Genomic DNA, 144,179 nt, shown 5'->3' with positions numbered 1-144,179 from the left:
ACTTTTGAAATGACTGAAATATTTTACTATAGTTGGTATGATTAGGTCATGAAGACTTGATATAGATCATGAATGCAATTAATTGCTGGATATTAAATGCTATAGGATTTATACAGTTATGACTATATACATAAAGTGTTGTTGTGTTATGATGATTAGTTGGAGATATTGAAAGTTTGAAGTTTAATTGGGAGTGTTTTATATTCATATTTAGCATACAGGATGATATCAGCATGACAGGATATAAGTTCAACCAGATTGTAGCGTCTCGGCTCGGTTCATTCGGGTTAACGGGTGGACCGGGAAGGGATGTTACAATTTTTGGTATCAGAGCCTAGGTTTAGGCGGTTCTCGGACTATATGTGTATCTATGTAGGAAGTTATCTGTTTTGCAGTGAGAGTATGAGTAATTTAAGTTAAAGACATGCCATATTGGTTTGATTGGAAACAACCAGCCATTGGAGAATGATGTCGTGGTAAGTGGAGTATATATTGAGGTTCCTATTGATGATTACTGGTTATATCCTTTTAGACCATTATTCATGGAGGATATGCTTAGAGAATAATGGATAGGGAATTCAATGTAGTGGTTATTTGTGTACTTTCGTGAGTTGATATGAGTTCTCAATGTTATAAGTATTATGAGATGTATTTTGAAACTGATTTTTATCCATGATTGTGATAGCATGAATGACTTGTAAAAATGTTTGTTCATGTTGACTCCAGAAGAAGCATAGTTTATGTTGCTTCTGAACAAATGATTTTTCTATGAAAATTCTTCTTTTCTCTAAACACTTGGAAAAAAAAAATAATATTTTAAATTTTCTAGTGTGGTTTTCTAAAGTTTTGATAAATGAAAGGATTATTTTATTAATGATAATGAAGTCACTTGTATAGATTCATGAGCTGTGAAGTATATTGGTTTATGACTTAAACATGAAAATAACATATATGTATATACAGATGTAAGATGTAGTGTAACCTTGTATGGTTGTGTATGCACAAAGCTATGTTAAGTTATGCATGATTAAGATTATAAAGGTTAAGTTGGAGTTAAATGATGTGAATGTGAAATGCATGCATAAAATGCATGAATGTGTGTACATGTGCCTATGGAAGAAGTATGTTGAGGATGAGTTGCTAGTAGTATCTAATAAGAAAACGAACTGATTCGGATTTAAGGACATTAGAATCTATTTAAGAAGAGTATTGAGTGTAGTATATGTATTTGATGAAGTTTACATGATTGTGGTTAATGGAAGCTATTATGACTAATGAGATTAGCATTTTGCTGGATAGCATACATATACAGATATTCATTGGTGTATTTACATAAAGAATCTTAATGATAAATGATTCGATGTAATTTGCTCTAAGACTGGGTGATGAGTATTTTTCATAAGAACTAATGTCATTATTTCAAGTCATTTATGAGAAGTGATTTCTATTTATGAGAACTACTTACTATTTGGTGGAGTCAAGTATATTGTGGTGTTCATCAGCTATTTTGCAAATGTATGACTATCAAGAATAATATAAAGTACTATGGTTATAAGAAAAGTATGGTGATTCTTAGGATGAAGTCAATTATTTAACTCTTGATGAGCCTAGTAGTGAAGCTGTATGAATTGTGACACCTTGTGGGTTAATATGGTATAAGTATGAATTATATTCAACAAGATTTAGTTTTTGAGGTTATATAAATATTGGACCATGATGATTAAGTGAAATGATGAATGACATTGGACATGGAGAGATAGTTGTCCAACTATTGAATTGATGTTATACCAAGAAATTAGGTAAGTAAGAATGGATCTAGTCATGTTATTGAATTATTAAGAAAAGCATCAATTACAGAGGTGAAGGAGTATGAATTAAGATGATTTAAATGAGATGATAATCATTCAGATTTTTTGTGACAAATTAGGAATCATGGTTATTAAGATTCGATGGACATAAAGGAATGATGCATCAGAGTATATACAAGATCGGACTTACTATACTTTGAGAGTTCATGAATATGTACAAATTGTGGTTCGTGTTGATTTCACTATGTTTATATGAGAATAAATTCTAAGCCAAAATGATCAAGATTTTATAAGTGATCATTCTTCAGACAGAAAAGATTGGTTAAACGCTAATAGAAGTATTTATAAGTCATGGATGATTTATGGATTTATGTGAGCTATCTAGGATTCAAAAAAAAAAAGAGAAAGGTGGAATTGCTATCACTTAGTGAATTCTGTTTGGATGGAACTACCAAATCATTATGGATAAATGGTCAAGTTGAGATAATCTATATGGCACATTGCATGATTTGCATAACTTTGTGATTGTACTTTCATGTATTGACATTTGGAACTTTGGTTTCATTTTGTTTTCTTCTTGAGTGGAACTTGCAAGTATGCATGTATGACTATATATATATATGCATGACAGTGGATGAGAAGAAGTACCATGATGAAATTAAGTACCATGATGACATGAAGTTATTCACACAGTTATGAACATAAACAATATGATTTCAAGATATGTTTATGTACTCTCATCATGCTTTATGAGAATTTACTTTATGCAAATCTTTGAATAGGCTATGGCAATGAAATGCCTTGATATGTATATGAGATGATGATATGATATGTATATGATATGATATGTCTATGATATACTGATATGTTTGGTATGGGCGGTATATAGGTCTTTGGATTGAGTGCTGATATGGACTGGATATATTAGCTAGTATGGATATTCATTTGGGAGAATCATGTGGAGAACATAAGGCTAGTGAGTGCTAGCCGATTAACGAAGAATCTGAGTTGGAAACTATTATGAGAGTTGTAAGTGTTTAATGTAAGCGAATTTCGAGGACGAAATTCTTTAAGGGGGGTAGAACTGTAACGTCCCATTTTTCTATTGAATCGAGTCGTTGCTTAGAGTCGAGTCGGGCTGATCCAAAACCCGGTTCGATCCATTAGAGTCTAGAGTGGGCTAGAATGGGATGTAATTGCAATAAGGAAAAGAAGTGGACTTACTTGAAGGAAACAAAAAGATCAAAGTATAAGGATTAGGACTTGCTTGCACGAAAGTATAAAGTTGAGGTATTAAGTTGTACCATTTTGACACTTGAGGTACCATTTGGTAATTTTCACAGAACAATCCATGATATTTTGGAGATGTACCCGTGAGTTCCATTTCATTTCATTTCTTCATCCTTATCTTCATCTTCTTCCTCTACTTTTCCTCTCATGCTTTCCTTTCTCCATCACTTTTAATGGTAGTGAAGATTTTAATGGGATTCAAGCATTAATTCAACTTCTATTCTATCCAAGTAAGTAAACCTTTTTGAATTTCATACTTGAATCATTTGGTGATATTTTTAGAGTATTCATAAGAATTCTCATGTATAGGAGAGGTGAGCTCAAAGGTAGAAGAAAAAGGAAGCTAAAAAGAAGAGCTTAAGCTTTTTGGAGTGAAGGTCTCTTTTAGTTTAATTCATTTCCTTACATGATAATTTGTGTGATGTGTTGAAAATGAGATGATATGTTGCTTAATGTTGAGTGAGAAGACTGAAAATGGTGAAAAAGCATGAGATGAAATGAATAAATGAAGTAGAGATTGAGTTCATGCTGAAACAGGTTTTGCTGGAAAATTTACCAGTAAATTTACCTTGATTTTGACCCTATTTAATGATGGAATTAGGAAGTGTCATAGAAGAGTTATTTGTTCCTCTATGTGTTAGCTTTACATGGGTTTTTGAATCACCCAAATCGGAGTTATATATTGAGAGATATGACCAAAAGAGTACAGACTGCGCAGGCTGGAAAACACGTCGCGCGCTCGCGAATTTCATTTGCGCGCTCGCGAATTGTGTCTGGAAACTCTCTGACTCTCATTTGCACTTCTCACGCTCGCGACTTTGCATGGCGCGCTCGCAAATTATGTTCTGATGCTCTTTTGGACTTCATTTTCAATGCAATTGTATTCCTTTGCTCAACTTATATGCCTCCAATCATTTTAAAACAAAAAGACAACATTAGAACATGTATCAAAACAACATGCAAGCATGCAAATGATGTGAAATGAGGTAAACACTATGGTGTATGAAGTTATGAATGCTATGCAATTGTATTCCTTTTCTCAACTTGTATGTCTTCAATCATTTTAAAGCAAAAAGACAACATGAACACATGTATAAAAACAAAATGCAAGCATGCAAATGGTGTGAAACTAACATGACACAAGTTGCCCGCTTGGCGAGGCTATTAGCATACAGGTAAGCAGTAAATTTTATGAAATGATGAAGCAGTTAATTTCATGACACAAGCATGCAAATTATGACACAGTTACTATGCATTTGTTTTATCTATTGACATACCATTAATATGCTCCATTGAGGTTAGGTAGAAACCATGTAGATAAGGCTATGTCGCGACATAGAATAGCAGATCTGCGCCCCATACAGTTTGGTACTCCGGCTACAGGCCGTTGAGTGGATATGATTATATAGGCCATAGCAGCCAAGCATACAGTTTCATCCAGTTTCATACAGTTTTTCTTATCACTTCGGTTTCACTATAACCTTATGGAGCCATACAGATATCTTGACATAACATTGCATAAATCATACAGTATACTAAACAGCAAGAAAGATCATCAAGGTAAACTGAAAGTATCATGATATGTGTGCTTACATTCCATCTGTGAGTACATGTTTATTTCTACATATGTATGTGCTTATATGTTTCTTTATTCATTATGATATTCACTGAGTTTTAATCAAAGTTGCAGAATTCATACAGCATAAAGAACATCAGGTAAGATCATGAAAGTATAATGCGATATATGCTTACAAGTTTATTTATTGAATCTTTAAGGAGCCATACAGTCATGAGATGTTATTAATCATAACTTATATGATGTAACTAAAAGTGTATAAGTCATACAGCATAATGAATAGCAAGTAAGACAACGAACATATACTGTTATGTATTCTTACATGTTTATTGATTTCATTCATACAGCATAATGAATAGCAGGTAAGATCGTGATAGTATCATGATATGTGTGATCAAAGGTTCATGTAAAGGAGTTATGATATAATTAGAACTCAATTATTATGTTAGAATTAGAAGTTTATTCTTCACTATAAAGATACATTTATGTTGAAATTCAATGATTCTAAGATTTTCAATGCTTTTATGAAATTTGTAGTTTAAGTAAGTTGACATCACACTTTGTTAAGTATGTGAATTATGAGCACCACTGAGTTTTATACTCAGCGCGTCGATTTTTATCACGCGTAGGTTGAAAATTGTGGTTGCTACTTGAAGACTTGAAGAGTACTATCAAAGCAGAAGTGACTAATTCGGGTTTAGATTGAGAGTTATATAATTAAGAATTATGGCATGTATTAAGATTTATGGCATGTATAATTATTACATTTGTTAGAGCTATGTGATTGTAAATATAAGTGAAGCAGGTAATTATTTTGGTGTAAGTAGTTGGAGATAAGAATAATACTTATGAAATGACTGAAATATTTTACTATAGTTGGTATGATTAGGTCATGAAGACTTGATATAGATCATGAATGCAATTAATTGCTGGATATTAAATGCTATAGGATTTATACAGTTATGACTATATACATAAAGTGTTGTTGTGTTATGATGATTAGTTGGAGATATTGAAAGTTTGAAGTTTAATTGGAAGTGTTTTATATTCATATTTAGCATACAGGATGATATCAGCATGACAGGATATAAGTTCAACCAGATTGTAGCGTCTCGGCTCGGTTCATTCGGGTTAACGGGTGGACCGGGAAGGGATGTTACAAAAACTTTTCGATTTAAAGGAATATTTTCGAAAATAAATTATTTTGAAGAGAACTAATTTTCCGAAAAATATTTTTGAGAGAGAAATAAATTTTTGTGCTCATATATGGATTTTCTCTCTATCCTACAAAGTTTTCCTAAATACCTAGCTACTAGGTCTTCGAAATCTTCACACTCAAAGTAGGATTTGCCTTGTATGATTTTCTTTCCAAAGAATTTCTGCATAAGAATAAAATTAGCACAAGTAACATAATTTCAAATTTATTCATTTTGTATTAATCATCAAAATCCGTGATTAAAAATTGACCCTTGAGCCAACACATTTCTGTCTGAGTCCTTCATAAAAGGTGTAGGTCTACCTCTTAGCTTTCCAACCCATCCTCTTGTGTCCAATTTGGAGATACATAGCTCAACTTATGGCTGAAACACCCAAACTGACTCTGTTATGTCGGGCCACATGTATCACTGAATTGAGTGCCAATTTTGACCACTATAATGACAAGATTAGATTCTGAGTTCTTCATGAGAGTTGTTGCCCTGTGTCTTGAGACTTTTTTGGTTTTGGATTGGTTTAATTTGAGTGTTTGGTTAAGTAGGAATTTAATAAACATTGGACTTAGTTCTGCTGAATCGGGTCTGGACTATTGGTTTGTGTTCCTAGCTTCTGTTTACCATCTTACACATTGATCTGGGTTGTGGTCCCTTTATAACATTTGTAGCTTTTTTCTTAGCTTTCTAATGAATCTAATTCCATTCAATTCGGAGACATATAACTCAAGTTATGTCTTAAAAACCCAGCAAAGGTCAAGGTTATTTTAATGCTGAAAATTTCCTATGCCTTGAATCATAAGTTTATTTGGATAAATGTATGTATGAATCATGTGTGATGAGGTTCTCTTGATTATTTGTATGTTTGAGGATTGATTTGATAAAAATAAGATATAAGTTTGAAAAGTGTTATTATGTATACGTTTAAATGGATATAAATGGGAAAAATTGTTGGAAATTTTGGGATAAAGTGTGGAATTAGTTTAGATAATGCATGATGAGGATAGAAATGGATACCTTGGTGTATAAGAGTTATGTTAGTATGCTTGGTTGGAGAAGGAAATTCTTCCCCTTGGTTTTCATTAAGAGGCCAAACCACTCTAGGGTGGTAAGGCTTACTTAATTATTTTTTTTGTATGGTATGCTATCTACATATATATGACATAAGTATGATTTTATATGATAAGAAGTTTCTTATGATAAATTTCATTATGACGTTAAGAAAGTTTTAAAACAAAAGGAATTTATGAGAAATTTTCCTATATTAAGTATATATATATATATATATATATATATATATATATATATATATATATATATATATATATATATATATATATATATTTGAGAATGTGGTAATTTTTGTAAGTTGTAAGTTGAGAAATTTTGAAATGATGGGTATTAAGTAATGAAGTGTTTTTGAGTAAGAATTTTGACGAAATAATAAAGTCCTTTGTGAAAGAATGATTTTGATTTGGGCTTTACTATGCATGATTGAAATGTGATATGATGAGATTGATTTTGTTATGTGAAGCTGTGATCATATGCTAGGATTATTAGCCCTTATAAATAGGCGGACGCGCTTATTTGTGTAATGGGGGTGGTGCTTTCATAGGCCACAATTGTGATGGGGGTGGTGCTTTCATAGGCCACAATTGTGATGGGGGTAGCGCTTTCATAGGCCACGATTGTGATGGGGGTGGCGTTTTCACAGGCCACGATTGTGTGATGGGGGTGGCGCTAACATAGGCCACGATTGTGTGATGGAGGTGGTGCTAACATAGGTCACGATCAAATCTGCTTATGTTCATTCTGTATTAGTACGAGCCTTAACTAAAGAATGAACATATTTATATTTATAATCGTCTTATTGCTTTCAAAGTATTTGAATTAAACGAATGAGATCATATTATTTTAGTAAACCTTACTTTGGAAATTAATGATTATGTTATCAAATGAATTTTCAAAGCATGATATTCCGGTACATGGTTTTAAAAATAAATAGTATATGTATTGGTATAATAAATGTGCAAGTAATGAATTTATGAGTTGAAAGAATTAAATTCTTTATGTTATTAAATAATACTTTATTTGATATTTTTTTTGCTATAAATGTAAATGTATGTTGAGATTTAATGATTTTATGTAATTTGTGTTTTAAGTAAGTTGTCATCGCAACTTTAGTAAGTATGTGAATTATGAGCACCACTGAGTTTTATACTCAGCGCGTTGATTTTTATCACGCGCAGGTTAAAGAGTGTGGTTGTTGCTTGAAGACTAGAAGAGTAGCATTAGAGCAGAAGTGACTATTGTGGTAGTACTAGATTGAGATTTATGTAATTAGCAATTATGTTGATGTATATATTCGGAGATAAGCATAAGATTCATTAAATGATTGAATATAAAATATTTCAAGAGAGTTGGTATGATTAGTTTATTAAGACTTGATATATATACTGAATGCAATTAATTGATGAATATTAAAATGCTATTGAGGATTTATGTAGTTATGAAATTATAGAAGTGCTATTGTGTTGTTATTGGAGTTTGATGGGGTTTGGAGTTTGAATTTGGGAGTGCTTTGTATTCATATGTCTGGCAACTTCTATTTTTAGGGGAAACTCTTGTAGTTTTTCTGTAGGACTCTCCCAAAACATTTTCAAAAAAAAAAAAAAAATATATATATATATATATATATATATATATATATATATATATATATATATATATATATATATATATATTAATCTTATTACTTGCTAAACTTGTGAATACTAAGTCACTTCTAATTCATAATATGATTATATAATTTCTATGTAGATTAGGACGGTGCCTCCGGAACCGAATGTGCCATCCACCGTCGGGTCTTTCGGGATTGGGCGGCGGGTGTTACATATACTCTTACATTAATTATTTTTTGATAATTTAAATTTTTGGAACAGTTTAGAGTTTTTCAATAAAAAATGCTGGAACATGTTTTAATTATTTTATCTTTCTATCCATTATGTTGTAAGAAAAAAAATAGAAAGAATATGATATGAAATGTTTCTTTTCATTTTAAAAATATAAATAAGGAATATGGTCATTAAATATGATGATGGTTAGGATACCAAAATTATATTATAGTTAGACTGATCAAACACATAGATTGCTCTCTTAACTTTAGCAAATTAATCCTACGACACTCCCAACTTTACGAAGAAACAATTATGCATCTCAAGTAAAAAATTTTACACAATTAAATACATTCCCACGCTGGCAACCGTACATGTATTATGAAGAAGCTAGGTAGGATAACTAAATGAAAATGGGATGCAATTTCATTTACACATCGACAATTTTAAACATAAAGAAAATAAACTTTAGTTAGTCAACTTTCAAGCCATCTTCTATCAATGAGCATAATTAAAGAAACTTGGAGCAGTTATTTTCATGGATACTAAAAGTCCAAGCCTCAGATTTCTTTTATTAATAATCATTTTTGTATGTTAGCGATTCCGCAAATATACGGATCGTACAATTAGTATCTAAAAAATATCGTCTTCAGGGATAGAGGGATTGAATATTAGTTTAGAATCCAAGATGTATTGTTTATAAATTAGATGAAGAATCTTTGGAATATAAACTAATTGAATGTAAAACAAGCAAGTAACTGCTACTTAGATTAAAAGCAAACTAGACTTAAGTTATCAAATAAGGCAAGATACTAGTGTTGGGATCAACAACATTGAACAACATTATGGGACTCAAACTTCTATTTTCAACTTATTGGATACATCTTGAAGGACGAGGAGTTCATTAATATTTATGCCCCTTGCAAGTAACACAAATATTCCGAAATCATAAGAACACCTACTTTTGTGTGTAATGATGATCCTAGCCCATTAATCTCTATGACTCTCCCTAGATCTTCGAAGGGATAGCTTATTCCTAAGTCTATCTCTTAGGCTCATGTATGAGTGTCTATCTCTAGATCTTCAAAGGAATAGCTTATTCCTAAGCCTATCTCTTTTGCTCATATGTGAGTGTACAATAAGGGGCTTCACCTTCCAATTCTTCATCCTCTCGTTTCTCTTCATACAAATATGGAGCTCTATTATATATTATAAGTATTAAGCACACACACACACAAGAATTAAGAAAACATCCATTTAGATTAAAAGAAGGAAAGATGATTACATAAATATTGCCCAAATGGGTTTTCACCCAAGACTAGCTAAAGGAACTACTCACTAATCATTTTCAAATTACAAAGCATAAGATTAAGAAGAAAAGATAGGTCTAGAACCATCCTTGTCCACAATAGAAAATAGAGATAAAACTCTTATTCCTGTTGCTAACTATAGAGTAAGTTCCTTGAGCAAAACCAAAGATAAAAGAGAAGGAAGAATAATCTTGACTTCGCAGTGGCTCTTTCTTCCAGGGTTTCTAAATTTGTGCTTCTCTTAATCTGAGTTGCTCCCTAGCCCTCTTGATTCTCCCTGAATCTCATATTTTTCTTTTTTTAGTGCAGGTGATGATGTAGGGCATTTTAGACATTCTCCGACCAAATCTTTTGCTTTTAGTGCCATAGGGGAGAATATACGGTCAATTCTATGATAGTGCTTTATGTGATGGCTCTATGCTTTGATAAATACGTGGGCCGACACATGGGCAGACAGGTAGAAAGGGTCCTTTAATTGGAACCTAGCTAAAATATACAGCAAGTGCCCTTGCAGTAACTTTGATTTATATGACTGTTTGACTATCCGTGTTTCCATTGAGTGTTCTGACTTACTGGAGGAGAATACACAGCTGGTTGACTGGCTATGTATTTTACTGGAATGTTTCTAACTCTCAAGTGGATAAAGGCCAGTGGGCCGATCGTGATTTTTGCCACCAGATCTTTCTCTTGTAAACTGGTCCGAAATGACTAAAATGCCCCTTGCTTTAGGGTTTTCTCTCTCAAAACGGTCAGACCCACACTATAAACAAAACAAATGCAAAATATGCAGAATGCATGCAAAAACTAACTTTAATTTATTAAAAGTCCCTAAAATTGGACTAAACTAGAAAATTAAAGATATAAATATGTATGCATGAAATGCACACATCATTGTAGTTAGTCAACTTTTAAGTTCTCGTCATGTCCATAGATTGCCGAGCGAAGAACCTAGGAAAACATAAAATGACTTTTGTTCCCCACTTTTGATGGCATTTCTCTGCTAAAGTTTGTAAAAGATTGAGCAAAGCTCAGACTCACAAAATTTACAGAGCTCATCAAACAATTCTTTAAGGACCAAATCCACTTCATAACTGATATCCTTCAGCAATATTTCAGTGGAAATAAAGCATGTAGAAGCTGCCAACATAAATTGCTATCCTATTTTCTTCTCCTAAAAAAATATATGATGAGGACAAAGAATTCTTAATTTGTGCCTTATTGGATGTTATAAAAGAACCAAGCATGTTAAAAAATTTGTAATAATGCATGCAGCTCAATCCACAATGAACAATCCCCCCACTTTCTCCCTCACTGCCGTCGTTGCTAGTGGGCATCATATTTCTTAAAGAAACTCAAAACACCCAAAATACATATTATTTTATTTTATTTACGTAAAAAGAATATAAATATTAATTTTTCTCCCTTACCCCACTCTTTTTGTGTCTGTATGTGTAATTGAAAATAGAGGTTTCTGGTTTTCTGGATTTTCTTTTCTTTTCTATCCTTTTTGTCATATGGTCTCTCAAGAATTACTTTTCTCTTACAAAAGAAAGAGATGATGGCTTCATCAGTTTCTTGCTTTGAGAATTTGAGTCCTCCTCTATGAATAGGCAAAACAATTCGAGTACTTGCTCTATTTTTCTTAATTTTCCTACGAAATGCTCTATTTTTGCCTAATTGGATTGCTTTTTCAAACATAAACGAAGAGAGAGAGAGAGAGAGAGAGAGAGAGAGGCTTTAGATGGGATTTGGTGGGGGTATGAGAAGAAAACGGGGACCCACAAAAGGATTATGAGTTAAAGAGATGAAGCTTTGTAAAGGAGAAAAAAAACAATGGGAAAATAATTATTTCGTCCTTGAGGTTTCACAAAATTAATTATCTCATCCTCGTATTTTTGTATATTAGGTATTTAGTTCTCGAGATATGATTCCGTCTCGTTAACTGATCCTTCCGTCTAAAATTAGTTGCCTTTTCAGTTAAATGAAGCTAAAACACAAGAGAGAGGAGAGAGAGAGATTTTAAAATGACTAGTATACCCTTTTGCTACCCACTATCCATAATTTCATTAAAGCCTCCACCACAATCCCACCATCATTGCCAACGACGCGTACTCTACCAAAATCCCATAATCCTGCTAATATCTATCAACAAAAATTACACAAATGATGAAATATGCTGCCTATAATTATTTTTATCAGCTCAACAAGAGCTAATAGTTTATAATTATGACTCAACAAAAAAAAAAAAGGAAAAAAAAACAATTCGATTTCATCTCCTTCTTTCATCTTTTAATTTGTAACTGCGAATGGACAGCAACCAATTATAATACGAGCAATTTCTACACGATAAAGACTTAGAAGATGTGTAGATTGATTGTGTTTATATTTTTGGGATTTCCTATACCAACCAAAAAATACCTGGCTTAGAGTGTAGAATGCTTGGAAATGAACTTGCCTAGATTGTTACCCATAAGAGTGACAAGAGCCATATCTTGAGAAAGCTTAATTTTTGGTTTTAAAGACCTTCCAACATTAGCAAAGAGAATTTGGGGAGATGTACAGATAATAGATTGGATATGGGAATTGGAGAAAGTGAACCAAGAACTAGAATTTTCAATGGCTTTGCAATGAGAGATGCGAATAGAGATTACTTATGTTTCAATGATTTTAAGGTTTTTAATTAGGTAATCAACAAGTGTTTGGTTCTTTTGAGGTTATATCAAGTGAAGATAAATTATTTATTTATTTTTTTGAGTTTGTACAGTAGAGTCGCAAAAATGGAGATGAAGGAGAATAAAAGTTATAGTGGGTTTAATTTGCGTTATTATAAGGGTATTTTAGTCTTTTATTAAGCATTTAACAGCAAAAATCGTTAAAATTAGACGAGAGGGCCAGTCAATGGGACAGAATCAAATCTTGAAAACTAAATGCCTAATATACAAAAATACTGGGACGAGTTAATTAATTTTGTAAAACCTTAGGGACGAAATAAATTAAAGCAAAGTTTCCATCGATGTCTTATGGGCTCAGTGACTGGTTTTCTTTCCCTGTTCTGGTGGCTTCTTGCCATTACTTATCTTCTCGGATAAAAATCAAGGATCCAAGCGTCTCTTTGTTGGACTGCCTCTGCTCCAGGTTCTCTTATATTCAATGTAGATGGTTCATCCAGAGGAAAGCCAAAGCCCTTTGGTATGGGGGGTGTTCTTAGGGATCATCAAGGGCGTCCATCGTACCGCCCAAACCGATCCAAACCAACCAAAATCGATTCAAAATCGCAGTTTCAAAAGATTGATGGTTTGGTTTGTTTTTATAAAATTTAAAAACCGAGCTTGTGGTTCGGTTTATGATTTTAGAGTCAAAACCGTCCAAACCGAACCAAACCATATATATATATATATATTCATTCTTTTTGGATGAAAATTTTCTTAGCATTAGATTAATTTATATTGAATAGTAAATTATGAGATTAATTGAAAATAATTTCTTATTAATTAGATAAATTATAGATTATTTTATAAAATATTCAAAAAGATTCATGTAAAATTAGATTAATATATATGTATAAGCTATAAGCATATAAAACTATAATTGTTTTATAAATTTTAGTAATAGATGTACATATAAAAATTCTATATTTATAATTTGCTTAATTATTATCTCACTAACAATGTAACATGTTCATATACTATACTAAGAATATACATATAAAAAATTAATTTAATAACTTTTAATAGCTATTCAATCTGTATTTTATGGCATAATTTTTATTAATTTCATTTTTCTTATTTAACATTATGTCAATCTCTTTTTTTATTAACTAGATGAATCAGAAAGTTTAATCTTTATTATTTCAAACCGTCTAAACCGAATCAAATCAAATGAAATTGTGATCAAAGGTTTGGTTTGGTTTGAAAATTTTTTATGATTTCATTTTGATTTAATTTTTTCAAACCGCCACTTTAGGTTTGGTTCGATTATTATATTCAAACCGATCCAAACCGACCCACAAACACCCCTAAGGATCATAATGATTCAGTTCTTTGTTTTTTCTCTAAAAGCTCTGGTGCGTTGATAAGGCTGAACTGTTAGCAATCCTTTTTGCCTTGGAATTCTTCGAACTCTTCTCAGTTTAGTGCTCTTCCACTTATTATTGAATCAGATTCTAAGTGTGCTATTTCTTGGACTACTAAGGCTGCATCTAGACCTTGGAGCTACTGGTCTGATTTCAATCGATTGGATTCAATCTTATCTTCTCTTCCTTTGGTCTCTTTCACTCATATTTTGAGGTCTCGCAGCTCTATGGTAGATCACTTAGCTAAAGGGGGTGTTGATAGGTTGAATTTCTTTGTTGCTTGGCTGTGATTTAGTTCTTTGTACTGCTATTTCTGAGAATAGCCTTGCCATCTGCCTTCTTTTCTTATCTTAGGAGAAGTTGGCAGATTTGATTTGGGCTTTTCATTCCATTTTGTAGTCCATATCGGGTATAGGATCTCTTGGTTATAGAACTTTCGATTTATATAGAACATTAGAGTTGAGGATTTGTAGTTCTTGTTATCTTCTTTCTCTTAAAAAAATTCATTTGTGTTTGCTGTTAGAAAAAAAAAATATAAACAATAAAGCTAATTAAAATAAAAAAGGAAAAGGGTTTTTTAATTAAGAAATCAAATGCATGCATAATACATTTTACATAAATATTAATCAAGAGATGGACTTCTCTATTTATTCACTAATACTACAATATGATTATATCAAGGAGCCATCTTGTGAATAAAGAAATTAATTGGCCCTCCTAAATCGGAAAGGAAAAGCTTGATCTTCACCCACAATCAATAATCTCTTTCCATTCTCCATGAAAATACTAGCATCCAAACATCTAAACCTAGGACAATTTGGCCTGTCACAAACTGGACACCATATCAAGTTATAGAGACCATTATCATCAATTTGAATTCTAAAGAAGCTTTGATCTCCTCCTGTCACAATAAATGTCCTCGACACTTCTTCATCATTATCTACCCTCCATCCGGTGGACTGAACACAAGTCGTAGAGGCTGAGAATGAAACAGTGAAAGGAATATCCTCTCTTACAACACTATCTCCATCATTTGGCGTAAAAACCACAGGAAGGCCTTGTGAAACGACAGTTGAAAGAGGTTCTTGACCAACGTAGAAAGGGCATGAGCCGGTGCGGTTAACCAAGGTTAAACCACCAGCAGTATCAGTGGCAGCTGGAAGCACGTAATATTCTACGCCGCTTGTAAGGGGCTGTCCATTGGTGTCGAGTATGGTTGTGGATTGAGCCATGGCAGTTGTTGCCATGACAAGCCATAAAAAGGTGAAGCTTCCGATGAATCTGAACATGGTTAAATTCTCTGGTATATAAGAAACAATCAAGATTAAAGAAATTTGAATGTATGTATTTTTGGATAAGAGTTGTGAGGTATTTATAGGCTATGGTACGGCCATACGGACATGGTAAAGTCCAACTTGATACCCTTTGCGTGGATGATATAGTCGTATGTGTACAGCAGTTGACAAAGATGAGATTATCAAATCACTGCCGCCATGGCTGCCGTAAGGTGCAGAATTAATTATTGTGATTAATTACAAAGTAACAAAACATTTTAATTGTCAAATTTAGTTATCATTTTGACTTTGTGTATCATCTGTCATATACTAATTCTCAGAATAAATGATCATTATCCAAATAAAAGATTAAATGGGATCCATTGATTTGGTGATCGCAAAATAAATATCTTAACAACTGAAGTGAATTATTGTAAATCAACTAAAAATTTGTGGAATACAAGTGCTATAAAAATTAAAGGGTATTAAGTAACATCAACTATCACTAAAGTTCGCAATTCTTTTTTTTTTATTATTATTTTATGAATAAGTAAATAATTTGATCTAATTAAATCAATAATTTTTAATTTTTAATTTTTCAATTGCAACGAGGGATTTTTATTTTTTTTTTCTCATTTGATTTATAAGATTTGCTTAAACCCGATTTATTAACTCATCCATTGATTAAACAAATAAAAAATAGTTCTTTTATTAAAATCACCTTATTTTTAACCTTTCATTAAAGAGAAAAGGAGAAAGCGAGAGTATTTTTTAAAATTTTATATTTTGATTGATTTAGTCATATTATCCGTAAAATGAGCCCCTCCCCTCTATTTGACAAATTGTTTGAATTTGTTGCCCACACGAACATAGAGTGAAATGAAGCTAATAGCAAAATGATAACAATTTTTTCCAAATATTAGAAAAAGAAAAGCAAGAAAACTTTGATAGGAAGATACCAGTTTTTGCATGGTTGGCACTTTATATATCGAGGGAACTCTGCTATTTCTTTAACACTCATCCATCGTTCTTTTAATTATTTACACGTTGGACGAGTTGTTATATATGCTGTATTTGGTAATAGGTTTTTAAATAGTTTTTAACATTTCGATTAAGTGCTATTTTTTATAGTATTTGATGACATAGTGTTTGAATTAGTTTGTAAATGTTAATATAGCATTTTACAAAAAGTTAACTCATATAATGTTTAATTTTAACATTTTATGAAAAGCCTATCCAGCTAAACGCTACCAAATACCTAATAGCTACCAAAATAATTAATTTTGCTGAACCGGCCCATAATTATGATTTTGAAATAGTTGTTAGTAGATTGAGAGATTTTATATGTAGTTCGCTCTCGGAATGAAACGTAATATTGAATTTAGTTTAAATTCCATTTTTTTCATGTTTTTATATGAATGAAAATATTAAATTTTCTTATATTATTTCAATTTTAATAACTAAATTACTTTATTTTGTATCATTTACAAATGGAAATTATATTAAAGGAAATAAAGTACATTTCGTATAGATGTTATTCTTTTAAAGCAATTAGTATTTGCAGAATTAGGTGATCAAAAATAGAAATTAAGATCTTATTTGGGTAATGTAATTAACCTGAAAACATTTTGACATCTGACAAAAAGTGAGTTATATATAAAGAAACCACAACAAAATATAAAATCAAATTATATAAACATGTACTTTATGAATTAATTAATTATATTATGTTTGATGTCTTCTTGTGAATCATCCTCATGTGAGATCTTTTTTTTTTTCTTTTTCGAGTATTGAGTAGGGATAGCCAAAATCCAGTTTTCGGAACCAAAACCATCGGTTCCGAACCGGTGGGAATCGAAACCGGAACCGGTGGGAACTGAAACCAATCCGAACCGGAATTAGAACCGTCCAAACCGATTCGATTCTGGTTCCACCAGTTTTGAAATTGTGAACCGGCAGTTCCAGCTCCAGTCAGAACCGACGGTTCTAGTTCCGTCTGAACCCGGTCGGAATTGTTCGAAACCAGCCGGAATCGTCGAAAAAGCGGTCAGAGAACTGGCCAAAATCGTTGATTTTAGAACCGTTGAGGAATCGGAACCGGAACCGTTCGGTTCCAAATCGTAACCGAAACTGTTAATTTTCGGTTCGGTTCCGAAACTGTGGCCACCCCTAGTATTGAGAAGGAGATTAAAACCTGATTCTATTACCAAGCCGTACATGTATTTACCACTAGACTATGTATTGGTGTGCGTGAGGTCTTCCTTTAACGATTCCTCTTTTTGTTGAAAACTGTATATATTATAGAAAATGAATATAAAAAAAAAATAAACTTTAAAATTTCATTCAGCAAGAGACATCTTCTCATTTATTTACTAAAATACGATGCCAAAGAGAAGTCAATCCTCCTCTAAACAAAGAAATTAATTAGTAACTCTCCTAAACTGGAAAGGAAATGCAGGACCATCCAACACAAACAATCTCTTCCCGTTCTCAATCACAATACCAGCATCTCCACATCTTGGCTTTGGACAATTTCCACTTGGACAATTTGGGCACCACCTGAAGTTATACAGACCATTATGTTTTCCAATATTAAAATAATCTTTATCTCCCCCGGTCACAATAAATCTCCTCGATGTCTTTGGATCCGCCTCACCTACCGTCCACGCAGTAGGTTGAACACAAATCGTAGCGGCTGAAAATACGATTTTAAAGTCTCTGCCCTCTCTAATAACACTGTCTCCATCTCTTGATGTCAAGATAAGCGGAAAGCCTTGTGATACAACCTCCGATAGTGGTTCTTGACCAACGTACAAAGGGCAAGAGTCATTGCGGCTGATCAAAGTCAAACCGCCGGCTGTATCAGTTGCAGCTGGCAGTACGTGGTATTTTACACCACTTCTAAGAGGTCGTCTATCTGCGTCGAGCACAGGTGGAGATTGAGCCATTGCGATTGTGGCCATGAGTAGCCATAGGAAGCTTAAGGTTCTTAACATTGTTAATGGTTGATTTGGCTGTAGCTGAAGTAAAGAAGACAAGTAGAGTTTGTATGCATTTTTGGGGAAGAGTGTGTAAGCTATTTATAGCCTAGGCTAGGGTATATTTGACATTTTGTAAGATAGGATATTGAGACATGGCAATATAGAAATCCAATTGTCTTACGGCCAACTAATAAAATGGAAATAAACTTGAAAAAATTTTCCTAAATTGAGTTCATGACCCCATTTATGTACTATGAATATGGTAACAAATCCTAGTTATAACTATATAGGATATTAAAAGATCGTAGCTATAACTATATAGGATATTTTACCCAATAATTACACAATATTCTATAACCATAATATATTCTAACATAGACTAAATAAATAAAATTAAGGATTTCCTAAAATGTGTTCTAATTTTTTTTTTAAATTTATAATTAGAAATACCATCATTTCAATAAAAACTTCAATTTCACTGATTTAATATATAAATAGGGTTGTACACCCAATTTAAGTAAGTTTTTCCTAATAAACTTATCCAAGAGACTTTCAAACCTCAAGCTTTAGGTAAAGACACAAGTAGTAATTGTGGTTGATCACAATTGCGTTGCTGCGAATAGATTTGTCTTTGGCGGCTGAGGCGATGGATCTGTGACGCATAATAATCACCTTATGCCAACATAAGGGAGGATCACCTATTTGATAAGTTGTTCTCCATTTAAATAAGTCAACAAATGAGGTAATGGATACATGAACATGAAATGCTCAAATGCATAATTTTTTTTTACCTCATGCTTTGTAAAAAAAAAAAAAAAAAAAAAAAAATTTATAGCACCCTCGCCTCTAATATTTATCGATTAATATTTCAATTTATAAAATTGCAATTATTGACGCTTTACTTGTAATTTTTTTCAATTAAAGACTTCAACTTTTAAATGTAGGTCAATTAAATACTTACTGAATAGTTAAAAAATGTGAAAATTATTATTTTAAAAATTATGCTAACCACATATCAAATCGATCATAAATGTCAAAGCCAAAAATATAAACAAGAAACTTTTTTTTTTTGTTTAGTTAGCATAATTAACTTTTTTAGTTCACTTTGTTAAGTTTTGTTGGTTTGTGCATTTTTATAATCTTTTGTTAAATGCTTTGTGTGTTAACGTGTCACGATCTAAGACCGTGGGCCGGACTGGCACTAGGGATTAGGTAAACTTAAGGCTCCCAAGACCTGTAGTAAGCCTAATTTACGAAAACCCATTTCTTTTAAGCCAACTCTGGGAACAATAAGCCTATATTTCGACGTTATTAAGTAATTTCAACAACCCATATCTCTGGTCCAGCTTCAATATCTCATACAACTCATATATATATAATTCACGTTATTTATAATATGAGCAAATTGGTCTGTACATAACCTTTTAAGAGGTAATAAAGTATAATCCACATGTTTACTGCCCACTATACTATTAATTTTTATATAATAAGATATAAAGCAAAACATCCTAACTGTAAAGTCTAGTAAATGGACACGGATTGTTCATACATACAATACTGTACAGTTTAACATGTCTCTGCGAAGAAAGATGCAGAGCATATTTGGATTAACAAAATGTCTACCTACTGGGAAAAATTTAAAGGAAAGGGATGAGTTTTACAAACTCAGTGAACAATAATAAATAATGTATAATCTCGATAGTCACGCAAAATACTTTCCAGATTTGTATAATTAACACACAATTAATCAAGCAAGTGTCACGGCATCAGCATCTTCAAAGATATCACCTTCACATAATCATATCAAGTAGAGATTGGTCAATGGCGTCACCAAACCTCCAACAGGCTGTTCTGACACATAGTCTGTCCTCTTATACGTGTGCACCAGAGAGCTGATCCCCTTTACAAGGCCAACTGGTCTAATTCTCACCTGACTAGTTCTTATATTATTTTCCATTTCTTCTCTTCTTTTCATTATTAAAAGCAGGTTACCCTATAGTTTTCAATATCATTCATATTATATTTCATCGGGTGCACACAAGGGCGCCGATCTCCCTTACATGGCCAAAGGTCTCGAACCGTCATCATAATCCCATGGGAACCCATTTTATCCCAATTTTCATGCAAATAAGGCACAGTATTGCTACATCACAAGTAATTCAATCAATTCATATAATATAACAGATCATATTCATGATCAACGTGCAACACATGAGTGTAATCATGATGTATATGATTATATAACAAGTGTACAGTTAAATATTATATTTATGAAGTGAATAATAATATTAATAATTATATTTCAATATTATCTTGTTAATATGTGAAGATAAGGATTAAGTATCAAATACATTTATATAGCATAAATGGATGATGCATGTATGGTAATGGTATGCACAATTTATTATTACTCACGGTGATAGGAGAAAAACAAGCTTTAATTTGGATTTTGATTGGCAAGAGCGGTAGACGAACTCGAACGATCTGGATAAAACATAAATATAAAGGAAAGATCATATCAGACAAATGACTTTCTTTAAATAAAAAAATTAAATAATTAACTTAATGTATATCTGCTTAAATGTTAACGATTTAATATATTTATTAATTATTACTCTCACAGCCCATCCATCAGGCAATCAATAATCCAAGTACTCAATTACCACAGATAATAATTTTGTATTCAACTCTTAACTTATAGTTCAAAATAACCCTTCAATTTGGTCTCCAAATAACTCGTCAATTATTTATTTTATTTCCTTAGTTGGCTCTTAATCCTTAATAGTCATTAACATAAATATCCAGATATGCTATCAAACCTATTAAATAATAATTTCCACCTCCAAGATCTTTTTTTTTTATTTAAAACCCAAGACACAATAGATTTTGAATCAAATTCAACAATTCATGGTGAGAGTTTGAACTGAGATTGAGAACACAATTCTATAGCCCTAAAAATTGCTCTTAGTTCAGCTTCATTAGAGTCAATAATACTAGCTAATTGAAAAAATAGACTCTTTACTCCACCTTTATTATTCCTTAGCACACCTTACCTCACTTTTATTGTTACGATTTGCACTTACGAATTTGCCTGTCAACCTTCACACTCCAGTTATTAGTCTTATAAATAACACTCGAATTCTCCAAGTTAAATTCTAATGGATAAGATAGACATTTCTCAAATCATTAAGGGATCAATCATAATTCTGAAAACTGAAGCGGATTAGTCGATTTGATCGGTTAACCAAGAATCAGACTGTGGTCCGGTCTAAATTGGATAGTGAAACCAAGAGGTTAAAAAATCAGAGAGAACCGGTGAGAACTAGACAAAAACCAGTGAACCAAAGTAGCATTTTATTATGGTTCGATTCAAAAAAAAATTTAAATAAAAAAAGAGAAAATATGAGGAACTTAGATATAATAGCAAAAAGCTTGCTTAATCGACAAAAACAATTATGGATCGAAAGTCTTTAGTCAGACTTTTAAGAATCCGATTTAGTGAACCTCTACATCCACCGATTCAGTGACCAGTCCGGTTCTCAGAACATTGGAATTAACCATGTTATAAATTATTTTTATTAAAAATGTAAATGATTATGTTTTTCTTTAAATTCAACTCTTTTATTACTTTGTTTTGTATTTTAAAGAGTTATGATTTAGGAATTTTGGAGATTCAAAAATTTCCTTGTATGTCAAATTTCTTTTATTTCTTCTTGAAAATATCTCTATTCTTATTTAAACATTTCAAATTTAAATTTTTTCATTAATTTAAACTATGCTTCAATTTGAGAAGTTCGAGCTCCCTAAGTCATTGTAAGTCTAGCGAAGGGATATGTTGATAACTTGCAAATCCAATTTTCTTTTATTGTTATATTTGTGTTGATTTGGTGTCATTTTGTGCTTAAAAGAGTGGTTTAACTTGATTTATTGTTTTTATGCTAGGAAAAGTTGGATTTGATATGAATGAAGCAAAAAGGAGCACAATTGAAATGTTTTGGAGCAAGGAAGGAGCTGCTGGAATTTTGGAACACAAATGCAAGCTATTAGGCTCTTAACCTTGGGCAAGACTAAGCAAGAAATCAGACCAGCGGACTGATTGTGACATTATTGGCTGGTCACGACTTCTTCAACTAATTCCAGCACGTTTTACAGCCACATGATGATATTAGACACAGTTTTTAGTGGGTATTATTATTGTATTAGTTGGCCCCACTTTCTAGGGGCTATTTAAGTCGAAATTAGGTTTTTTTGTGGATCATCTTTTGCCTCCCTGGGGTTGTGACGAATTTTCAGAGAATTTTTGAGAGATTTCGGCCGACCTTTCAATTCTTTTCATGATGTTTTCTTCCATAGCCATGTGTGGCTAAACGTTCTGTTCAGTTAAGGATAAACCAAGGTAGAAGTTTGATTTCGATTGTGAGATTATATTGAACTTAATTGAATTTCTTTATTCTATTGCATTTATATTCTTTCTGTGACTTATTGGGAAAATATATCCCCTAGCGAAATTTTATTGAATGATTTAACAGGGCCCGTTATATTGTTTGGTTGAAATTTCCATAGCTATTCGGCGTAATCAAATCCGTAATTGTTTGGTTAGGTTGATGCAGTAGTAATTAATATAACGTAATTGGGTAGAATTTTTTAGGTTGTATTAAGAAAGAATATAATCAGATTTAAATGGATGCTCGTAGTTTCTGTTAATCTGGGCAGGGTTCTATTAGATTTTAAAGCGGTTAACAGTTAAATCCTTCATCGTACTTAGGATTGCTAGTTAATTAGGGGTTGTTATTAGATCGTATCTTAGCAACCTATTCCTACGGTAGAATTGGTTGGGTTGACGTTCTTTCTGGCTATAACTTGTCTGTAATATGAATTAAGGAATTAATCTTGAATCAATGATCACTCGAATCAAATCTTCGAACCGCGGTATGCCTTGGCTGAATTTACTATCAATTGTTCAGGTTCAATTTTTAATTTTATTGCATTTATTTCTTTGATTAAATTTTAATTCGTTTAGTTCGATTATTAAATTCCCCCGTTTCAATATCTATTTTTAATTTTATTTTCAATTCTGGTTTATTTTCGACAAAGCTAATCCCTAGGGTTCGACCCTTCTCACCATATTTACAAGTTTTATTTTGTAGGAGAGCAGGTTAATTATTTTTGGCGGATTCGACGCCCGTCAAATTTTGGCGCCGTTGCCGGGGATTAGTTAACTTTACTGTTTGTTGTCTTTTTGAATGACCAGGTCTGAAAATTTGCCAATATTATTTGATCCTGAGATAGAGAAAACAGCCCGCTCACTAAGGAGACAAGCGAAGGAGCGAAAGTGAGCCGAATCGATTTCCGGAACTGAACCGGAAAGTCCAGCAGCTGGTCACCTTGATTTTACAGCTGAAACCGAAGAAGAAAGTCTTGAGCAGGAAGAGATTCTTATAGAAATTGACCAAGAGGAAGTTATGGCCGAAAACCGCACTGTTCGAGAGCTACAGGCTGCCCCTGTAGAGCAGCAGCCTATGTGTATTACTTACCCGGAGTTGGAAGCGCCATTTGAGCTTAAATCGGGTCTTATTCATCAACTTCCGACTTTCCATGGAATGAAGACCGAAAACCCGCATAATCACTTGAAGGAATTCCATGGAGTTTGTTCTAGCATGAGACCGCAGGGGGTAACTGAAGAGCAAATTAAGTTGAGAGCATTCCCGTTCTCTCTTAAAGATGCTGCTAAGGAGTGGTTACTTAATCTACCTCCAGGTTCTATCACCACATGGCCTGATATGGCTCGAGCATTCTTGGACAAGTATTTTCCTGCTTCTAGGGCAGCCATCATACGAAGAGAAATTTGTGGGGTTAGACAAAAGGCTGGAGAGAGTCTTTATGACTATTGGGAGAGATTCAAGAAGTTATGTGCAGCCTGCCCGCAACATGGGATGTCTGAGCAGTCCCTAATACAGTACTTTTATGAAGGGATGCTTGACATGGAAAGGAAGATGGTTGATGCAGCTAGTGGGGGAGCACTTGTTAATAAGACTCCATTCGCAGCAAGAGAGATTATTTCCACTATGGCCGCCAATTCACAACAATTTGGCCAAGTTGAAGAACCCTCCAGGAAGCTATATCAGGTATGTGATTCTTCCATTCAGTCTCAACTGAACGAACTAACCTCTATTGTTAAATCTATTGCTGCAGGGCAACCTGTGAAGAGAAGTGTGTGCGAGGTATGTTGCAGCGATCACCCAACTGACACATGTCCATCGTGGTATGGTGATCAAGAGCAAGTTAACGCTATGGGAGGATATTCCGGGCAGCCCCAAAGACCGATGGGTAACACCTTCAATAATGCTTGGAAGAATCATCCTAATCTTAGCTATGGAAGCCACAACCAAAATTTCCAAGGATACCAACCAGCTAGACCACCTCCTCAACAAGCTCCTCCCCCAAAAATACCATTGGAAGATATTGTGAGGTCACTTGCCACTTCTCAACAAGAATTCCAGCAAGAAACGAGAAAGGGAATGTAGAATATGGAACAACAAATTAGTCAACTTGCATCTTCCTTGAGTAGACTGGAAACACAAGGGAAGCTTCCTTCCCAAACGGTGGTAAACCCAAGGGAAAATGCAAGTGCGATCACTTTGAGGAGTGGTAAAGAGCTAAACACAGCAGCCCCTAAAAAAGGCAGCAGTAGTTCTAAGGAAGAAGCTGAAAAGGAGGTAGAAATTCACCGAAATGGGCCTTCCGAACAGGCTGAAGTACGGCAGCCCCAAACCTTTACTGTTCAGCCTCCTTTTCCCGAGAGATTGGCTAAAACAAGGAAGGAAAGTGAAGAGAAAGACATTTTGGAGACCTTTCGCAAGGTGGAGGTGAATATTCCATTGTTGGATGCTATTAAGCAAATACCCAAGTACGCAAAGTTTCTCAAGGAACTTTGTACCAACAAAAGGAAGGTAGATAGTGTTGAGAAGGTGGAGATGGGTGAAGTTTGCTCCGCCATGATTCAAAGAAAGAGGCTCCCACCAAAGTGTAAAGATCGAGGTATGTTTGCTATTCCTTGTAAAATAGGCAATGTAGGGATTAAGAGATCTATGTGTGATTTAGGAGCTTCTATAAATGTCATGCCTTTATCTGTTTACTCATCTTTCAAGGGTTGTCCCTTGAAAGAAACGCGTATTATTATTCAATTGGCAGACAGGTCTATAGTGTATCCCGTTGGATTGCTAGAAGATGTTTTGGTTCAGGTTGATGATTTAATTTTTCCAGCAGATTTTTATGTACTTAATATGGAGGATGATAAATCCTCGACTGTAGCTGATTTATTGCTTGGGAGACCTTTTCTCCGCACTGCAAGGACAAAAATTGATGCGTATGAAGGCACATTATCTATGGAGTTCGATGGTGAGAAAGTCGAATTTAATGTTTATGAGGCTATGAAGTACCCTAGTGATGTGTCTAGTATTTGTTCTATTGATGTAATTGATCCTTTAGCACAATAAATGTTTGAATTAAATGCTGTTGATGAGCTTGATTTAGTGCTTTGCAGGAATATTAATATGGACAGCATTAAAGAGATTGAGGAAAGCTTCTTGGTTAATGAAAGTGTACAGGAAATTGTGTGCGAGATGGAGACAAATCAGCCCCTAATGAGCAGCCGTAGTCATATTGTTTTGCTTTCTCACCATGAGAAGCTTTTACCATCTGTTTTGCAGGCACCCAAGTTGGAGTTGAAACCGCTACCCGACCACTTAAAATATGCATTTTTGGGGAATGGAGACACATTGCCTGTTATCATCTCCAGCAAACTTAGTGAGGTTGAAGAAGAGAGCTTGGTTCAAGTTCTTAGGGAGTATAAAGAGGCCATAGGATGGACAATAGCAGATATTAAAGGGTTGAGTCCATCAACTTGTATGCACAAGATTCTTCTAGAAGAAGGCAGCAAACCCACAAGAGAAGCTCAAAGGAGGTTGAATCCACCTATGATGGAGGTGGTGAAGAAGGAAATACTGAAGTTGTTAGATGCTGGTATGATTTACCCGATTTCTGACAGCAAATGGGTAAGCCCTGTACAGGTAGTGCCTAAGAAGACAGGAATTACTGTAGTGGAGAATGCTGAAGGAGAGTTGGTTCCTACAAGAGTTCAAAATGGGTGGAGGATGTGCATAGATTATAGGAAGTTAAATGCAGCCACAAGAAAAGATGACTTCCCACTTCCATTTATTGACCAAATGTTGGAAAGATTAGCTGGTCGTTCTCATTATTGTTGTCTTGATGGTTTTTCAGGTTTCTTTCAAATACCAGTGGCACCCGAAGACCAAGAGAAGACGACTTTCACTTGCCCTTTTGGTACATGTGCTTATCGACGGATGTCGTTCGGTCTTTGCAACGCACCAGCCACATTCCAAAGGTGTATGGTTAGTATATTTTCAGATTTTGTAGAGGAGATTATTGAGGTATTTATGGATGATTTTACCGTCTCTGGTAATTGTTTTGATGAATGCTTAACTAACCTTACAAAAGTCTTAAAGAGGTGTATAGAATCAAACCTAGTGCTAAATTATGAAAAATGCCATTTTATGGTAGACCAAGGTTTGATTCCAGGACACATTGTTTCATCAAGAGGCATTGAGGTTGACAAAGCTAAAATTGATGTAATTAAATCCTTACCTTACCCTGCAAGTGTGCGGGAGATTCGTTCTTTCCTTGGCCATGCAGGTTTCTACAGACGCTTTATTAAGGATTTTTCAAAGATAGCTCAACCGCTTTGCAAGCTTTTGCAAAAAGATGTGTCTTTTGTGTTCGATGAGGAGTGTAGAAAAGCATTTGATATGTTGAAGGAGAAGCTCATTTCTGCTCCAATAGTCCAACCACCGAACTGGAACTATCCTTTCGAGATTATGTGCGATGCGAGTAACTATGCTGTAGGGGCTGTTCTTGGACAGCGTATTGAGAAGAATCCTCATGTCATATACTATGCATCAAGAACACTGGACAATGCCCAATGCAACTACTCTACCACAGAGAAAGAGCTTTTGGCGATAGTGTTTGCTTTGGAAAAGTTCAGGTCGTATTTGTTAGGAACAAAGGTGATAGTTTTCTCTGACCATGCAGCATTGAGGTATTTGTTAAAGAAGAAGGATTCCAAGCCCCGTTTGATTCGTTGGATTCTTTTGCTTCAAGAGTTTGATATAGAGATAAGAGATAAAAAGGGGTCCGAGAATCTTGTTGCTGATCACCTTAGCCGGTTGATTTTGAATGAAAAGTCGTCACCATTGGACGATGATTTTCCGGATGAGCAACTCTTTAGCTTCCAAAAAGTTGTTCCATGGTATGCTAATATAGTGAATTATTTAGTTGCAGGTACTTTACCAGAAAACTTAACTAGAGCTGCAAAAGATAAAATCAAGAGAGATGCTAAGTATTTTGTTTGGGATGATCCATACTTGTGGAAGTTTTGTTCTGACCAGGTGATTAGAAGATGTGTTATGGATGTGGAAGTGCCATCCATTCTGAAATTCTGCCATTCATCAGCTTGTGGAGGTCATTTTGGTCCTCAACGAACAGCTCGCAAGATTCTGGAGTGTGGACTTTTCTGGCCATCAATGTTTAAAGACTCGTACATTTATTGCAAATCTTGCGAAAATTGCCAGAAGACAGGTAATTTGAGTCGTAGAGATCAGATGCCCCTTACCTCTATTCTCATTTGTGAGATTTTTTATGTGTGGGGTATAGATTTTATGGGGCCATTCTCGTCATCATTCGGGAATAGCTACATATTGTTGGCAGTGGATTACGTGTCCAAATGGGTTGAAGCTAAGGCAACTCGGACTGATGATGCGAAGACAGTAGTGAATTTTGTCAAGAGCCATATTTTTTCTCGGTTTGGAATTCCAAGAGCAATTATGAGTGATCGAGGAACTCATTTCTGTAACAAGATTATGGAGAATCTGTTCAAGAAGTATGGTATTATGCATCGTGTCTCTACAGCCTACCACCCGCAGACAAGTGGACAAGCAGAAGTTTTGAATAGGGAAGTGAAGTCTATACTGGAAAAAACTGTGAGTCCTAATAGAAAAGATTGGAGTGTCAGGCTGGACGACGCTTTATGGGCTTATAGGACAGCGTATAAGACACCGATAGGAATGTCACCTTATCGCTTAGTTTATGGCAAACCATGTCATTTGCCTGTCGAGTTGGAGCACCGCGCATTTTGGGCTATTCAGCGCTGCAATATGCAGTATGGTGAAGCTGGTGATAACCGAAAATTACAATTGCAAGAGCTTGAGGAAATTCGCAATGAAGCTTATGAAAGCTCCAGAATATACAAAGAGAAGACTAAGGCTTTCCATGATGGCATGATATCCAGGAAGAGCTTTGTAGTTGGTCAAAAAGTTCTATTATTTCATTCTAAACTCAAATTATTTCCTGGTAAGTTAAGGTCCAGATGGACTGGTCCATTTGTTGTTACTAATGTTTTTGCTCATGGTGCAGTGGAAATTCAAAGTCTAGAGACCAATAAAATTTTTAAAGTGAACGGGCATCGATTGAAGCCATTTTATGAAGGTTTTGGAGCTACTCAATCAGAGAATTTGAGGCTCGAAGAGCCAGGGGAATATAGCTGATTAGCTCAAGAACGTCTAGCCGGAGACGTTAAAATCAAGCGCTTACTGGGAGGCAACCCAGCATTTAGTTTCTGTTTCATTTTATTTTATATTTTTTTTTCTCTCTGAATTTTCATTATTATTTTTTTTTCTTTATTTATTTATTTTTTTTTTTGAAAAAAAAACAATAAAAAATTGCATGAACAGTGTCGTCCCTAACCTGGGGACACTGTGTTTTTCTGGGTTTAACTTCTATAGAGTTTTTAAATGGCATGGTTAAAGTTGTTTTATTTTCTATTTTGCTGTGTTCGTTGGGGTGAGTATAGGGCGTTTATTCGTTTTAGCAAAGAGGGTATATTTGACTTAGAGTTTTTTTTTTCTTTTTCTTTTATTCAGCTACTTTGTTATTATATTGGGTAAAAAAAAATTAATAACTCCTTATATTTGTGCGGCAACTGTAAAGAAAACAAAAAGGAAAAAAAAAGAGAGAATAAGAGAACCCAAACAGGGGCAGCAGGCGCAACAGGGGCAGCAGGCGCTCTTTGGACGAAATCTGCGTTGGCTGAGAGTCTTGAACGATGGCAGGAGTTCTGAAGAACGGCGACAAGAATTTTGTCACTCCGATCGACGACCTAAAACCCAAACAGACTTTCTTTTCGTCCTTAGCCCAATCCTACGTCACTCTACAGCGCGACGCAAAAACCCAACAGCAGCGTCTTCCTTCCTCATCTGATTCCTCTCCGTGCCAACTTCAGCAACATGTATTAATTTACTTCCTATTAGAATAGAAATCGTGATTTAAGATAGTGTCTGTGCTCCAATTTACTGCATTGTCATTGATTTCAATTGGGTTTTTTTTTTTTAGTCAATCAATTGTTGCTGAATTTGAATTAGGGACGAACTTAGCTATATTATAGATTGTTGGCTGAAGCTATAAGAGCACATTATGATTTATGGGTTTTGTTGTTTCGCAAGTTTTTATTGGGTTTTATTGTTTAACTTTGCAATACTTGCTGAAGGGGAAGTTTTTATAATTTTCTTGCTTGTTGATAATTCGAATTTTGTTTAAATTGGAGTTGGAATTGATAACTGAGTGGAGTTCGATTGCTGAATATTATGAGTTGGGTTTAATTCTAGGATTTTATTGACTACATTCAGTGTTCAATGCGATTTGGGATCAATTTATTGGGTTTAAAATTAGTATTTTGAATATGAGCTCTTTTAACTTAGAATCTGTTAATCATTGTTTGAACTAATTTTGCTTGCATGTTTTGCTATGTTGTTTTAATGCCATGTTCAGTATTGAGAGTAATAGGTACAACATCAAACCCAATTGATTGAATTGCAGAAGTTGGTGGGATTGGAAATTTGCCATGTTCAGTATTGGAAATTTTATTGATAGTTGAGCAGAATTGTTTATTAAGTTGAACTGATTTTGCTTTGCTGGCTCTTTTGCTTGGTTAACATCTTTGAGGTGATAGTAAGTTGCATAACATTTGCAGACTAACAACCATTTGGTTTGCATTTTGTTCTTTTGTTTTTCTTTTGGTTGTGTTTTTGTGTTTTCAGTTGCATTTCAGGATGAGCAAGAGCAATATTCTTAATGGCTAGAACAGGGCAGTTTCCTTCAACTTTACCTTTTATTTACATTTTAAGCCTTGAGTCCACATTGAGGACAATGTGTGGAGTAAGTGTGGGGAGGGGAACGTGACCATTTTTGCTGAATTTTAATTTTATTGCTAAAACTGCTAATTTTGCTGGAATTTATGCTTCAATTATGGATATATGCTGCTGCCATGTGCATATTTGGTATGAAACTTGACCATTTTTTTTACTGTTTTGTAAAAATGCTCCTAGAGTTTTTATTTACCACTTATCCCATGAATATTTTGAGTAAAATTTTTTATTTTTGAGCTGCATTTGGGATTACTCTAGGACTTAATTGTGTCTTTAAACATGATTTAGAATTCATAGGATATCTAGAGAGGAGAACTTTGCTTTTGAAACTTGGTCTGACTGTTGTGAGAACCCTAGACGATAAGACTTAGCGAGCGGAAACCATAACTTGAAATTGACCGTCATTGCACTCGTGAATCTTAGTTTAAATTGTTTACGCTTTGAATTCTCAAATCGGGTTTTTGAAACTTGGCCTCTTTTGATAAGTGTTTTTGAGAGCAATCGTCGAAGCAAAAAAAAAAAAAAATTTAGGATAGCTTCCGAACACTAGAACTCTCTTCTACGTTCCCTTGAGGCGAAATCCTAGGTGAGTCTCGACTTTGGAAATGATCTAGGCATTCTTTGGTCGATCAAAAAAAAAAAAATCTACATTTTCCCACCTTGACGTTACCATCCTTTTTACCCCTTCTAGCCTACGAAGCATGCTAAATGCGTGCTTCCAAATTCTTTTCATAACCCCCAATATAACCATATAACCCAAAAAGCTCTTTGCCTACCACCTTTGAACAAAGAAATATTCTTTTTAATCGTTGTTGAGCATGCATGTTTAAGTTTCAAGTTTTGGTGCGAATGCATTTTTGTTTTGTGTTTATGTTTGTGTTTTGGAATAAATAGTCATAGCGACTTATATGTAATTAGTCGTTGTGATGTCGAAAAAAAAAATTCCAGAAAAAAAAAAAGGGAAAGAAAATCAGAAAAGAAATAGAAAAAAAGAAAAAAAAAAGAAAGGAAGAGAGAATAAATAAACAGCAGCCAAAAAAAAAAAAAAAAGGGGAAAAATAGAGGAAAAGGCTGCAATGTTATGTTTTGTTTTGTGAAGTTGCATTTGTTGCCATCTAAGCATTAAAGTTAATAACGTGCATTGCTCTTTGAACCTAATGTGAAAGACTTATTTTCTTATTATTCTCTAGCCTTACATTATCCTTTTCTTTTGTAACCATTACCCTAGCCTAACCCATATAAAAGACCTAATGATTCTTAGTTGAGACTTGTCCTACATTAGTGGAGAGGGAACCGCAAGGAGAGCTTATGGTTGTTCATTATCTTGTTTTCTTGAAGCTATGAAAATGTATTTTATATGCCTTGATTATTGCTCGACAAAACATTTGTTGATTCAAGCTTCATATGTGTGCGTGAGTGTTTTAAGAATTCTTAGTGTAACCTTTTTCGATTGAGTTCACGATGATGGGATGATTTTGACGGTTTGGTATCCAATTGCGATGTTGCGTTGTTTGAGGTTTTTGTATATGTTGAATCGAGTTTCGTTGTGAAGTTGTGGTCTCCTATATAGATTAGATTTCGAATTCTAAGTCATGCTTGAGGACAAGCATGGGATAAGTGTGGGGAAATTTGATAACTTGTAAATCCAATTTTCTTTTATTGTTATATTTGTGTTGATTTGGTGTCATTTTGTGCTTAAAAGAGTGGTTTAACTTGATTTATTGTTTTTATGCTAGGAAAAGTTGGATTTGATATGAATGAAGCAAAAAGGAGCACAATTGAAATGTTTTGGAGCAAGGAAGGAGCTGCTGGAATTTTGGAACACAAATGCAAGCTGTTAGGCTCTTAGCCTTGGGCAAGACTAAGCAGGAAATCAGACCAGCGGACTGATTGTGACATTATTGGCTGGTCACGACTTCTTCAACTAATTCCAGCACGTTTTACAGCCACATGATGATATTAGACACAGTTTTTAGTGGGTATTATTATTGTATTAGTTGGCCCCACTTTCTAGGGGCTATTTAAGTCGAAATTAGGTTTTTTTGTGGATCATCTTTTGCCTCCCTGGGGTTGTGACGAATTTTCAGAGAATTTTTGAGAGATTTCGGCCGACCTTTCAATTCTTTTCATGATGTTTTCTTCCATAGCCATGTGTGGCTAAACGTTCTGTTCAGTTAAGGATAAACCAAGGTAGAAGTTTGATTTCGATTGTGAGATTATATTGAACTTAATTGAATTTCTTTATTCTATTGCATTTATATTCTTTCTGTGACTTATTGGGAAAATATATCCCCTAGCGAAATTTTATTGAATGATTTAACAGGGCCCGTTATATTGTTTGGTTGAAATTTCCATAGCTATTCGGCGTAATCAAATCCGTAATTGTTTGGTTAGGTTGATGCAGTAGTAATTAATATAACGTAATTGGGTAGAATTTTTTAGGTTGTATTAAGAAAGAATATAATCAGATTTAAATGGATGCTCGTAGTTTCTGTTAATCTGGGCAGGGTTCTATTAGATTTTAAAGCGGTTAACAGTTAAATCCTTCATCGTACTTAGGATTGCTAGTTAATTAGGGGTTGTTATTAGATCGTATCTTAGCAACCTATTCCTACGGTAGAATTGGTTGGGTTGACGTTCTTTCTGGCTATAACTTGTCTGTAATATGAATTAAGGAATTAATCTTGAATCAATGATCACTCGAATCAAATCTTCGAACCGCGGTATGCCTTGGCTGAATTTACTATCAATTGTTCAGGTTCAATTTTTAATTTTATTGCATTTATTTCTTTGATTAAATTTTAATTCGTTTAGTTCGATTATTAAATTCCCCCGTTTCAATATCTATTTTTAATTTTATTTTCAATTCTGGTTTATTTTCGACAAAGCTAATCCCTAGGGTTCGACCCTTCTCACCATATTTACAAGTTTTATTTTGTAGGAGAGCAGGTTAATTATTTTTGGCGGATTCGACGCCCGTCATATGTTTATTGTGTAACATCATTATATTCCGACCTATTTAGCCCCCAATAAATAAATAAAAATATTTCAAATACTTAGTTTGATGTTGTGTTATTGTGAAAATTATTTATTTATTAGAAAATAAATGTTATCAAGGCATCTATAAAAACAAACTATTCATCATTGAAAGTAAATTGTTTTCGTAGCAAAGAAACAAAATATTGAACTTAAAATACCTATCAGGCTCAAACTAGCAACTCAAAGGTGCATAGCAATTTCAAATCGTAGCTACATGTTAGCTTTCTAGGCAAAGTTTTATTACTACTAATTCAACAAAATATATATATATATATATATATTCATTCTAAAATTTATTAAATACATGTTTTTTTTTTTTCATATATATGACAAATGAAAAGAAGGTTTACAAATTACATATAGCTAGAGTACAATTAATTAACACAACTAATTCATCATGCAAGATTTCCATATCATGCCTTTATTTTCCATTACAATATTTATAATTCAATTGCCAAACCTTTACCTTCTTTTGACATTTACATGTAGAATTAATTAATTAACCCGTTCAAATCGGAAAGGAAATGCAGGACCATCCAATACCAACAATCTCTTACCATTCTCAATAAAAATACCAACAGACCCACATCTTGGCTTGCAATTAGGGCAAGATTCAGTTGGGCAATATACAAAATTATAATCACCTCTTCCATTATTTTCAATCTTAAAATAATCTGGCCGTCCTGCAGTCAAAATAAATCGTCTTCCGATTTCTCCAACTCTCCAAGCAGTGGATTGAATACAAATAGTAAATGCTTGAAATGTAACGTTCAAGTCCGTAGACTCTTTGATCATTGTCTCTCCGTCTGCGTAGGGCTTGAATTTAACTGGAAGACGCTCCGTTATTTTGACAGTGATCGGATCTTGACCAACGTACAATGGGCATGAGTTGTTGCGATCAATTAGGGTTAAAGCACCAGCAACACCGGTAATTCCAGGCAATATGTAGTATTCCACGTCAGTTTGGACATGCTGCCCGGTGGTGTCTAGCACCTCAGGCTGGGCGATTGTGCCTATAGCCATAGAAATCAGCCATATGGTGAAGAAATCAATTGGAACTGATTTCATAGTGGTTGAATGCTAAGAAACAAGAATTCTGAATATTAAATTTTGTTATAAGTTGCTATTTTCATTTGTTGCATAGGCTTGGTATTTATACAAGTACCAAATGTATGTGAACGTTCTAATTAATGAGGATTTTTCTATTTGTCATTATCTAATTGATGATTGCTTGTGCCATAAGTAATTAATTGTCCTAATTTTTGTAACCCTTGACGATTAAAACTCGTATTGTAGAAATTTGAAAAAAAAAAAAAAAAAAAAGCTGGAATACATGTATGAGAACAAGTTTTCATTTAGTTTTTATTAGAATTTTTAATAGTTTTAATATAAATTATGAAGTTTATATTCATATTTTATTTTAATTATTGATTTTTGTTTCTTAACAATCTTGAGCTCCTTTTTAGAGGTTTTTTAAGAAATTTTATTAGGAAATTACTAAATAACTCAATAAGAAGAATGGGTTAAAAATAAAGAAAAACATGTTAAATTCATGAAAAAAACAAGCAACAACAGACCTAAGGTATGTAGAGGCAGTTGTTTTTCGGTAGTTTCACCCACACAATAAATAAGGTGGAGGCGGTTAAAAATGCTTTATAAATTTATCCATCAACTGCCATATAGTTCTCACCGTGTTGTCCTAGCAAACGTTCACAAGTTGTTAGCGTGGTTCGAATGCCCCCAAATAAATTCCTGCCAGAATGTTGAATTCAACTACTAACGATCAGGACCGTTAAATATGCTACTATAATTAGTAAAAAACAACAGAAAAACTACTCAAAAAATAGAGCTCCGCATAGGATAGGAATGTCTCTCCTTTACATGGCGGATATATATAATATATATTTCAATCCATGCTAATCTAACTTAATTATTGGCAATTACCATTAAATCTATAAAAGGAAGGAGAGAAGAGTGGATAAGAGATCATGTTAATTGATGTTATTGAATCAAAGTTCTGAATACTAATTGAAGACAAAATCTTGGAACCTAATTATGAAGTCAAAAACTAATTAAGCCTCCTATAACAATGACTAGAAAAAACAAAATAAACTAAAAAAAACCTAAGACGATGGTCTATATATAACGATAGGACTCCTCACACTATGTCTGGTATCATTCCACTCAAGCAAAGCTGATAAGGTCTGTGTCCCATTACGCATCACACCACCCTTAACTATAACCATAAAATTTTGCTTTTGATGCCGTTTTGTAAATGTTAAAGTTTCTGGAACAACTTTGACTGAGAGTCCTTTTTCAGCAGTCACAATTGCTTTATACACTGAACTTACATAAGCGACATTAGTCACCGTTCTGTAGAACACTGCAGAAATACTAGAGTTGACAAATTCTAGTTGTTTGTGCATTGAAGGGTAGTTGAGGCCATCTGTGCCTTGTGCTGGTCTGAAGTTGGTGCAATTATACCTTCTCTTGCCACCAATTAGAATACCGATCGTTGTGCTGTTATAACCTTCCTTGCATAGGAAACTAAGGTAGGAACTCATTGAAATATCATATATAAGGCCAGGATGTACTGCACTTCGTGGGTTTATTTGGCCTGAGCCAGAACTTAAATCTGTGTCTTTATCTCTGATCCTTAGAGGTGTGGCTGAATCAATGAGAATGACATATTAATTAATAATAATCATGTATTTTTAAAAACCTTCAATTGGATTTCATAAATTTGAATCAAGGGTTTAAAAAAGTGTCACCAGTAGTCATTAAGGCGCACTTGATAGCCGCCGGAGACCAGTCAGGGTGAAAGGTCTTGACGTAAACAGCAGCTGCAGAAGCATGAGGACAAGCCATAGATGTTCCTGACATAATGTTGAATGGGGCATGTCGATTGTCGATTGCTTCTCCAGTTATTGATGTCAATCTAGAGCTAGCAGCTAAAATGTCTACTCCTGGTGCAACAAGATCAGGCCGTCCAGTGGAAATTTTTGGTCAGATATATTTTGAATGAGAAATTTATGTTAGAAACTGTTTGTGAGGCCTATGAAACACATCCAAACTTACATGTTCTTTAAAGCTTTTTGGACCATCCAAACACTACTTAAAATGTGAGGTTAACAAATTTTCTTTGGGGAAGCTCATAATCAGTATTTAATATTGTAAAGATGAAATTTTAATTAAAAAAAAGTTAGACTAACCTTGAGGATGTTGAGGTTAAGTACTTGAGGTCCTCTACCAGAAAAAGTTGCCAAAGCAGGAGCTCTAGCTTTGACAGTTCTTGTCTTGTATATTATAGCTTGAGGATTCCTACAAAAAATTAATCCATTCCGAACTTAGATTTTAATAAATGCAAATAAAACATGTATATATATGTATAGGGCTGAGCATAACATGGATAAATCAAATAAAGCAAAATGAATAAATTGGTTCAGTTTGGTTCTAAAATATTCAGTATGATTTTGAGTTTACATATATTAAAAAAAATCATAAAATTTTAAAAATAGAACTGATTTAATCATAAAATTAAGTCAGAACTCGTTAGAATATCGATTTAATTCAATTTGATTCAGAATTTAGTTTAGTTTGACTTTTCATATGAAAAAAATTAAATTTATTTCGGTTGAAAATGATTAGTGATATATATGAAAGAAAAGCTAAAAAGAAACATACTTAGTTGTGTTAATATATAGATCTATGTCGTGGCCTTCCTTGACATTGACAATGGTAGCTGCTACCAAACTCTTGTAAGTTCCACCTTCTTGTTTATCAATGGACATAATTATTCCAGCTCCTTTTAGCTCTTTAACGGTGTAATCGGGGTGATAACCCTCACGAAGAAGACAGTAAACAATTTTACCCTGTACTTTGTCCCTGCCTAGTGTCCCACTAGCACAAGCACTATCTCACGCCACCATTGTAAATAACATTAATATTAGGTACTATAAATGAATTAGTTTTTTTTCTTTTTAAGAAAAAAAAAATAATGATCATGGAATATTACCTAATATTTCCATAAAATCCCATAGTAACGTTAGTTGCATGGGCTCCATTGGTTAAAGGATACATCTTCTTTCTTGGTGAAAATGTGTTGATTGAAACTCCCTATCAACCAAAAATAAAAAACAATACAAAATTTTTTTTTTTTTTTTTCGAACAATAGTTATTTCAATACATGGTATATAAAATTCTTAATTATCCCATCCTTAAAAGAAATTAACAAGATTTGAACAAGAAGCAAATGATCAAAACAAGAATATAATAAACATTGTGATAATATAAATGGTAACTTACCTCAGCTTTCATGCCATTGTCAAGCTTAAATGGGGTCTTGAACTTTCTATCAATGGAAGAAGCAGCAACTGTCAAAATCCATGGTGCAACATTTATAACAGTAGAAGGTTCAGGCCCCCAATTCCCAGCTGAACAAGAAGTCAAAATTCCTCTTTTCATAGCATGAAATGATCCAATTGCAATTGGGTCCTCGAAATAATTTCTAATACGTTCTCCTCCAATTGAAACAGATATTATATCAACACCATTAGCAATAGCATCATCAAAAGCAGCTAATATGTCCATATCTGTGGAGCCACCTTCTTCTCCCCAAGAAACTTTGTACATGGCAATGCGCGCTGATGGTACGCCTCCACGTGCCGTCCCTTTTGCTATGCCGTATAAGCTTGCGCCTTGGACGGAATTTCCAGCAAGAATGGAGGAAGTGTGGGTTCCATGACCAGAATAATCAGCTGCACTTTGTTCTCCATTAGACCCAAAATCAATGTTGTGTAGGTTGTAGTACTTTGCTCCAATTATCTTGCTACCAAAATTAGATTACAAAATACTCGCTATTAAAAATCAAAATTAAAACACTTGTAAAAAAGAAATATTAGAAAAAGATATATACTTGTTACAGGCTGTGAAGTTGCCTCCAGTTACACATTTCCCCTTCCATCTAGCTGGAGCAGGCCCTAAACCTTTGTCACTGAAGCTAGGAGAATCCACATCAATTCCTGCAAACTAATTATTTTAGCTTAACATAGCAATATAGAAAAAAAAAAGATGTATTTAAAAACTTGAGGCAGTTTTTTTTTTTTTTTTTTTTTTTATAACCTGAGGTGTAATCCTCCTTGCGCCATAGAGGGTAAAGGTAGCGGGAAACATGTTAGGATACCGGCAATAAAAATACGAGAATAATTAAGCAGCGGAAAAATTAAAATTGGGACACACAGAAATTTACGTGATTCACCCTCAACTGTTTAGGGCTACGTCCACGGGACCAACTCCGAATATTTTTCTTCCACTATTAAAAATAGTAAGCTTACAAAAAGAGTAATACAAAATAGTGGCACTCACAAGTGTTTCCCAAAAACACCCTAATAATCTTCACTATTTTCTAAACCCTTAGTTTTAAGAACCTTCTTAAAACTAAAAACTCTCTAATGTCTCTCGCTTGTTGTTGGTGCATCTAAACTGAGGAACATCCTCTCCTATTTATAGGAGAGGATTGGAGCTCTCAAAATTTCTTTCCCTTTTCTTTCATCACGTGTGTGGGTAGGCACCGCCACCACCAATAAAAGTTTTGTGGGTAACCTAACACCACCAACAAAAATGTGCGGGTCCTACTTGAGTGGGTACACCACAGCAAATCTCCCCCTACACACTCAAGTGGGGATGTTAGCCATACTCTCTATCATCCCTGCAGCTAGTCGACAATATTCAAACTTGTCTTTTGGAAGAATCTTCGTTAACATATCTGATCCATTTTCATCTGTATGGATCTTCTTAAGCTGTAACTGCTTCATCTCTAGTACATCCCTGATCCAATGATATTGAACATCAATATGCTTTGATCTTGAATGAAAGGAGGAATTCTTCCCAAGATGAATCGCACTCTGGCTATCGCAGAATATCAAATATCGTTCTTGATGAATTCCAAGTTCATTCAAGAACTTCTTCATCCACAGTAACTCTTTGCATGCTTCTGTTAGTGCTATGAATTCAGCCTCAGTTGTTGATAGAGCAACACATTTCTGCAATCTTGATTGCCATGACACGGCTCCCCCTGCAAATGTGATTAGATACCCTAATGTGGACTTTCTCGAGTCAACATCCCCAGCCATATCTGCATCGGTATAACCGACTAATACTGGCTTCACATCTCCAAAACATAAACATACTTTGGTCGTACCTCGAAGATACCTGAAAATCCATTTCACTGCAGCCCAATGTTCCTTTCCCGAATTTGAAAGAAACCGACTCACTACTCCGACTGAGTAAGCAATATCTGGCCGTGTACAAACCATGACATACATTAAGCTTCCAACTGCTGAAGCATATGGAATCTTTTCCATCTCTTCCTTCTCCCCATCGATAGAAGGGCACTGTTTTGAGCTTAATTTAAAGTGATTAGCAAGAGGACAACTAACCGCTTTAGAATTCTCCATTTTAAACCTTTGAAGTACTTTCTCAATGTACTTCTCCTGTGACAACCATAATTTCTTGGTTCTTCGATTTCTCGTAATCTTCATACCAAGAATTTGCTTTGCTGGTCCCAAGTCTTTCATAGCAAAAGACTTACTTAGCTGTTTCTTCAAGCTATTAGTTCTGACAGAATTATGACCAACAATCAATATATCATCTACATAGAGCAAGAGAATAATGTAGTCATCATCAGAGAATTTCTTTACGAAGACACAGTGATCTGAAGTAGTCTTTTTGTAACCTTGCTCCCCCATAACAGACTCAAACTTCTTGTACCACTGTCTTGGTGCCTGCTTCAAACCATACAGGCTCTTCTTCAGTTTACAAACATAATCTTCTTTCCCCTTTTTTATGAAACCCTCTGGCTGCTCCATGTATATTTCTTCTTCCAAATCTCCATGTAGGAAGGCAGTCTTTACATCCATTTGCTCGATTTCCAGATCAAAACTGGCGGCCATTCCGAGCACTGTCCGAATGGATGTCATTTTCACAACTGGTGAAAAGATCTCATCAAAATCTATACCCTTTCTTTGATTGAATCCTTTCACAACCAGTCTAGCTTTGAATCGTGGTTGGGAGTTGTGTTCTTCCTGCTTGATCCTAAACACCCACTTGTTCTTCAAAGCTTTCTTGCCTTTGGGCAACTTTACCAGCTCAAATGTTTTATTCTCATGCAAGGATTTCATTTCATCTTGCATGGCTTCAATCCAGTTCCTTTTGTATTCACTTTCCATTGCTTCTTCAAAGCATTCAGGTTCTCCCCCGTTAGTGATCAATACATATTCATTTGCTGAATATCTAGTAGATGGTTGTCTGACTCTACTAGACCTTCTTAATGTTTGAGAACCTTCTGGTGCTGGTGGCTGAACATGAACACCAACAAAATCTTCTTCTGGTTCATTCTGATGAGGAACTTCTGGATTTTCTAACTCTGGCTCTTGTTCTTGTGGAACATTTTCTTCATCTCCAACTTGTCTTTATTTTGTTGCTGGATGAACTATTTGCACATCTGTTGAATCATCTTCAGATCTATCGGCAGCTTGCTTCTGAGTCTTTTCAACATCTTCAATAGTCTGATTTTCAATAAATACAGCATCTCTACTTTTTATCATCTTTTTCTGGATTGGATCAAAAAATCTATAGCCAAATTGATCTTGACCATAGCCAATGAATACACATTGTCGAGTCTTGACATCAAGCTTAGACCTCTCATCCTTAGGAATATGCACAAATGCTTTGCAACCAAACACCCGCAAGTGATCATAGGAAACATCCTTTCCTGACCATACTCGTTCTGGAGTATCATACTGAAGAGGAACACAAGGTGAACGATTTATAAGATGAACTGCTGTAAGAAGAGCTTCATCCCAAAATCTTTTAGACAACTTTGCATGTGAGAGTAAACATCTGACTCTCTCCATCAAAGTTCTGTTCATCCTCTCAGCCAAACCATTCAGTTGCGGCGTCTTGGGAGGTGTTGTTTGATGTCGAATACCATGCTCTTTGCAGAAAGCATCAAATGGCCCAGTGTATTCTCCACCATTATCTATTCTGATGCACTTCAGCTTCTTGCCTGTTTGTCGCTCAACCAAGTTTAGAAATTGTTTAAAAGCATCTAAAACTTGATCTTTAGACTTCAAAGTGTACACCCAGGTCTTCCTAGAATGGTCATTGATAAATGTTACGAAGTATCGATTTCCACCATATGACATCGTCAATGGTCCACATAGATCTGAATATACCAGATCTAACACATTCTTCATTCTGGAAGGCTGAGAAATCTTGAAAGCTACTCTATTCTGCTTTCCTGCCATACAATCAGAACATTTCTCTAAATGGACTTTATCCAAACCAGATAGCATGTTGTTTTTAACCAGAGTTGTCATTCCTTTCTCACTCATGTGGCCTAGTCGTTTATGCCACAATTCAACTGTACTGTCATCCTCTGCTACATTTAAAGTATCTCAGGAGAGCTTTGCATACATCATATACAGCTTTGGATCTTTCCTTCCATTCGCTATCACCATGGAACCTTTTGTGAGCTTCCACTGGCCTTTTCTGAAGGTGCTACAGAAATTTTCATCATCAAGTCTGCCAACCGAGATTAAATTAGAATGCATGTCTGGTACATGCACGACATCTTTTAAAATTAATCTCGAACCATTTTCTGTCTCCAGGCAAATATCTCCCTTACCGACGACTTTCAACAGTTTGCCGTCTGCTATCTTGACCACACCCAGATTGTCTGGTATGTAAGATGAAAAATTTTCTCTCCGAGATGTTGCATGAAGTGTAGCCCCACTATCAATTACCCAACTAGTCTCCTGGGTTGCAAGATTGATAGTGTCTTCAATGAACAGTTGGAACTCAGCAATGGCATTAGCTTCATCATCACTGCTTTCTTCTTTCTTTGCTTTGCCTTTGATCTTCTCCTGATCACTTTTGAACTTCCGGGAATACCTTTTAATGTGCCCCTTCTTCCCACAATGATGGCACACAGTATTGGCAAATTTGTTTGATTTACCCCTGCTCTTATCTCTCGTATTTGAACTTCTAGATTGGCTCCTCCCTCTGGGCTGGTTATTTCTTTTAGCATCTGCTAAAAAAAAATGTCTGACTGAGATGAAGAAGGATTATGTGCTTTACGTCTCATTTCTTCATTCAAAACAGCATTTTTAACAAATTCTCAGCTAACTCCACTATGTGGTGTAGAGTTTGTTATTGATATCTCCAAAGTCTCCCATGACTCTGGTAAGGAGGCAAGCACCATAAGGCCGAGGATTTTATTATCAAATTTTATGCCCATATTTGACAGCTGGTGAATAGTCGCCTGCATTTCACTCAAGTGATCTGCTACAGAAGTACCTTCTTAGTATTTGAAATTCATCAGCTTCGTCAAATAAAATAATTGGTTGTTGCCGGATTTTGAGGCATATAGTTGTTCAAGCTTGTCCCATAATGTTCTGGCGTGAGTCTCGTTACAGATGTGGTTGTACACATTATCATCGACAAATTGTCGAATATAACCACAAACTTGTTCATGCTCGAAAGCCCATTTTTCATCAGTCTTGTCTTCCGGTTTGCTTGAACCAAACACGGGTAGATGCATTTTGGTTACCAAACACGGGTAGATGCATTTTGGTTACCATAAGGAGATCTCTCATTTTATTTCTCCATATATGGTAATTTGCGCCATTTAGACTGATCATTTTGCTCGTTCTAGCTTCCATGACTTTTGAGTGAATAGTAACCGTATATGTGAATAGTACCAGTATATGTGAATAGTAACTGTACACGTAAATAGTACTATACGTAAATAGTATCTGTATGCGTGAATAGTACTACACGTGAATAGTGCTGGGCTTAATAGTGACGGGCTCAGCAATAGTAACGTCAATAGTAACTATTCACCATCAACTGCGAGTTACTATTTTACTATTCATCACTAAGTCGATTTTGCAACGTCTTTCCGAGCGGACTGTACCAACGGACTCATCGTAATTTTCTCGTCTTCGTGGTATATTTATTTTCAAAATATATCCACGGATCCGGTACCGCTATCTGACCGGCTGAACCAGGCTCTGATACCACTTGTTAGGATACTGGCAATAAAAATATGAGAATAATTAAGCAGCGGAAAAATTAAAATTGGGACACACAGAAATTTACGTGGTTCACCCTCAACTGTTTAGGGCTACGTCCACGGGACCAACTCCGAATATTTTTCTTCCACTAGTAAAAATAGTAGGCTTACAAAAAGAGTAATACAAAATAGTGGCACTCACAAGTGTTTCCCAAAAACACCCTAATAATCTTCACTATTTTCTAAACCCTTAGTTTTAAGAACCTTCTTAAAACTAAAAACTCTCTAATGTCTCTCGCTTGTTGTTGGTGCATCTAAACTGAGGAACATCCTCTCCTATTTATAGGAGAGGATTGGAGAGAGCCGTGCATTACTCATGCACGGCTCTCAAAATTTCTTTCCCTTTTCTTTCATCACGTGTGTGGGTAGGCCCCGCCACCACCAATAAAAGTTTTGTGGGTAACCTAACACCACCAACAAAAATGTGCGGGTCCCACTTAAGTGGGTACACCACAGCAAAACAGTGAAGAAATACTACTCCCACAATGACTATGAGTCCTTAGGTAGCGGCAATAACCATAATTTTGTTGGCATTCTAAAATGACTTGTGCAAATGCTGACAAATCTGCAGTTGCCCACTATGATAATTCATTAGTCTCATGCTCCACCTCCTCCAATCGTGCAGCTTTATATATACAATTGGCGAACCAAAACTCTGCAGTTTACATTAAACAAATTCAAGGAAATCATCCTGAGGAAGAATAGGAAAGGCAAGACTAAGACTGATGGCAAGACAAAATGTATTATGCACAATCTAACCCGAGCATTTTAGCTCGTATGGTCATGGCAGATGCGGATTTTCATACAAAGATGAGAAAAATATTTAGGGAATATAAGGAATTGGGAGGCGATACGAGTGATTACGGGCTTATAGATTATCCATTATTATCAGCAGCCATTATAAGCGTCCTATTCCCACCAAAATTCAAAATGCCAACATTTGATAAGTATGATGAGACGACTGATCCAAGAAGTCACATAGCAAATTTCAGAATGATCATACACTTGCAAACAAACTTGTATGAATGGATATGTCATGTTTATCTGTAACCTCAAAAGATCGGCTCAAGAGTGGTATCATGCGCTAAAGACAAGATTGGTTGAGTCATTCACTCAGCTAGCCTCTTTACTCAAGCAAGTTTTATTACTAGTATCCTAATGAAGAAGATCTCTAACCTTCTAGATTTGAAGAGAGAAGAGGGACAGTCGTTGTGGCAATGCATCGACAAGTTTCAAAAGTTGGTAATGCAAGTTGACAATCTTGGTCATGAAGTCGCAGTTAGCACAATGGAAAAAAATTTTATAAGTATAATAAGTTGTTTGAATTACTTAACATTGATCCATTCAACTTTTGCAAAACATATGATGGGAGCAAACAAGTTTAAATAGGATGAAACCTAGAAAGCACAAAATGCTAATACAAAATGGTCTAAAGATAAGAAGGAGGAGGTTTCAAAAAGTTTCTCACCAATACGACAGTCAAAGCAGCAATGTTTGTCCTTGGTCCCTTACTGAAAAGGGGAAAGTTAAAGAGTAAACCAAGAAGAATTTACTTCTCTCAATAGTAGTCGAACAGAAGTACTAGTGTCGATCGTTAAACAAATCCACAGAATTATTTATATTATTTTAAATATAATTTTAAATAATAAAACTAAAATTAAAAAATATGATATTATATCTTTCCATTTAAACATAATATTTTTACAAAATATGTAAATCTCCGTAGTAACAGTTAACCCTTTAATTGATTTTGATGACAAATTAACTTCTTTGAATTTTTTGTACCTCAATTGCCTTTTTAAAAACTTCTAGCCCATGACATAAACAAATGAGTACCGTCCGCTATATGGAATGAGAATATGGAGAAGAGAATGCTTAGATGTAAAAAAAAAAAATGTTAAAAAAATTCATGTGTGTTGCCTCACAGTATTTTGGTGAATGGAATATAGAAAAAAATGAGCAAAGGAATTTTTCTATTACACAAATCGGAATTAAGGAATTTTAGTATTACAATAACAGTGATTATAGTTTAAGCGCAACTTGTGAAAATAAGCCTAAAAGAAAAACACTTTTGGATGATAAATTCACGAGCTTATTATAAAATTACAAATCCTAAGATTTAAGTTTGAAACTAAGAAAGTCATTTGTGAATAATAAGAAAGTCGTATGCTATTAATTAATTGAATTGAACGTGAAGTTTATATTACGAAGAAATAAGTAAGAAGTATAGTATTGAAAACAGGCATCATCATGGTTTGGTTTAAAATTTGAATTTAACCTAAATCAAACTGGATAAAATTGAAACCGATCCGTGATCAATGGTTCAAGGTTTTTAATCATAATTGAAACCGGACATTAAGGTTTGGTTGCATTTCATGTATTTTAAAATTAACACCAATGTTTCTTGTTTAAAATAGTTAAAAAATAAAGATAAAAAAGAAAATATCACACTTGATTTTAACTTTTAAGATTAATTTCAGCTTTCACTATTTAATGCAATAATTTTGTCATCACTTAAAATTTTTTAATACAAATATAACTTAAAAATTTTAAATGGAAAAAAATGAAAAATTGTTTTATTTTAAATGTTTTTAATTCAAATTTTTTACATTTTATAATATATATTTTTTACATACAACTTGTACATTATTCATTTAACATTTTTTTTTTTTTAAACTCTCAAATATAATAAGAAGATATGTTTCTCCTTTAATTTCTCCTTTGTTTTATTACAATTTTTCTAAGAATATTAGGAATTTCATATCGACTAAATAATAAATCCATAATTGTTATATAAGAGTGACAAGCTAATTAGCTAATTGATTGGTACTAATCTTTTAATATTGATTAGCGTAAGTCTAAGTAAATCCATATCACTTATTTTTACATCATGGGTTCTTATCTCTTACCCATTTAACCTCTACTCTTTTCATTTCTAATAAATAATTTAAAACTATTTTCACTCTTATAGTTTTTTTTTAATACTATTACTTAGTATTAAACTTTTAACTATTTAAATTAATAAACTAATTGTATTTTAGTAATTATATTAATTAAGCTTTAATAGCAAAACTAAATAAAGAAAAATTAATAAAAAAAAGCATAAATAAGAAAAATTAAAGAAAAAAAGAGAAGAAGAAGAAGAAGAAGAAAGAAACAAAGGAAGAAAAAAAAAGGGAAAAAAAAAGTATAGTAGAAGAAGAAGAAAGAAAGAAAGAAAGAAGGAAAGAAAGAAGAAAAAAAGGAAAAAGAAGGAAGAAAAAAAGGAAAAAGAAGGAAAAAAAAAAAGTATAGTAGAAGAAGAAGAAAGAAAGAAAGAAAGAAGGAAAGAAAGAAGAAAAAAAAGGAAAAAGGAAGTAGAGTAGTAGAGGAAAAGAAAGAAGAAGAAGAAGAAAAAGAAGAAGAAGAAGAAGAAGAAGAGGAAGAAGTAGAAAGAAAGAAAGAAAGAAAGAAAAGAAAAGGAAAATTTTAAAATATATTAAAAATTTATCGCCAATTTGTCAATATTTTGTTAGTAATTTGTCACTAATTTGATGGTAAAATTTTAAAATATGCGCGTATCTATACCACGATTTGTACCTACAAAATTCACATTTCACGCTAAATTTTGTCGCTAATGTGCCATTAATTTGTCAAAAAATTAGGCACTAATATTAGACGCCCTTATTAGCGATAAAATTCAATTTTGTCAATAAATTTTATTGGTAATTTGATGGTAATTTGTCACTAATATTAAATAATACTTTTTATTTTAAAATTAAATTTTATCATTAATTTATCGCTAAATACTAACAAAAACCTTTTGTTGGAAAATTCTAATTTTCTTGTAGTGAAGCCTGTGGCGTGTTTCTTGCATGACTTGCATGGAAATTATTTGAGGCCTACCTTATCAAGTTCAAATCTTATTTGGTCACTTAAGACTTTTAATTAGGAAGAGATGCAAGACTAAATATGTTTCCTATTAAGATTTTATTTCTTCCTTGCAAAGTTAGATGATTTTTCTAATTAGAGTCGAAAATATCCTAAGAAGTCTATATAAAGAGAGATCTCTACATCTAATTGTATATTATATTCTCTATTTGTTTCTCTCTTTATAAGACTTCAAGCAATCAAGTTGGAGACCACGATATGTAATTGAATTGAGTTAAAATAACTAATAATACATCAGAAGAGCTTATGAGTTATTTAAGGATTATTTCTTCTACCTTGAACAATTAAATTAATTATCAAACTAATAAAATAAATTAGATATAATTAACTGAAGTTAAATTTCCTAGTAGCTTTTATCTCTTGAATTTTCTCCACAACTACTTGTTTGATCTCTTTTAAGTTTAATCTTTTATTTTTATTTCTTTTATTTTAATTCCTTAAATAAATTCTCTTAATTGGTTGTTTAAATAATAGTAGGTTAAAATACTTTCGGTGCTTGATATATAATTCTCGGGGGAACAATATCTTTTTTTTATCATCAAAAATAATTTTTATTAAATTATATTGTCCAGGAAAAATTTATTTTATCCAAATACTATCCCAAGTCATTAGGCCTCTCATTTACACGCAACCTAACCTAGATAACTTAAGTAAAAAAAATCTAGTCAAAATATCATATACACCAAACCGGAATACATCAGAAACTATCCAAAACTCTTAACACAGCTAAAAACTAAATTGTCATAATAATATAAAAAAAAAAAAGAAAAAATACAAAACTAGATGTAGGTATAGCCCACCTACTGCAAATTGTTTTCACAACCAATCATATTAAGAAATTGCAGTCCAAAAGATTTACATATTGTTCTTTTCATCATTATAACCAAACAAGAAAATATTAATGAATTTCAACTCCCTTTTTAGTCAATGAATCTACAAAATGATTCTGTTTTCTACATATATGTAAGAATTGAACAGAACATAAAGATCCAGATATGCTATCAAATCTATTAAATAATAATCTCCACCTCCAAGATATTTTTTTTTAATTTAAAACCCAAGACACAATAGATTTTGAATCAGATTCAATAATTCATGGTGAGAGTTTGAACTGAGATTGAGAAAATAATTCTATAGCCCTGAAAATTGCTCTTAGTCCAGCTTCATTAGAATCAATAATACTAGCTGATTGAAAAAATAGACTCTTTACTTTACCTTTATTGTTCCGTAGCACACCTTACCACACTTTTATTGTTACGATTTTGTGCACTTACGAATTTGCCTGTCAACCTTCGCACTCCAGTTATTAGTTTTATAAATAACACTCGTACTCTCCAAGTTAAATTCTAATGGATAAGAAAGATATTTCTCATTTTCATTTAGGGATCAATCATAATTCTGAAAACTGAAGCGAATTGGCCGATTCAATCGGTTAACCAAGAATCAGATTGTGGTCCGGTCTGAATTGGATAGTGAAATCGGGAGGTTAAAATATCAGAGAGAACCATTGAGAACTAGACAAAAACCAGTGAACCGGACTATCATTTTATTATGGTTCGATTCAAAAAAAAATTAAAAAAAAAAAAGAGAAAATATGAGGAACTTAGATATAATTGCAAAAAGCTTGCTTAATTATGGATCGGAAGTCTTTAGTCAGACTTTTAAGAATCCGATTTAGTGAACGTCTACATCCACCGATTCAGTGACCAATTAATCTGGTTCTCAGAACATTGGAATTAACCATGTTATAAATTATTTTTATTAAAAATGTAAATGATTATGTTTTTCTTTAAATTCAACTCTTTTATTACTTTGTTTTGTATTTTAAAGAGTTATGATTTAGGAATTTTGCATATTCAAAAATTTCCTTGTATGTCAAATTTCTTTTATTTCTTCTTGAAAATATCTCTATTCTTATTTAAACATTTCAAATTTAAATTTTTTCATTAATTTAAACTATGCTTTGATTTGAGAAGTTCGAGCTCCCTAAGCCATTATAAGTCTAGCGAAGGGATACGTTTACCATGTAACATCATTATATTCCGACCTATTTAGCCCCCCAATAAATAAATAAAAATATTTCAATTACTTAGGTTGATGTTGTATTATTGTGAAAATTATTTATTTATTAGAAAATAAATGTTATCAAGGCATCTATAAAAATAAACTATTCATCATTGAAAGTAAATTGTTTTGGTAGCAAAGAAACAAAATATTGAAGTTAAAATACCTATCAGGCTCAAACTAGCAACTCAAAGGTGCATAGCAATTTCAAATCGTAGCTACATGTTAGCTTTCTAGGCAAAGTTTTATTACTACTAATTCAACAATATATATATATATATATATATATTCTAAAATTTATTAAATACATGTATTTTTTTTTTCATATATATGACAAATAAAAAGAAGGTTTACAAATTACATATAGCTAGAGTACAATTAATTAACACAACTAATTCATCATGCAAGATTTCCATATCATGCCTTTTATTTTCTATTACAATATTTATAATTCAATTGCCAAACCTTCACGTTCCTTTGACATTTACAGGTAGAATTAATTAATTAACCCGTTCAAATAGGAAAGGAAATGCAGGACCATCCAATACCAACAATCTCTTATCATTCTCAATAAAAATACCAGCAGACCCACATCTTGGCTTGCAATTAGGGCAAGATTCAGTTGGGCAATATACAAAATTATAATCACCTCCTCCATTATTTTCGATCTTAAAATAATCTGGCTGTCCTGCAGTCAAAATAAATCGTCTTCCGATTTCTGGTTCCTCATCTCCAACTCTCCAAGCAGTAGATTGAATACAAATAGTAAATGCTTGAAATGTAACGGTCAAGTCCCTAGACTCTCTGATTATTGTCTCTCCGTCTGCGTAGGGCTTGAATTTAACCGGAAGACGCTCCGTTATGTTGGCAGTAATCGGATCTTGACCAACGTACAATGGGCATGAGTTGTTGCGATCAATTAGGGTTAAAGCACCAGCAACATCGGTAATTCCAGGCAATATGTAGTATTCCACGTCAGTTTGGACAGGCTGCCCGTTGGTGTCTAGCACCGCAGGCTGAGCGATTATGCCTATAGCCATGGAAATCAGCCATATGGTGAAGAAATCAATTGGAACTGATTTCATAGTGTTTGAATGCTAAGAAAACAAGAATTCTGAATGTTAAATTTTGGTATAAGTTGCTATTTTCATTTGTTGCATAGGCTTGGTATTTATACAAGTACCAAATGTATGTGAACGGTCTAATTAATGAGGATTTTTCTATTAGTCATTATCTAATTGATGATTGCTTGTACCATAAGTAATTAATTGTCCTAATTTTTGAAACCCTTGACGATTAAAAGTCATAATGTAAAAAAAAAAAAAAAAAAAGAAGCTGGAATACAGGTATGAGAACAAGTTTTCAAAGTTTAATTAATTTTTTATTTATATTTTTATGGATAAGAATATAAGACTAGATAATTTACTTCTTCACCTTAAGCAAGTTATCAAGACTTCCTGATTCACGTCTGAGGTGAAATTTGTAGGTCATTATTGGAAATGATGTATGAAAAAAAAAAAAAAAAAAAAAACAAAGAAATAAAATATAAAAGGAAAGAGAGAAGAGTGGATAAGAGATCATGTTAATTGATGTTATTGAATCAAAGTTCTGAGTGCTAATTGAAGAAGACAAAATCTTGGAACCTAATTATGAAGTCAGAAACTAATTGAGCCTCCTATAACAATGACTAGAAAAAACAAAATCAACTAAAAAAAATCTAAGACGATGGTCTATATATAACGATAGGACTCCTCACACTATGTCTGGTATCATTCCACTCAAGCAAAGCTGATAAGGTCTGTATCCCATTACGCATCACACCACCCTTAACTATAACCATAAAATTTTGCTTTTGATGCCGTTTTGTAAATGTTAAAGTTTCTGGAACAACTTTGACTGAGAGTCCCTTTTCAGCAGTCACAATTGCTTTATACACTGAACTTCCATACGCGACATTAGTCACCGTTCTGTAGAACACTGCAGAAATACTGGAGTTGACAGATTCTAGTTGTTTGTGCATTGAAGGGTAGTTGAGGCCATCTGTGCCTTGTGCTGGTCTGAAGTTGGTGCAATTATACCTTCTCTTGCCACCAATTAGTATACCGATCGTTGTGCTGTTATAACCTTCCTTGCATAGGAAACTAAGGTAGGAACTCATTGAAATATCATATATAAGGCCAGGATGTACTGCACTTCGTGGGTTTATTTGGCCTGAGCCAGAACTTAAATCTGTGTCTTTATCTCTGATCGTTAGAGGTGTGGCTGAATCAATGAGAATCATATATTAATTAATAATTATCATGTATTTTTAAAAACCTTCAATTGGATTTCATAAATTTGAATCAAGGGTTTAAAAAAGTGTCACCAGTAGTCATTAAGGCGGACTTGATAGCCGCCGGAGACCAGTCAGGGTGAAAGGTCTTGACGTAAACAGCAGCTGCAGAAGCATGAGGACAAGCCATAGATGTTCCTGTCATAATGTTGAATGGGGCATGTCGATTGTCGATTGTTTCTCCTGTTACTGATGTCAATTTAGAGCTAGCAGCTAAAATGTCTACTCCTGGTGCAACAAGATCAGGCTGTCCAATGGAAATTTTTGGTCAGATATATTTTCAATGAGAAATTTATGTTAGAAACTGTTTGTGAGGCCTATGAAACACATCCAAACTTACATTTTCTTTAAAGCTTTTTGGACCATCCAAACACTACTTAAAATGTGAGGTTAAGAAATTTTCTTTGGGGAAGCTCATAATCAGTATTTAATATTGTAAAGATGAAATATTAATTAAAAAAAAGTTAGACTAACCTTGAGGATGTTGAGGTTAAGTACTTGAGGTCCTCTACCAGAAAAAGTTGCCAAAGCAGGAGCTCTAGCTTTGACAGTTCTTGTCTTGTATATCATAGCTTGAGGATTCCTACAAAAAATTAATCCATTCCAAACTTAGATTTTAATGAATGCAAATAAAACATGTATAGGGCTGAGCATAACATGGATAAATCAAATAAAGCAAAATGAATAAATTGGTTCAGTTTGGTTCTAAAATATTCAGTATGATTTTGAGTTTACATATATTAAAAAAAATCATAAAATTTTAAAAATCCAAATGATTTAATCATAAAATTAAGTCAGAATCCGTTAGAATATCGATTTAATTCAATTTGATTCAGAATTTAGTTTACTTTGGTTTTTCATATGAAAAAAATTAAATTTATTTCGGTTGAAAATGATTAGTGATATATATGAAAGAAAAGATAAAAAGAAACATACTTAGTTGTGTTAATATATAGATCTATGTCGTGGCCTTTCTTGACATTGACAATGGTAGCTGCTACCAAACTCTTGTAAGTTCCACCTTCTTGTTTATCAATGGACATAATTATTCCAGCTCCTTTTAGCTCTTTAACGGTGTAATCTGGGTGATAACCCTCACGAAGAAGACAGTAAACAATTTTACCCTGTACTTTGTCCTTGCCTAGTGTCCCACTAGCACAAGCACTATCTCACGCCACCATTGTAAATAACATTAATATTAGGTACTGTAAATGAATTAGTTTTTTTTCTTTTTAAGAAAAAAATAATAATGATCATGGAATATTACCTAATATTTCCATAAAAACCCATAGTAACGTTAGTTGCATGGGCTCCATTGGTTAAAGGATACATTTTCTTTCTTGGTGAAAATGTGTTGATTGAAACTCCCTATCAACCAAAAATAAAAAACAATATAAATTTTTTTTTTTTCGAACAATAGTTATTTCAATACATGGTATATAAAATTCTTAATTATCCCATCCTTAAAAGAAATTAACAAGATTTGAACAAGAAGCAAATGATCAAAACAAGAATATAATAAACATTGTGATAATATAAATGGTAACTTACCTCAGCTTTCATGCCATTGCCAAGCTTAAATGGGGTCTTGAACTTCCTATCAATGGTAGAAGCAGCAACTGTCAAAATCCATGGTGCAACATTTATAACAGTAGAAGGTTCAGGCCCCCAATTCCCAGCTGAACAAGAAGTCAAAATTCCTCTTTTCATAGCATGAAATGATCCAATTGCAATTGGGTCCTCGAAATAATTTCTAATACGTTCTCCTCCAATTGAAACAGATATTATATCAACACCATCAGCAATAGCATCATCAAAAGCAGCTAATATGTCCATATCTGTGGAGCCACCTTCTTCTCCCCAAGAAACTTTGTACATGGCAATGCGCGCTGATGGGACGCCTCCACGTGCCGTCCCTTTTGCTATGCCGTATAAGCTTGCGCCTTGGACGGAATTTCCAGCAAGAATGGAGGAAGTGTGGGTTCCATGACCAGAATAATCAGCTGCACTTTGTTCTCCATCAGACCCAAAATCAATGTTGTGTAGGTTGTAGTACTTTGCTCCAATTACCTTGCTACCAAAATTAGATTACAAAATACTCACTATTAAAAATCAAAATTAAAACACTTGTAAAAAAGAAATATTAGAAAAAGATATATACTTGTTGCAGGCTGTGAAGTTGCCTCCAGTTACACATTTCCCCTTCCATCTGGCTGGAGCAGGCCCAAAACCTTTATCACTGAAGCTAGGAGAATCCACATCAATTCCTGCAAACTAATTATTTTAGCCTAACATAGCCATATAGGAAAAAAAGATGTATTTAAAAAGTTGAGGCAGTTTTTTTTTTTTTTTGTTTTTTTTAACCGGAGGTGTAATCCTCCTTGCGTCATAGAGGTTAAAAGTTTGGAGATCAAATTTGTGTTCTTACCCTTACAGGAATGGAGGTCATTATGCATAATTTCAGAAAATAAAAAAGAATAATCTCATCATGCATTAATATTATAACTTCTTACCACTATCCAACACTCCCACTATGATATTGCTCTCCATTCTGGCAATCCTCTTCACTGTTTGTGTCATTCCTAGAAAGTCCCATGATCTTGTTGTGTGAAGTTTGTTATTCTTAGTATTTTCAAATACCGACACTACACTGTCTTCCTCTGCATGTATATCCAAAATTACATAAGGCATATCCTCAAAAAAAAAAATAAGGCATTGCCAAATTTGGTATTTCACAATTTAAATTTTACACACACATATGTACCTAATAGTTTTTCCACTTCATGGGGTAGCAGGTTGGCCACAAATCCATTAAAGCTCTTCCCGTAGCTATGTATTTTGGATTCTTTAGCTATGGATTCACTAGAAAAAAGAAAAATATATATATATAGATGTACATATATATTAAAAATAAAAAATAAAAGAAAACATGTTGAAAAACTACATTCAATTCAAATGAACTATATTTTGTAAATTCTCAAGTTTGAAAATGGATTAGTTTATATGATTCAGTTCTTTTAATATAAAAACAAATGATCTTGAAGTAAATAAAATATCTAAACCGGCTTTTTTGTTGATGAAAATAAAAATAGAATGAAAAATGATAAAAGACTATGATTGTATACTCTCTAATTGTAGACAAAAGCAAGCTGTGGTGGTGATCAGCAACTGAAGTGCTAGCTTCTGGCATGTCTCCCATGTAGACGATGTATGACTGATTTTCATCACAAATTATCAGTTTTAGTGATTGTAATCAAAAGATAACTAATTATAAAATAAATGTAATGATTCTAAAAAATTGAAAGGAAAGTGGAAACGACTGCAGAATGTGGAACGCTAAGCATAATAATATGGTAAACCAGCCAAACCGAACCGAAATTTTCAATTTGATTTTTTGAAAAATTTAGTTCGGTTTTGGTTTTAGCAGAAGAAAGTCAAATGCTCAGTTCAAATGGAATCAATCAAATGCTCCCACTAACAACGTGGGTTAATTTTTTTTTTTTTTTTTCCCTTCTTCTTCGAAGAGGTTATTGTTTTTGAATAACAATGGCGGAACTTCTCAAGACTTCCCCTCTAAGCACCATAGACATGAGATTCAACTGACATTCCCAAGAATCTAAGGAAGGTGAATCTCACTTTTTTTTTTTTTTTTGAGTTAAGGATGAATGATACGAGGATTACTAATGATTGGTAAATAATAATTAATAATAACAAAGAAAGCAGCTTATGCATGGATTACAATGTACCTTTCTTTCACTGCCACTATAGACAAGAACCAGTGAAGACGCCAAGTAGAGAAGGAAGAGCAATTGTGTGAGGGTGTGTGCTATTTCCATTTTGTTTGTGTTGTTGGCTCAATCACTAACATGTGAAAAGAAGTGGTTTTAAATAGATGGAGAGAGGCAAAACAAAACTGAAGGCATTGATTATTCTGTTTTAAGACTAGCATTTGGTGGCTTGGTTTTTGGATCTTTGTGCGTAAAATGTGCCTCAAGAATAGAGTGAATAGGTAAAAAAGTAAAAATAAAAGTAAAAATGAAGGCATTGACACTATTCTGTTTTAAGACTGGGGTTTAGTGGCTTGGTTTATGGATCTTTATTGAATGAGTGTATCTAAGGGTGTGTTCATCGAGAGTTTGAACTATTCAAAACACTTTCTGTCTAAATTATTGTGTTCGGTAATTTGATATATAATAAATTTTTGTATTCAGTAACTTGATATGTAAAATAGTTTTCAAAGGTTCATGAAGTGTTTTCTAAAACGTTATGATTTGAGGAGGGGTTAAGAAACCATTATCAATTATTTACAATAAATAAATATTATAAAAAAAATCTATTATGTTTGCTAAAACTATTGTAAATCATATTTTTAAATTATATTTAAATTGTTCTATAAAGTAATTATTTAAATTAAAAAACACACGCATATGGATATACACGTATAAATAATATGTTACGTAGTTCAATGAATCGCAGCCATTTCATACCAATAAATCCTAAGTAATCCCACGTCATCCTAGTTACATCCATACAACCGCAATTAATTTGTAACATCATGGCACATTAACTATACACACAAATAAAAATGACAAGATAAAGTAAATGATAACAAAAATAAATGTGTCTTGTATATCGAAAATGCATAAACTGTATATGCACGCACGTACATATACATTCATGAAATGGAGGTTACATGATTGCAGGTAAATTTTATTGTATATTACATATGGCTAAGGATAGAAGTGGAATGGATATCTGCGAATTTTGAACAGTTTATATTCATATCGGTTTAGAATTTTACTATTCATATACATTTCGAATCAATTTAATTTGAACTTGTTTTTAGAATTTTACTACTTATATACCTATCTCAAAAAAGTACCCTTTAAATGGCTGACAGTATCTACAAATTTTAAATTATCCGAATATTAACTTATTCGAAATACTATTTTTACTAATGGGTACGAGTGTCTATGACCAAATCCATTTAATATAACCAGTAAATGACAGTGGATATCCAAAGACCTTTATACATGTACCTTACCTATATGCATTACGAATAGTAATATGACTATCCATACCCGTTTCAAATGCATATATAAATACCCATATCTTCATTAAACGGACCAAAATACGGCAGATACTCTAAAATACTTGTTCCGTCCATCCTTTAGTATAGCTCTTGGAGAAATCTTCTAATTAAATTACCTTTAGCTAGTTCCCAGAAATACATAAAAAAAAAAAAAAAACAAAATTACAGTAGATTGATTAGAATATATAACAAGCAAAACTAAGACTCACCTTAAAAGACACCGGAAAGCTATTGAAAAATTAACACTCTCCTAAATTAAGCCTGAATCAGCTCGAAAAATGTTGATAAAGAATACAGAAATTGCCCCATATGGCTCTAACAATCTCTACACATATATATATAATTTCCATCCTACTCATCTATCATCATCACAAATATATACTTCTTAAATGAATAATTCCAATTTAATAGCTGATTCAATCCATAATGATTGCTACTGTCTAATAGTAATTTACCAAGGATCTGGCCATATTTTAAGGATTAAAGTGTATTTTTTTCTTAGAATCTAATCAGGATGATAAGATTTCACTCATAATCCTCCGCCAAATTGGTAGTTGAGCCAAGACATCTATTTCTTTAAAATGACCATTTTCAATTTTTTCATTCTTATTTTCTCTAAATAACCCTAAGAATTTTGATGAGAATGGAGACCTAAATTTTTTTTTTTTTTTAATATCTAATAACTCGCGGAAAATTCTCTGCAACTCGCTATAGTAGAATATCTAAACCTCACTATTAAACATAGAAGACGCTGATAACAGTGAGTGGTGGGTAATGATGCAATTATTGGTTATGTGGCAAAAATCCCACATCGAGAAACTAGGATTAGAATAGGGAGTTGTTTGGCTATAAAAGGAGCTTAGCTCCTTAAGTTTTATTCATCCAAAACTTGTCTTTCAATACCTAGTGGGTTAGACAAGTTTCTCTCCTCTCTCAATTTGTATATTTCTTTAGTGAAATATAAATTTGGTAGTGTCCGAGGACGTAGGCAAAATTGGCCGAACCTCATTAAATTTTAGTGTTCTCTTTTATTTATTGCTTTTGTCTAATTAATTACTTCTAGGTAAATTCTGTCTAGGCAAGTGGATTTTAAGTGAGACCATTTGTGACTCCTCCACTTATTTGGAAATTTACTTAGTGTAGTTTGTAAGTACAGTAATTCACAAATTGTTTTTGGTGGAAAAAGCCCAATTTCCACAATAGCAATCCTATTGGGAAACAGTGAAGAAATACTACTCCCACAATAACTATGAGTCCTTAGGTAGCGGCAATAACCATAATTTTGTTGTCATTCTAAAATGACTTGTGCAAATGCTGACAAATCTGCAGTTGCTCGCTGTGATAATTCATCAGTCTCATCCTCCACCTCCTCCAATCGTGCTGCTTTATATAAAATTCGCGAACCAAAACTCTGCAGTTTAGCTTAAACAAATTCAAGGAAATCATCCTGAGGAAGAATAGGAAAGGCAAGACTAAGACTGATGGCAAGACAAAATGTATTATGCACAATCTAACCCGAGCATTTTAGCTCGAATGGTCATGGCAGATGCGGATTTTCATACAAAGATGAGAAAAATATTAAGGGAATATAAGGAATTGGGAGGCGATACGAGTGATTACGGGCTTATAGATTATCCATCATTATCAGCAGCCATTATAAGCATCGTATTCTGAAGAGAAAGTAAATAGATGAAGAATTAGTGTATTTCTCATATCATTCTCAGTCTGTACAAGTGTGCTATTTATATTTACAAGTGTGATGTATTTTCTTATTCTAGAGCCTACTGTATTGTATACTATCTTATGTAACAGAATTACAGCTGTACAATATGGGTTAGGGATTTGTTACATGGATCCAGGTATGGTGTATGGGTATAATATAAATACAAAAAGTTATGTTTTAGTTTTAGGTTTTCTGGTTTTGGTTAGAGTTGCAGCTTCTCGATTCTTCCTTCTTGCTTTGCCGTTGATGTTGGTCCTTAGATTGTTCATACTCGTTCATGTTCCCACCAAAATTCAAAATGCCAACATTTGATAAGTATGATGAGACGACTGATCCAAGAAGTCACATAACAAATTTCAGGATGATCATACACTTGCAAACAAACTTGAATGAATGGATATGTAGTGTTTATATGTAACCTCAAAAGATTGGCTCAAGAGTGGTATCATGCGCTAAAGACAAGATTGGTTGAGTCATTCACTCAGCTAGCCTCTTTACTCAAAGCAAGTTTTATTACTAGGATCCTAATGAAGAAGATCTCTAACCTTCTAGATTTGAAGAGAGAAGAGGGACAGTCGTTGTGGCAATGCATCGACAAGTTTCAAAAGCTGGTAATGCAAGTTGACAATCTTGGTCATGAAGTCGCAGTTAGCACAATGGAAAAAATTTTATAAGTATAATAAGTTGTTTGAATTACTTAACATCGATCCGTTCAACTTTTGCAAAACATATGATGGGAGCAAACAATTTTAAATAGGACGAAACCTAGAAAGCACAAAATGCTAATACAAAATGGTCTAAAGATAAGGAGGAGGTTTCAAAAAGTTTCTCACCAATACGACAGTCAAATCAACAATGTTTGTTCTTGGTTCCATACCGAAAAGGGGAAAGTTAAAGAGTAAACCAAGAAGAATTTACTTCTCTCAGTACCAGTCGAACAGAAGTACTAGTGTCGATCGTTAAACAAATCAATAGAATTATTTATATTATTTTAAATATAATTTTAAATAATAAAACTAAAATTAAAAAATATGATATTATATCTTTCCATTTAAACAACATATTTTTACAAAATATGTAAATCTCCATAATAACAGTTAACCCTTTAATTGATTTTGATGACAAAATTAACTTTTTTGAATTTTTTGTACCTCAATTGCTTTTTTAAAAACTTCTAGCATATGACATAAACAAATGAGTACCCTCCGCTATATGGAACGAGAGTATGGAGAAGAGAATGCTTAGATGTAAAAAAAAAAAAAAAAATGTTAAAAAAATTCATGTGTGTTGCCTCATAGTATTTTGGTGAATGGAATACAGAAAAAAACGTGCAAAGGAATTTTTCTATTACACAAATCGGAATTAAGGAATTTTAGTATTACAATAACAATGATTATAGTTTAAGCGCAACTTGTGAAAATAAGCCTAAAAGAAAAACACTTTTGGATGATAAATTCATGAGCTTATTATAAACTTACAAATCCTAGGATTTAAGTTTGAAACTAGAGTTGTTTGTGAATAATAAGAAAGTCGTATGCGATTAATTAATTGAATTAAACGTGAAGTTTATATTACGAAAGAAATAAGTAAGAAGTATAGTATTGAAAATATGCATAATCATGGTTTGGTTTTAAATTTGAATTTAACTTAAATCAAACTAGTTAAAATTGAAACCGGTCCGTGATCAATGATTAAAGGTTTTAAATCATAATTGAAACCGGACATTAAGGTTCGGTTGTATTTCATATATTTTAAAATTAACACCAACGGTTCTTGTTTAAAATCGTTAAAAAATAAAGATAAAAAAGAAAAAAAGAATTTTTAAGATTAATTTCAGTTTTCACTATTTAATGCAATAATTTTGTCATCACTTAAAATTTTTTAATATAAATATAACTTATAAATTTTAAGTGGAAAAAAATGAAAAAAAAAATTGGTTATTTTAAATGTTTTTAATTCAAATTTTTTACATTTTATAATATATATTTTTTACATACAGCTTGTACATTATTCATTTAACATTTAATTTTTTTTTAAACTCTCAAATATAATAAGAAGATATGTTTCTCCTTTAATTTTCTCCTTTGTTTTATTACACTTTTTCTAATAATGTTAGGAATTCCATATCGACTAAATAATAAATCCATAATTGTTACATAAGAGTGACAATCTAATTAGCTAATTTGTTAATACTAATCTTTTAACATTGATTAGCCTAAGTCTACATAAACCCATATCACTTATTTTCAGAACATGGGTTCTTATCTCTTGCCCATTTAACCTCTACTCTTTCCATTTCTAATAAATAATTTAAAACTAGTTTTACTCTTATAGTTTTTTTTTTTTTTAATACTATTACTTATGTTAAACTTTTAACTATTTATGCATGCTAGAAACTAAATAAGATTTAAAAAAACTTAAAAAAAAGTTATTTAATTTCAGTTTCAAATCAAAATCAAATCGAAACAGGTGGTTTTGAAATCTATAATCGTAGTTCAGTTTTGATTTCACCTTCTTTAGGACTAGAACCAGCTATTCTGGCACTGTGTTTCTGGCTGATTGATGAATGAACATTAAGTGCAGTAATGTGAATTACATTGATAAAAACATTAGTATTTGTATTTATTTATTTCTAATACAAATACAAATACAAATATATATTCTATTCTATTGTCCAACTCATATTTTGTATTTCATAAATAAAAGTTCCCTTTTATTCTAAAAAAAGAAAAAAAAAAAAAAGAAAGAAAAATTCAACTAGCCATGTGACGTAGTGAGCTCATCGTCATCCATATCAAACAACATCCAAATCTCATTGACCCTATCATCAAACTCAAATGGAGAATTATACTGTGCAACAGTATAAGCAGAGGTGGCATTTCTATGGGATTTCTGAATTGCAGTAGCCCATACAGTTCCTGCAAGACTGGCTTGTAAGGCAGCAGCTTCCTCTCCAACATTTGAGTCACTTACAAATCCACTAAATTGCCTTATTGCTACATATGTGGGTTTCCATCTTTGAACATGAAGACCTTTTGCTTCAGGTGGATTTGCTTGATTCTCTTTTGGGACATAGAAGCTAACTGTAAATGTTGATTTACAGAAAGGTCCATCACTTGGTGATACTTCAGTAATCACTGGACCTGTCATCTCTATTATTTCTCCATTCTCATTTTTTCCTTGAATATAGTCAAATAGCCTGTCAGAAGAAATGCAACTCATGGTTCAAATTTATAAAAAATAATTTGATGGACCTTCAGTTGAACTACTGTGTTAAAATGGAAGGAAAATGATCCACCTAAACTCGGTCTATCAACCCAGTCATGGATCAAACCAACAGAAAATAATTTGATTTTGAAATATAAAAATGTTTTTAACCATTCACGGTAAAAAATTTTTCTTAAAAAAAAATCTCCATTGTGATTGGTTTGGTTCATGAATTTAGCCTGATATATCAGTTGATCCATAGATTGATTCTAGGTAAAGTAAGTTTTCTTCTAGTAGAAGGATGACAAATAGAGGAAAGAATACCTTAGTTTATGAAATTTGCTACCTGTAAGCATTTTCTTCTAAATTGACAATTTTACATTCTAAAAGTAGAAATCCTGAGTGAGTGCCTTCGAATATAATCAGAAAACTAAATAATAATTTACGGTTTAAAAAATAAGTATATAAACAAACAAATTGGAAACTTGAGAGTAGAAAAAGAAGTAAAAAAAAAAAAAGACAAGTATATATATCTTACTGTAGGAAACCAGTTCTGGTAGCTTCAACGAGGGAGATGTCTTCAATAGGGGAGGTTGACATCCACACCGTAGAGTTATATATGCGAATTTCATAGCCATTGCCGCTATGGATAAGATTGAAAGACGGACACTCTATGCGATTGCAAGTAGGTGGGTATATTTTGGGTTCAGAACTTGAAAGAACACTAAGCAAAACTGATAGCTTGCCAAGCATAAGCATGCCAAATCCACCCATGGTAGTTCTTTCGACTTGAGAGCTTCTTAGCTTAATTACTTCTTGATTGGCTTGACTTGGCTTGAAGATTATATGTGTGTGTGATTTCTTTTGTTGTGTAAAATGATTGAGGTCCACATATTTTTATTTCATTTGTGCGGATGTTATTTATACACGTACCAGAGTAAAAAGATGAAGAAGCAGCTTAATACCCTTCTGTGTTGGGGATTGCTTTTTCTGACTTTCCCAAGGCTAGAACGGGCCGGTTCTGGGCCTCTCGGTCAAGGAATCTGCTCTGACTTGGACGTGGGTGGTGTAAGCCCATTTTGATTTTAATTTCGGTTTTGGTTTTAGCACTTGTTTTTTTATTTTGGGTTATAGTTGGAATCTCCATGGTTTCAAATGGCTAGGCAATTTCAAGTTATTTTCTTCTTAAGTCTATTCGGTAAAATTAGTTATTTTAATGATTGTTAATTGTCTCAGTAGCGTTTAATTATTAGCTGTTTGAACAGCTTTTCATGAAATGTTAAAAGCTAAATATTATATGAGTTAATTTTTCATAAAACGCTATATTAATATCTAAAAAAGTTAGTTCAAACGCTATGCTATCGAACACTATAAAAAGTAGCATTTGTCAAAATGTTAAAAGCTACTTAAAAAACTATTGCCGAACACAATCTTTATCGTGAATTGTTAGTTTCATTTCGGTTTAGAATTGAATTTTCTTGAATCAATTTTGGTTTGATTAAATATTAGACCGGTTCTAGTTCTGAACTGTATCAGGATCAAATTTAATTATTTAAACAGGTTTGAAATTTTAAAGAAAAATTAAGATCCCAAAACAATAAAATTTTATGAAAAATAGAAATCCGATGGACTAATGAGTCATCATTTTCAATCCAATTCAAAATCAAATTTTCCGAAATCAGTTTTGATTTTATTAAAAAAAAAAAAAAAAAAAGATAGATTCCTTTCCTCTCATGGACCACGGGCAAGTTTAACTATTGTACCGTATTTTTATATTTAGATTTTAAACTTAATGGGAGTGAATCAAATTCTTATAACTTTGCAAATTTTCTGAATATCTCTATTCTTTTTATTCCCTTCAATAAACGCATATCTTTATTAATATTTTTCAGATTTGTAATATTTTATTGATACATGCAGTTATGTTTTTTCTTTTTTTTTTGGAAAATTATTATTTAGTCCTTGATATTTGGCCAAATTAATAATTCCGTCCATGCATTTTGGTAAAATTATTATGACACCTCTAAAATATAGTTTGGTCTCACTGTTATATCAATATGATCTGCTTGCATAAATAGGAGATTGTCACTTTGGATCATGTGTACTTGGTGTCATCATTTAGTTTATGGACGGTGGACACAATTGATATCTTATACTTTATGGTGGAAACACTTGGTGTACATATGATGTGGATTCAAATTTTTGGAGGTGTTAAAGCCGTTAATTAATCTTTACTTGGGTTTAAATTTGTCCATGCTCATATTTCATAACTCCATGTGCATCGGAGATTTGCCCGGTCTATATGAAAGGGCATTTGCAAGAATTCGAAGTGGAGAGTAAGAACTATGTATGTCCGCTAATCAATTTTATTAGAGCCGAAAATCACCCCGTTATCAAAAAAAAAAAATCAAGAATTTAAACTATTCTTTTCCTGTTAAAGGAAAAATCAAGAAACAAATTAATAAGATTTATCTATAAATTACTTAATTCTTTGAAAGTACAACAGATTAAACATGGAAGTATCTCCATGTCATTTATTTACTATTACAACACAATCCAATGCCAAAAGAACACTCTTTTTGACATTTACCGGCTGAAGAAGAAGAACATATAATAAATTAAGCCCTACTGAACAGGAAAGGATATGCCATAGGAACATCTAAAATCAAAAACTTCTGGTCATTCTCAGTAAAAATACCAGCAGCCCCACACCTTGGCCTCTCACAAGTAGGGCAAGACTCAGCTGGACACCATTCAAAACTATAATCACCTCCATTATTTCGAATCCTAAAGTAATCAGCTTCTCCTCCTGTCACAATGAACCTCCTTCCCGCTGGATTGACTTCACCTATTCTCCAAGCAGTAGACTGAATACATGTCGTGAAAGCTTGAAACGTAACTGTCAAATCCCTTCCTTCCCTAATAATGGTCTCACTATCATTGTACGGCTTGAATTTGACCGGAAAACCCCGTGACACGTTGGGTGGTGTGAAGGGTTCTTGACCAACGTACAGTGGACATGAGTCGTTGCGTCTGATTAATGTTAAACCACCTGCGACATCAAATATTCCAGACTCAACATAGTATTCTACGCCGGTCTGGACCGGCTGTCCATCAGTGTCTAGCACCGGTGGCTGAGCCATGGTGGTTATGGCCATGGAAATAAAGCAGAAAATGAAAAAGCTCAACTTTGTCATGGTTATTTTGTAATAATTGTTCAATTTAGAAGATGGAATTGGGCAGAAAAAGTGAATTCTATTTATAGACAAGCATTTGTATGGATATTATTATACTTTGAGGCACGGCAATGAAAATTTTCAATTTGTCTTTATCTAATTTGATGATGATTGCTTGTACCATAAGTATTAGATTTAGACTTTTGAAACCCTTCATTTGAAGTTCTAACAAGGCAATGAATATTCAACAATGGCAGTTTGTAGGAGTTCATATACAGAAATAGAGCTGTGATAGAAGGTCAAGTTTTCAAAGTGTATACTTTTACGAGATAAGACTGAAATGCTTAAGCTTAATTTCCATATCTAAGTTATCCAAAGTTACTTGTTCATATTTGGGCGGTATTTCTCAATGCAAATCACTCAATATAAAATTGGGTATTTGTTGACTTCCACAAGATTGTATGTTTTCGTTCATGCAAAATTTGGGATTTGTATGGGAAAAAACAGATACCTTGTAACTTAAAGCAAATTTTTTAATATTGGCTTGCTCATGTGGCGTCGCGCTTGGATCAAGGTGGTATTCAAGTAAAATTTTCCTAATAATAGCGATTTCAGATTACGAACTTTAAATTTTTTATCTTATAGTTATAAAAATATAATACACTTCTATTGACTTAATTATTTGTTGGTAATTAAAATTTTATTTTCATTGAATTTGATACCTTTTTATTGTAAAAGTTTGAAACAAGAATTTAGATTATCTTTCTTTTTTTCTCTTTTTTTTTCAATAGCATCTAAAAGTATTAATTTATATTAGCAACCTAAAATATCAGGGTAGCCACAATTTCACAATATTTGGTCCGTTCTATCAATTTTATTCTGATTTGATAGTTTATAGGAATATCTCAAATTACCATTAAGAATGAAACTGCAAATAAAAAAGATTTTTTTTTAGTGAATGTTCTCTCCAGCTATAGATTAAACTTAACTCAACCTACTTATATTACGTAAAATAAATTTATAAAAACTAACATGCCTAAAGAAATTAACAAAAATGAAAAAATTCGGCTTTAAGAAAAATATGACATGAAAATTTTAAATATATATATACAAAATATTGGATGAGTGGTTTGACATTTTTCTCCTAATCCTCTTGTATGCAGCAAATATTCTATGAGAGCGTTTTACCCCTTAATAGGCGGACCTTATGCAAGCAGGATTTAGCTGATTCATATCCAACAGCTAGCTTATAGGTATTTGATAAGGTTTTTAAACAATTGTTAATTGATTTGAATATTATTTTATTTGCACTCTATTAACCTCAAAAAAATAACTGCTAACAAAATTTCAAATTAATATTTTTATGATTATTTTAATTATTGTTAGCCTAAAGCTATTTTCGGCGATAACATTTGAGGAAACGTTTAGAGTTTTGACTATGTTAAAATACTGTTTTGTAGAGTATCTCTTTTGGTAAGGTAATATTTACAATAGCTTTTAGTGAATAATATAGCATTTTTTAATATGTTATTCCACTTAATATTTAGCATTTATATATTTTTTATTGAAAATTTTTTGACAACCCTGCCCTTGATTAACCTACAACATTGGTTAAAGTCTTTCTTTCCAATTTATTGCTATGGTACTGCAAGTCTGCAATTATGTTGAAAAATTACATTATTTTATAAAAAAATTTAAACAAAATAATTTAATAATGAATTAATAGAAAGACATGTAAGAAAATTGTGTTATCATTTTAGAAATATTGATAGGGATTTCAATCAATGTAGTTAGACTTCACCTATAGATTAACATTCTTTTGACTGAAAAATAATAACACATTATATAAATGATCTCTCTTTTTTTTTATAATGAGTTCGCTTCTATAATCATGTGTTAAAATTCTAACTCAATATTCAAATGTCATTTTATCACTTTAAATTCAACAACTAATCAAACAATTATTTTTAACCGAATACTTTTACTTTAAACAAATATATAAACAGCTAATAATCAATATCTAACCGTTAACAGGTAATAAAATAACTAACAACTATAAAAACATCTAGTATTATCAAGCATGCCTAAGTATACTAACAACAGTGGTTGTTGGAGATGCTAGTAAGAATTTCAATTAACCTTGCTTTTATTTTGCATCTCTCTCTCAAATTAATTAATAATGTTAAATAATTAATTGCAATTGATAATATTAATTAATTAACCTCTCAATCAAAATCACAATAAACTATGGTAAGAGAGGTCCCACTGAAATTCTTTTTTCTATATGGAGTGTTATTATTCGTGATTGCAATTGAAGTTGCTATTGCTACAAAAAATTGGGAGGGATGAAATTAATAAAAATATCAAAATATGATGAAATTATAAAATCTCATGAAGTTCAAAGTCTTCGGTCAATATTTTTTTTTTTTTTTGGAAAATAATTTTTAAAAATAAATTGTTTTTTAGAAACAAATAGAGACTTAAAGTTTACAATTTCATAATGCTAATGCATTTGAATTGAGATTGAGGAAATACTATGTAAGATTTTAATGACTTGGTACTTCTATTGCAGGTCAAGTATTTTGTGATTGATAATAAATATTTAAATATTAGTATAATATTAAATAAATTTAGTTCAATTTGTATTTTTTTTTTTTTTATAATAATAATATTGCTTAATTATTAAGGTCAGATTATAACACATCCTGGATAATAGACTGAAGGATAAGATCCCACTCCACCGGACCAGAGATAGAACCAGCTGCTCGAGTTAGAACATGAGCACGTTTATTCGCTAATCACTTGACCAAATTAAAAGATAAAAGAAGTAAAATCCCTACACAAAGACTTGCACTCTTGAAGTAAAAAGCCAAAATAGGACAAATCCTGACACTGTTGTTGAGGTGCCATCACCATGCTCAAACAATCACATTCCACAACCAGCTCCCCCTTATGCCCGACTGCTTCAGCCAATTTAGAACCTCCCTTATACCCATCAACTCTGCCATCTCAGCATTAGCACACAAAAAGCCAAACACCATAGCACCGCCTATTGTACTACCTTGCACGTCATATACTATCCATTCCATGCTAGCACCCCGAGTCGACGAGTTCCAAGCTGCGTCAACATTTACTTCTAACACACACCAGCAGGCGGAGGCGACCACCGTACCTGATGTTGCACTCGTTGGCGACGCCGGCCTACTGACATCTGTCGGGCCACAGTCCACTCTTGAACCGCTACCACAGCTTTCCTAACAGCTCCAGCAGGTTGACAAAAGCTCCCTCCCCATACCACATGGTTACGATTAAATCAGGCTTCCCAAGCTTGAAAAAATAAGAGCTGCACCTACTGCATATCATAGTGCTGCAGAACCATAGCCATCCACCCCATAATCGAACCATCAAACTGCCACCACCCCAATGAAGACCGTGACCATAAATCCTGTGCAAAAGAGAAAGTCCAAACTGCATGGAGGGATGAGTCAATAGCCAAATTACAAACAGGACATAACAAGCCGACATCCACATTACTTTTCCATATTGCTAACCATAAAGCTGCTGGTATAGACGAACTAGACTGCCATCATTATAGAGCAACTTGTACCCTCTGGAGACTGAATAGATGCCTCTTTTATCAAAAAACCAATACCAAGAATCAGACCCGGCGACATTGCCAAAGGGAATTTGTCGAATCACTTCCACTTCATGGGGGTTAAACAACATCTGCAAGGTCTCACCATCCAAACCCGCTGCTCTACACTCATCAAATCCGCCACCAGTAACGAGTCCATTCCTCTGTTGTTTTCTGACTGCGGTGTTTGGCCATCCGGTAACCAAGGCATGCTATAAACCTCCGTGCTCAACCCACATCTGATCCTCCGTTGACATCCTCTTCTCAAAAGCAGCTAGTTAGGGATGGCAAAATCAACCCAACCCGAAATCCAGTCAAACCCGAATTTTAGGTTTTTGATTGGGTTTGGATAGGATATGCGTTTTGAAAATTTTATTTTGGGTCCGAGTAAGGTATGGGTATTGCTATTATAATCCCGAACCTGATCCTGTACCCAAAATTCAATTGAAAATTTTATTATTTTTTTAAAATTATAGTATGAATTTTTTAATAAATTGAGTTACTTGTAGTAAATCATCTATATAAATTATAATTTTATTTTTAATTTAATATAGTGTAATGAAAAATAATTTCATTATAGTTTTCATATATTAATTTAAATTAGTCAAATTTTTTAAAATTTTAGATTTTAACATTTAAAATTTAATTTCTAATATTTGATTTAAATTTTAATTTCAAAAAATGGAGAAAAATCACAATGATAATAGTGATTTTGAGTTCATATAATAATATTTTACGCTTAGTGATTTTATTATATGAGGTTTTTAGTTATTCTATAAATTAACTTTTATTATAATTATACCTGGAGAGTCTGCTACCTTTACATTTAAGTAAAGTATTATGATATTTGGAATTAAAATTTTAATTTACCACTGTTCAAACATTTATTTATGTATTAATTTATTTTCATATTTTTATATATTATATAAATCATTTAGATAAATATTTAATTTTTTTAATTCCATATAATCTAATTTTTAAAAGATATGAGTCAGTAGATAAGTAGTTATTTGTGGGTCATGGATACTCATGAGTATCTGTGGATATACCTAAACTCATTGGATTTGGAGATGGATATAACATTTTTTACCCGATAGGATATTGGGTAGGGCTCGGAGACTGGGGATGAAATTGGGTTTAGATATGGGTATTGCACTACTTGACCGAACCCTAGCCATTGCCATCCCTAAAGCCAGTGTATATACTGGTCCATATATAGCTTAGATTTCTACCCTCCCCAGCTTCTAACACTGATGAATCTTTGAAATATCGAGCTTTATAAATTCTCGATACTAAAGCATCAGGCTCCACTAATAATCGACATCCCTGTTTTCACTAATAAAGCTAAGTTAAAATCACACAGCCGCTTGAAACCAACATCACCATCCTACTTCAACCTACACATATTACTCCAAGAGAAACAGTTTATTAGTTAAATATAAGTATAAAAGGATAAATATACCTATGTACTATTTTTTATATCAATTATATTTCAATTGAAAAGTTATTATCAATTAGACACAATATTTGCAAGCCATGTATTTCTCACGCTCGATTCGTGTTGACTTTGATAAACGAATACATAACTTCATTTAGGATGGCCTCTGTGGTAAGAAAAGGAGTCACCTTGTAAATTGGCACTTCAAATGGTTCTTATAATGGAAAATCTGGCTATGTGCTTGCTAAGAAAACTATGGATTTTAATTACAATCCTACTTGGAAAGATCTATGGAAAGTAAGAGTGCCTCAAAGAGTTTATCGTTTTGCTTGGTTGTTGCAACATGACAAACTTATGACTAATAATAGTAGAATAGAAGATAGTTGTTATTAATTCTACATGCTCTTTGTGCAGTGCTAACTATAGAATCCATAGAACATGTTCTACGAGGTTACTTTTATGCTAAATAATTATGAGCTAGAAATTTGGATCCCAACTATTTCGTTGAATTTCTCAGATGGAGATATGAAGACCAGTAAAATTAGGCCATTCTTTTAAGTATTTGATAATGCTTCTGCAATCTTATGCGTAGCTTTATGGTGTATTTGTCATTGGAGAATTGCAGTTGTCTTTAAAGTTAAATGGCAGACTCTAGAATCTAGATTATATATATTGCAGTTTTTGTTAAATTTTTGCTTTAGGACTGCTACAAGTTGCTTTTTTATTTCTTTTTATTGCTTCAGTTTTTTTTTTTTTTTAATAAATACCTGGTCAATAAGTTGTTCCTATGGTTTAAGAAACTGTTTATCTGTTTATGATTTAGTGAATCATGTTTCCTAGGAGTTTGGAGATTTTTTTAGATGTAAATGATTGTTGATGAATGAACAAAAAGAATCCCTTCGCTTTATTCTTTTATCTCTCTTCTCTCTTAATATTTTCTTTCTTTTTCAGTTTTGATTCTCTATTTTACTCCTTTGAAACTAAGGATATGGTATCAGAGCTCTCTTCTTGTTAAAATGGTCTAAGCCATTTTAACTTTACCACCACTTAACTTGTGTACTCTTCTTTTGGGTCATCTTTTTACAGTGAGGGACAGTTGTCTCTTACCATCTTCCGACAAAGGTAAGCTACTCGGTATAGTCGACAAAGTAAGATTACTTGACACTGAATTTCCTAATTCAAGAATTATAGAAAAATTCTTGTTATTGTGCCTAAAAAATATGAAGCTTCAATTACCACCTTAGAGAACATAAAGGATCTACCCGAGATCACTTTTGGCAGAGCTATTAAATGCTTTGCAGGCTCAAGAGCAAAGAAGGCTTATGAGCCAAGATGGTATTGTTGAGGGAGCTTTGCTAGTCAAGCACCAAGATGCTGAAAAAAATAAGAAAAAGAATTATAAGAAGAATTAAACTTCAAGTTGTGACAGAAGCTTAATGGGAACATATCCCATATGCAAGCACTGTGGTAAAATTGGTCATCCACCATTCAAATGCGGGAGAAGACTAGGTGTAAAGTGCAATAATTGCATTCAGCATGGACATGACGCCGTGATTTGCAAAAGCAAAGCTTAAAAACAAGAGGTAGAAGCTCAAGTGGCTGATCAAGATGAAGAGGATCAGCTCTTTGTGGCAACATGTTTCTCAACCATTAGTTCTTTAGAATGTTGGCTAATCGACAGTGGTTGTACAAGCCAAATGACTCATGACATGAGTCTCTTTAAGAAATTGAAGCCTGCTAAAATCACAAAGGTGAGGATTGGAAATGGCATCCATATTTCAATCAAAGGGAAAGTAAAACATTGCAATTTCAACAAGCTCAGATATAAAAATAATTTCATATGTGCTTTATGTACCTGATATTGACCAGAATTTACTAAGTGTAGGTCAGTTAATAGAAAAGGATTTCAAAGTGCTCTTTGAAAACAGACACTACCTAATCTATGATGCTACTAGTCATGGGATTTTAATGGTTAAAATGAGAGGTAAAAGTTTTTCATTTGATCCAACGGAGGAGAAGCAAGCAACTTATCATACAGAACCCAATGTCACACAAATCTGGCACAAGAGACTTGGCCATTGTCATCATCAAAGAATGCTAAACATGAAGAAGGACATTACAAAAGGTGTCTCTGTACTCTATGATTATTTGCCAAATTGTTGATAAAGATATACTATTAACCATGCAAATGTAATAGTATGGTTTTGATGTTATTTCTTTGAAAAATTATTTCTATGTATTTAATTGGAGATTTGCATTAAATGAATAAATTTTTCAGCATATTTTATAATAATAGTGTTAGTACATTTTATACGTATTTAACTGAACCAAGTAGAGAATGATTATTTTTATACTGACTATTAAAACATATTCTCTAGACCATTAGAAATAAGATTTATATTCTTAATCTTCATTTAATTAATATGAGCAATTATAAATTGTTTTGTGCTTCAATTCATTAAAGAGTGAGTTTCTTTTATCGGGACAATAATTCTCAATGCATTGGGCAAATGCAACTTGTATTTGTGAAATATTAATTAATGATAAAATTCATGCCTTGGTTTAGAGAAGATAATGCACTTTAATTAAGCTTATAAGGTTTCATTGTGCAAATCCTGAAGGTTGATTTTTAATCCAACACATGAAATAAGTTAAGTGACAATCTTAAAAATTAAAATTGTTATTTAAATAAATTGTCAGTGAATTATTTTATTTAACAAGCATCTGTAATCTTTACATGGGGAACATAAGTTATTCTGTTATAAAAAGTTAAATTGATAGGTAGTTCAATCATAAATTTTTAGTGGAATAATTTATGATTAATTATAATAAGAATAAACTGGTCCTGCATGGATTCTTATTATCATTTGTAGCTTTATTAATTTATTCTTGCGATCCCTGCTGTGTCGTAATTATTTGGACCGTACGTGGGTTATGTATTTTAAATAATTAATAGATTAATTTTTTAATTAAAATTTTATTTATTAATTTTAATTAAAAATGGATAATCTATTTTATTTAAAATATTAACCGCGTAGGTAACAGAACGATCAATTTTATCGTTTGCCTCCCACGTGGATAAGAGATATTATTGATTTTTGAATACACACTAGATATAGCAGAGTATCGAGAAAAATAGTATGTAGTCTCTCGAGAAACAAATGTATTGTGATTTTCTGCCCACTCAAAAAAATAGGATTCACAAAATCAATGAAGGTCACACGGCAGAAAGCTGCAGGATGACTTGAAGATATCTGGAAAGAACTTGTTGGCTCAAAGGTCAATTTCTAATCTAGGATTTTGATGATTAAAACAAAACAAATAAATTTAAATTATATTATTTGTGCTAATATTATTTTATGCAGAATACTTATGGAAAGAAATCGTACAAGGCAAATCCTACAAAATCCATAGTGTGTGAAGATAATTCGAAGACCCTAATGGTTAGGTATTTAGGATACTTTGTAGGATAGAGAGAAACTTCATATATGAGCACATAAATTAATTTTTCTCTCAACAAAATTATTTTTCGGAAATTAGATTTTTTCAAAATAAATTCTTTTATTTGTTTTCGAAAAATATTCTTTAAAATCAAAATGATTTAATTTCCTAAAACTAAAGAGATTACGTCTCTAATGTTTTTGGTAATAAATCATACATTATCTTTTCGGAAATATCTTTTGAAGATCTAAAGCACTTCAATTTATTCTCTTACCTTAAAAACGGAGGAAGAATCTTTTTCGTTTTTTTTTAGTAAGAGCATCTTTTTGTAAAAAATATTTTCCATAACAAATTGCTGCCGAAAATCTTTTGTTTAAAGGAAAGTAAAATCGTGTTTTATTCTCTTACCAAAAAGGATAAAATAAATTTTTAGTAACAAAGATTTTCATATCTTCTAAATAAGGAAAGAAGATATTCTGATTTCAAAATGAAATATTCTCTTTCCAAAAGCGAGAGCTTCATAGCTCTCTATATAAAGGAATTCTTCACTCTTTGAACGTGGTGAAGTAAGAGTTTTCGTTTTAAGAGCATTCTCTCATTGATCAAATCTTTTTCTCTCAAAACTTACTCTCTACCCCCATTTTTCTTTTCATCTTTACACTTTACGTTTTTATCTTTAAAGAGAAAAGAATTTTGATTAACTACTTTTGAAAAACGGTTATGTGTTCTAAACGATTTTTTAATCTGATAAACTGTTTTTCCTGTGCTTATATGTGCATTTCTTTCTGTCTATTTAGATTTTGTAATCTATAGTAGACAGGTTTTTATTTGATAAACTTGTGTGTAATAGCTTAGGTTAGAAGCTATTGTGAAAGAGGTTATCAAGCGACCTTCTCCTTGTGTGAGATTTTAATGTCTTGAATTGAGTTGTTGTACTCTGCCAAAAACAGAAAGGGTTGAGGTTAACTAGAACCTTTGGAAAATCTAGTGGGATAAAAGGGTAGATCTAGGTGTTGATCTATTGCCTTGTACTGTTGGTTTGTCTCTTACCCTTGAAAAGAGATAACATAGTTGAAGATCACAAGATGCGTCTTGGGGAGTGAATGTAGGCGAGTTAGTGCCGAACCACTATAAATCACTGTGTTGATCTTTTAATTTCTGAAGTTTGCTTGATACTGCTTTTATTACGCTTCTGTTTATATTTTAGAAATGCTAAAGTTGAAAATGAATTTGATGTTTTAAAACTGTATTAAGTCTTATCTTTTCTGAACATTAAAACTCTGGAATTCTGATAAGTGAATATACCATGTTCTAAACAGTTCTTCTATTCACAATATATTTCACTGCTTGGATTTCTAATTAATTTTCTAAACTTTATGAGGAAGTTCTAATTACAATAGCTTTCCATCATAAAGTAGTTCTGATACTTGATTAAGGCTTTGTGAAGCAGATCTAAATTCAATAACTATCTCTCACACAGTCTTATATGATTTTCTAAACTTTATGAGGAAGTTCTAATTTCAATAGCTTTCCTTCATAAAGAAGTTCTAATATTGAATAAGTCAGTGTGAAGCAGTTCTAATCAATAGCTGCACTTTGCACAGACTTTCTATCTTTTATGAATAGAACATTGTGAGGTAATTCTAATTCATAATCTATTCTCACGAGTTCTGTATTTTTCCGCTGCACTTAGAATTCTATATTTTGTTTTGAAATTCTAAAATTTATATTTATTTTTAGAAAACCCAATTCACCCCCTCTCTTTGGTTGTGCCATACATATACGGGATCCACAGAACTCCAATGAGCGAATCTGCGCTACAATAGGTTTGTTCTTGTGTAATTTATATGTGGTTTGCTTTCGTACTTGTTTAGATCATGGGTAGTTTTCGCTGCTTAATTCACGGCTCCCATAATTGTTGTCAATTTTGTATACAAAACCGGATGTCATTTCCTAAGACAACTTGGAGAGCTTCACAAAGGTTGCAGCTAAAATACATACGGATGTGCGAGGTCCTCACAGAACACCATCATTATAAGGTAGCCTTTACTACATTCTTTTCATTGATGATTTTACAAGAATGTTTTGATTTTTTTTTTCTTGAAATTTAAATCAGAAGTGCCTGAAGTATTTTGAAAGTTTAAGAAAATGGTGAAAAATCAAAGTGGCTGCAAGATTTAAATTCTGAGGTCTAATAATGAGAAGGAGTACACCTCGACAAAATTCAATTTATTTTGTGAAAAAGCTGGTATTGAACATTAGCTTACGACTCCCTACACTACAGAATAAAATGGAGTCAACGAAAGGAGAAGTAGATCAATAATAGAGATGGCCATGTGTATGTAGCATGAGAAAGAGTTACCTAAAACTTTTTAGGTTGAAGCAGCGAATACAATAGTTTGCAAAATCGACTTCCAATAAAGGCTTTGGAAGGTAAAACTCAATTTGAGGCTTACTATAGGTATAAGCCTTTATTAAACTTCCTTAACATATTTGGTTGTGTGTGTTTTGCTCATGTTCCACAGGTCAAACATGACAAACTTGACAAGAAGGCAATAATGGGCATCTTTGTGGGTTACAGTTTAGTTTACAAAGCCTAAAAGGTGTATCATCCTCAAACAGGAAAAATAACCGTCATTAGAAATGTAAATTTCAATTTGGAAGAATTGTGGGGCTACGAGAATTCATAAAATAGGTGAATTTTTATAAGAACTAAAAAACTAATGCACCTAGAGACCAAACAAAAGATCAAATGGAAGAATGAATCGGAAGATTATCAACTATAAGCTACTTTCATACATCTATTAAAGATGTAATGTGGCAATTTGTGAACCACCTCACTATAAGGAAGCTCTAAAAAACCCAAAATGGAGAAAAGCAATGGAGGAGGAGACGCTAATTATTAAAAAAAAAAAAGACTTGTGAGTTGCTTGATAAGCCTAAAGATAGAAAAGTCATTGGCATAAAATGGGTATTCAAAAAAAAAAAAAAAAAAAAACTTAATGTGGATTAGCTCCATCAATAAATACAAGGCCAATTCGTCACAAAAGGGTATGCCCAAATTTTTTCTGTTGATTATTCTGACACCTTTGCTCCTGTTGCCAGGTTAGATACAATCAGGTTGCTACTAGCCATAGTAGCACAAAAGGGTTGAAAAGTGTTCCAGTTAGATGTCCAATCAGCCCTTTTACATGGCATATTACAAGAAGAAATATATTTAGATCAGCCAGAGGGATCTATAAAGCAAGATGAAGAACATAAAGTCTACCTACTTCAAAAGGCTCTTAATGGCTTAAAACAAGCACCAAGAACTTGCTACAGCAGGATCGATGATCATTTGACAACCTTGCCTTTATAAAAAGCTCTGAGTTCAATCGTATGTGAAGCTAAAGGATAATGACATTCTTATAGTGCCGTTCTATGTTGATGATCTTTTGGTAACTAGAAATAATACAAAGCTGGTTGAGGAGTTCGAACAAGAAATCATACAAGTTTTTTAGACCTAGGCCTTATGACCTATTTTCCTGAAATAGAAATCAAATAAAATAAAATGAGGTGTTCATCTGCTAGAAGAAGTATGTGAAGGAAATCCTGAAGAAATTTCAAATGGAGGAGTGCAAAGCTATAAGCAGGCGAATGAATCAAAAAGAGAAGCTAAATAAGGAAGATGATGCACATAAAGTTGATGAAGGATATTTAGTAAGCTTGGTTGGATGCCTAATGTATCTCACTGCTACAAGACCGGATATTTTATTTGCTATAAGTCTCTTATCTTGTTTTATGCATTTTGGTGTCAAATTTAAAGAGGGTTCTTCGTGATCTTCAGAGTCGATGATTTTTTTTTTTTTTTTTTTTTTGTGAGACTAGGTGTGTGTACTTCTATAGATGTAAAGTTGCAAGCTTTGAGTCAAGAAACTTGGTGACTTATTTTGGCTTATAGAAAGTTGATAATGAAATACTAGACTTCTATCTCAAAGGAACTAGTGATAAAAACCAAGGTCCAAAATTTCCACTTCCCAAATGTGCTGGTGCAAATTCAAGAAGTTCTCAAACATCCATTGTAGGTTTGTGGTCATTATTGCTATAGGGAAGCAAATCATATAGCAGATATGTTAGCTAATTTGGTTATGTTTGGCAATGTGGGTAGGCATGTCCTTCAAGCTCCTCCAAATGAGGTTCAGAATATCTTACGATGAGATAATGTAAGGTGTGGCTTGGACACGAGTTGTGAGTATAGTTGTTTCTCTTACATAAATATAATATAATTTGTTTAGAGTTATTAAATTTTGTTAATAACAATTAAGAATTACTTCAATTATATTTCTTTTATTCATATTATTTTAATTATATTATTCATACATATTTTCTTTATTATTAAGAAAAATCTAATTTGATTTTCTAATTCTCTCCATATTTACACTCTGTTTTGGTATAAATGAATTCAAAATATGAAATTACTAAAATTCATTTGTTAATGAATTTCATATTTGGTATGATTAATTGAAAACATATAATTCAATTGAATTCCACACAATCATGTATGCAATAAATTCATAATTAAAAATTCATTTGTTTTTATTTCCTGAAATATCATTTAGTAATTTCATAAAAATAAATAATAAACACCAATTATATTTACGTTATGCTACATAATTTTTTATATTTTTATTAAAATAAATATATAAAACAAAAACAATATTAATAAAACTATTGCTTTTAGTTTAGTGATAAATTTATATTTAACTTGAATCTCTCTCCCTAATAGTAAAAAATTGCTAAAAATATTAAAATAAAAGATAAAAATATTAAAATAAAAAACATAATAATAAAAATAAACTCTTTAAATGATTTTGGTCAAATTTAATAAAATAAATAAGTTAAATAAGTCAAAAATTGAAAATTTTATTTTGTAGAAAAAAAAATAGTAGTTTTTATCATAAAAAGTTGAATCGCTTAATTCTATGAAATACATTAGGAAATTCCATCTATTTCGTGAAATTTGGTGTAGTTATGTTCAATTTCATAAAATTGAATTCCTATAATGAAAATCTAAATAAATTTATTCCACAAGTTTATAGAATTCATTTGTTCCAAACAAACGGTTAGTCAAAAAAAGCATTATGATGAATCTTAAAAAAAAAAAAAAAAAACATCGTAAAGATATATTCATGAATGTTAAATTGGTTAACATGGATACAAGTCATGTTATACTAATGAATAACAAAACCTCAATTTTCTGTTTCGATTTATGTGCCTGGAAGATCCTTGATAATTAAATAAACCAAGATTGAAAAAAAAAAAAATCATAATGATTACATCTCAACAAGAAGCAACAATACATATTGATAAAAGCCAGCTCGCATAAATTAACCTAAAAATATCTCTAAATATTGATATCAAAATGTACAATATTATTTTTTGAAAGAACTACTTTAATCTTTATAAATCAAAAAATTGATACCACATTTTTTCATAGTAACTATAGTACTGAAGTAAAATGTTAATTCCTCGGTATAATATTACCCAATAATTTTTAAGGGCATTTTAGAAATGACGGAATACATCTTGTAATACCTGAACTTTAACAAAAAAAATATTATGACACCTAAATTATAAAATCGACCTTATTGCACCTGAACTTTATTTTTTATAATAATTTCACACCTCCATATATTAAAATCAGTAACCTTTAAGGGTTTTTAACTTTTATATGCAAAATATTAATTTAATACGTGATTAATATAACTTTTGAAACAATAATTTTATTTTTTCAATAAGTGTTTAATCACTCTAATTTTATAAATTGAAGTGTTCAATAAGTCAAATAAAATATTTAATAGGTAAAATTTTATAAATTGAAGTATTTAATGGATCAAAATAAAAATTAAGGGTACTACAAGGTTTTTTTTTATGAAAAGTACAGAAGTGAATTTATGTATTTAGCCTTTTAGAAATATTATAACATTTTATACACATTAGGAACTTAGATGGCAACCAACCTTTAACATCATATGTATCCAAATTCTGCCCCCACCACCATCAACATGAACTAATTTATAAAAGTCTATGCCCCTTCCCAATTTTCTAATTGGAAGGTCCTCCACCCTTCATCAAGAGGCAGCCCAAAACCCCAGAAATCAAGGGAGCTGCCACTAGTTTTAGGGTGTATGTTTCCAAATTAGCAATAAAAATTGGAGGGTGAAGAAACAAGTGGAGCCAATGCTACTGACTAAAATTGGAACATATCAAAATACAAAAGTCAAGCCATTTACAGAATTTTATCAAGCCATTTGTACATAAAGAGGACATTATCTAACTATTTCTGCATACCCAATGTCACCCCCGAGAAAGAATTGAACGAATAGAACCAGCAACACCACGCCGTCTTCCCTGTAATTTTAATAAGCACCATTTGGTCAAAATCAAGTTGCATTGCTCAACTTTTGCTGCTAAACCTTTGTTAAAATCAAATAAGTAGGTTAATTACCTTCTCGTTGTTAAATAAATCCTCTGCAACAGCTTCCATTTGCTTCCGCTTCCTCTCTTCTTTCACAGAGTCAACCATCTCCTGATTCCCATAGTCAGAGTCTCTGTGAAGAAACACAGACTCATAAACATGATGTTCCAGAGATTATAAGGCAATAATCTGTAACCAAGAATAGGGACCTCACTTGTACGGGTGTTTTGAGAATGGAATCAGGCTGTTGAAGCTATTCCCTGATTGAGTATTTTTCTGTAAGAGAATAAAGCAGTATGTTAATTTGACATGATACAAGAAAAGATGTAGTTAATTTATAAGATTATGAACAAATAGCTACTCGAGCGAAAATGATTGATTCTTTCAGATCAAGGTTAAAAAGAAATTCTATTGCCCTGGGCAAACTGGTTCAGCAACATAAATTAGAGCAAACTTCTCCAATGTAACCCAAAATGTAAGTCAAATATTCTTGTACTAAACAGCTAACATGGATTGCTAAATCAATCCCAAAAGCAATGTTTCAAAATCTACAAGATTGCAATCCTAGAATGTTATGAATGCCATTTCACAACACTCTAGGAAAGCCATTGGCCTCTCGACAAGATTACAGAGGATAATCTCATAGTCCAAAAGCTTAAACTATAGTTCTAGATTGTTCAATATTGACATAACCCTAAGCGAAAGTTACAGATTAACCTGTTTTCTCAAGTTCGAGGCTCATTATGAAAAACTGGAATTACAAAAACTGAACAAAAAAATTATATTCAAGGATTGCATGTGTCCAGCCATAAATCCTGAAGATGGTTTGAGTCTCAAAACATTGATCTCGTTGGAAAGATTCAGATTAGCACGAGTAGATAAGAGAAAGTATAGCTCATGACATGATGAACTGGATGCCATAGAAGGTTGTATAGGCTCTTAGAAGTTCATTTCATGCCTTGCTCTTTTTTAATTCCCCTGTATTAAATATAAGGTTAAGGATGGGTTTTCTAGTCATTGTTTTGGAAGATGTCTAAAAGTAGATACACCAGACCCTAACCTCGATCCTCTATAGCATATATCTTCTTGCACTCATTTCAGTTTTCCATACTTCTGACCTACATTCTGTTTCTTAGAAGTTTCACTTTTTCTCAAAAACCATAATAAAGAGAGGATTTCTTCTTACAACTTTACCTCCTAGTAGAATTAGACTTCGAACATTTCCATGACATCTGGATGATCTATTTCTGCTCATCTTGATTGCATCCCCAGTCCCAACTGTCATTTTATTTTCCTCAAGCTAAGTGAATCTCCAAGGCTAGACTCCATCCAAACTAAAGGTTTTGGTTTGGGATGCAATCCTCAAAAGCATTAATGCTGATGAATTGTTGCGGATACAACATAGACATCTCCATCTATGTCTTATGCGTTATAGAGTAGATGAAGTTCAATACTCAACATTTTCTTCATTCCACTGCTTCTTGGGATATGGGACTCAAACCTTTTAATACTTTTAAGTTCTTGGTTCTTCCTAGGAACATTAGAGGGACTTCCATTTCTGGAAACAACATTTAGAGCTTTTAGGAAAAAAAAAAAAAAAAGCAGCTCAAATATTCAAGGCATGCAACAAGTATTTATTGCAATCTAGACTACCAGGTTGGAGATGCTCTTCAAGAACCATTGCTGCCTCGGTAGTTCTTGTAGAGTAATAACTTTCTTAGCTTAATTATGGGCATTCACTTTGGAGTGTTTAAGAGAGTTTCTTAAGCTTATATTCTCCAAGATGGAGATAATTTCATGTTGTTGATATCTTCTGGTTTACACTTTTTCTGCTTCTTGTCCAGATGACATCTTATCTCCTCGAATTTGTGTTTCTGATACTTGATAAAATCTTGTTATTTATAGGAAAATGAGGGATTTCCAAAATCGTGGTTATTTCTAGGAAAATGAGAGGCTTCCATGCCATGGCATAGAAATGGATGAAAAAACACCAAAGTCATTACAAAGAAAAGATGACATAAAAAATGTCATTACCTTTTTGAAGCGCTTGAAATTTAAAACTCCGTCATTTGTGGTAGACCTGGTTGTAGCTGGTACATGCCAATCTCTAACAATTAAATCTTGGCTGTAAATAATATCAGAATTCGTGCTTTCAGGCTCATCCACCTTCTCCCTTTTTCCCAACATCTCACCATGATTGCCCGTAGTGCTAGCAACATGGGTATCCCCCAATTTAATAGGAGGGTGCTGAAATGTGGAGATTTCCACTTTGTTCCCACATTTAGGGGCTTCTTCTTTGCAGATATTGGCAGTGGCATGAACTGATGTTGTTTCCACTTCTTCATCAGAATCTGCTACTACTGTCTCATCCGTGGAACATGATGATGAAACAAGCACTGAAGAAGAGCATATAATAAGCTACATTAATTTGAGATATCAAATAAATGGAAACTGAGATAATAACTTTTGTAGAGCATGTATAATTTCATTTCCAAACTAATGCACAAGCCAATCCCAACATCATATTCAGCAACATTCAAGGTGTACCTTTTAATGCAATAATTTAAGAAATTTTTGTGTATCATGAAACTTTCCTAAAGTAATAAAACAACAAAGAAAATTGGGCTATTAATGTAAAAATGAAACATGATCTTTTCCAACATGAGATTTACTCGATAAAACTAAGTTAAATTACTGGTGGCACAAGGTGCCTCCATTCTGAAGATTTTGTTTGGGGAGGGGTAGGGGGGGTGTTGACCTAGAACTTATATGCCATAATATTGTTAACAGCTCCATCTATTGTTGAGAAGCAAATAATCCTCCAGAAAAATAAAAGAGGGGGGGGGGGGGGGGGGGGGGGGGGAGGAGGAATACTGACCAGTTGGCAATATCAACATAGAAGAATCTAAATAGCCAGATACAACAGCACATAAGACATCCACTTCATTCACTCTAGACAACGAACTCAGTTTGCTGAAATGACCAAACTTGTCTGTTGATCCTTGAGGGATAACACACACCATTCGAAGATTTTCTCCATAATCCAAGCCCTATAAGATTTTCATCAAACACAAATTAGAACATAAGTCAAACAGAATTTGGATATTCCGATGTAAGACATACAACTGCTAAATGATGAAAGGCTTATCACAGAAACCTCGTTAAAAATATCAAGAGGTAAAATGCACTATCCAAACTCGAACCCTTTCATAAATGAGATGTCTGACCCGTCCCAAACCCTTTTAAAATTTAACTTCTATTACCTGAACTCGCCCCAAATTCAATCACAATTACCCATTTAAGTACCCATTTACACTAAAACTTTTTTTTTTTTTTTTTTTTTTTTTTGAAAATAAAAAATTAGTAAAATCATAAAATTTTTTATTTTGACTTTATAAAAAAATAAAATATCTATACTAAGGGTTATTATAATACTAAATATAATTAGAAAAGTATGATTATAATAATATTAGACTACTAATTAAAGAGGTAATGGATAGAAGGTACCTAAGCCCTTAAAAACCTAATACACATAGTAAAAATACTATCTGGAACCCTCCACAAATCCTTTTATCAACTACCTAAACTCATCCCATTAGAGTTGGGTGAAGAACCCGAATAACCCCAACTCATTGCCAAAGCTACACCTATGCCACTTGGGCTTGGCAAAAAGATAATCGCTCTATTTTAGGATGAGTTTAGAGGTGCTTCTGAAAACTAAACTCATTTTTTTATTTTAGTTTTAAATTTTTTCTTAATCTTTAGGAAAACCATGGTTAGAGAAAAGTTAAAAAATATACTCCCTCTGTTATGGAACTTTTGCTATATTATTACAAAATTTAGAGTATTAATTAACTTTCTTATTCTATGTGCTATAGCAAAAAGGAAAAATATTCAGGAACAGAGGGAGTAGCTTTTTTAAACCGTAGTTTGCTAAGCCTTAAATATTGCAGACATAGTTTGCCAAATACAATTCAAAAGCAATGCCAAACAGGCAGACCAAGCCATTGGTCTAGTTCAAACTGGAAACTGGCCAAAGAAAATGACCAAAACCAACCCGGCAGTTCCTGTTTTGAAACGGGCAAGAACTGTCTGTTCACGAGCCAGATTTTAACTGCTGCCCTTCTTGATAAGGAACTAGAACCAGCTCAGAGAGAAACCAGCCGGTTCCCAAAAGAAAAAAAGGAAAAGAAGGCTGAAAACACCAGAACAAGACAAAAACCAATGGGCCTGGAACCAACAGGACCAATTCCAGTCCCTGTTCTGAGCCTTTGAGGCTAAAAACAGCCAGTTTAGTGAACCGGTGAGCTCTACAAACAAGCACAAAACCAAGTGTGTAAACGTCTGATTTTCCAAAATCCACAACTTAGGATATATTGACATGAATCTAACGAGTACCAAATATCAGAGCCCATTGGTCCTCTAAAATCACTGACCTTTCATAGGTGCTTCAGATTTCAAGGAAAAGTGTCCAAGAACTATCAACCCAATAAGCTGTTTTCCGAAAAAAAAAAATAAAAAAGTCTCATACAACTGCAAGTCTCAAGGATCAAAACTCAAAGTTCATGTCGTTGATGCAACGAATCTCCCTCTCTCACCACCTCTTGCTCCGCATCCTCGGCCCAACAGAACAGCAAACGAACAAGAGCCACGAGAAAGCTTCATCTTCAAAAGAATCTTGCTATGTCCAAATATTTTTTAAGAAATCTAAACTAGATTTCTGCTAACATCCCTTAAGAGTGTCAACAAAGGTATTCTGATGAAAAGCAACAGTGTTCTCATTGAACATAGATTATAACAAGCCATAGTGGGTATAATATACAAGACATTAACATACATGCCAAATTTCTGGTTAATTGAAATATTCTGTCTATGCTTTGACAATGGTACTTTTAATTAATATTAAGATAAATTAAATACAAAATCCACTTGTGTAGTTTGAATAACTACAAAAACTATCCCTAAAATACTTTGTTCATGATGCAACTAATCATCATGCTCAATAAAAACAAGTTCACACTACTTTGGTTGTTATTAATTTAGTGCAAAAATGGCATAAACATAAATATCTCAACTTGTCAACAAAAAACTAGAATCAAATTTATAAAGAAAGAGCAAGATAAGCATACTTGGCTGCTTGAACAAAATTCTTCAATGAAAATAACTTTTGCACCACCCAATTCCAAGAGAGACCGCAACCTATCCCCAAACTTGTACTGTAAGAGCAAGAAATTAAAATAAATAACCATCCAAGTCAAAGGAAAATTGCATAGACTCCATGTCAATCATTCTCACAACATATAAATGACAATTAACCTCCCTAACAGGATCAAAATAAATAATCATATGTTTACTACCAAGTGATCCGACAAAGTTTACTGTAGTGCAAGAGACTAGAGCTGGGATTGTCTGCATTTGCTAATGGAACACATATGCTAAATAAATTCACATCCATGTATGGCACAAATCTTAATGTGTTAGTAGACCTTTGCAGCAGTACCAACGATTCAGTAGTGGCAAAAAAAAGAAGGTTTAAGCATCTATTGATCCAGATCAAGATGGCATTTTCTTAGTGGATGCTATAGTGCTTTAGTGGATTCCTTATTTGTTGCCATCATGTTTAGTGAATTTCAGTTTTTATTTTTCAGTTATTTGTATTCCTTAGTTGTAGGAGGGTTGTCCTCCATGATTTCCATATTTCCTTGTTTGTAGGAGATTGCTACTTTCCGTTTTTGTATTTAAAGGACAGCAAGTTAATAAAATGGTATCAGAAACTTCCAAAAAGTCTTTTAGTACTTTAACTCAAGAGATCCAGGTTCTCTCTAATGAATCTGATTTAATTACAGTCATAGGTCACAGAAAGAAAACCCTCTCTCAACCGTCCCAACCTCCTCTCACTCACCCTGACCCTTTAACACGCAGACCCATAACTAGATCCTTATCAAGGGACCATAAGACTTTGTCATACTCATTCAATCATATCCAACAGCCACATCACCACACTGCTCCTATCAACCCAAAAATTTTTTTTTGAGAAACAAAAGAGAGAAACACAACAGCTATCCATTCTCCCTTCAGCCCAAACTCAACTTCATCTACATGAACACAAAGAAAGACAACTAAGCATTCAGTCCCTGCACCTTGCCCTCTGGCTCAATAAGCAGTCTCTTCAGACTTCTTAACTTCTGTTGAGGGAGAGAGAACCCCCTACCCACCCCCAATCTCTGTTAAAGACATTGAAAGGAAAGGGCACCTTTTGCAATCAAGGTATGTTTGAGCTGTGATCCATGAACATAATTCATTAACATTTTAATGTGATTATGTTTGAAACTAACGATACAAGATCCATAGGTAATTTATATTGAATTCTCTATTTTCATTGATTTTAATTTTCCAATAGACCACACTCCATGGCAGTGAGCACAGCCTTATCTCTTGCATCACAACCAATCAGGCCCACTTACCATTATTTATTATCCTCTAGAAAGCGAATTGATGTTTTCTTTGATGTAATATGAATGATGATGCAGCATCTGGATTAGAGATAGATAGCTAATATTTTTCCAGCAGTAGAGGGGAGAACTAATAATGATCTAGATGGCCACTGGAATGATGGTAAAGCCACGAGTCAGGATATGCAAAAACAACAGGAATAGTCATCCAAGAGTCAGCTTCCTAATTTGAGTACTCCCCTAGCAATTCAAATATAGAGCCATCCAAGGACATTATGGTTCCATCAACAAAATTAATAGAAGGCCCACAGAGAGTGCCTAAGTATATAATATAGCAACTTCTCAAGTTGGAGGTACCAAATGAAATTGAAGAAAAAATATATGGGCTCAAATGAACTTATGACTTGTGTTTTTGTATATGTGTCTGTTTTTGGATGTCTTCATGCAACTTCTAACAGATCCCCTTTAGAGTCACCAGCAATAGCAAAAGTTATTCAATTACTAACATAAAAATGAATTTATAAATTATTTTGGAACCAATACATCACCATATTTACTGATTCCAGTAGGAAAGTGTATCCTTTTAAACAGTTTGCACGAGTTATTGAGTCTGCAACTTTGACAGGTGCTCCTTTCACTGTTAATGTTGGAACATGGCTGAGCAAAAAATAGAAATAAGGCATTTTTAATCAGCTGCATCAAACTCATAAAAGAAACAGCACAGAGGTATTAACCAAACACCGTAACCAAGACCAGACAATACTTACGAACTCCAGCTTGGAATCTCTGACCGAATGCCTTGTTCTGCAACCAACTAAAAATATTGCAGTAATTGATAATAGTACTGGGAATAGATAGTGCAATTTTCAGGGTCTACTTTTAAGATAAATGCACCCAGTGCTAAGTCATTTATGTATGCAAGAGAAATATTAAAATATCGTAAAAGGAGTAAAAACTATCTATAGTAATGTATTTTGAACTCAAAATGAAAACTACACTTTCGATATAATGTATCATAATTTTGCAATTGATTTTACTGTATGCAAATTTGGCATATAAAACCATCTTAATTTAAAACAAAACAAGAAACTATCAATAATTTCACATTTACAAGTTTAATCAAGGGAAATGTCAAGATGACTTATGAAAGTATTTAATAATTGCCTTCCGAACCTCAATGTAAAGCAATAAATTCTTAGCTTCCAGATAATGGCTGACAAGTTTGAACTTCAATATAGCAACTTAGCAGCAAAATTTCACCCAGAAGAAATATGGAACATAGACCACATACCTCAGCCCAACTCCAGAGAATAACAGGTTTCTTAGCCAAAATAGCATCAATAACATCCTTAGTCACTTCCATTTGGTGATCAACAAGTACATGCGTGCACTCTTCACTCAATTGGTAAGTAATACGAGCACCTAGGATACAAATGAAAGTAACAAAAAAAAAAAAAAAAAACAATATAGTAAGCGCACCAAAACCTTCACAAGAGTACATGACACCCTGAAGACTACATGAGATAGTATTAAGTTCATTCCAGCTGCCTTCTGTTTTTTACTGGTCATTAAATGTACTCGGTTTTGGTTCAGAAATTTTGCCTTGCATTCACAAATGCTATCGACAAGAAATTTATAGTCATAACCTGGAAGACTAATCCAGAAATCTGCAGTCATAACCTGGAAGACTAATTGTGCATCAAACTCTAAGACAAGTAACAAGCACATTCCAGTTATTAGCAGCAGCCCCTTACTATTAGCTCAAGTATGCACCATTTTATGTTATAACAGTAAAGCAGTCCTCTCAAATCTACTTAAATACTGATCACATTTCACATTTCTCAACCACCCATCTCATTTATTCTTTTCTTTTTCAGTCATAATAATTTCCCAAATATATTTAATCCTGAAGACAACCTAGAAAACTATGCAGGGAATATTCAATAAAAAAATAAGGGTTGAAAAAGAACATAGCAAAATCAAAATGAAATTCCAAATATGTCAATAAAAAGCATTGGAAATATTTTAGCACACATATACAAGGAGGCGTCTGCTAAACAAGGTCTTTCTTACTTACCAATTGATGAAACTTTGTCTTGAAGAACTTGAAAGGACTCAGAACAAGAGACAAAAAAAATGAGGGGGACGAAAGAGAACCTGCATATTTTAGTTCCAAAGAAAAGCAACAATTATACTGGAGTGGAACATAGAAGTGCATTCCTCTATGACCATAACCAACATTTGAGATTGTTCAATACCATCTAACTAGAATGCCTCCAGAGCATAAATTTGTTAAGAAATAATGTTACAAGAAAACTTCACCCACTAAGAAACCAAATTTAAAGAAACATGCAAAAATCAAAATGCTAAACCCAGAAAAATATTTAAACTTACGCTCACCTGTAAGTTGCATTGCCAGTCCCAAAAGATACCAAGTCCCCATCTTTTAACATTGTTTCTTTATTTGGGAACTCTTGGACCTTTTCCTTTGATCCAGGATTCTTGTAAATAAACGTCCCATACTTCGAACAATCTCTAATTTGTACTTTGGAGGATTGTTCATGCTTGTTCTGCATGGGGTTCAGTGAAATCATTTGATCAACAACTATCTCTGCATGGATTCGAGAAACTCCTTTGTCTTTGGTAATAATCACATCACAACCTACAGAAATGAAATCATCATATCAATGCAATAAGAAATAATGAAACAGAATGTGAAGCCTTCAAAAGACATATTCCCCAGAATCCCCAGTTGGAACAGATAACACAAAACAAGTGCTTTCTATATAGCTTTAAATAACTACTCTTGGGCAGCTTGGCATGCAACTTAAAATTATCATTTCCGTTTTAGAAGGTAACCATCAAAGCATTGCATAAAAGCAAATTCAAATATGTTAATTAATTTCATAAACAGCCATAGTCATGAAAGCCTGAAATACAGTATTACAATGAAAATCAAGGTAAACACAGGCAACAAGCGTGCACATTTGTGGATTAAAAAAAACATAATAATTCACAATTAACAATGAGGTATTCATTTGCATGTAGATAAAAGACAGGATCATATTTTGAAAAACAAAAGTATAAAACAATAACTAATCCAAGATTATATATTATATGTGTGTGTGTGTGTGACCTTTATATTTTACAAGTTATTGGCGACATACACTCTTGCATTTTATTCATTAAGTCTCCAACAGTCCAATATAGAAGCACTCATGCATCATATCCTTGACGACCCAACATCTGAATATTTCAGTCACTAAATAAATACAATTATAAAACAGTCAGGATTAAATCCCCGCATATTATCAATGGAAAACACAATGCCACCGACAACTAAAAGCAAGAAAGATTACACATCCAAACTCTTAGGAGTACCTTTTCGACCGACTTTGTATGTTCCCTTAGTAAAGATATAGTATTTATCTTCACCTGTCACAACAATCACAACATAAAAACCAACAAACTCCTTACTAGAAGAAGAAGAAGAAGAAGAACACACACAATATGTGTATTTACTACTACTGATGATCTTGTAGGGTTGACAAAATTATTATCATATAGAGTAAAAAGAAACAGGAAAAAACTCCATCGAAGTCAAAAATGGAAGTTAATCAAATTCCCTTCCTAAATTAAAAGTCTATAATCTCACAGGAAATTAGGTATTAACAACCAGAACAGGTAACTGAAGACGCAGAGAGGAGGAGGAGGAGGAGGAGAAAAGTTACCTGAGAGAGGATCGGCGGGAGACAGAACCCAAACCATTGTCTAAACTAGCGGAAGATAAATAATATAGAGATGTCTTTAGGATTCAATACAAAATATATATGACGATTGTTCTTCGTACCACGTGTGGGTTTAAGAAAATTTTGTTGGGCTTTTATTATTATAACAATAAAATAATTAGGGGAGAGCAGATTGCGATATAATCGAAAATTCAAATTGAACTGAGTAATTTTGGTTGGTTTGGTTCGGCTGATAATAGATTAATTTTGATTTGGATCGATTAATTATAAATATTAATTTGATTTTTCAGTTATGGCACGGTTAGTTTGAAAAAAACCCTAGTTAATCCAAATTAGTCAAATTAGTGCTCAAAATATCTTTTTTTTATCTCAGATTTTTTGTTGTGACAGGTGACAACGATATGGTATAACTTTTAATATCACTAACAAAGAAAGACATGCTTAATTAATTGGTTACTAATTCTAATTTTCTAACTGAAACTTTGAAAATGAATGTTTCTTTTAATGCTAATCATATTAATTGTTATTTGGATAGTTTGATTTAGATATGACTACCTTTGTAATTTTTATTTGGACACTTGTAATTTGTTGGATTAATTAAGTAATTTTATTATTTATTTTTTGTTCTATACAATTGTCTTTAAATTTGTAAGCATATGTATATAGTCTGGAGACGAGAATACTGATATTGAAAAAAAATTTGGATTGGATATTTCCTCGTGATTGATTTTGATTAACCCGCTTAAAATACTAATCCGGTTGGGTTCAATTACTTTCAGTTTTATATTAAATATGGTTTGGATTGGAAAATTGATTTATGAAATTCAGCTATATTTGAATTGAGTTATTCGGTTTGGAGTAGTTCGGATTAACCAAATGCTCATCCCTAAAAATAACAATAATGTCGCTCTCCTTTGGAAACACTAGCAATATACCCGTGCTATGCACGGTTAAAAAAAATATAAAATTGAGAGAATATATATATAATTTATAGATTCTTGAATGAAATTTCTTTTATTATGCTATTAAAAAATATTATAAAGATATATCAATGGTAAAAAGAAAATATGGCGTGATTTTTAATTATTAAAGTAAAAATTAGTAGATAGACATGTGTTCGAGAATATGGATTAAAAATATTGAAATTTATAGAGATAAATCAAAAATGTAAAATAAAAGGTGGTAAAATTCATTACTTTGATTTATTTTAAAATTAATGTAAAAAATAATTATAATCCATGAATAAATAATTTATTTTAAATAATTAAAAGTTATATAAATCTGCAACTTATCATATTATTAATGATATAATTAATCAATTATATTTAACATAATTTAATTTAATACAAAAATTTTAATTTTTTAATATAAAATAATAATTGCCCATATCATTAAAATTTATAAATTATGCAATTTATTTATATCATTAAAAGTTATATAAATTGTTAATTAACACACTATTAATTCTCTAACGTTATATTAATCAATTACACGATTTAAATCAATTATACAAAAACATGTTTAATAATCTTGTAGACCCATTGATGAACAAATAGGGTGGGTAGGCCCAACCACCACACTACACCTGTGGATGTTGTTTCTTTCCCTGGGAGGGATAATCTTGGAAGTGCAGTTGGTGGCATCCGAAAACAACCCACGTGATATTCACATGGATCTTGATGTTCCCACGGAGGCATTGTTATTCAAGAAACACATTATTGCTTTGAGCTCGAAAGTGTAAAAGTGGTAATCTTTAAAAAAGGAGACAAAAAAATTTGAATAAGAACTATTAACCCATTAGTGGAAATAGTTGAAATGAAAAAAATTCTGAACTATAAAAAAGATGAATAATATATTTAAAAGCAGGGACCAATACATATTTGCCAATAATACAGAATAATACACTAACATAACTTATGTATAGTATTTCTAAAAAAGTTAAAGCGTTTCTTGAAGGTATATAATTTAAAATTAAAAAAAAAATACATTACTACACCATTTTAAAAAAATAAATAAATGGAAAAGGAAATGTTAAAAGATACATTAACGGTTGCTAGAGGAAACCTTTGTTATGAACATTTATTACAAAGCAATACATTAATACATTTATTGAATAATTCATTGCTATTAAACTTTATCATTTTTTTAATAATTAATAATTAATAACAATTACTTAAAGCCATTAATAAATAACCAAATCAAATCAAACCAAAAACAGTAATTCAAAATAAATCCAAACCAAACCAAACCAATACATTAATACATTAAATAATCTAATCAAACTAAATTAAAAACATTAACTCAAAATAAATCCAAACTAAACAAATACATCAATACATTGAATAACCAAATCAAACCAAACCAAAAATATTAATTCAAAATAAATCCAATCCAAATCAAACCAAGCCACATCAGTACATTAAATAATCAAATCAAATCATGCCAAGTAGAAGCCTGATTAGCGGAATATGTCACATGTCAAATGGATATGTCACATGTCAACTTTCTAGAGAAAAAATGTTTGTTATATATATATATATATTGATTTGCTTTGCCAATATGTTCCTTAATCAATTTAAGATTGACAAAATAGGAATGATGTACTGTTGGAATTCAATTATGATTTGTAAATACTAGAGGGTGTGCCCATCGCCAGTTTCGGTTCATGAAACTGATGGCTCGAGATTTTAAAAAATGTTGAATTTAAATTGGCCTTTGAACCACCGGTTTCGATCATAATTTCCGATGATATTTGTATTATATTTTTTCAAAAAAATAAAAATTTGGTTCTAATGCGTGTTTCTTTCAAAAAAATGAATGTTAATTTAAAAAAATATTGGTGAATGCTATTTAACTAACTTTTAGAAAGCTCATACTCATGTAAAAAATAAAATTAATTAATTTTATAAAATATTTAAATAAACTATCATTTTATTTTGTCTAAATGTTATTAATAAAATAAATTATTAAGAAATTTAAAAAATGCTTCAAATAATGTAATTTTGAGCTAAAAAAAATATTAAACTCTCATTTATATCAAACAATATAATTTTATACTAAATATGTCACTTTTTTTACCATTTTACTTTTTTAGATTTTTAACTTTTAAGTAAAGTATAGTTTTAAAAAAAATTAAGTAAAGCGTATCATGAAGTAAAACGTAATTTAGACTTTTAGAATAAACTAAATGATTATAATTTTCAAAATAAAAATTAAAAAATTTTCAGTCCGAATTAGACCAGAACTGTCGATTCAGGTTAAGAATTTAACATTCACATAAATTTTAATCAAACCTTTAACTCACAGTTCGGTTCCGGTTCGGACTGAACCAGTGGGCATGACTATGTGTGCTTGGGTCGAGTTGGGATGAGAATTACATAATTCTCATTCTCGTCTCAAAATATCGACACATAAAAAAAAATAGAGTCTCAATCTTGTATCAATAGACATACAATCTCATCTCATCTCGTCCCAAAAATTAGAACGGAATGAAAACTCGAGTCTATAGATCATGACGGAATGGATCAGGTTGGGAATCAATCAAGATGCATAATCTTACTAAATTATTTTTCATCTGTAAAAGAAAAAATTAATATATTCATCGATTACAATCATTCAAAATTCATTTGTATAAGTTAATAAAAAAGAATAAATTAAATAATTAATTTTAATCATTGATGATTTACCATTAAAGTTATAATATAAGATGTTTAAGTAATTAATATCAATCAATTTATATATAGGCAATGATCTATGCTCAATCATGAGTCAACATAGTAATAAAAAAAAATTTTATGTGGCTAAAGGAGCTAGCTTTTAATTATTGGATTTTCTTTAAACAAGATTAGACCCTCTCTAGTACCAAATCAACTTTATCCTTGTTCCTCTTCAACTCCACGTTTTCTAGCCTCTCAGAACTGTGCCTGCACGCTCTACCTTTTTTCTCAGGTTCTTGGATTCTACAAAAACCTTTCCTCTTCTTCCTCTTCTCACAAGTTGATGCTATTGTCACAAAATGAATGTTCAATAAACAAATCCTAATGGTTATATATATATATATATATATCAAAAACAAATTTCCACTTTTGGTTGAGTAGTACTAACAAATTTTGAGTTTGAACATTTTATTTTTTTTTATTTTAACCACGAAGTGTCTATACTGTGTCCCCACATAATCATAACTCGGTTATTTCTCTCGTTCACTTTGAGAGACACGGGAGTTAATCCGTAGGGATTTTTGAGCTTGAACATTAATGAACATTTTATTTTTTTAATTTTAATCATGAAGTGTCTATACTGTGTTCCCGTTTAGCCGTAACATTGTTATTTCTCTTGTTCACTCTAAGAGGCACGGGGCATGAGAGCTAATTCGTAGGGATTTTTTAGCTTCAACATTAATGAGAGCAAATTTAACCAAAAAAATAATGTAATACTATTCAATCAAACTAATTGATACAAATGATGGAAAATATATGTATTGGAAAAAAATAGTGCAAACTAGCAATAAAAAAAAAAAAAACTATACGGACCTTGTGGTGCAACCAAATGAGAAGAAGTGGGCAAGGAGACGACAGAGTTGAGATTTTCAGTATATAACAATTGTTGGGATTCAAGAACAGAAATGAAAGTCTTGAGGTCAGTCTTTAGGTATTCAAAATGATTTGGATGATGTGTTTCAATTATTTCCAAGTCCTCCTTTGCTTGTATTGCCATTTCCGTTGATGACCAGGCCAGTCTCTCTCTCTCTCTCTCTATCCATCAACCAGAGCATATAGAGAGTCGAAGACATGGATGGTTGCCTTATTAATGCCCAGCAAGAAATTAAAAAAGATTGAAAGTTGTGCCTTTTTAAAGTGCTTTCACTGTTTTTGATTCTCAAATGTCGCACAAGTAAAACTATACTCTGACAATTTATGGGTACTTATAAATTTTAAATTTAGATTAATTTTGCAAAAACTTTTACTGTAATTGTATAATCATTATCCAAAAATATTTGGTTTTATGTATTTTCTTCAAATATACTTACTTTTACGTTTGTACAATATTTAAATCATACATTACTACTATGGGCCAAATCAAATTAACAAATAGAAATAATTAAAAGTATACTCTCTCAGTTCTTTTTTTTTTTGTATTAATTTAAGTTGCATATTGATGAATAAAAAATTTATTTTAAAAAAACGGATTAATAAAATTTATTTAAGAGTGTTGTTATTTAGCTCACATTGAGCCTTAATCATTGTCTATAAATTGGCTAACACAAGCCTCAAAAAATTTGCAGGGGTAAATGGATTGGAAGGAGAATTAATTTTTGAGGGAAATTCGGCTCGTTAAAATACATGTTTTCACAACCAATATAATGAATTGTTTAAATTGACATATTTTATAGTTTCTTTTTATCAATTGAGTTTTAATTTTAACATATGATTTAATCAATTAATAATAAGTTATACTTAAAATTTAATTTAACTTTAAATGACTTAATTTAATTTTAATTTGGGTGTCTTAATTTAATTTAATTATGAGTATGACCTAGTGTAACTTAATTTAATTTTAATTTGGATTTTATAATATAATTTAATTTAATTCTACAAGATTTCTCGATTTTTTTTTAATTTCAATTATGACTAGTGTGGCTTGATTTGATTTAATTCCAAGTGTGACTTAATTTAATTCCAATTTAGGTACCTTAATTTAATTTAATTTTCAGTTATAATTAAGTGTTACCTAATTTACAATTCTAACCAAGATGGACGGAGGGAGAGGGGGAATGGGGAGCCTGGTCCCCTAAACTTTAGAATTTTTTTAATTTTACTTATAATTTAATAAAAAATTTCTTCTTTTTGGTCCCTTAACTTTTAAAAAATTTATTTTGGCTCCCAAATTCTAAAAGTCGAGCTCCGCTCCTGATGACCAAGTCTTATTTACTTCATTTAGTTTCAAATTTTATCAATTGTGACTTCATTTAATTCCAATTAGGATTTTTAATTTAGTTTAATTGTAATTATAATTAGGTGTGACTTAATTTAATTTCAATTAGGATGACTTAATTTAACGCAGAACGAGAGACATATTCATTGTCGTTCTTGGCATTTTCTCTCAAAATTCAAAGCAGAAAACGGGCTAGGCTTCAAAGACTTACATGTTCATAATTTGGCTTTCTTAGCCAAACAATGTTGGAGGTTGTGTTTGGATGAATCTTCCTTGTTCTTTAAATTCTTTCGAGTAAGGTATTTCCATGGCCATCTTTCTCGAAAGCAAAGAAAGGATTTCGGCATAATTTTACTCCATTTTACTTGGAGTAGCCTTCTTTAAGCTTGTTGGATTATAGAGAAAAGGACCAAATGGTTAATTGAGAATGGATCTACAATACGGATATGAAGCGATAATTGGATTTGAATGGTTTCAAACTATTATCTCCTCCTCAGGTTTTGGAGGCAAATGAAATGGTTAGTAGTCTATTCCTTCCTCCCACGTTGGCTTGGAATTCCGACCTAATTAACTATATTTTCTACCCTTTGAGGCAAGTGCAATCTTAAGTCTTCTGTTATCAATAAGGAGGGAGACAAATCAACTAATTTGGCACTTCTCAAAGAATGGTATATATAATGTTGAAACTGGCTACCATTTTGCACTTCATAGTTTGAACTGTACAGGGCCTGATACTTCCTCCTCACGTTCCATGGATTCAAAACTCTCCAAATGCATATGGAGTTCTAAAGTCCCACACAAGATTTGACACTTCATGTGTATAGAGCTATTAATAACTTATTGCCTTCCAAGAGTGCTTTGGTACGTAGAGGAGTTGAATGTGATCCAATTTATTGTTGTTGTGGTGAACAAATTGAAGACACAACCATACTCTCTTATTTTGTAAAGTAGCCAACGATATGTTGAAATACTCCCCGTTAAGATTGCAGGTTCATCAACCCATTTATAATGTCCATGCATTCATAACTAGTCTATTACGGGAAGAAATTGATGCTGATTTTGATTTAATTTTCCTACTTCTTTGATCTGTTTGGCATTCTAGAAATCTTTAAATTTTCTAGCACATAAAGGTATTAGTTGCTTCCACCGTAAGGGTAGTTGTTACAATTTTGTTGGAGCATAAGAATGCCTGCACAATTCATAATGTTACACACCCGCCAGTATACAGAACCGGAGTATGATGGGAAGCTCCAACGTAAGGTCTTATCAAGATTATTGATGCATCATTAAAAAAAAAAAAAAAGCAATTGATTCACATCGTTGTATGGTGGCACATAGAGATTGTGGTGAGGTTATGACATCAAATGACAACAGACTTGGGGTTTATGTTGTGGGATCCCTCCAATATGTGGGACCCACACACATTTGAAAATAATAAAAAAAAGAAGAAAATAAACACGTTTTTTGTTTGTTGGGCAAAGAAAGAAAGAAAAAAAAGGAGAAGGAGATTCAAACGTGTGGGACCCACACACGTTTGAATGAAGAAAAAAAAAGGAGAAAAACACTGTTGTTTAAAAGTTCAAAGAAAGCTCACCTACAAAAATGAAAATGGATGCGTTAATTGCGCAAACGCATTGATTAACGCATCCACTTCTCCTATAAATAGGAGAAGTTTTCTTCAACTTAAATGTACAAAAACATAGAAGCAATATACACAGTTAGTTGTAGAAAATTTTAGGAAAAAGGTTTCTAAAATTGGGAAAGAGAGAAAATAGTGAGGGTTGTAATTTTGGGGTGTTTTTGGGAAACACTTAAAGTGCCACTATTTTTGTAATCTCTTTTGTACCTACTATTTTTAAGTAGAAGAATTATTCGGAGTTTTTGTCCAGTGAACGTAGCCCATAACAGTTGAAGGGTGAACCACGTAAATCTCGGTGTTCTTATTTTTCATCTGGCATTTATGGTAATTATTTAATTTTTATCGTGGTTATTATTTCTGGTGGATTCAATCGTCAATATACAATACGTAATTATTGGAGGTATATGTGGTAATAGTAATTGTATTTTACTTTTACCACCGATATTTTTCCGCGGGCCCTACTTCGGATCAGTTATAATCCCAACAACTAGTATCAGAGCCTTTGGTTGGTAAATTCTGTCAGTTTCCACAAAGTTACTGTTCACGTGAATAGTAAATTTTTGTCAGATACAGAATTCGACATGGCTAATGACGAGGCAATAATCAAATTGACGGATTCAAATTATTCAATGTGGAAATCCAGAATGGAGGACTACCTCAATTGCAAAGATCTGTACGATCCAATTGAAGGTGACAGTGCAAAGCCAGAAGAAATGAAACAAAGGCAGTGGGAGAAATTAAAAAAGCAGACATTGGGTACAATACGCCAATAGATACATGCTAGCTTGTACAATCACGTGAGAAATGAAAAATATCCCCAAGTTCTCTAGAAGAAATTAGACAATATGTACGAGGCTACGAATGCTCAAGGAAAAGTCTTCATGATGAGTAAAGTCATGAACTTGAAGTTGTCAGAGGAACGATCAATTACACAACACCTGAACGATTTTGAAGGACTCGTAACTGAGTTAGCAGTTAGCGGTATGTCCTTAGAAGACGAGATGCAAGCATGCCTACTGTTGGGATATCTACCGGATAGTTAGAATACTCTTGTGGTGTCATTGAGTAACTCAGCTCCAAATGGTGTGGTAACGATGTCTATGGTAAAGAATAGACTACTCAATGAAGAACTACGAAGAAGAGATGTTGCCAGTACCAGTTCACAAGCCCTTGTCACAGAGAATAGGGGCCGGAGCAAGAGTAGAGGTCGAGGGCATGTAAAGTCAGGAGGTAGATCCAAGTCCAGAGAGATATGTCAAATCTTCCATATTCTTCAGCGGTCGGAAGTTTGATGTACGCAATGGTGTGTACGAGACCAGATATCGCTCATGCAATTGGCGTTGTGAGTCGATTTTGATCAAATCCCCAGAAGACACATTGGGAAGCAGTGAAGTGGATCTTCAGATACCTGAGAGGAACTTCAAAGTTATGTTTAACTTTTGGAGGTGAAAATGCTGCACTTGTTGGTTACACAGATGCAGATATGGCTGGTGATCTTGATGAAAAAAAATCTACATTAGGATACCTATTTACATTCTCAAGGGGAGCTATTTTATGGCAGTCGAGATTACAAAAATGTGTTTCATTATCAATAACTGAAGCAAAGTACGTTGCAGCAACGGAAGCAAAAAAGGAAATGCTTTGGTTAAAGCGATTCTTTCAAGAATTGGGTGTGCAGCAGAAGAATATATAGTTTATTGTGATAGTCAAAATGCATTAGACTTGAGCAAAAATACTATGTATCATGCACAAATAAAATACATTGATGTAAGATATCATTGGATTAGATCTGCTATTGAAGAGAAGCAGTTCCAGTTGCGGAAAATCCACACAGATAGAAATGCTGCGGATATATTGACAAAGGTCGTTCTGAAGGAGAAGTTCGAACTGTGTGTCAAAGCTGCAGGAATGGAGAGTCCCACCATGTAGTCGGGAGGGGGAGAATTATTGTGGGATCCCTCCAATATGTGGGATCCACACACATTTGAAAATAAAAAAAAGAAGAAAATAAACACGTTTTTTATTTGTTGGGCAAAGAAAGAAAGAAAAAAAAAAGAAGGAGATTCAAACGTGTGGGACCCACACACGTTTGAATGAAGAAAAAAAAAAGAGAAAAACACGTGTTGTTTAAAAGTTCAAAGAAAGCTCACCTACAAAAATGAAAATGGATGCGTTAATTGCGCAGACGCATTGATTAACGCATCCACTTCTCCTATAAATAGGAGAAGTTTTCTTCAACTTAAATGTACAAAAACATAGAAGCAATATACACATTTAGTTGTAGAAAATTTTAGGAAAAGATTCTTAAAATTGAGAAAGAGAGAAAATGGTGAGATTGTAATTTTGGGGTGGTTTTGGGAAACACTTAGAGTGCCACTATTTTTGTAATCTCTTTTGTACCTACTATTTTTAGTAGAAAAATTATTCGAAGTTTTCGTCCCGTGGACGTAGCCCATAACAGTTGAAGGGTGAACCACGTAAATCTCGGTATTCTTTTTTTTCATATGACATTTATGGTAATTATTTAATTTTTATCGTGGTTATTATTTCTTGTGGATTCAATCGTCAATATCCAATACGTAATTATTGGAGGTATATGTGATAATAGTAATTATATTTTACTTTTACCACCGGTATTTTTCTGCGGGCCCCACTTGGGATCAGTTATAATCCCAACAGTTTACACAAATTATTTTAGAAATGGATATTAAACTACTGCTAATTGATAACCTATTGAAGAACATAATTCATGCCAATGAATGGGGTACGCGATTATTGAATTTATAATCTGTAACTACTTTTCCAAACATTTTCTATCGTTCGCGTTCTAAGAGAAGACAATCAAATGACTCATCATTTATTTAATTTAGCCTTTGAGTTAGATCATCAAGCTCAAGTTTGGATTGAGAAGTTCCTTATAGTATTGTGCATTTTGTAATAGCTGATTTAGCCTCTATTATCTATAAAATTCGAATTTCTTCCTCTAAAAAAATTGGACTTGTTTTCTTTAATGATAAAGTTTTTTTAATCTATATTTTTAATTATATTTAATAAAGAATGCGGTTGAGTCTTCCGGTCTAGTAAACCCTTATTTATACTCGTTCGTTGATTGTAGAGCATTGGATTGGATTCAATCGATCCGATTGGTCGAGTTGTAACAGGTAGTGTGCTGCCACCCACTTCCGATCCAAGCTATAACCCCTACGAAAGTACACAGTTCCACTTCCACTGTCCCCCAATAAGCCCGGCTTCTGTTAAATCGTGCGAGGCGCCCAGAAACAACAATAAAATTTCAAAATTGACGAGTTACCATAGAATGTAAGTGAAAGTGAAAGTGATTGCATAGAACCATGAGCAGCAGAGCCAGTAACAGAAGGATAACAGCGGGAACGCCACTAGACGAGTGTTCCTGTTGGAAAGAAGGTGAAACGGTACCGTTTGTAGAACCACCAGATGATCTTCGCTGCAGTCGAAGTGACGGCAAAGCATGGCGTTGCAACCGCTGGAAAATTCATGATAGGTCACTTTGTGAGCTACATTACCTTCAATCACGCAGCAAGTCGGGGAAGTGCCAAACGGGGCAGAAAGGTGTAAATAAGGCTCAAAGTAAGAAACTTTTTAGGAAGGTGAAAGGCAAGAAGCGTGGCCGTGACGATTATGAAGAGGAAAAGGAAAAGGAGGTTATGCCGGAAAAAAAGCAGAGGGCAAAACTGAAACTTGAAGATGAATTTGGGGTGGAAATGGTAAATAAAGATAAAAAATTGGGACAAAAAGTTGATATTTTGGAGAAGAAGAGGGATGACTGCAGTTTTGTAAAAAAAGAGAAAAATTTGGGTGAGGATGAAGCACCTGAGAAGCGGAAGAAGAAGAATAAGAAGAAGAAGAAGAAAGGTGTAAAAGGAAATGGTGTAGTGATTAAGGAAGAAGAATTGTTGGATAGGAAGGTTAGGAGTAGAGAGAAACTAAAGAATCTAATCAGAAGTGAGAAAGAACTTGATGCTTTGTTGGATAGAGAAATTAAAGAACAGTTGATTATAAGTAGTAACAAGAGAAAACCTGATGATACAACTGTGAGAGCATTTTTACATTTTTTTAATTTAAATATTCTATTTTATTTTATTCTGTCTCTATTAATTAGTTCACTTTTGAGAGCCTTTACACACTCTGATAATAATTTAATTTGACTATACGAAATCATTTTATTAATCTTATTTTATTTGGCTCTGATGGTGTTCATTAATTTATTTGGTTTTGTCTCGAGCGTAGAGAATGGCTCAAAATGAGCCTAAGCAGAGGATGTGGAAGGAAGTTACTTCATGTCATCAATGCTGGAAAAGTGACAGGAAGCTGATACAGTGCCAAAAATGCAAGAGGAAAGGATATTGTTCCCCTTGCATTAGGAGATGGTAACTTATACATCTTGCTCTTGGAACTCAAACATTTGCTCCCCCCACAAATATAAAATTCCCCTTCCATGTTGCCATTAATTTTTGGATGTTCTGTTCTTTAAAGTTTTGCCCGTATAAAATGGATTTATTACTGTAAAATGTTTCTTACTTGTGTCTGTATGATACCTAAACTATTATTCATTGCATTAATGGTAAAGAAAAGTCGTCACATTTGCCGTTTCACTAGATATCTGTGGTTTTTTTCTAGGAATGTTTATTTGAGGGTTTACTAATAAGTGATCAATAGCATTTTGTACCAACTTGAAGAACGAAAAACATTTCAGAGGGTGTATTTTGATTTTTCCCAAATCCAAATGCAACTGCAAGCCACACCATTAATGTTTGTAATTACTAATAGATTCATGGTAAGATAAGCAATCAACTCTGTTCTCCCGTTAAATATTCTGAAAGGTTAATTTTCTTAAGGTGCATAAAATACATATCCCAAAATAAAAACTAATTTTTCAAACATCTTGTTTGTGCTTTACTTGCTTGAAGTAATAGCCAAAACATTAATAACATTATCTTGACCGTGATAATATTTCTACGCCTATTGACTACTCAAATTCATTCTATATATTCATTTTTGTCACATGAATAAAATATAATGCGAGCATGTTTAGTTTATATGAGCTTACTATGATAAATGACCTTTTTGATTATGTTTCTTGTTAAAAATGCCTTTTGCTGTTGGATACAGGTATCCTAAAATATCAGAGGAAGCAATAAGAGAGGCCTGCCCTTTTTGTCTGGGAAATTGTAATTGCAAAGGGTGCTTACGCAGAAAAGAGACAAATGTGGTTGGTGCTGTTACAGCCTTGCTATTTACCACCTCTTCTTTCATATCTTTGCCTCTCAATTTATAGAAATTGTGTTCTTCATATTCCTTTTAGGGTGCCAAAAGTTCAGGAATGCCAGTAAATAGAGATGAAAAGGTTAAGCATCTGAGATATCTTGTTCATGTCCTGTATCCCTTTCTCGAACAGTTTGATCATGAACAAATGATGGAAAAAGAGATGGAAGCACAGATGCAAGGTATGAGCTAAACAGCCTTGTTTTCCATTGATTATGTTTTTTTCTCCCTATTGAAACACTGGGCTGTTGATATTAGGCTTCCATTATTTTGTTTACTTTTTATGTCACTCAACCAAAATAAGATAGTAATTTTGTCTGGAGACATTAACTGCAGTTAAGGGAGAGGAGAAGCAAAAAGTGGGATACTAGTAGAGGTAGCATGTAAAAAATTAATACAATATCTGTATTTATGGATCAACAAATGCCGTCTTAATAAATTGGCTTAAAAGAATCAATTAGGGTATTCTAATGTCTCAACTCTCATATTGATTTGCAATAAGAGATCATCAACCTAAACTACCTTTTTGTGTGGAAATTTATAACTTTGGCTGGTCAATTCAAAGGCAGATATTACTTCAATAAAAGTATTGAAATGTTTATGCCTATGGGATTTATCCAAGGTGCATTTTCATATATTGCTAAAATAAAGCTTCATTGTTCTCATTGTTTGTCAAAAATTTGGACAGGGATATCATCGAGAGAGGTTGAGTTGCAGCAAGCATTTTGTAATGGTAATGAACGTAAATATTGGTATGATCTTTGCTTAATAAAATTTCTTGTTTTGTTGCTTTCAATTCCCTGCATTGGCAAGGCTTTACTGATGTTTGTTTTGTTTCAGCAATAACTGTAGAACTTCCATAGCTGATTTTCATAGGAGTTGCCCACATTGTTCGTATGATCTTTGCCTTACTTGCTGCCGTGAAATTCGTGATGGCTGCTTGCAAGGTGGAGGTGAAATTGTTGTTGAGTATTTAGACAGAGGAAAGGCTTACTTGCATGGTGGAGAACCTGAATTAATGCCCTTAGTAGAAGAAAAATCTTCTAGCAGTATTAAATCAGATTTGCAAAATCGTAAGACAGCAATATCAGAGTGGAAACTGAAGGAAAATGGTGACATCCCATGTCCACCAAAGGAACTCAATGGGTGTGGACATTCTCATCTTGAGCTGAAGAGCATCTTTCCAGATGGTTGGATTTCAGAATTGAAGGAAAAAGTAAACAAGTTACTTAAAGTTTGTGAACTTTCAGTTGCACCAAGAAATTCTTCGGAATGCTGTCCGTGTTTTGGAACAAAAGGTGACATCAGATCAAGCAATAGAAATCTGCGGAATGCTGCTTCTCGAGAAGATTCAAGGGACAACTATGTGTACTGCCCTTCAGCTATTGATATCCAACACGGGGACCTCGATCATTTCCAGGCACATTGGATCAGGGGAGAGCCAGTGGTTGTCAAAGATGTCCTTGAATTAACATCTGGCTTGAGCTGGGAGCCAATGGTTATGTGGCGTGCATTTCGTGATATAAAGTATACTGGTAGTTCAGAGTTGGTAGTTAAAGCTATTGATTGTCTTGATTGGTGTGAGGTAAGATTGTAATTATTATTGCAATTGCCATAATCATCATGTCTTTACCCCAACAGTTACCATGAGATATCTTTACTGTTTCTTTCCCTTTTTTTTTTTTTTTTTTTTTGTATAAAAAATTATTTATCTGTTGAGTGTACAAAATTTGCATAAAGGAAGCAAAAAACTATGCCATTGTAGTTGGAAAAGTTATGATTCTTGGTCCTTGCCTAGGAATTTTAGCATAACCTTATTGCGGTGAGGAAATCTAACACAGAGTCCAGTTACCTGTCTTGTTAATTAATTCCTATGAAAGACTTTTCAGAAAAAGGGGAATGAGAAGTTGGAATCAGTTATAGACCCTCTTAATGGTGATGAGCTTTTACCCCTTTTCCCTAATCACTATGTCTAAGACTTTTAGGACTAGAAATGTTTCTCCTTTTACCAATAAGTATGAGGCAAAACATAAAACACGAGACATTAAAAATGAATTGCAATCTGTAAAAAGAAAGAATTCATGTATTACTTAATCCAAAACTACACAGAACTTTCACAACTAATTCCCTGTTCCCATGGTTGCATGAGATACACTATAAACTTTTTTTTTTCAGTAGTTCATTTTTCTTCCCCTCTTTGCATGTTCAGTCTTGGTTTTATGTGAGGGTAATGATTAATGATATTGAACTGTGTATGCTGAACTTTAGATTCATATATACAAATGAAAGAAAAGATAAGGAACAATTGGGAGTATTGGTCTATTGGTGCTTCTGCTTAATCCTTTTGTATTTTCCAGTTTGTTAATGGTACTAAGTTTCTGGTGCAACATGCAGGTTGAGATAAATATTCACCAATTTTTCAAAGGGTATTCAGATGGTCGTGCACACTATAACTCTTGGCCTGAGATGCTCAAGGTCAAAGATTGGCCTCCATCTAATCTTTTTGAAGAACGTTTACCACGATATTATGTAGAATTTATCAGTGCCTTGCCATATTTAGAATATGCAGATCCTTGCTCTGGCATTCTTAATGTTGCAGCAAAGGTGCCTCCGGGTATCCTGAAACCAGACTTGGGGCCAAAAACCTATATAGCTTATGGATTTGCTGAAGAGCTGGGCCGTGGAGATTCTGTTACCAAGCTTCACTGTGACATGTCGGATGCAGTATGCTTACTTGTCTGCCTGTACTTTAAATTTTAACTGGTGTCAGAAAATCATTATATTTATGAGAAATATAATAACCATGAAGACCAAAATATATTACCATCTGTTATTACCACTTAATTATTTTTCTACCAAACTATCATTAGAGTTAAAGTGAGTTTTGGACAAAAACCAAAAGTAAATTAATCATAGAGTGTTGTTAATGCTGATGCTATTTGTGCAAGACTTTATTTTGAGCATTAGGCATGTACTTGTGCTTTTTGTGTCTGTAATTTCCACATAGAGTGTACTGTGTTTATTTTTTTTTGTACTTTGTGCAAAACACTGTGCAAGTTTTATATTTATTTTGCACTAATTCTGCTACATTGAGATTGTAGTTTAAGTATTTGGTGGTTGGTTTTTTCTAAAATTTGATCATTCTTAATGGCATCTGAAAAACTTGATATTATATATATTTTGTGAGGATCATTTAATTTTAGCACCATCAAAATAAAAGGACTTTTTAGTATCTGTAAAGAAAGGGATAATAGTTTCATGATCGGCTTGCTAGTGGTTGTATGGATGCTACAAAGAAATTCTGATTTATAGTCTGATTTTACAAGCTGTAGAATTGGAGAAAGAGAGCATAAGAAGAGAATATAGTGAAAAGGAGACATGAAAGAGAAACCCACTACCAATGAATGCCATTCAACTTCATAAAGCCTAAGAGAGTGACACATTCCGTTCTGTAGAACAGCTTTGCTAATTTCTCTCTTATACTTTACCAATGAGTGGTAATAATTGAATAGAGGCCCTGGGATACTTGTTCTCCTGGTACCACTTTGATTAGTCACTCCTAGATTTGGAAAATAAAAAAATTTTGCAAATAGCAATAAAGCTATTTGTTCCCAGGATAGGTAAGTTACTAACACATAAATATATGAATATATGAAAAAAAAGATATAAACGATTGAGCTCTGCATAGATAACTTTCTTAGTGAATTCAAATAAGATGCTAGGAAGGCGTGTTATGAGATAGTTCTGTCAACTGGTTTATCCACTTGGTTTCAGAACTTGACTAGCTGATGAGTGACAGGGAATCATGGGAACAATCACCCAATTTGGCATTGATGAAAGTACTATATTTCATCATATGTTATGGAAGTTCTCAAACTACATGCATCAAGCATCTGATGAGTGACAGTGAATCGTTGAGATGTGCAGGGAATAACAAGAGTTCATGACCTTTTAATGCTAATGCAACAAACTATTGCATGCCCCTGCTGCATGCTTAATAGAACATTCATCCCAACTACTTCAGGATTGCTCAAAGCTGAATTATTTTTAATGTTTTTAAGTTGCCAATTGCATATGTTTGTGAGTGTCCACATGTGATTGCATGTGTAAGCACAGCTGAAAGATTTTGAGGTAATCTATTGTTTTGACAAATAAACAAGTGCTAGTATTATGATTGATAAGCATTGTGGATCTGGACATAACATTAATAATTGGCTTTAGACAGGGAAGTTGGAATTTTCCAAGTTATCGAGATTTTATAAGAATTTCTTTTACTTGTTGATTTTTTTGTCAAGTTACCTCTTTAATTTCTTATTTTGTCTTCATCTCAGTAACTTTTGGATCTACATATTCTCAAGTACATAAATAAGCAATAAATGGTTCTTAGATATCATATTTTGATTTCCTTGTGTATGAAGCTTTGATGAACTTGATCTTCTATAAGAGTGGGAAAATATCTTTTGGCCTGAAACGCTTTTTTGAAAAGCTTGAAGTGGTTCAAGGATGATTCCATTATATTATGGATCATGTGTAATTAATATTAAATGTCGCAATATCAATTCATCATTTTGCTATGCACTTCTACTGATAACTGTTCCATTTTTTTGCTAAATATTTGATTTTGTGCTCTGGTTGGTTGTATTTATCTCAGGTGAATATTTTAATGCATACTGCAGAAGTTACCTTTCCCCCATATCAGCTTACTGAAATAGAAAAACTGAGAAAGAGACATGCTGCCCAAGACCGAAGAGAGTATTTTAATCTTGTTGATGTGGATTATCAAAAAATTGATAAAGATCAGTCGGACTCAAAAGGGAAGCTCAATTTACAACCTGATGAGATCATATCACATGATGAAGGATCACCCTTAGCACAAGCTTCAAGTTTGGAAAATGCCAGATCTTGTATAGAGCCTGTAGATCAAGTGCTTCGCTGTGATGGCCATGAAAATCGAAGTGAGAGTGCCGCTGACCGCGCTTCTGAACAAATATCTTCTGAATCAGTTGTTGCATATGGGAATACAGATACCTTGAACACTAGAACTGAAACTGGTCAAGAGATTTCTGTTTTATCTTCTGTTGTCCCTCCAGTTATGGAGTTCCCTGAAACCAGTAAGGAATTACGAGATTCAGATGTGAGAAGAGTGGATAGCAATTACTGTGACAGTTCAGGCCTTAGAAGCCAGGTGAAACATGACTCAATTCTGGTCACTAATCATGAAAACAATCGATTGGAAGATAATTGCTTTTCACGCGACAAAATGCGAGATTTCAAATATTATAAAAGACGTGGATTTTCTAGTTTGGCATCAGAAAAGAAAATTCATGTTGACGTATTGGACGAAGCAACAAAAGGTGGAAGTTTAAGTCGGGGTGGAAAGACAAACAGAGTGAACTCACAAAAAGGGTTTAAAACTAAGTTAAAGAAAGCACTGACAAAAACCTTACAGTTTCAGGAAGCACAGGAAATTGAAATGGAGAAAAATGATGAAAGAATCAAAGACGGTAATAGTCATGCAGTGGTTTCCATTTTGTCTTTACTGGCTACAGGAGTGCACTACAGGGTAAATATCTGACTGTTTGATCTTGTTTTTTGAGAATGTGTTAGGTAGATTAGAAGCATCAAAGGATGGTGCAGTTTGGGATATTTTTCGGAGACAAGATGTGCCTAAGCTCCATGAATACCTTGAAAAACACCATAGGGAATTCAGGCACATTTATTGCTCTCCAGTAGACGAGGTAATTGCATCCCTTCTGGGGGTAGAAATGTTCAAAGATCAGTACATCTATAGCCTCTGTTAATAATTATATGATTGATTTCTTTGGTTCCATCAATTATCTTTTACTTACTCTCATACAATGAAAATGTCTGGCAGTCGGCTAGTATTGTGAAGAATTTTGTGAATGTTAAACATGTTGTAATGTGTGTATGAGATGTTCAGATCTGGCTATGCATCTTTTCTAAAGCTGACTGAATTTTTGTCATTCAGACCTCTTCGTAGCAACCTGTATACTTCACTTCTATATGCTCGACTCTTGAAGGTGATTTTCTTGTTTTATGGTCTCACCAACGTGTGTCTTAGGATAAGTCCTAGAGTTGACTCCTGATAGGTTGCTTTTTGTAGCGAAAAAAGTCATGTTGTGCAATTGCTATATTGTGTATTTGGGATTTCTATTGCAACGTTGTGCATTTGGGATTTCCATTGCAATATTGTGTATTTTGGAATCAGCTATAGATTTGCTTTCTTTTTAGCATAAAATAAATCAATTGTTTATTTTTGAAGAAGGAAAATCCCAAGTTCAATGGCCAAGGTTGTAGTGGGACTGGGATAGGTCTTCGGTTTAACTCTTTCCTAATTCATCTAGGAAGTAGACAACAGGGTAAAACAGAAATAGGAGCCTGGTTTCTCTTCTTCAAACTCTTTCCCACAACACACAAATTATTGAAATGCTTTATATGGTTTCATATTGATCTTTATACTACAGACTGACTGATCCATTATTGTAGGTTGTCCACCCCATTCATGATCAAACTTTGTACCTGGATTCCAATCATAAAAGGAAGCTAAAAGAGGAGTTTGGTTAGTTTTTTCATTTAATGTTGCTTGGTTGATTTGACAACTTTTCTTCGCTGTTACTTGTAAACATGAAAATGTTTTTATGCAGGAGTTGAACCATGGACTTTTGTGCAAAAGCTCGGGGAGGCGGTTTTTATACCTGCTGGATGTCCCCATCAAGTGAGAAATCTCAAGGCATGTACATCCATGAATATACCTCGATCAAGTTTGCAGAACTCTGATTTGCATTTGTTACATAGAAATAGTTCCCCCTGATTATTAATAGTAATTGTCTTATTTATTGTTAAAAATATCCAAAATAATTTGCTTTCCAGAATAAAAAGATCCAAAATAATAATAAAAAAGGTATGTTCTTCTATAATGATAGAAAATCCTTATACAACAACAACTAAGCCTTAGCTCCAAACTAGTTGGAGTTGGCTACATAAATCTTTTGTTTGCAGTCTGCTTTGTTCATAATTAAGTCTGCACTATGCCTAGTAACAGGTGCTTTGAACCTCTTCCCTCCATGTGGTTCTAGGTCTACCTCTCCCCTGTAACACCCTTCACTATTAATAATATCATATTTACAAACTGTGCGCATATGGAGGTTTATGTAGGATATGACTAAACCATCTCAGACGTCTTTATCTCATTTTATCTCCCATATGTGCTACTTGCACCTTTCTTTAGATGTGGTTATTTCTAGTCCTATCCAATCTTATTTGACCATACTTTCATCTTAATATCTGCATCACTTGTGAATATGTTGGACCTTTGGGGCTTAACATTCCACCAATCTTCTTAGAAGAAATGAAGCCTTTGTTGTAGATCTACCTAGCATAAAGTCAAACCCATTTTCTGACACCTATGTAATTTCCCCTAAGTCTATGTTCCATAGTTCATTCCCAAAGTTTTATCGAATGGCTCATAAGTTTAAATCCATGGTAGTTCGTACAACTTTTTCTCATGTATAGGAATCAAAGTGCTCTTTCTCCATTTGTTTGGCATCTTTCACCTCTTACTATAACATTGAATACAAAATCATTATGATAATTGAAAATAAGATAAAGCCCTAAATATCATGGAATGTTTACATAATTACGGCGAATAAGAAAAAAGTCCTGCTAATATTGGAGAAACATGATATATTATAAAAGTAATGCCTAACGTGTCATCAATTATATGTTAGTTTCTTATATGGTATGGTATGCCAAAATATAGATCCTAGTGTTCCACACTAAAAGCCTATGCCAAAATATAGATCCTAGTGTTCCACATTAAAAGCCCATTCATAGATGATGATATTATCGATTAAACTGATTTTATTTTAGGTAGGATTGTTGAGGGGGTGAAAAAGGTTAGTATTACAAGCATGTTCTACTACTAAAGAGTAGTGGATGTATCTCCACTTTTATATTCACCTTTTTATATTGCTTAACATGAGACACAAGTATTATTATGCTTTAGTTTTTCATATTAAAATTTAAAATAGGAAAGTGGGTAGCGAAGTAACAAATGAAAGGATGGGTAAGTTGCAAAACTATCAGATTTGGTAACTAAATGACAATTACCCTGAATTTTTTTCCCTTCTGCAATCAATCTAGTAAAAAATTGAAACTTTCACACTGAAGTTAAAGGGATAGAATAATCTATAGGCCTCTTGCATGCTTGATGTTTTCTGATTGTGCTACCTTTTTCAACAATATGTTTTGCTCCATTTATTTAACAATTTATAGGTAATGAGATAATGTAGGTCAGTGACATAATTAGTTTTAATTGCTATAGCTTTTTCTTTTTTTTTTTTTTTTTCTCTTTCTTTTTTCTTTTTCCATTTATTGATAACAGTTCATGTGATCTTTCTATGTGCAATATGCACATGCAAAGTTATCCATTCTGGATGAACAATCTCTTCATGTGCTTTAATGGTCTCTCTTGAGAGATTATGTACTTATAGTGTATGTTATTATTGTTTGCCATTATCATTTGTTTTATCATCATTTGCAGTCATGCATAAAGGTTGCGCTTGACTTTGTCTCTCCCGAAAATATCCCTGAGTGTACCCGTTTGACAGAGGAATTTCGCATGCTGCCTCATAACCACAGAGCGAAGGAAGACAAACTTGAGGTGTACTGATTTTGTCCTTGTTCTAGATTATCTTTGAAGCACCATAATTTCTTTTTTGTATATTTATATTTTTCTGGAGATGAATGTGAATCATTGTCTAGCATCGTATCTATGTAGGAGAGTTTCATTCATAATATAATTGGTGTTGGGATCTTTATAATTTCTTTTCTGCAAAGTTAACAACAAGAATTAGGAGTAATTGCTTCTTGTGCTGTGCCCAATTTACTTGTCCTTAAAAAAGAATAGGTCATGGATAATGAGAGGATAGCCTTGAAAGTGATACAATCATTATTAGGTTCTTTTTTTTTTTTTTTTTTTTTTTTTTTTTTTTTTTTGTTGTTGTTGTTTTCCTTCTTTCCAATTATAACTATGAAGTGTCAAACCAACTTCTTGGTTCAGTTGTGCTCTAACTATGCTTCAGAAGTCGCTATTATGAAATATGGCTCGTAGACAAATGTTGACATCCTTTAAAAGTTTGAGTAGCTTGTGATGCTCTTTGGTGTTTTCCGTACACCAAGAATTTTCATACAAGTAATGAAAAATATACTATGGGATTTTCCGGTTCTTTTGTCATCACTTGCTTTTTTAGCACATTAATTTATAGTTGACCGAAAAAAAAAAAAAAAAGATTATTGAAATGATGTTAGCTGATTCATGCAGTTCATTATGTGAGAAACTCTTATGTTAATCAGAGGAAGTGCTCTATTTTTGTGTGGCCATATCTTCTTGGCTTTTCTTCTTTCAGCTTGAAGCTAGGTTTTGACAACTTAAATGCCATAAAGCAACAGGCCTATTCCTTAATCCATTTGAGATAACTGTTTCTGAAGAGGATGAAATTTATGATTTCTGTTTTTTTTTTTTTTTTCTCTAAATTTGTTTTCCTTGGGAATTTAATTTGGTCCAGTGGCTTGTGGAGTTACCTGTCTCACTTGGAACTGGCAAATAAGATAGTCATATTTGCAGATAACCATATATGCAGCTTTTTGATCTTCAAATAATTGTTTGGATCCTTCTAAAGTGGTCGCCACTTGTAGCGTTTGGTTTGATGCCTACAATAGCAATCGGTTACCTGAAACACTCTCCAAACACTGCTTTTAAATATTTCTTCAGCTGAATCAGACATTATATTTACCAAAGGTTAAAATGTTAGCAAGAATAATTTGCTTTAGAGTTGAAAGAAGATTTTAGTAATAGGTTACAAGCTTGTTCTTCTGAGCTGATTTTCATGTTTAATAAATTGCATATATTTTTTTGACATTCATTCTGAAGTTGGTGATTCCTGCCAATTGGCAGTGGTTGGTATCATGTTTTAGTTTGTTAAGATGCTAATTGTGTAATTTAGCTATCAGGGATGTTGGATTGCTCAGAGATGAAGGAAAGACCAGCTGCTTCTGCTAAGAGGCATGGGTTGAACGTAGAAATCAAGCAATAATGCTTAATTTTTAATCAAAAATAAATCATTTCCAATTGTTACCCAATGTAAATATTAAGAAAATGAAAAAGATAAAGAATTGATTAACGGGTTTATATTTGGGGAAAATAAGCGTAATAAGTTGTACGGAACAATATGAATTGCATGTTCATCAAATCTATCATATAAAATATGTATGATATGAAGGTTGATGTTGCTATCTGGACTTTGCTTCGTTGCTTCTCTCTTTATTATGGTTGATATGCACATGATGAAAGGTGTCTGATATTTTGCTCTATGGAACAGGTTAAGAAAATGTGCCTACATGCTCTGAGCATAGCTGTAGAGGAATTGGAGAAATTGCAGGATGAGTAGCCTGACGCGCTTGTGAAGTTCAGGTTGCTGTCAAAATTAGTCACTTTTTGTCTGGAATCTTCATTGTCCTTGGAAGCCTTGGCCATTTTGTACAGAAAGAAGAACCTCTTCTATAATGAAAATGAAGGTGCAAATTGAAGAATTTAATATTTACATCATACATTTTTTTTACTATATCAGAAAACAGAATGTTCTAGTGGGCTATGGCTTCAAATGGGAAAATGTAAAGATATATTTGAAGCTTGCTGAACAACTTATTTATACAAGTACTAAAGAAATGAAAGAAATTACCCTGTAAGCTCAATGAACCAAATTACATTTAACCTACCAAATTTTTGAATTCTCTCTTAAAAATATGCATGACTAAATATTTATCTGCTTGTGGGTAAGATTGTTATGTTAGCTTGCCTGTGAATCGCCAGAGAATCTTAATCAATTGCCAGTAAATTTTTGAATTCTCTCGTAATCAATTGATAGTTGATAGAAGTTTCAATAAGCTATATTTGTAGCTTTTTCGTATCAGCTGTTCATTGATTTATATTATATTATATTTGGATTTTATTAACATCATAAAAATATTAATTTTTTAAAATTAATATTTTTAATATTTTATTTGTATTTATTTGAAAAATAATAATTTTCTATTAAATATTATTTTAAAATTTTAATTAATATTTTTATTTATATAAGATATTAAAATAAACAACAATATACACTTTGAAGAATTAAAAAAAAAAAAAGTATACATTATACATCATAATGTACAAAGACAATTATACTCTTAATAATTATTTTACATTTTAACAGTAATCACAACCATTAATTTTTTACCATGCACCAATAATCATCAGCTAACTGATTTGAGCCAACAATTGGGTGAGCATTTGGTTTAATCGCACCGGACTGAATCGAGCTGGTAGGATTTGGTCAAGCCGAATAGATTTTATGGTGACTGAAATCGGATCAGATACTACGAAAATTATTCTGATACCTAATCGAACAACATCAATTTGAATTTGGTTCAATTATTCTGAACCAAATCATCTATTTTGGGCATAGAAAATTAATTTGATTAGTTATGCAAAAGTTGACTGAATCAAACAGAATGATTATCATTATTCAAACCAATACCTGATTACTTAAAAAGCTGACTGAATTAAACCGAAATGAGTCCTTTTGGTTCGGTTACTGAATATTGCTCACCCTAGCCTCTATCATGTATTCTATGATCGAAACAAATTAATCACTCTTTTTCTGTCTCTTATGACTTGTGAGTTTTTATTCTATCGCATCGCAAATGAAAATTCATCACTCCATCTTCTCCCGCCAATTTTTTCTTTATTGTTTTTCCTAAAATATTCTATTACTTTCCTTCTTCTCCTCTACCAACCATTCTTTATTTTGATTTTTACAGTGCTTTTGCCAAATAATTTGAATGAAAATCTTTTTTTAATTGCTAAATGTACAACATTGTGCATACTTTCTTTTATTTGGTTTTAATTTTTGAGCTAAGGATAGTCTCTATAGAAAAGGATACGAACTTATATTAAGAATAAATCCTGACTTTAGTTTATCATCAAAGCTCACAGTTGTGATTATACTATGATTTCCGCGTCATTAAGTATGATTCAACCTTTTAATTATGTTTTTATACTTGTAGCAGATTAGTTATCCAAGTCATATATTGTTATATAAGTCTACTAACGAGTTGCATTCATGATATTAGGGTGGCCATGGATCCGGTTCCGATTTGGAACCGCTCAATTATAGTTTCATAATGGTTCCAAAATCGACAGTTCCATACAGTTCGCATAATTTTAAAAAAAAAAAAATCTAAATTACACAAACATCCTTAACGTAACTAGATGTTATATGACCTTTTACAATTGATAGGAGGATTCATTTGGAGATTTTGATAAAAATTTTTGAAAAATAAAATAAAATGTGTTGGAACCAATTGGAATCACCGATTCTAATCGATTGTCAAACCTTCAGTTCTAGCCGATTCTTGGAATCGAGGGATCATAGTTCTCAAAAACTAAAAACCAAAACCAACCGCAACCTCCTAGTTCCAGTTCCGATTATGGCCGGTTTTGGTTCCAGTTTCAGCGGTTCCAAAAATCGGAATTTGGCCATCCTTACATGGTATATCAAAAGTATTATAATCCAATCATTCTTTAGAAGGTTAATTGTATTTGGTTGAATTTGCATTACATTGAAAGCAGGCCAAATACATCATTTGTCCCCTGATTTATAATTTATATCTCTCTTATAATAAATAGATGACTTCTTGATGATTAAACATTTTTAATTTTCTTAATATTTTTCTATTATATTCTAAATCTATTTCACTTAAAATAGTATTTATAAAACTAGAAAAAAAATAGAATTATATATTTCTGTTTTGGGTCACTTTTTGGAGTTATAAGAATTCGTGTGTATGTGCATGTATTTTTTTCTCTAAGCACTGGGTAAGTAATATTGTCATTAGCAAAATTGTCATTAGCAAAAGTAATTATCATTATCAATTCAGATCATTTGCTCATTTCTTTTTTTATCAACAGTAAAAAATAATTTATTATTATCTTTCATTATAATTGTATATAGATATTGATTTGAGGTTGATGACACGAGATTGAAGGTTAAACGATGACTTGATTTTCTTTTTGGGAACTTATTAAGGTTTTAAGAATCTGCATTTATATATTAGAGATTAAAGAATTAAATTTAAGGATTGGATTGAGTACATAAGTAGTATCATTACAAGTAGCTTGTATGACAAAGTCCAATACAAATTAATCAATTGTATTTATTTCAATCTAAACAAAAACTTATGCTTTAATATTAATAATTGTGAGTGCTGGTGATATGTCATTTGTGTGACTGGCTGCGTGAGCATATAACTAGTTGGATGACTAGATATGTTTACACATTTGTGTGAATGCGTGTGTTGTGCAATAATTATTACTCCTTAGAAAACTCACATGTATTGTTTAATTTTCTCTTTAATTCGGTTTAAGCTATGTTTCTTCGCCGCAGGGTTATAAAGAAATTTTTCTAGTTCCATAATTATCTTGCTATGTAACTATATGCATAAGAAGCTATGTATATCAAATAGTTAGTGACTCCGCAGTTGTAGAATTTACATACATTTAATCGTGTATTAACATAGATGAAATAATTCTATGAGCTCATATTAGAAATGTGATGTATTGTAAATTGGAGTCGAACTGTGAAATGTTGAAAATGATAAATTTGGGCCGAGGTATAATAAAATCTTGAGGTTTATTTTCCTAGTAATATGAGCTGAATATTTGAAATTTATATTGAGATAGTAGATTTTTGTGTTTCAGGCTTACTACGGGCTTCGGGAGCCTTAAGTTTACCTGGGCCCTAGTGCCGGTTCGGCCATGGAAACGGGTCGTGACAACACGCTTAGGAAACATTACAGTAAATAAGCATAATACATTAATATTTCAAATAAATAAACAATCATTTATAGTAAATCATAAATATAAAATATAAAATAATTAATTTCTTATTTCAATGTAATTAGTTAAATTAAAAAAAGATACAAAAATAAATTAAAATAAATACTTCATTTTTTCTTACTAATAAAAAAAAAAAAAAAACCGTGGTTGATTAACTTGATGTATGGAGTAGACTCATATATTATGAGATAGGTTGCACGGGATAAATGATATAGAAATGATATTTGACTTATTTTTTATTTGCGTCCACATATTTTAGATCTATTCAATTTAAAAATAAAATAATGAAAAAAAAATGTAAATTCCACTTATTTTTATTAAATTACTTTAATACATGAATTAATTAACAAAATTGATAGGTTGTATGGACAAGGGACACGAGATGCAGGAATATATAGGGTATGATAATTTTTTAAAAGTAGGACATCTACACGCTTAGGACATATTACCGTAAATAAGTATAATATATTAATATTTCAAATAAATAAACAATCATTTATAATAAATCATAAATATAAAATAAAAAATACTTAATTTCTTATTTCGATATAATTTGTTAAATTAGAAAAGATACAAAAACAAATTTAAATAAAAAAAATACTTCATTTTTTCTTGTTAATAAAAAAAACTTTGGTTGATTAGCTTAGTGTATGGAATAGCCTCATATATCAAGAGTTAGGTTACACGGGTAATATATGAAGAAATGATATTTGACTTATTTTTTATTTGCGTTTCACATATTTTGTATCTCTTCAATTTAAAAAGAAAATAATGAAATAAAATGAAAATTCCACTTATTTTATTAAATTACTTCAATCCGCGAATTAATTAGCTTTTATTAAATTACTTTAATCCACAAATTAATTAACGAAATTTGATAGGTTGCACGGATACGGGACACGAGATACATGAATGTACAAGATACGACAATTTTTTAAAAGTAGGACATTCATACGCTTACGACACACTATACTAAATAAGTATAATACATTAATATTTCAAATAAATAAATAAATATTTATTATAAATATAATTAGTTAAATTCTCAAAATTATTATCACTATTTAAATATACATTAATATTTTGTGTGCATTTTTTGATGCATGTCATACCATGTATGACTTTTGCTTTTGCATGCCTCGGTAAAAGGCTTCACAGGATACATAAGAAGGTATATCTCAGCATTATAACTTTGTTACCATATCTTAATGAGATACCATTTTGTAATGCATTTCATGATCATTTTATTATATAATTTTGTTATTTTTGAATGATGTTATAAAAAATTATTTCATCCTTTAACATTGCTCCGCTCATGCAAAAGTTCTAACACTAGTATTTCAAATAAATAAACAATTAATTATAATAAATTATAAATATAAAATAAAAAATGTTTAATTTCTTATTTCAATGACACAAAAATAAATTAAAAAAAATAGTTCATTGTTTATTGGTAATAAAAAAAACATCGGTTGATTAGCTTAGTGTATGGATTAGTTTCCTATACCAAGAGTTAGGTTACACGGACACGGTATACGAGATATGTAAACGTACATGATATAATAATTTTTAAAAAGTTTAAATTAGTGATATCCATTGAGGTATAAGTTTATGACTATGAAAATGAAGAGAAGATTATCACATTGATTAGAAGCAAAACAATAAACTGAAGCATCACTGAGGAAACCTACAACCATTCTATTGCTTAAATTAGATGTACCTTGAAGCAGGACACTGTGTCCTTCATTCTCTATTATTTTTTCATAAGAAAATGAAAATTTGTTGAAATTTTTTAAATTAAATTGGTATAATCCTATATGGTATGCCAATAACTATCATGTTGGATACCAATTAGGGTTGCATATGGCCCGATTCAATCCACACAACAGGATCCATTTAATCCAACCTAATTTAATAGGTTTGAGAATATAATCAGGGGAGGGAGTTCAACGTGTCATTATCATTATGCACGGATTGAATTGGGTTGGGTCATGGATTCATTATGTAAATTCTCAAATTTAATCCAATCCGTAAATAATATCAACATATAAATTATTTGAGTTATTTTAATTTGTAATTTTGAATATATTACTGTAAATTATTTTACATATTTAGTAGGACCAGCCTTTTAAATTGGTAAATGGAACCTAGATAATTATTTTTAAAAAAAACTTATTTTAAAATGTTATTAGAATATTTTGTAATTTATAAAAATTATTATATAATTATATTTATACGTATATTTAATTTTGTTGGTTATTTATCTTAAATAATTATATTCTATTTAAAATTATTTATATTATGTATTATTTATTTGATCCGCGTGCTTACATTGAATCTATATCTAATTTATATCAATTATAATCCGCGAGATCACATATTTAATAAATTGAATTAGACAAAAGTTATTTATCCGTACATATGGATGGAGTATTTTAAATAGATGAACTTGACCCATGTACAGCACGACCCACCAATACATAGGTAGTGGGCTAGAGCCCATGTATAGCCCATGAGCCCACAACCCAAGTGAGTCGATAGAACCCTAGTTTCCTATATATAATATTCTCTTACTTCTTCGACAAACCCAAAAGTCATCTCCTTCCTCTGCCAGCCGCTGCACTTACATATTGACAGAGAAAACTCTGTAATAGCTTCAAAGCAATGGTAAGCGAAGAGTTTCTTTCTCTCCAATAAGTTTGTTCCTGCAAAAAAAGAGGTTAATTAATTAGTGTTATTCTTTTTCTGATAGGCACCCAAGAAGGATAAGGCTCCTCCTCCTTCCTCTAAGCCCGCCAAATCTGGTGGAGGGAAGCAGAAGAAGAAGGTATTTTGTCTTATGTATCTTTTTTCTTTTTCTAATTTATAATTTTTAGTTGTCTATATTGAAAGCTGTTTTGTTTGGTTTGATTTTGTAGAAATGGAGCAAGGGAAAGCAAAAGGAGAAGGTGAACAACATGGTTTTGTTCGATCAAGCTACCTATGACAAGCTTCTTTCTGAGGTTCCCAAGTACAAGCTCGTCACTCCTTCAATCTTGTCCGACAGATTGAGGGTATGATCCCAATTGATCTCTTTAGTTGCTTATTTGATTTTTGGTCGCTATTTTGTCAATTATTTTTCTATATAAGAATGTTATTATAGAGTCACTGAATATTACTTGCAAGCGAAATACAATTTGGTAAACTTGTTCGCATATTCAAGCCTTCTATAATGAATTGCTGGAATCTTTTGGACAATTTGGTGTTCTTCCATTGTTGTCTAGAATTTTTGTTATTAGGGTTTTGTTCTTTAGAATATATGTTGTTAGGATTTAGTTTCCTTTTATAAATTTGTCTACAACTCATTGTTTATGCTGCATTCGCTTCAACAATTATTATGTTTGAACTTCGTCTAGATTTGAAGCCCTCTTAGGCAGCTTATAGTGGGATTTAATTGTGCAAAAGCATAGATGGAATTATACTTGTACCCCTTGAATATAAATAAATGGAGAGCATGTGTTTATAAGTTGCTATGAATATTTTTCTGTGAACCTGATTCTTCTGTGAATTCTTCCTTTTGTTGGTGGCATTCTCATGCTTCTAGATATGATTTTGTTGGAATGTGTACATTGCTACTTATATGAACCATATGATTTTGTTTGACTGAGAAATGTTTGTTTCTGCCAAAATAATATTTGCCAAATAGGTGCATAGCTTTTTGTCTTCAACTTTCCCGGTTTTTCTCCATCGTATCTAGCTTGAGAAGTCTTGGTAAATTTGTTGTCATGGAACAAAAGATCATTTCATTTCCTGCAATTTGTTGACTTCTATTGATTTTTTGGGGTGGCTCTCTCAGATCAATGGATCTCTAGCACGCCGGGCAATCAAGGATTTGATGGCAAGAGGTTCTATCAGGATGATATCTGCTCATGCTAGTCAGCAGATTTACACCAGAGCTACAAATACCTAGATGGAAACCAACTGTAGAATGTTTTACTCTAGCTAGTCTTAAGGATTTGGATCTGATTTGCTTTCTTATCTTAATGCTTAAGCTATTCAAGTTCTTGCTGTTTAATACTTGTTATTTGAGGCTGTTGATGGTGAATGGTATTTTATTTTAGCTGCCTGTTGAACTTGATTATTATGATGAGCGATTTTGCCTTTTTGATTGCACTTCAACTCGTCAAGTTTTTTGTCCTTTTCTTGTTTTTTGCATGTCACTGGAATGGATTAGCTAATCACTAAGCTGTCTATTGGCTTTGTCTGCTGATAATTAGTAAGTGCGTTAATTATACCTTTGCCTTGTGGCATGGGCTTTTTAATTTTTTTCACTTAGTAAGCAAATTGGAAGCGTTTGTAAACTGTGTTTGCATTTTTGTTATAATTTCAATCGAAGTATACACTGCTGATTGCTTGCTGTAATGTTGACTGTGTAAAATGAAGGGAAGAGTAAAATTAGGCTTTTTTTCTACCTATTGGGTGATAATTTCTTCACTTCATATTCTTTTCAAACCTTGTACAACTCATCTACTTCCTTGTAAATATGGTAACATTCTTATTAAGCTTTTTGTTAGAAAGGTTTGAATTTTATTGAAGAATTGATAATTGGTTTCTGGTTCTGGTGGTGGATATTTGATAGGAGAAAAGTAGCGTTTTTGGTTTGATTTAATTGTTTTTCAATTTCGAGGCATTGCTCTATTGTCATTAGGCATTTGTGAGAGAAATTTATAAAATTAAAAAAAGATGCATCATTTACGACTGCTTGTTATCAATTTGTTAAATCTCATTTAAGAATTTGTTGAAAAGAAGTAGCAATTTAAGAAACTGTAAGCATTGGGTCTCCTACCAAGTTGAACAGCACTTTGAAATCTAGACCTGAGAAAGAGCATTCCTGCTGCTGCATATAACAGGAGTAGAATTTGGTGGTATGATTGGTTGCCGTTGTTCTTCTGCGAGTTCCATTCGTTATCCATGAAAAATCATAAATCCTTCTGTATCAACCGAAACCACAACCTGACTCCTCAGCTTCCTTAGTTTTTGAACACTTGCCTGACTTATCCCTCTGCATCTTTTCACCTTCAGCTTGACAAGGTTAGGACAACAATCTCCAATGGCTTCAATTGCGGCCTCAGAGATAGGACAGTTCTTGATGCACAGCTTCTTCAAGTCACAGAATTTCGCAGCAATAAGTCCCATTTCAGAATCTCCAACAGAATCAGAATTGCAAGGGGCTAATCTTTCCAATGTCCGGCAATTGGAAGCCAAAACAGAGAGAGGAAACACTTATAGGAAGTCCCATAAGGACTAGTACTTGCAATTTCGTGCAGTGATTTGCAACAGATAACAGTCCATCTCCTATGCTTTTGCCACCGAATCTGCTCCACGCATCTATGTGTAACTTGCTAAGATTCTTCCAAGGACTAGCAACTGCAGACAACCCGTCGTCCGTACAATTACTGGTTCGGCTGAGCTGCAGAACTTGAAGGTTAGGACAAGAAACAGAGATGGCAATAATTCCTGCATTACCCGTTTGCACATTCTCCATTTGGATCTCGGAATGGCAGTAATTGTTCCTTGGAGACTTTGGAGAACCTTGTCCCAGGTTCCAGAGCTCCTGCAAACAACAAGTGATTTCAAGGCTTTAACAGAAGAAACAAGAGGAATAAGATACGAGCATTGTGCAGGTCTTCGAGGCTGAGGCGCTCATGTATGATATTATAACAAAATATTAATAACATAATTTTATTAACAAATTAAATTTTTAAAAATAAAAATAATTAAAATTTCTAACCTGTGAGCAAAACAATGCACATAATATGCATATGGACAGTTCTTTTGGAATTAATGCTTGCAAACTATTAAACTTTCCACGCATGTTACTGGCACCATCATATCCTCGGCCACGCAAATTTTGAATATCGAGACAATGTCGAGCAAATACATTGAATAATTTATTTTTAAGAGTTGCTCCTGTAGTATCTTTAGCATGCACCAAATCAAAAAATAGTTCTCTGATGAAACCATTTTTATCAACTGTTGTGCGGTGCCCACTCAATGGGACCCACATTTGAAACAATTTAAAAAAAAAAAAGGAAAACGTGGTAGGACCCACACGTAGTTGAAAATGGAAATAAGGAAATAAGAATTTTCTTCTTGGTAGGTGATCCGTTTTTCGGTGGACGCATAATTAACGCGTCCACCTCTCCTAATCCCGCGTCCATCCCTCCTATACATAGGAGATGGCACAACACTTCACAACACACATACCAAAAGAGCGAAGAGAGTTTTTTTTTTTTTGAGAGAATTTGAGTTTTAGAATTGGGTTCTAAAACTCGGGTCGAGAGAATAGTGAGGATAATTTGGGAAACACTGTGTGAGTGCCACTATTTTGTATTACTCTCTTTGTAAGCCTACTATTTTTAATAGTGGAAGAATTATTCGGTTTTTGTCCCGTGGACGTAGCTCTAACAGTTAAAGGGTGAACCACGTAAATATCTGTGTCATATTTTTATTTTTCCGCTGTGTTATTTTTCTCGTAATTTTATTGCCGGGACCCAACAAGTGGTATCAGAGCCGAAGGTTTACCAGATCCGTGGATATATTTTAAAAATAAATATACCACGACGACGAGAAAATTACGCCGAGTACTGTTTACGTATACTATTACTATTCAATTATACGGTCACTATTCACGTATACTACTATTCACGTATACAGTTTTTGCTGGTGATAATATTCTGCACAAGTTAAAAATGGACGATAGAACAACAGGCACAATGGTTAGACTCAACTCATCAAACTATGCAGTATGGAAGATATTAATGGAAGATCTTCTATGCTGTAAAGATCTGTTTGAAATGATTGAGTTGAAGGGGGTCAGGCCAGCTTCAATAAATGAAAGCGATTGGAAGTCAATTAACAGAAAAGCAGTCGCAACTATTAGGCAGTCTGTTGAAATGAGCGTCATAAATCATATCGCTCATGAGAAAGATGCCTATTCAATTTGGAAGAAGTTGGAGGACATGTACGAGCGGAAGAATGCCCAGAACAAAGCCTTTTTAATTAAAAAGCTTGTAAATCTAAAGTACAAAGATGGCGAAAGTGCTTCAGATCACTTGGGCAAATTTCAAGAAATAGTGAACCAACTGACAACGTCAAAGATAGTGTTTGACGACCATGTGCAGGCACTATTCTTATTGAGTTCCTTGCCGGACAGTTGGGAGACACTGACTGTTACGCTCAGTAATGTGTCGGAGGGGAATCTGACCTTAACCACAGTCAAGGAAAGCATTCTGAATGAAGAAACCAGACGTAAGGAGAATGCTACGAGTAGCAACTCAGATGCACTCGTTACAGTTACAGAAAGGAGGGGGAGAAGCAGAACAAGATACCCCCAAAATCCAGACAAACGTGACAATTCACGGAGAAGATCCAAGTCAAGAAAAGGTGTCACTTGCTATCATTGTGGCAAGCCCGGTCACATCCAAAGGCATTGTAGAAAGTGGAAGAAGGAACGAGCCAAAGAAAGTGATGAAGAAAAAGACGATACGGAGGTAGCTTCAGTAGCTATTGATGCTGACGCACTTGGTGATAGTAGTGCGCTGATTTCTCATGCTGGTCTTAGTGAGTGTTCCACTAGTCAACAATCTTTATGGATTATTGACTCTGCATGTTCTTATCATATTTCTTCAAATAAGGAATATTTCTCATCACTTACCCTCGGAGATTACGGCCATGTCAAGACTTTGAATGGCACATATGTGGAAAATTGCGGCATTGGAACAGTATGCATCAAAACCAATGCTGGATATGATCTCTGGTTGGAAGATGTGAGATACACTCCTACAGCAAACTTCAATCTGATCTCAGTTCACTGTCTAGATGAATTGGGCTATACAAATCTGTTTGTCAACAGAACGTGGAAGCTTTCCAAAGGCAACTTGGTGTTTGGTCGAGGAAGAAAGTTCAACTCCCTCTACTACACCCAGGCTAAAGTTTGCACAGGAGTAGTGAATGCAGTTGAAGATTCATCTGCTGAGTTATGGCACAAACGACTTGGGCATTTGAGTGAGAAAGGAATGGAGACTCTCACTAAGAAGAAAATGCTATCTTTGAAAGGTTTGCCTCTGAAAATATGCACTGATTGTTTGTCTGGTAAACAACATAAAGTTTCCTTTCAAAGATCTCCTTCTCCATCTAGAAAACCTGGTATTCTAGAATTAGTACACACTGATGTTTGCTCAATGGGTGACAAATCTTTGAGTGGCTGCTTATATTATGTTAGCTTTATTGATGACCATTCTAGAAAGGTGTGGGCTTTCCCAATAAAGTCAAAAGACCAGGTGCTGGATATGTTTAAAGTCTTTCATGTCAGTGTTGAAAGACAAACGGGAAGAAAGCTAAAATGTGTTAGAGCTGATAATGGTGGTGAGTACAGAGGTCCATTTGAGAAGTATTGCTCGGAACATGGCATCAGACTTCAGAAGACAGTTCCCAAAACTCCACAGCAGAATGGAGTTGCAGAGAGAATGAACATGACCATTGTTGAAAGGGTTCGATGCATGCTCTCTCATGCTAAACTTCCTAAAACCTTTTGGGCTGAAGCAATGAATACTGCAGTTTACTTGATCAACCTTTCACCTTCAACCTCCCTCAAAGGAGATGTTCCAGAAAAGGTGTGGTCAAGGAAAAATATTTCTTACGATCATCTTAGAATATTTGGCTGCAGGGCTTTTGCTCATGTTCCAAAAGATGAAAGATCCAAGCTTGATTCGAAGTCAAAACAGTGTATCTTCTTGGGTTATGGAAATGATGATTTTGGGTACAGATTATGGGATCCAGTTGAAAAGAAGCTCATCAGAAGCAGAGATGTAGTATTCCTGGAAGACCAAACCATTGAAGACTTTGAGAAAAATGAAAAGCCAAAGTCTATCAATGAGTTTCCTGTTAGTCTTGATGCAGAACCTCATATAGAACCACAAAATGATGAAGAAGATGATGATGAACCTGTTCAGAATGATGCTGAACCAGCTCCAATAGAAGAACTGCCTCAATTGAGAAGATCTGCGAGAGGCAGGATACCTTCCCAAAGATATTCTCCTAATGAATATGACTTGTTGACTCAAGGGGGAGAACCAGAGAACTACCAGGAGGCAATGGAAGATTGTAAAAAGAATGAGTGGCTGAAAGCCATGCAAGATGAGATGGAGTCCTTGCATGAGAACCAGACTTATGAGTTGGTGAAACTGCCTCAAGGTAAGAAAGCATTGAAGAACAAATGGGTGTTCAGGTTGAAGACTGAACAGAACAACTCACAGCCAAGGTACAAGGCGAGACTGGTTGTGAAGGGATTCGGTCAGAAGAAAGGAGTTGACTTTGAAGAAATTTTCTCACCCGTAGTCAAGATGTCTTCTATCAGAGTTGTGCTCGGTTTAGCAGCTAGCCTGAATTTGGAGATCGAGCAACTTGATGTAAAGACTGCTTTCCTCCATGGTGACTTAGAGGAGGAAATTTATATGGAGCAACCAGAAGGGTTCAGAGTCAAAGGCAAAGAACACTTGGTGTGTAAATTGCAGAAAAGCTTGTATGGCCTCAAACAAGCTCCAAGACAATGGTACAAAAAGTTTGACTCTTTCATGGTAAATCACGGGTATGAGAAAACTACTTCTGATCACTGTGTATTTGTGAAAAAGTTCATAGAAGGCGACTTTATTATTCTCTTGTTATATGTGGATGATATGCTTATTGTGGGCCAAGATGCTAAGAAAATTGAGAGCTTGAAAAAGGAACTTGGAAAATCCTTTGCCATGAAGGATTTGGGATCGGCAAAACAGATACTCGGAATGAAGATCTCCAGAGACAGGAAAAAGAGAAAGTTGTGGCTGTCTCAAGAGAAGTACATCGAGAAAGTTCTCAGCAGATTCAATATGAGCAATGCAAAACCAGTTTCTACTCCGCTTGCAGGTCATTTCAAATTAAGTCTTAGTCAATGTCCTTCAAGTGAGAAAGAAAAAAAAGAACTGAAGAAAATTCCTTATGCATCCGCCGTTGGCAGCTTGATGTACGCCATGGTATGCACAAGACCAGATATTGCTCATGCTGTTGGTGTTGTTAGCCGATTTCTTTCAAATCCAGGTAAAGAACACTGGAATGCAGTGAAGTGGATTCTCAGGTTTCTTAAGGGCACTTCCAAAATGTGCTTATGTTTTGGTGATAATAGACCTGTGTTAGATGGTTACACAGATGCAGATATGGGTGGTGATGTTGATTCGCGCAAATCAACTTCTGGATATCTGATGACTTTTGCAGGAGCAGCAGTTTCTTGGCAATCAAAATTGCAAAAATGCGTTGCACTCTCATCCACTGAGGCGGAATATATCGCCATTACAGAAGCTAGCAAAGAACTCTTATGGATGAAGAAATTCCTACAAGAATTGGGTGTAGAACAAGAGAAGTACATTCTGCTATGTGATAGTCAAAGCGCGATACATCTCAGCAAGAATTCGACCTTTCATTCAAGGTCAAAGCACATTGATGTGAGGTATCATTGGATACGCGATGCGCTGGAGATGAAGTTATTTCAGATTGAAAAGATTCACACTGATGATAATGGCACTGATATGATGACTAAGGCTCTGCCTACTGAGAAGCTTGTCACTTGCAGAAAGCTAGCCGGTATGGCTAACGTCCCTACTTGAGTGTGCAGGGGGAGATTTGTTGTGCGGTGCCCACTCAATGGGACCCACATTTGAAACAATTAAAAAAAAGGAAAACGTGGTAGGACCCACACGTAGTTGAAAATGGAAATAAGGAAATAAGAATTTTCTTCTTGGTAGGTGATCCGTTTTTCAGTGGACGTGTAATTAACGCGTCCACCTCTCCTAATCCCGCTTCCATCCCTCCTATAAATAGGAGATGGCACAACACTTCACAACACACAGACCAAAAGAGCGAAGAGAGTTTTTTTTTTTTTTTTTGAGAGAATTTGAGTTTTAGAATTGGGTTCTAAAACTCGGGTCGAGAGAATAGTGAGGATAATTTGGGAAACACTGTGTGAGTGCCACTATTTTGTATTACTCTCTTTGTAAGCCTATTATTTTTAATAGTGGAAGAATTATTCGGTTTTTGTCCCGTGGACGTAGCCCTAACAGTTAAAGGGTGAACCACGTAAATATCTGTGTCATATTTTTATTTTTCCGCTGTGTTATTTTTCTCGTAATCTTATTGCCGGGACCCAACATCAACAAACCTCAAAATAATAGTCAATTGCTATCTTTTTGATTCATCACATGCTTCATCAACAATAATGCAGAATTTTGGACTCACCAATCTCCTTAATAATATGATTTCGAACCTTACTTGCAAGGATATGTAGAAGCTCTTTTTGAATTTTAGGAGAAGTCCATTGAGAATTACATGGGGCATTTTGTGTAATGCCTTGTTTTTTCAGTATCTGAAACAGTAGTTTACCGGTCTATGAATAGTACTATCTGTCCGAGAATCGGTATTATTTCGATCCAAAAAATTACTATTTATGTTTTATATTTTATTTAATATTTTTGGAGCTTACATGCATAATTTTGATTGATAGAAAATAAGTTATGAATTTATTGGAGAAATTATATAATTAGTGAATAATGAATTTTGGTATTTTATTAATTGGAGAACTTTGAGAAATTAGTTTTATAGAGTAAATTTAAGAATTATGTAGAGATAAAATAATATTTTGTGGAGAATATTTTTAGCCATTGGATTAGAATACCTTAGATTTGATCTTGACCATCCATTTGTCATCTATTAAAGAAGTAGCGACAAATGACCTTGACTATAAAAGTCAACTCTTATCATTTAAGCAGCAACTTCTTCTTCTTCTTCTTCCTTTCTTCTTCCTCTCACTTGGCCGAACCTCCCTCTCTCCCTTCTCATTTTTTTTTTTAGTTCCTACTAATTAAACACACTAAATTCACTTCATTAAATCTTAAGCTAGAGAATTATCTTGGAGATTTAAAACTTTGGTGGTGATTTTTTGATGCGTCCCACATTGCCCGCGGAGTACATCCTAGGCTAGTGTATAAAGCCGGGTTCAGTCCTTCCTCTACGAGCTAGCTTTTGGGGTGAAGTTAGGGGTCTAGTCCCTTATCATTTGGTATCAGAGCTCTAGCTCCGTAGGGTTGGTGTCTCATGGGGTTCGTCAGAATGCCGACTGAGGCAGTCGGGTCTTATGTGGGTGGGGATGATGTGTCCCACATCACCCGCGGAGTACATTCTGGGCTAGTGTATAAGGCTGGGTTAAGTCCTTCCTCTACGAGCTAGCTTTTGGGGTGACGTTAGGGGTCCAGTCCCTTATCATTTGGTATCAGAGCTCTAGCTTCGTAGGGTCGGTGTCTCATGGGGTTCATCAGAACGCCGACTGAGGCAGTCGGGTCTTATGGGGGTGGGGATGATGCGTCCCACATCGCCTGCGGAGTACATCCTGGACTAGTGTATAAGGCTGGGTTCAGTTCTTCCTCTACGAGCTAGCTTTTGGGGCGAAGTTAGGGGTCTAGTCCCTTATCATTTTTAGAGTTAGATTTCAAGAAATTTGGGATTTCTCTATTAAGTCAAGTATGTTAGGATTTTGATTTCTAAGAGTTAAATTGAGGTTTTTGCATCTTCATCTTCATGCATGCTCCATCTTCCTTTCTTTGTTTGTTTTCTTTATTTGATGTTGGATTTTTGCTCCTTTACTTGGAGGTGGGTGAACCTTCCACCATAGACAAGGGGAAAGCAAAGGTTTAAGGTTTGGTAGAGCTTTTAAAAGCTTGATTTTAAGGTTAGTGTTCTTGAATCCTTCATTTCTTTTCATTTTTTTTCAAATTTTCAATTTCTAGGTTTTATGTCAAATTTTGGAGATTTCTTAATTCTTGGCTTGGATGATATGTGTTGTTGGTATTAATGGTATCTTGGGTGTATATGGATGTTGTTAGTATGATAACTTTTGTGAGAAAAACTCCTCCCCTTTATTTTCCCATTTTGGCCCAATCATGTATAAGGTAGGAGTTTGAGTTTCTCTTTAATTAATGTATTGATTAGCCTCTAAATGTGTTGTTAAGGACATGCCCAATGGTTAGAAAAGTTAAATTGTTCATATGCTATGTTTTAGTAGTTTTTCCTATGTTTAAAATTTGTAGAAATTTGAGGATTAATGACTTTAAGGGCGTATATGGTGAATTGATTTTTATGAATGCTCTTTTAGATAATAATTGAAGGCATTAGCTTGTTATAAGTAAAAGAAAAAGCCTTCTTTCATAAATTCCCATGATTGATGAATCTATGCTTATGGACTAGGTTGGCATTTCCTCCCTCATTATTGCATGATTAGACTTGTTAATGATGTGCTATGAATGTATTCGAATGTTAATAAGTTGTTTGACATGAATATTAAGTTATGAGAATTTTTCCTATGACTTGAATTATGATGATATTGAGGAATTGCTTCAAGTATGCATGTTTGACTTATGGATATGCTTATATGTATAAAGGGTGCTTTAATTGAATCTTTTGATTGGTATATGCTTTCAATGATAAAAATGGCTTTTATAACTCGGGATTCCTATGTTAAGTTATTTTTAATAAAGTATAGTCTCATGCTTTATTTAAATTCTATCCAAACATCTATGATGATTTTGAGTATATTAAAAGGGTAACACATTCTAAGAGAGACAATTATGATCTAAAAAAAAGAAAGATAAATTTGGGCTCTAATATACTCGGTATGAATTTGATGTGTGATTTGATTTATTCTGTAAGATGAGCATGCTCGGAATTTGATGCCATTATGATATTAATTATGATCATATGCTAGGCATGTGGGTGCCTTATGTTCGAGCGCACGTACTCTATATGTTTATGTTAGGCTCTTGAAGTCCCCTGACTCTGTTGGCAGATAAGACCATTATGTATAAGTTTCTGAAATCTTATCTACTTCATTTTCTCTTAAGTGTATGCGAGCCCTTAAGAAAAATATTTCAAAAGATATTAAATTAATAAGATTATATTATATTATTTTGTCTTAGTATAGGAATAAATAATTATGTTATTAAATGAATTTTAAAGCATGTTAATGTGGAATTTGGATTTAAAATGAATAGCATGCTTAATGATAAAATAAACACCAAGAGTACTGAATATATGATATGATATGATGATATTTATGATTGCTATTGTTTTATAAGTAAATTATGATATAACGTGTTATGTAGGTGTACATATGTTTTGTTTTTCCAAATGTTTTTATGATTATGAACTTCTTTTAAAATTGATGTTTTAAAGAGTATGTTACTATTGCAACATTAGTATGTATGTGATTTATGAGTATCACTGAGTTTTATACTTAGCGCATTGATTTTATCACGCGTAGATTGAAGACCGTGGTTGCTGCTCAAAAACTAAAGGAGTAGTATTAGAGCAGAATAGATTATTTTTGGTAGTGATAGAATTAGAATTACGAAGAGGATATTAAAGCAGATGTAGTGTTCTCCACAGTACAGTTTAGTGTGTGCCATTTCCTTGTTGAAAGAAGAAGCTTATCAGTGATGGGAGACTATGTCCCTGGCAGTCAGTGCCGAGGAGAGGACTTGTGATTTCTTCCTTTCAGAGTTTACACAGAAGTATGTTGGAGAGTTTTTATTAATCAACGTAAGGCTGAATTTTTGGAGCTTAAGCGGGGCATGATGACTATATCAGAGTATGAGCGAGAGTTTATCTGACTGAGTATGTACACCGCCGACTTAATTCCTTCTAAGCTAGATCGGTGCAAGCACTTCAGGAAAGGCTTGCAAAGCACTTCAGAAAAGGCTTGCATGATGAGTATAGGATGCAAGGGGCCTGGCCCCCAAAATTTTTTTTAAAAATATATTTAATATAAATATAAATTTAAAAAAGAATAAAAACAATAAACGCTTTCTAAGCAAGTTAAACCTCTCTTTTCATTGTCTCGCTCTCAAAAAAATCATTTCAGTAGCCGCTTTCTATTACCCTCTCACTCTCTCTAAAAATTGTTACATAGCTCTTATTGCAAATTCAATCCCTTTTTTCTTATTCTCAAATCTGATTTAGTTCTTTTGGGTAAAAATTTTAAGGTAAGACCTTAACATTCTCATAATCTCATTGTTTTTTTTTTTTTTTTTTTTTTTAAATTTTATGCTGGTATTTTTTTGTATTTCTTTGAATTGAATAAAGATTGTTACTTTAAATTTGTATTTGAAATTGAATTTTATTTTTGTATATTGCTGATGAAAATAATGCAATAGGAAAATGAAAATTGGGAATTCTTATTTTGATGTTCATTATTCTTTGTTTGTAAAATAATTTATATTAGTGAATAAAAAATTTTTGTAATATGAATTGAAAAAAAAAAAAAACTTCATAATCATGAGAAAAGTACTTGAAATTGGAAACACATAAAACCAGCACAGTGTTCAAATTCTAATGAATTGAAAACTTTTCCAACATGAATTGAAAAAAAATTCTCTGCTGGCACAATACTAGAAAATCCACGTCTTTTATAATATTTGAAATCTCGCATTTTGTCGCGTGAAAAGCAATTGTCTTCCAATCGATTGTTTTCAGAATTAGTGACCAGAATAGAGTAATGTTTCACCTGGCTTCTAAGGCCTGAACTGTCACAGTAACTGCTATCCACTCTTCTCACATCTGAATCTTCTAATTCCTTTCTGGTTTCAGGGAACTCCATAACTGGAGGGACAACAGAAGATAAAACAGAAATATCTTGACCAGTTTCAGTTCTAGTGTTCAGGGGATCTATATTCCCATATGCAACAACTGATTCAGAAGATATTGGTTCAGAAGCACGGTCAGCAGCACTCTCACTTCGATTTTCATGGCCATCACAGGGAAGCACTTGATCTCCAGGCTCTATACAAGATCTGGCATTTTCCAAACTTGAAGCTTGTGCTAAGCGCGAACCTTCATCATGTGATCTGATCTCATCAGGTTGTAAATTGAGCTTCCCTTTTGGGTCCAACTGATCTTTATCAATTTTTTGATGATCCACATCAACGAGATTAAAATACTCTCTTCGGTCTTGGGCAGCATGTCTCTTTCTCAGTTTTTCTATTTCAGTAAGCTGATATAGGGGAAAGGTAACTTCTGCAGTATGCATTAAAATATTCACCTGAGATAAATACAACCAACCAGAGTACAAAATCAAATATTTAGCAAAAAAATGGAACAGTTATCAGTAGAAGTGCATAGCAAAATTTATAATGATAATTGATTTTGCAACATTTAATATTAATTACACATGATCCATAATATAATGGAATCATCCTTGAACCACTTCAAGCTTTTAAACAAAGCGTTTCAGGCCAAAAGATATTTTCCCACTCTTATAGAAGATCAAGTTCATCAAAGCTTCATACACAAGGAAATCAAAATATGATATCTAAGCACCATTTGTTGCTTATTTATGTACTTGAGAATATGTAGATCCAAACGTTGCTGAGATGAAGAGAAAATAAGAAATTAAAGAGGTAACTGGAAAAAAAAAAAAATCAACAAGTAAAAGAAATTCTTACAAAATCTCAGTAACTTGGAAAATTTCAAATTCCCTGCCTAAAGCCAATTATTATTGTTATGTCCAGATCTACAATTTCAGCTGTGCTTACACAAGCAATCACGTGTGGACACTCACAAACAGATGCAATTGGCAACTTAAAAACATTAAAAGTAATTCAGCTTTGAGGACTCCTGAAGATTCTAGTAAGCATGCAGCACGGGCCTGCAATAGTTTGAGGCTTCCTGAATCTTTACTATTAGACACATTAATCATTCTCTTCATCAATTCATCCTCCAAGCCTCCTGCTTTTATTTCTTTGTTGCATTAGCATTGAAAGGTCATGAACTCTTGTTATTCCCTGCATACCCTGCACATCTCCACGATTCACTGTCACTCATCAGACGCTTGATGCATGTAGTTTGTGAACTTCCATAACATATGATAAAATATAGTACTTTCACCAATACCAAATTGGTGATTGTTCCCATGATTCCCTGTCACTCATCAGCTAGTCAAATTCTGAACCCAAGTGGATGAACCAGTTGACAGAACTATCTCATAACACGCCTTCCTAGCATCTTATTTGAATTCACTAATAAAGTTATCTATGCAGAGCTCAATCGTTTATATCTTTTTTTTCATACATTCATATGTTTATGTGTTAGTAACTTACCTATCCTGGGAACAAATAGGCTTTATTGCTATTTGCAAAATTTCTTTATTTTCCAAATCTAGGAGTGACTAATCAAAGTGGTACCAGTAATCCCAGGGCCTCTATTCTACTATTACCACTCATTGGTAAAGTATAAGAGAGAAATTAGCAAAGCTGTTCTACAGAACGGAATGTGTCACCCTCTTAGGCTCTATGAAGTTGAACGGCATTCATTGGTAGTGGTTTTCTCTTTCACGTCTCTTTTTCACTATATTCTCTTCTTGTGCTCTCTTTCTCTAATTCTAAAGCTTGTAAAATCAGGACTGTACATCAGAATTTCTTTGTAGCATCCATAAAACCACTAGCAAGCGCTTCATGTAACTATTATCCCTTTCTTTACAGATACTGAAAAGTCCTTTTATTTTGATGGTGCTAAAATTAAATGATCCAAACAAAATACATATAACATCAAGTTTTTCAGATGGCCAGATCAAATTTAGAAAAAACCATCCATTTAAATTTTAACTAATCAAGTGTAATCAAAAAGGCAAAATCATTCATCATAATAATCAAGTTCAACAGGCAGCTAAAATAAAATACCATTCACCATCAACAGCCTCAAATAACAAGTACTAAACAGAAAGAACTTGAATGGCTTAAGCATTAAGATAACAAAGCAAATCAGATCCAAATCCGTAAGACTAGCTAGAGTAAAACATTCTACAGTTGGTTTCCATCTAGGTATTTGTAGCTCTGGTGTAAATCTGCTGACTAGCATGAGCAGATATCATCCTGATAGAACCTCTTGCCATCAAATCCTTGATTGCCCGGCGTGCTAGAGATCCATTGACCTGAGAGAACCACACCAAAAATCAATAGAAGTCAACAAATTGCAGGAAATGAAATGATCTTTTGTTCTATGACAACAAATTAACCAGGAACGTTGAAGACAAAAAGCTTTGCACCTATTTTGCAAATATTATTTTGGCAGAAAGTAACATTTCTCAGTCAAACAAAATCATATGGTTCATATAAGTAGCAATGTACACATTCCAATAGAAAAAGGGCATCATATCTAGAAGCATGAGAATGCCACCAACAATAGGAAGAATTCACAGAAGAATCAGGTTCACAGAAAAATATTCACAGCAACTTATAAACACATGCTCTCCATTTATTTATATCTAAGGGATACAAGTATAATTCAATCTATGTTTTTGCACAACTAAATCCCACTATAAGCTGCCAAAGAGGGCTTCAAATCTAGACGAAGTTCAAACATAATAATTGTTGAAGCAAATGCAGCTTAAACAATGAGTTGTAGACAAATTTATAAAAGGAAACTAAATCCTAACAACATATATTCTAGAGAACATAACCCTAATAACGAAAATTCTAGACAACAATAGAAGAACACCAAATTGTCCTAAAGATTCCAGCAATTCATTATAGAAGGTTTGAATATGCAAACAAGTTTACCAAATTGTGTTTCGCTTGCAAGTAATATTCAGTGATTCTACAATAACATTCTTATGTAGAAAAATAATTGACAAAATAGGGACCAAAAATCAAATAAGCAATTTAAGAGATCAATTGGGATCATACCCTCAATCTGTCGGACAAGATTGAAGGAGTGACGAGCTTGTACTTGGGAACCTCAGACAGTAGCTTGTCATAGGTAGCTTGATCGAACAAAATCATGTTGTTCACCTTCTCCTTTTGCTTTCCCTTGCTCCATTTCTTACAAAATCAAACCAAACAAAACAGCTTTCAATATAGACAACCAAAAATTATAAATTAGAAAAAAAAAAAAAAAAAAAAAAGATACATTAGACAAAATACCTTCTTCTTCTGCTTCCCTCCACCAGATTTGGCGGGCTTAGAGGAAGGAGGAGGAGCCTTATCCTTCTTGGGTGCCTATCAGAAAACGAATAACACTAATCAGTTAACATCTTTTTTTTGCAGGAACAAACTTATTGGAGAGAAAGAAACTCTTCGCTTACCATTGCTTTGAAGCTATCACAGAGTTTTCTCTGTCAATATATGTAAGTGCAGCGGCTAGCGGAGGAAGGAGATGACTTTCGGGTTTGTTGAAGATATAAGAGAATATTATATATCGGAAACTAGGGCTCTATCGACTCTCTTGGGTTGGGCTCATGGGCTGTACATGGGTTCTAGCCCACTAGCTATATATTGGTGGGTCATGCTGTATATGAGTCAGGTTCATTCATTTAAAATACACTATCCATATGTACGGGTAAATAACTTTTATCTATTTCAATTTATATCTTACGGAGTATAAATAAATTAAATTAGATATAGATTCAGCATAAACACGCAGGTCAAATAATTAATAAATAATATAAATAATTTTAAATAGAATACAATTATTTAAGACAAATATCAATAAAATTAAATATATTTATAAATATAATTATATAATAATTTTAATAAATCACAAAATATTCTAATAACATTTTAAAATAAGTTTTTTTTAAAATAATAATTATCCAGGTTCCATTTACCAATTTAAAAGGAAGGTCCTATTAAATATGTAAAATAATTTATAGTAATATATTCAAAATTATAAATTAAATTAACTCAAATAATTCATAATTTGATATTATTTACGGATTGGATTAAGTTTGAGGATTTACATAATGAATCCATGACCCAACCCAATTCAATCCGTGCATAATGAAAATGACTCGTTGAACCCCCTCCCCCCGATTATTATTTTCAAACCTACTAAATAAGGTTGGATTAAATGGATCCCGTCGTGTGGATTGAATCGAGTCATATGCAACCCTAATTGGTACCCAACATGATAGTTATTGGCATACCATATAGGATTATACCAATTTAATTTACATAAATTTCAACAAATTTTCATTTTATTTTGAAAAAATAATAGAGAGAAAAAGTTTACATGAAGGACACTGCGTCCTGCTTCAAAGGTACATCTAATTTAAGCAACAGAACGGCTGTAGGTTCCTTCAGTGATGTTTCAGTTTATCATTTTAGTTCCAATCGATGTTATAATCTTCTCTTCGTTTTCGTAGTCATAAATTTATACCTCATTTAGTATCAGTAATTTAAAGGATCATGGACAAAAATGAATAAAAAATGCAATTAATATTATTTTGAAGCTATTACAAAAATCAATTTTTATTCTAACAAACAAAATCTTTATTTAGGTTAGAAAGAATTAGAAAAAGTAAAATGACTACACTATTAGTGAAAGAAAATGTTTACTGTGTGAAGAGTAATCAAAAAGGGAAAATGACTCTTGTCATAATAATCTATCTCAACGGGCAGCTAGAAAGAAAAAAATAGCATTCACCATCAACAGCCTCAATAGCAGAGTACTAAACAGAAAGAACCTGAATGGTGCAAGTATTAAAATAACAAAGCAAATTACAATCCTCATCTTTAGGACTAGCTAGAGCAAACATTCTACAGTTGGTTTCAATCTAGGTATTTGTGGCTCTGATATAATGTAAACAAAATGAAAAAAAAAAAAATATTAATTTGAAAAATATACTTATGGTTTCTGTGTCTGTCATTCAATCTTCAATTATAGTTTTATACTTATACATATCAGATTAATTATCTAAGTCATATATTGTTATATGAGTCTACTAACGTGTTGCATACATAGTACAGTACATCAATAGTATTACAATCCAATTATTCTTTAGAAGCTTAATTGTATTTGGATTGAATTTGCATTATCGTGTTGCTTATTATTAATTTATCGCTTAATATCATGGAAAAATTTTACCTAGACCGGGTCCAAGGCCTTGCTTATAGGACCTAAAGCAATGAGAATAAGATTTCTTATTGAAACGAGGGTATTTCTGACCATACACTGGAAAAAAAAAGGATAAACTTGGAACGTTTTTTAAAAAAATCTTCCTATTTCATTAATTTAGTCCACAAGCGTGGCTATGGATCCTGTCAAGCAAGTTCTAATATCATACAGATCGATTAAGTTCTTTATTATTCTATCAGTAATATTGAAAACTTTTTACATGAAAAAAAAAGAAAGAAAAAGTATCGTTTAAAATCTATTTTGGAAAACCTTCAATTACATTTATTTATTTGTTAATTATGCCTTATTTGGTTAAACTTACAGGCCTCAGTTTCACTCTATTGATGAAATAGATTTTCTCTCCAAGATTGTTTGCATAATATATTTATTGCATTGGCTAAGCAACATGGCAATTATCTTGACAAGGAGAGGCGTTTGAAATTATAAGCATGCAATACAAATGCAATCGTTGAGTAGTTTTATATGCATGGGAGAAGAAGATTGTAACTTCTTTTATGCAATTGATTTTAACAAAGAGCAATGCTTGAAAAACGTTTTTGGGGTGCAATTGATTATCAAATTTTTGGAGGTGCTGTTTCTTTCTTTTCTTTTCTTTCTTTTTTTTTTTTTTTTTTTAATACTTGCATGAGGTATCTAGGCTTGTGTCTGTTTTAACATGGAAGACAAAAGGCTAGCCCGAGAGAGTTTGCATTGGAAATGTTATTTCTTTTGATACTGCTTATATTACATATAAACATAAAATATGACTCTCCCCTTGTTGATACTGCTTGAAAAACTTTTTTGGGGTCCTTTCGACGTATTCTCTTCTTATCTCTGTTTCTCTCCTATTTTTTAGCCTTTCAAATGATAACAATAACCTACTCCCTTGGACTCCTTTTCTCTCATCAATCCTTTATCTCTTTTTTTTTCCTTTTTGTTTATCCTCTAAGAATTACTAATTACTTTATGATAATCATTAATTATTTTGAAATTTTATTTTTGGCTATCGTTAATAATTTTTGGGCTTTTACTGATTGTCTATAGGTTTTATCTTAGCCCAATCAAAATTTGAATTCTAAAATGTAATCCAATATCTAGAAAAATTATAAATTGAGAAATCTAAAAAATTATCGATATTAAATTAATTAAAGAAACGAAGGATTTTCATTATCAAATATGAGAGCAAAAATCGAGCATTAACAAATTCCCTCAGTAGCTGAAGCAATCTCATTTCGTGAAGCACTAAGTTGGGTCAAGAACAGAAGCTTCACCGTGTAATCTTTGAAACGAATTCTCTAATGTTTTTCCAAGCTCTAAATAAAAGGATATGAAGATTCTTTTTATTATAATAACTAGACATGTTGATGCGCGAATTATGTAATTTTCTGTTTTTTAATTTGATGTTGAATTAAATCATAAATTATAAGAAAACTATTGTGATTTATATCTGTGTTACTTTAATTTAAATAATTTACTTATTTATTTTTTATAAAATGATGAAAGGTAAATTATATACTCTTTTTGAAATTTTCAAATAATAAAATGAAATATTTATTAGCATAATTAATTATTCTAATTTAAATTATATAGTTAATTATTAATTATTTTTTCTCTTTGATTCTCATATATTTAAATTTTCTATAATTGAATGAGGTATAAGAAGAAGATTTACTTTTAATAAAATAAATTTTTAGTGAATTGAAATTATATTTTAACTTTATTTGTCACTGCAATGTAACTATATTATAACTCTGTTGCATTGTTTTTATAGAAAAAACTATTTATTAAAAATTTAATATTCATTAAATGTTAAATATATTAATTATAGTGAGATTATTCATTAGATTTATTAATTTGTAACTCCGTTATTTAATAAAAAAAGTAGTTTTTATTAAATACAAAAAAAATTAATTGTAATGAAAAATAAAATATCACATCATCACTTTTATATTTTAATATGTTGCCACATAAGTATTAATATTTTAGAAATTATATATTCGTATAGAAGTTGTTTCTAAATGTACGTTCGAAAAATGAACTTTTTGATTGTTCTATTTCGTTTGCTAAAAGGTTAGCGAATAACGTTGCATAATAACTCATGTTTATTCTATGTCGAGCGGTACTAAACCTTTTGATTTCATTTCAAATACTGTACTTATTTGATTCAGTCTAATCTAGATGCTATTTTGCCTTTCAAAAAAATAAATTTACTGCAGTTGCAAGACTTTGTACTAATATCTTAAAAACCTATAAAAAAAAATTAAATTTCCAATTTAACCTAATTATTATATTCTCGAAGTCATTATATAAACAAGTTGCGTAGGAAGATATGTAATAAAAACAACAATAATATTTTCTACATCATTTCATTTATAACTAAGACTATCATAAATAATAATTAAATTATAATGACATTTATATGTAAAGCATAGATTTTTTACCTTAAAAAAAAAGAAAAAGAAAAGAAAAACTCATATCAAAATGATATACTGTTCCCATTTCATTCATATTTATGACATTATATATTAAAATACAATCTTAAAAACTTAGGCAAATAACATGAATCTTGAAAGACAATTCCTCAGAAATTTTCTATTCAGAGGAAAATAGAAGTAAAGAAAAAATATAAATTTGTTTTTGTAAAAATAGTAGAACGAAGAAGAATAGGCATGAGAGTAGTAAGCAATATGATAGTATGAGTATCCTACATGAATTAGTATTTGTCTTCATATTTCACTTCATTAGCCAATACTTACTGAACAGTAAAATGATATATTTTTCTTTTTTCCATTTCACGTGCATGCCTTTAAACTATCTAAAAACACTTCGAATGCAATAATAACAATACCAAGTTTTCCTTAACAGTAAACATAATAAAACCCATTAGCAAACAAAGCTAAGGAATAATAAAATATACCTTTGATGAATGTATTCTAAAAGGGGGAAACACACTGCTAAAGTAAGAAGCACAAGAGGAGGTCACTAAAGCCATATTAAAAGATAGGAAAACCTATATCTAAACCCAAGTTTTAGGAGCTTAAGAAACTATCCACCTTTGTGTTTTGGCTTCTTGACAGAAATTTCATACAGATTGGTGGGTTTACTCCTGCCAAAGCCAATATTGAGCTAGGCAAAGTCCATATCCCATCCCCACAAATCAAACCAGAAGCAACTGCAGGTCCAAATGCGTCAGCTTTTCCCTTGTTGACCTTTCGCCAGATGAACAATATCAAACTCCCAACACACATATCAATGGCGAAATACCCTCCAAGATAGAAAGGTATTGCCATTGCCATAGGGAAGAGGAATGAACCGAGCTCTCTTCTTTCCCACTGCATCTCTAATACCATTAATAACTATGGCTGCAGCGAAGAAAATGTAACAGAGAGTGAGGCAATGCTTTGGTAAAGCTGAGAACCCTTCGACTCCTAAAATTGACATGTTTCGATAAACAAGAGCATAAGGAGCTGGGTATTCTGATTCGGGAAGACCAAGGTCGTGGAAAGCTTTATAGAACAGCCAAAACACACAAGGAGAAATTACACAGCCCATTGCAGTTCCAATTATTTGACTAACAAACATTGACCGAGGTGAAGTCAATGTCATGTAACCTGTCTTGAAGTCTTGCATTAGATCAGATGCTGTAGATACAATATTCATCATCACACCACATGCTGCTAAACCTGCAAGAACTCCACCATGAGATGATCCTGCCCATGCCCCAATTGTAAAGATAGCTAGCTTCCCATAAGTGGAAGCTAAAGACCAATCCGTTAGCCCACATCCATATGCATTGCAAAAGGCTAGTACTGGTGCAATTATGTATATCACCTATAATATAGTACCACTTAAGCTGGTGGAAAATGTGAGGAACTGTAATTGCAGAGATTATTGCAATAATAACATAGCCAGTAACAGCTAGCCAAGCTGGAATCTGGTCTCCGAGAAATAATTCGGTTCGTCTTGTATCATCATAAGATAGAGGTGGAGAAGCTTTAGGAGATGCTAGTGGTAGAAGCATTTCTATTATTGAATTGTTTGTAAAGACCAAATAGAGTTTTTCCAAGGACTTTGAAGAAATTGTAGGCAGCCATCACCAAGGATCATAGCTATTGCTATGAAAACCTGAGGAAAGGGTAAAGAGCAATATAGATTATGAAACCTTCCAATTCCATATATTAACAGCTAATAGTAGCTTACTGTTGCTAATAGTAGTTTTTGAGTCAACAATAAGAAGAAAGTTTTCGGACCTTAATGAATAATATGTACTGTTAATTTGATTTTTGTGGACCTGAAATCGATTTTAGAGAAAGAAATAAATTTGTCTTTTGTTGTGTTTTTTTTTCCAAAATCAATTTCAGACCCTCCAAATATCAAATTGCAAGTTTAATTGGCCTAAAAAAACTGCTATTAGCAATAGTAATGTCAAACTAGTCCTATCTACTACATTAGAAATATCCATCGGTTTCAGATTCTTGAGTAGCAGGAAAGCAATAATATCACCTTATAACCTTGCAGGCCATGAAGACTGCTTGAGCTAAGTTCTGCAGAATACCAATGACCTTTTCTCTTGTCTATGAGAGGCCACATGATACCCCATGAGAGAATCGCTCCAACAAGCAAAGATATGTTGATTAGATATGGACAGATCATCCCAACACCAACATAGGTAGCAGAAAAATCAAAATAAAACCTGCTTTCCATAAAGAAAAAATATCACCGAACATGGCAAATATACATCAGTGTACTGTATGCAATAAGCATATAAGTATAGAAACAGCACTCATAGGTTAGCCAAGTGGTAAGTATTCATATATACACAAGCTTTAACTCAGTAGTATTGAAATCATCTGAGCAAACAAAATAGAAATAAAATTCTGCACTTTATAATGGAGCAAGGATCAAGTAATATGTACTTTTGTTCATAGGCTTTGAGGCCAAATGTAGGAAAGTTTACAAATCCACAACCATCTGCAGCAGTGAAAAACCATTGGAAGAAACCCCACAAGAAGCTAAAAGAGAAAAACTTGCCCAATTCTCTCACTTGTTTCCTGCGATAAAATAACAGACAATCAGACTAAACTGTTTTAGATTTTATTTAATCTGACCAGAAAATGGGTCAACTCTTACTTTGCTAACTTGGCTCCCTGAGGGGTGTGGAAGCTGTTGATAAGATGTGCAGTGGCAGTGCCACTTGGATAAATCAATTTGAAGTCTATGATCATTATCTGAAGCAGATACAACATTCAGTAACTCTTCAGAAGTGTAAAAACAGATACATAAAACTTGAAACAATGAAAATTACTTTACTATTAACTAACTGAGCTTTATTTCTGATATGGTCCTGATGATGATAAATAATAACAATGTGGTTCAGGAACTAGTTGATGGTCTTTCTCACATACATAAAGTAAATTGTAGAGTTAGGATGAGAAGTTGGAAATGTATACCTTTCGAAGAGGCACCACAGAGAAGAGACCAAGAAAGCTAACAACAAAAAGAAAGCCAATGATCCATCCGAGAGATGGGTTCTTTACGTTTTGTGGATTGCCAGCTTCTACTGACTGTTTAGCCACAACTTCACTCATTCCAAACAGGTAACTACCAAAACCACCTATACATTAATTCAATTCAGATACAATATACTATTAATTAGTAGTACTAAATCCAATATCAAGAAAATTAACAGTGTTTTCAAAATGCTGTTTTAATTTCACATTCTCAAAGATAATTAAGACTGTCTGCTTATGGTGCAGGAAAGGTGGCAAATAGAGGTTTATGGGTTGGT

The 144,179-nt window shown here is 33.0% G+C and overlaps 14 protein-coding genes, 1 non-coding gene and 3 pseudogenes across 19 annotated transcripts in view; 4 read left to right on the top strand and 14 right to left on the bottom strand.

The window, feature by feature from the left end:
- Positions 1–14,709: 14,709 nt before the first annotated feature.
- On the bottom strand, positions 14,710–15,482 carry LOC149496991 (kunitz type trypsin inhibitor 104-like). The gene has a single exon (XM_089720536.1). It carries the CDS (start codon positions 15,445–15,447, stop codon positions 14,863–14,865), a length of 585 nt encoding a protein of 194 aa, XP_089576662.1. The 5' UTR covers positions 15,448–15,482; the 3' UTR covers positions 14,710–14,862.
- Positions 15,483–17,746: 2,264 nt separating this feature from the next.
- Positions 17,747–18,497, bottom strand: LOC105644049 (kunitz type trypsin inhibitor 111). The gene has a single exon (XM_012229290.4). It carries the CDS (start codon positions 18,426–18,428, stop codon positions 17,853–17,855), a length of 576 nt encoding a protein of 191 aa, XP_012084680.1. The 5' UTR covers positions 18,429–18,497; the 3' UTR covers positions 17,747–17,852.
- Positions 18,498–23,656: 5,159 nt separating this feature from the next.
- On the top strand, positions 23,657–24,937 carry LOC149496989 (uncharacterized; annotated as a pseudogene).
- LOC149496990 (small nucleolar RNA R71) lies at positions 24,242–24,348 on the bottom strand. Its single transcript, XR_016320729.1, has one exon. It is a non-coding gene; the product is annotated as a small nucleolar RNA R71 (small nucleolar RNA).
- A 3-nt stretch (positions 24,938–24,940) lies between the features above and the next one.
- On the top strand, positions 24,941–25,909 carry LOC149496988 (uncharacterized). Its single transcript, XM_089719988.1, has one exon. The coding sequence runs from the start codon at positions 24,941–24,943 to the stop codon at positions 25,907–25,909; it is 969 nt and encodes a 322-aa protein (XP_089576114.1).
- An 8,169-nt stretch (positions 25,910–34,078) lies between these two features.
- LOC149496987 (kunitz type trypsin inhibitor 104 pseudogene) lies at positions 34,079–34,962 on the bottom strand (annotated as a pseudogene).
- Positions 34,963–35,811: 849 nt separating this feature from the next.
- Positions 35,812–43,328, bottom strand: LOC149496986 (subtilisin-like protease SBT4.15). Its single transcript, XM_089719987.1, has 12 exons — positions 43,139–43,328; positions 42,381–42,815; positions 40,317–40,376; positions 39,689–39,860; positions 39,423–39,553; positions 38,643–38,748; positions 38,033–38,555; positions 37,743–37,843; positions 37,412–37,639; positions 36,941–37,048; positions 36,499–36,713; positions 35,812–36,395 (listed from the first exon to the last, which is right to left on the bottom strand). Exons 1-12 carry the CDS (start codon positions 43,326–43,328, stop codon positions 35,851–35,853), a joined length of 2,814 nt encoding a protein of 937 aa, XP_089576113.1. The 3' UTR covers positions 35,812–35,850.
- Positions 43,329–50,130: 6,802 nt separating this feature from the next.
- LOC105644054 (kunitz type trypsin inhibitor 104) lies at positions 50,131–51,015 on the bottom strand. Its single transcript, XM_012229294.4, has one exon. The coding sequence runs from the start codon at positions 50,939–50,941 to the stop codon at positions 50,357–50,359; it is 585 nt and encodes a 194-aa protein (XP_012084684.1). The 5' UTR covers positions 50,942–51,015; the 3' UTR covers positions 50,131–50,356.
- Positions 51,016–51,422: 407 nt separating this feature from the next.
- LOC105644053 (subtilisin-like protease SBT4.15) lies at positions 51,423–56,072 on the bottom strand. Its single transcript, XM_089720051.1, has 11 exons — positions 55,935–56,072; positions 55,314–55,402; positions 54,953–55,050; positions 54,702–54,848; positions 54,350–54,455; positions 53,740–54,262; positions 53,456–53,556; positions 53,125–53,352; positions 52,663–52,771; positions 52,222–52,435; positions 51,423–52,118 (listed from the first exon to the last, which is right to left on the bottom strand). Exons 1-11 carry the CDS (start codon positions 56,022–56,024, stop codon positions 51,574–51,576), a joined length of 2,250 nt encoding a protein of 749 aa, XP_089576177.1. The 5' UTR covers positions 56,025–56,072; the 3' UTR covers positions 51,423–51,573.
- A 5,528-nt stretch (positions 56,073–61,600) lies between these two features.
- On the bottom strand, positions 61,601–63,046 carry HBP1 (SOUL heme-binding family protein). The gene is made up of 2 exons (XM_012229289.4): positions 62,749–63,046; positions 61,601–62,202 (listed from the first exon to the last, which is right to left on the bottom strand). Exons 1-2 carry the CDS (start codon positions 62,982–62,984, stop codon positions 61,761–61,763), a joined length of 678 nt encoding a protein of 225 aa, XP_012084679.1. The 5' UTR covers positions 62,985–63,046; the 3' UTR covers positions 61,601–61,760.
- Positions 63,047–64,668: 1,622 nt separating this feature from the next.
- On the bottom strand, positions 64,669–65,443 carry LOC105644047 (kunitz type trypsin inhibitor 111). Its single transcript, XM_012229288.4, has one exon. The coding sequence runs from the start codon at positions 65,405–65,407 to the stop codon at positions 64,829–64,831; it is 579 nt and encodes a 192-aa protein (XP_012084678.1). The 5' UTR covers positions 65,408–65,443; the 3' UTR covers positions 64,669–64,828.
- A 14,667-nt stretch (positions 65,444–80,110) lies between these two features.
- NBS1 (nijmegen breakage syndrome 1) lies at positions 80,111–90,682 on the bottom strand. Its single transcript, XM_012229287.4, has 13 exons — positions 90,540–90,682; positions 90,190–90,243; positions 89,209–89,470; positions 88,886–88,965; positions 88,100–88,230; positions 87,576–87,622; positions 87,357–87,465; positions 85,486–85,572; positions 83,235–83,406; positions 82,391–82,752; positions 80,571–80,632; positions 80,387–80,489; positions 80,111–80,289 (listed from the first exon to the last, which is right to left on the bottom strand). The coding sequence occupies exons 1-13, from the start codon at positions 90,574–90,576 to the stop codon at positions 80,236–80,238; spliced, it is 1,560 nt and encodes a 519-aa protein (XP_012084677.1). The 5' UTR covers positions 90,577–90,682; the 3' UTR covers positions 80,111–80,235.
- A 3,632-nt stretch (positions 90,683–94,314) lies between these two features.
- Positions 94,315–97,304, bottom strand: LOC149496985 (uncharacterized). The gene is given in 3 exon segments (XM_089719986.1): positions 94,315–94,559; positions 95,087–95,308; positions 97,235–97,304. Coding segments are annotated over 3 exon segments (537 nt in total).
- Positions 97,305–101,156: 3,852 nt separating this feature from the next.
- LOC105644045 (lysine-specific demethylase JMJ27) lies at positions 101,157–114,276 on the top strand. Of its 4 annotated transcripts, XM_089720295.1 has the most exons (13): positions 101,157–102,197; positions 102,394–102,533; positions 103,276–103,375; positions 103,469–103,610; positions 104,117–104,180; positions 104,269–105,013; positions 105,823–106,152; positions 108,080–108,932; positions 109,036–109,166; positions 109,936–110,008; positions 110,094–110,179; positions 111,992–112,111; positions 113,829–114,276. In XM_089720295.1, the coding sequence occupies exons 1-13, from the start codon at positions 101,478–101,480 to the stop codon at positions 113,895–113,897; spliced, it is 3,573 nt and encodes a 1,190-aa protein (XP_089576421.1). In that variant the 5' UTR covers positions 101,157–101,477; the 3' UTR covers positions 113,898–114,276. The 4 variants fall into 4 exon arrangements, 3 of the variants coding, with proteins under 3 accessions (XP_089576421.1, XP_089576422.1, XP_089576423.1); XR_016320477.1 differs by lacking the exons at positions 111,992–112,111; positions 113,829–114,276 and adding an exon at positions 109,418–109,469 and having other exon boundaries at positions 110,094–110,139; XM_089720296.1 differs by lacking the exon at positions 109,036–109,166 and having other exon boundaries at positions 108,080–108,991.
- Positions 114,277–119,903: 5,627 nt separating this feature from the next.
- LOC149496984 (small ribosomal subunit protein eS25) lies at positions 119,904–121,540 on the top strand. Of its 2 annotated transcripts, XM_089720740.1 has the most exons (5): positions 119,904–120,055; positions 120,141–120,215; positions 120,307–120,441; positions 121,074–121,138; positions 121,224–121,540. In XM_089720740.1, the coding sequence occupies exons 1-4, from the start codon at positions 120,053–120,055 to the stop codon at positions 121,122–121,124; spliced, it is 264 nt and encodes an 87-aa protein (XP_089576866.1). In that variant the 5' UTR covers positions 119,904–120,052; the 3' UTR covers positions 121,125–121,138; positions 121,224–121,540. The 2 variants fall into 2 exon arrangements, with proteins under 2 accessions (XP_089576866.1, XP_089576865.1); XM_089720739.1 differs by lacking the exon at positions 121,074–121,138 and having other exon boundaries at positions 119,906–120,055.
- A 614-nt stretch (positions 121,541–122,154) lies between these two features.
- On the bottom strand, positions 122,155–123,189 carry LOC149496983 (putative F-box/LRR-repeat protein 8 pseudogene; annotated as a pseudogene).
- An 11,924-nt stretch (positions 123,190–135,113) lies between these two features.
- On the bottom strand, positions 135,114–136,722 carry LOC149496982 (small ribosomal subunit protein eS25-like). Its single transcript, XM_089720684.1, has 4 exons — positions 136,581–136,722; positions 136,420–136,494; positions 136,183–136,317; positions 135,114–135,428 (listed from the first exon to the last, which is right to left on the bottom strand). The coding sequence occupies exons 1-4, from the start codon at positions 136,581–136,583 to the stop codon at positions 135,315–135,317; spliced, it is 327 nt and encodes a 108-aa protein (XP_089576810.1). The 5' UTR covers positions 136,584–136,722; the 3' UTR covers positions 135,114–135,314.
- Positions 136,723–141,222: 4,500 nt separating this feature from the next.
- Positions 141,223–144,179, bottom strand: part of LOC105648912 (putative metal-nicotianamine transporter YSL7) — a 4,839-nt gene continuing 1,882 nt past the window's right edge. The window contains 9 exon segments of the mRNA XM_089720495.1: positions 141,223–141,690; positions 141,692–142,222; positions 142,224–142,392; positions 142,394–142,479; positions 142,481–142,516; positions 142,895–143,084; positions 143,308–143,442; positions 143,522–143,619; positions 143,842–144,005. Of these exon segments, the coding sequence (XP_089576621.1) occupies positions 141,421–141,690; positions 141,692–142,222; positions 142,224–142,392; positions 142,394–142,479; positions 142,481–142,516; positions 142,895–143,084; positions 143,308–143,442; positions 143,522–143,619; positions 143,842–144,005 (1,679 nt within the window). The 3' untranslated portion in view covers positions 141,223–141,420.

The sequence above is a fragment of the Jatropha curcas genome, chromosome 4, assembly GCF_041381405.1.
Source record: "Jatropha curcas cultivar XTBG-Jc1 chromosome 4, XTBG_Jcur_1.0, whole genome shotgun sequence".
NCBI lineage: Eukaryota > Viridiplantae > Streptophyta > Magnoliopsida > Malpighiales > Euphorbiaceae > Jatropha > Jatropha curcas.
This window is presented reverse-complemented; position numbering and strand designations above follow the sequence as displayed.

Bases quoted from the DNA above. Each gene is read 5' to 3' on its own strand.
- LOC149496991 (XM_089720536.1), bottom strand. From the start codon at position 15,447: ATGTTCAGATTCATCGGAAGCTTCACCTTTTTATGGCTTGTCATGGCA.
- LOC105644049 (XM_012229290.4), bottom strand. From the start codon at position 18,428: ATGTTAAGAACCTTAAGCTTCCTATGGCTACTCATGGCCACAATCGCA.
- LOC149496988 (XM_089719988.1), top strand. From the start codon at position 24,941: ATGGAACAACAAATTAGTCAACTTGCATCTTCCTTGAGTAGACTGGAA.
- LOC149496986 (XM_089719987.1), bottom strand. From the start codon at position 43,328: ATGCATCTACCCGTGTTTGGTTCAAGCAAACCGGAAGACAAGACTGAT. The intron at 37,844-38,032 runs GTAAGTTACCAT...TTTGGTTGATAG, and splicing joins ACAATGGCATGAAAGCTGAG to GGAGTTTCAATCAACACATT. The intron at 36,714-36,940 runs GGTTAGTCTAAC...TTCCACTGGACG, and splicing joins CTTAACCTCAACATCCTCAA to GCCTGATCTTGTTGCACCAG.
- LOC105644054 (XM_012229294.4), bottom strand. From the start codon at position 50,941: ATGAAATCAGTTCCAATTGATTTCTTCACCATATGGCTGATTTCCATG.
- LOC105644053 (XM_089720051.1), bottom strand. From the start codon at position 56,024: ATGGAAATAGCACACACCCTCACACAATTGCTCTTCCTTCTCTACTTG. The intron at 55,403-55,934 runs GTACATTGTAAT...GATGAAAATCAG, and splicing joins ATAGTGGCAGTGAAAGAAAG to TCATACATCGTCTACATGGG. The intron at 52,772-53,124 runs GTATGTTTCTTT...AATTTTTTGTAG, and splicing joins CTATATATTAACACAACTAA to GAATCCTCAAGCTATGATAT.
- HBP1 (XM_012229289.4), bottom strand. From the start codon at position 62,984: ATGGGTGGATTTGGCATGCTTATGCTTGGCAAGCTATCAGTTTTGCTT. The intron at 62,203-62,748 runs GTAAGATATATA...TTCTTCTGACAG, and splicing joins ACCAGAACTGGTTTCCTACA to GCTATTTGACTATATTCAAG.
- LOC105644047 (XM_012229288.4), bottom strand. From the start codon at position 65,407: ATGACAAAGTTGAGCTTTTTCATTTTCTGCTTTATTTCCATGGCCATA.
- NBS1 (XM_012229287.4), bottom strand. From the start codon at position 90,576: ATGGTTTGGGTTCTGTCTCCCGCCGATCCTCTCTCAG. The intron at 87,623-88,099 runs GTATGTGGTCTA...CAATATTTTTAG, and splicing joins TTCTCTGGAGTTGGGCTGAG to TTGGTTGCAGAACAAGGCAT. The intron at 80,290-80,386 runs GTAATTAACCTA...TTAAAATTACAG, and splicing joins ATTTATTTAACAACGAGAAG to GGAAGACGGCGTGGTGTTGC.
- LOC105644045 (XM_089720295.1), top strand. From the start codon at position 101,478: ATGAGCAGCAGAGCCAGTAACAGAAGGATAACAGCGGGAACGCCACTA. The intron at 102,534-103,275 runs GTAACTTATACA...TGTTGGATACAG, and splicing joins TCCCCTTGCATTAGGAGATG to GTATCCTAAAATATCAGAGG. The intron at 103,376-103,468 runs GTTGGTGCTGTT...TATTCCTTTTAG, and splicing joins GCAGAAAAGAGACAAATGTG to GGTGCCAAAAGTTCAGGAAT.
- LOC149496984 (XM_089720739.1), top strand. The intron at 120,216-120,306 runs GTATTTTGTCTT...TTGATTTTGTAG, and splicing joins GAGGGAAGCAGAAGAAGAAG to AAATGGAGCAAGGGAAAGCA. The intron at 120,442-121,223 runs GTATGATCCCAA...TGGCTCTCTCAG, and splicing joins TCTTGTCCGACAGATTGAGG to ATCAATGGATCTCTAGCACG.
- LOC149496982 (XM_089720684.1), bottom strand. The intron at 136,318-136,419 runs GTATTTTGTCTA...TGATTTTGTAAG, and splicing joins GAGGGAAGCAGAAGAAGAAG to AAATGGAGCAAGGGAAAGCA. The intron at 135,429-136,182 runs GTATGATCCCAA...TGGTTCTCTCAG, and splicing joins TCTTGTCCGACAGATTGAGG to GTCAATGGATCTCTAGCACG.